The sequence below is a fragment of the Lycium ferocissimum genome, chromosome 2 (genome assembly GCF_029784015.1).
Source record: "Lycium ferocissimum isolate CSIRO_LF1 chromosome 2, AGI_CSIRO_Lferr_CH_V1, whole genome shotgun sequence".
Lineage (NCBI taxonomy): Eukaryota > Viridiplantae > Streptophyta > Magnoliopsida > Solanales > Solanaceae > Lycium > Lycium ferocissimum.
In genome coordinates, this window is record NC_081343.1 from 66910499 (window position 1) to 67054677 (window position 144179).

General features: G+C 34.6%; 13 protein-coding genes and 2 long non-coding RNA genes across 17 annotated transcripts in view; 4 read left to right on the forward strand and 11 right to left on the reverse strand.

Annotated features, from left to right (window-relative positions):
- Positions 1 to 359: 359 nt before the first annotated feature.
- On the reverse strand, positions 360 to 5255 carry LOC132048343 (uncharacterized). 2 transcript variants are annotated; one of them, XM_059439250.1, is made up of 9 exons: positions 5036 to 5255; positions 3550 to 3685; positions 3340 to 3440; positions 2797 to 2922; positions 2566 to 2686; positions 2371 to 2455; positions 1980 to 2093; positions 1848 to 1887; positions 360 to 1413 (listed from the first exon to the last, which is right to left on the reverse strand). In XM_059439250.1, exons 1-9 carry the CDS (start codon positions 5201 to 5203, stop codon positions 1261 to 1263), a joined length of 1044 nt encoding a protein of 347 aa, XP_059295233.1. In that variant the 5' UTR covers positions 5204 to 5255; the 3' UTR covers positions 360 to 1260. The 2 variants fall into 2 exon arrangements, with proteins under 2 accessions (XP_059295233.1, XP_059295234.1); XM_059439251.1 differs by lacking the exon at positions 1980 to 2093.
- A 4851-nt stretch (positions 5256 to 10106) lies between these two features.
- On the reverse strand, positions 10107 to 12923 carry LOC132048344 (cinnamoyl-CoA reductase-like SNL6). The gene is made up of 5 exons (XM_059439252.1): positions 12559 to 12923; positions 12248 to 12417; positions 11070 to 11255; positions 10762 to 10915; positions 10107 to 10614 (listed from the first exon to the last, which is right to left on the reverse strand). Exons 1-5 carry the CDS (start codon positions 12764 to 12766, stop codon positions 10301 to 10303), a joined length of 1032 nt encoding a protein of 343 aa, XP_059295235.1. The 5' UTR covers positions 12767 to 12923; the 3' UTR covers positions 10107 to 10300.
- A 17651-nt stretch (positions 12924 to 30574) lies between these two features.
- LOC132046959 (proline-rich receptor-like protein kinase PERK8) lies at positions 30575 to 36223 on the reverse strand. The gene is given in 9 exon segments (XM_059437815.1): positions 30575 to 31065; positions 31160 to 31321; positions 32267 to 32414; positions 32520 to 32599; positions 32775 to 32845; positions 33239 to 33325; positions 33478 to 33891; positions 34470 to 34970; positions 34973 to 36223. Coding segments are annotated over 9 exon segments (2058 nt in total). The 5' UTR covers positions 35376 to 36223; the 3' UTR covers positions 30575 to 30873.
- A 3940-nt stretch (positions 36224 to 40163) lies between these two features.
- On the reverse strand, positions 40164 to 42668 carry LOC132046961 (glucan endo-1,3-beta-D-glucosidase 1-like). The gene has a single exon (XM_059437817.1). The coding sequence runs from the start codon at positions 42415 to 42417 to the stop codon at positions 40321 to 40323; it is 2097 nt and encodes a 698-aa protein (XP_059293800.1). The 5' UTR covers positions 42418 to 42668; the 3' UTR covers positions 40164 to 40320.
- A 2316-nt stretch (positions 42669 to 44984) lies between these two features.
- LOC132046960 (glucan endo-1,3-beta-D-glucosidase 1-like) lies at positions 44985 to 47768 on the reverse strand. The gene is made up of 2 exons (XM_059437816.1): positions 47524 to 47768; positions 44985 to 47421 (listed from the first exon to the last, which is right to left on the reverse strand). Exon 2 carries the CDS (start codon positions 47377 to 47379, stop codon positions 45232 to 45234), a length of 2148 nt encoding a protein of 715 aa, XP_059293799.1. The 5' UTR covers positions 47380 to 47421; positions 47524 to 47768; the 3' UTR covers positions 44985 to 45231.
- Positions 47769 to 54746: 6978 nt separating this feature from the next.
- Positions 54747 to 57410, reverse strand: LOC132046962 (protein trichome birefringence-like 19). The gene is made up of 3 exons (XM_059437819.1): positions 57252 to 57410; positions 56546 to 57022; positions 54747 to 55804 (listed from the first exon to the last, which is right to left on the reverse strand). The coding sequence occupies exons 2-3, from the start codon at positions 57020 to 57022 to the stop codon at positions 55037 to 55039; spliced, it is 1245 nt and encodes a 414-aa protein (XP_059293802.1). The 5' UTR covers positions 57252 to 57410; the 3' UTR covers positions 54747 to 55036.
- A 4485-nt stretch (positions 57411 to 61895) lies between these two features.
- Positions 61896 to 65772, reverse strand: LOC132047881 (protein trichome birefringence-like 19). The gene is made up of 3 exons (XM_059438857.1): positions 65077 to 65772; positions 63365 to 63619; positions 61896 to 61955 (listed from the first exon to the last, which is right to left on the reverse strand). Exons 1-3 carry the CDS (start codon positions 65548 to 65550, stop codon positions 61896 to 61898), a joined length of 789 nt encoding a protein of 262 aa, XP_059294840.1. The 5' UTR covers positions 65551 to 65772.
- A 2027-nt stretch (positions 65773 to 67799) lies between these two features.
- Positions 67800 to 71234, reverse strand: LOC132046963 (protein trichome birefringence-like 19). Its single transcript, XM_059437820.1, has 2 exons — positions 70709 to 71234; positions 67800 to 68786 (listed from the first exon to the last, which is right to left on the reverse strand). Exons 1-2 carry the CDS (start codon positions 71195 to 71197, stop codon positions 67992 to 67994), a joined length of 1284 nt encoding a protein of 427 aa, XP_059293803.1. The 5' UTR covers positions 71198 to 71234; the 3' UTR covers positions 67800 to 67991.
- Positions 71235 to 72131: 897 nt separating this feature from the next.
- On the reverse strand, positions 72132 to 75179 carry LOC132048345 (protein trichome birefringence-like 19). Its single transcript, XM_059439253.1, has 2 exons — positions 73907 to 75179; positions 72132 to 73255 (listed from the first exon to the last, which is right to left on the reverse strand). The coding sequence occupies exons 1-2, from the start codon at positions 74762 to 74764 to the stop codon at positions 72488 to 72490; spliced, it is 1626 nt and encodes a 541-aa protein (XP_059295236.1). The 5' UTR covers positions 74765 to 75179; the 3' UTR covers positions 72132 to 72487.
- A 3071-nt stretch (positions 75180 to 78250) lies between these two features.
- LOC132048346 (uncharacterized) lies at positions 78251 to 79421 on the forward strand. Its single transcript, XR_009412951.1, has 2 exons — positions 78251 to 78440; positions 79157 to 79421. It is a non-coding gene; the product is annotated as an uncharacterized LOC132048346 (long non-coding RNA).
- A 3938-nt stretch (positions 79422 to 83359) lies between these two features.
- Positions 83360 to 87249, forward strand: LOC132046965 (uncharacterized). Its single transcript, XR_009412795.1, has 3 exons — positions 83360 to 84033; positions 84210 to 86342; positions 87122 to 87249. It is a non-coding gene; the product is annotated as an uncharacterized LOC132046965 (long non-coding RNA).
- LOC132046964 (uncharacterized) lies at positions 86241 to 87244 on the reverse strand. Its single transcript, XM_059437821.1, has 2 exons — positions 86878 to 87244; positions 86241 to 86552 (listed from the first exon to the last, which is right to left on the reverse strand). Exons 1-2 carry the CDS (start codon positions 87242 to 87244, stop codon positions 86521 to 86523), a joined length of 399 nt encoding a protein of 132 aa, XP_059293804.1. The 3' UTR covers positions 86241 to 86520.
- A 36785-nt stretch (positions 87250 to 124034) lies between the features above and the next one.
- On the forward strand, positions 124035 to 128120 carry LOC132046966 (xyloglucan glycosyltransferase 4). The gene is made up of 4 exons (XM_059437822.1): positions 124035 to 125109; positions 126093 to 126401; positions 126495 to 126899; positions 127225 to 128120. The coding sequence occupies exons 1-4, from the start codon at positions 124468 to 124470 to the stop codon at positions 127861 to 127863; spliced, it is 1995 nt and encodes a 664-aa protein (XP_059293805.1). The 5' UTR covers positions 124035 to 124467; the 3' UTR covers positions 127864 to 128120.
- A 754-nt stretch (positions 128121 to 128874) lies between these two features.
- LOC132046967 (uncharacterized) lies at positions 128875 to 130989 on the reverse strand. Its single transcript, XM_059437823.1, has 2 exons — positions 130430 to 130989; positions 128875 to 129843 (listed from the first exon to the last, which is right to left on the reverse strand). The coding sequence occupies exons 1-2, from the start codon at positions 130747 to 130749 to the stop codon at positions 128970 to 128972; spliced, it is 1194 nt and encodes a 397-aa protein (XP_059293806.1). The 5' UTR covers positions 130750 to 130989; the 3' UTR covers positions 128875 to 128969.
- A 13043-nt stretch (positions 130990 to 144032) lies between these two features.
- The window catches only part of LOC132046968 (proline dehydrogenase 2, mitochondrial-like), an 8989-nt gene continuing 8842 nt past the window's right edge, over positions 144033 to 144179 (forward strand). The window contains exon 1 of one of the 2 annotated variants that reach the window (XM_059437825.1): positions 144033 to 144179. This exon is cut by the window's right edge and continues 482 nt beyond it. In XM_059437825.1, the coding sequence (XP_059293808.1) occupies positions 144113 to 144179 (67 nt within the window). In that variant the 5' untranslated portion in view covers positions 144033 to 144112. The other variant, XM_059437824.1, reaches the window with a different exon arrangement.

A 144179-nucleotide genomic window follows, 5' to 3' on the forward strand; every position in this document is an offset into this window, starting at 1 on the left:
CAGGATGCACATTTTTATTTATTTAATTACGTCTTTCAAGGCCCTGAAATTCCATTTCTGTTTTTCAAACGTATACATTTTATGAATTTCAACTACTACCGGAAAAAAGAAAAATCAAGTTACTATATATAGAAGACCTGCTCTTTCCAACGGTGGATGGTAGCAAATCTTATTCTTTCGAAGATAACTTACCAATATATTTATTTGTTCTATTAGTTTTTTCCTTTAAACATTGACCAAAATTATGGGGATAAATAGAAAATTTATTGATCAAACACTGAATGCCAACTGATTACATGCAACCAACAAGGCTCTGACGATGAATGGATTTTGCGGACGGGAAAATTGAACTGTTAAAACCGCCGCTTCACAAGTTATTGGCACACTACTACGTCACACGATGGTATGTTTTTTTCAGGTAAAAGGGCCTTAACCATTATCGCCTATAATGGGAGGAATGTCTGTAAAATGAGATCTATATACACTTCATTTGGAGTCTCTTTCAGGAACACTCTATTAAATTGAAACCAAAGTGTGTGTTTCCTGAACCACAGCAGATACTCCTGACGCCTCCAATGTACAAGTGCAGCGCTACACAGAATTACATTTTTTACGGCAGCCTTTGACTGATAACCACCAACAACATCTTCGGCATTGTTGGTACACAAGCAATTGAACCATAGTGGTCGAAGCATCATGTCACATATGAAACATAACCGCAGAAGTGTAACTTGAAATAAAGATCAAGCCAAATAGTCCTTCCTTTAGAATAGCTGTCCGACCAAATGAGGGTAAAACAAATAGCAGCTCACAACATTTAACTATTTAAGCACAGATTTGCTCCAACACTGCCTTAAAAAGTCACTACTCGCTGACTGTCAGTGTAAAGGACTCCTCCCCAATCACACGTCTGACATACATGAGCAGTCGAAAGAAGACACTTCAAGCCCATTATCACTGAATCATTCTTCAACAATACAATAGATTACATTCTGGCAACGTGAACTAATTTATAACCAAGGGGACAAGTCCCTTCACCATAGCCCCTCTGGGTAAAAATGTTAAAAGTTGGAAGTAGCCCCGAAGGTTATTACTAGGTCTATCTTCAGTAGATGATTCAAGTTAATCTTTTTTATAAAAGGAAAAAAGTAAAAGTGTAGCCTATATTCGTCCTCTAGAACAAATTACAAATCTAAAAAAGCACTTCCAACCTAGTTGTCATGAATCGCGTTCTATTTCATGCTGCTGTCTTCTACAGTTCTACCTTAACCACCATCCTTGAATAGTAGAGATAGGAGCATGCAAGAATGGAGCATATCGTTGAACCAGAGGATTTACACGCCTTCCAATATTAGCCCACATGCTCTGATGGTAACTAGCAGTAGCAGGAGCATGATACATAAGCTTCAATAGCTGCACAAGAGTTGAATACATGTCAATGAGAATTGGGGCTAGTAACTACCTGAGGTAATGCAATTTATTGACTGATATGATGGGACACATGTAACTTGCGTCAAGTTTAAACTCCCAAATATGAATGAACATATCTAATGCGTGGGCAGGTCGGATAACGGTTGGCAGCATATGGGTGTAACTGAAAATATTGTGCGCATAAGCAATACTAATGTTTTTCATATTATCTGTTATATATAACAAAATCTGAACTCGTCCACTCCAACAAGAATTGCTGTCATCACTAAGATGCAAAAAAGGTCGAAAAAGAAACAACAAAGAAGGTAAAATTCTAGAAATTTCGCACATTGCTTTCAGCAAAAGACCTCACTCATCTAGAAATTCCAAGGAAAAAGAAGCTAAGTTACTAATGAAAATGACAGAATGACACATACCTGCCAGTACATGAAAGTTTGTAGTATGTTACGTTGCCACCTGCATTTTGAAGGATGTGGAAAGTTATATGCACAAAATGGAAAGGACAACGAGAATAACGAGTATAAGCACCAGTAAGCTCAGATACTGACGATAATAGGGAGACAACTAGAAGAAGTCCCAGCCCAATCTCAGCCTGTGAAGACAGTATGCTAAGAGTAGTTGTGTTTGACTCGACCCATACACAAGCCTCTTCCAAGTATTTCCTGCAGATATTGCCATATAAGTTTAGAAACAAGGAAAAAATTTCTAGCATCCCCTCCTCTCCACACACACACCCCACAAAAAATAATCAAGGGAAGGCACGAAGAGAAAAGGATATCAAATAGTACAATACTAAGAGATTTTACAATATGAATAAATAGTTTGCCATGAAACCACAGATTTCCCTAGGATATTATTCAATTTCAAACATTTTTATAACCACTCATGTCAAGAGAAAGAAATCTTCTTTTCACGAAATTAAGGTAAGAGTTCTGCTACCTGTATAAAGAAGATGTGTTGAAGTTACGTCGAAGAAACTTCGCAACATGTTCAAGTGCTTGACATAGAACGGGAATCAAAGCAACTGCTCAGCATTGACCAATAAACACATGTTATTGAACCAAGACACCAAAATTCTATAAAAGCTGCAAAGAACAAGAAGGACAAACAAAAATAGATCAAAGAGAAGCTCACATTTCAAGTGGAGATGTGAAGTGACAAAAGTAATGCAGTAAATGAAGTAGAGAAAATCTTTTGTCACAATAACTGACTGAAGCCAAACTTGCACTGCCTGCAAATTCCAAGCCCTAGGCTTCTGCAAAAAGGTGATTAGAGTATCAAAGTCACCTCATAGACCCAAATGATACGAACTAGCCTCAAACAAAGTAAGAGAGAGGAAAAAAAGAAACTGCATTCAGAATTTACCCCATATAATGCGTATAATGAATACAGGGAAGAACACGCAGTCCCTGCAAAGGCCAGTGAATATGCTCTATTTGACAGATTTGTAGGTATAAGTGGAAAGATTGCAAGAACTGCTACAACAAGGACCTGCACATAAGAGTACCAAAAAACCAACTGTAAGTTACTGAAGGTTATAAGAAGTCACAATGAAAGGCAATAGTCCCACAAGAATTATTCCATTAAAAAAAAAAAAATTATTCCATAATGCATCTCTGTTCATAGAGACACATCACTGCTAGCAAAAGTTGGCATGCGGTACAGCAGAGCCCAATCAGATTCCATCACTGTAAAGGAGATAAGGTCCTATCTATGAAAGTATATATACACTTAATGACCTTTTTGTGCCAATAAAGAGTTAACCATTACCAAATAGAGAAGTTCAAACATTTTTAATTCGTTGGGAGAAGGATGAAGCCAATTAAAATTTTCTCGCACAGAAATCATGGTGTAAAAGTTAAAAGAAAATATTTCAAAACTCAAATCACTAAGATGAAAATATGGTACCCAAGCATTCACTGAAAATTGTATAGTTTGTCGGTTCCATCGCAGTGATGTTGCACTTGAAGTTTGAGTTGTGGATGTCCCAGAAGTTCTACTAGCTGCCCCTGAAATAAGTTTCATTTGGATGTAATACAAATTTACATTTGAAATGAAGATGTCTAACAGGAAGAGGGGCTTTTTTTATTCATTCAGAATTCAGAAAGAAATTCACACCAGAGTTACGTTGTCTTGGCTGGTTGTTAGAAGTTGATGACGATGACGACGCTGATGAAGAAGATTGTGGGGCTGATGATTTTGCTGGTTGGGACGAACTGCTGGTAGTCATTGGTTCAACGACAAGACCAGGATCCTGGACAGATAGATACACAATCAACAATGCGAACCACAGAAGAGATCTCCCAAGATAATAAAAATTATAATCACCCCGTGATGATTTAGATCATCTGAAATTTTACTCAGTTACAGAAAACTTAATATTGGAATTCACATTTCATGTTACGGCATGTTAATTATGTCTCAGTGTACAGTCCATAATACTACATTCTACAAGCACAGGACTGCTACAACACTATATAACAGAAAACCACCTTCTAGTCTTATCCACCCCCCTATTGAAAATGGAGGATGAGGATTTTATAACCTCTGATACAACAAAACAGTATCCAACAATGATATAAACAATAGGAACTTATACAGTTATTCAAAATAAACACATCATAGAAGCTAAGGAATAGGATGACAAAGTGCAGAAGCAGAAAGTACGAGGAACGGTCAAATAAAGCAAACATGAAATTCTCTATCCAATTTCATCAAGCCCAAATTTGTCCAACACAGCAATTATCATCAATGCAAACATAATAACAAGCTAAGGAATAGGATGACAAAGTGACCTGCATGAATTTTAAGAGATAAAGTGACCCGTATAAGGAAAAGGCCTACGAAAACCTCAAACTTAACACCCAACTCCACAAGGGCAAAAAGGATAATTTACTGAATTTATATAGTCAATATCAGCTCAGACTATAAAAGCACCAAACACTGAATAAGGGCAATGAAGACACCAAGAAGAACTGATATTATGATCAAGCCAAAGAGCAGTTGTGCGCATACGCAAACTCATAACCTAATGGATTCCTTTCATTGGACATAAAATTTAGGAAAGATATAGAACAAAGAGCCTCATAATTAGAACAACACAAACAATAACAATCTAAATTCAGTAATAATGCTGATCCATTATACTGCTTCCTCTAAAACTCGAGTTCCAATAAGCTCGGCACCCTGCATCGAGATTACCCCGGAAATTAAGCCTACGGAATTAACAGAGGGATACTAGATCCATTATACTGCTTCCTCCATTCACTTGTACTCATTTTCAAATCATTTTCCAAGTCTACTGAGACAACGCACCAATTAATATGGTCATTATAGTAAAAATATATACTGGCGTGCAAAGTCAAAAGTGGACAAGTAAAAGTGAGCGGAGGGAGTATGCGAAAGCCAAGGATCCCGGAGTAGTTAGGGGGAATAAATAACAGATATACACATGAAACGCAAATTCAATCAACTAAGCAGCAAATGTCAAAACTAATTGGAGTTGTCTAAGTAAATCATCTTATATCTATTCTGTTTTATTCGGGATATTACATATACAGGAAATGCATGATGAGTCAATTATAAGATAGAGAGAATTACGGACAATGTAACGGTGGTAGAACTTGCGTTTGAAGTGGTCGACAACATCGGAGCGAGAGCCCATATGAGGAGGAATGAGAATGTTGGACCAGTAATCGGCCCATTTTGGATCATTCTCATAGTCATATGCCGCAGCCGCTATTCTCTTCAATTTCTGTGCATCTTCTCCCATCTCTACCTCTCTCTGCTAGTTGCTGTGAAAATTAGTGGACTCGTTGTATACGAATGTTCAAAGTCGTTTAGTCATAGACTTCTTTAACGGGTAAAGGGTCAAATTTGTCCCTCTACTATGTGAAAAAGATCAAATTTACCCTCCGTTATAGTATCGGTTCAAAAATACCCCTGACGTTACCTATATGGTTCAAATATACCCCTCTTCCGTTAAGTATATCTTAGGCCTCATTTGTTTGCACTTATTGGAGGTATGAATCTGAATAATTCAGACCTTAGGCTATTAAGTTCATTTGTTTGCATTAAGATCTAAGCACTTATTGGGTCTGAATAGGTCTTAATCATTAAGATCTTAAACCAAGTCTTAATATCATTAAGAGGTATTCTGGTATGAATTTTTTTTTTACCACAAGCTCCACCCCAAACCCTACCCCTCTACCTCAACCCCACCCTCCACTCCAACCCACCCCTAACCCTCAACCCTACCCCTCCACCTCAACCACACCCCATTGTCCAATCCAACCCCCCACTCCTCACCACCCCCACCCGACCAACCACAATCCCACCCCACACCACTCACCTCCGCTCCCCACCACCCACCCCCACTCTCACTCCCCACTACCCCCACCTCCCACCACTAACCCCACTCCACACCACCCCCACCACCACCACTACCTCCCACCTCTCACCCCAACCACCCACCACCCACCCACCCCTCCACCTCCACTCACCACCCACCACAACTACAAATCATCTCCACCATTACTAGTGAACATAAGTGTTTCATTTTTTATCAAATAATATTTTATGTTATTGTATTTATTTTCTGATATTTAGTTATTTTTTATTTGAATTGTATATTTATTATGTTCAAACGAATACATTATGCACATTCAGATGTTGAAAAACAAACAGTCTTAATCATTCAGTGTTCAGACCTAGAGACAACATCTTAATCATTCAGTGTTCAAACCTAAAGACAACATCTTAATCATTCAGTGTTCAGACCTAGAGACAACAACTTAATCATTCAGATATGCATTCAGATTCAGACGTCTTAATCTTAATGAAAACAAATGAGGCCTTAGATGGACATCCAATCTCACATGTCATTGATATTTTGATGAGTAGACGCCACATGGCATGCCACCTCAGTGGCCCAACCCATTTTACTCCTCACCTCCACTTTTTCTTCCACCGCTAACATTTTCTTCCCCTCCACCACCATTGCCATTATCCCTCACGTGAAGAGTCTAATGCAAGTACTTAATCCACAATCTGAAGAATTGGACTCAAAATACCTTTTAAACAATGCTTGTTATCATTTGGGACTTCCATTTTTCCTCTCCCAAGGTTGTGGGCTAACTGCTGAAATATAAAAACTTGCTACAAGGCTGCAATGCAGTGTAATTTCCACACTAACACGAGTTTAAAAGGAAAAAAAAAACTTTAGCTCCTATGTTGTGGTAGTCATAGCATGAACTTCTATAGTTTTAGACTGTTGCCTAATTCTTTTGTTTTCTCGTCTTCTTGTAACATTTCAACAGCTTGAAAAATATCAAAGATTTTTTATGGCATGTGTTCAAAAATTCCAAAATCAAAGTTTGCATAAAGAAGTATTTGAGTTTGCAAACAATATTTGAGTCCAATTCTTCAGATTGTGGATTAAGTACTTGCATTAGGCTCTTCACGTGAGGGGTAATTTCAGCGTTAATGGTGGTGGAGGGGAAGAAAATGTTAGTGGTGGAAGAAGAAGTGGAGGTGAGGAGTAAAATGGGTTGGGCCACTGAGGTGGCATGCCATGTGTCGTCTACCTCATCAAAATATCAATGACATGTGCGATCGGATCTCCACCTCGGACATACTTAACGGAAGAGGGATATATTTGAACCATATAGGTAACGTCGGGGTATTTTTGCACCGATACTTTAACGGATGGTAACTTTGATCCTTTTCGCATAGTAGAGGGGCAAATTTGACCATTTTCCCGTTCTTTAACTATTAGCAACTATTTTGACGGACAATACTAGGGAACGACGTCTTTTTCTTTATTTCTTTTTTTTTTTTAACAAAAAAAATTGGAATATTCTTTCTTGAAAACGCCGTGTTCTTTTCCATTGCGACCTTCTGGAAGGCGGGTTAATGAAGTGTTAATTAAGGATGTTTAAGAGAAAGATGAAAAATAGTTTAGATAAATACTTTAATAATGTGTTTTTTTATAGAAGTACAAAAATCTTATAACGATAAATAATAATATGACTTACTAAGATACATATATCAAATCAACAAGTGCATAACGTGTGCTTTTTATATAAAATTCATGACTCGCAAAAAAGACATAAGATCTATGACTTAATTATAATTAATTAGTACTATATTTTTACATTAACTAAAATTATTAATTATTATAAATTAACATCGTTTAATGCTTGACACCTATCGTAATGGTAAACGGCTCGTCTCGCAGTAACCTTCTCTTGAATTCTCAAAAAAACTTCTAAGAGAGAGCACTCATCGGGGGGTGGGCTTAATACTTAGATGCTTTCAGCAGTTATCCGGTCCGCACTTGGCTACCCAACATTTACCATGGGCACGATAACTGGTACATCAGAGGTACATCCTTCCAAGAGCTCGGATCGAATCGGTATTGTGTCCTTATGAACTAATTGTTGTACACTTCTTACTTGGCATAGCTTTTTTGTTAATTACATAGAGGGTAGGGGAAGGAGAAATGGGGAAGGGAATTACAACGTGGGAATTCGAACCCTCACCAACAAGGTGAAAGTTCAAGTAGCCAACTAACTGAGCTACTAGGTCCTACTAGTTGGCATAGCTTGTTACATGGGTCGTGAGTGGGAGCTTAATTTTCGTCTGGGTATGCGACCTTGGATTGTTGTTGCATATTCGGCTCTACGTCTGCATTTCTACCGCTTTTCTTGATCTACCCAATCGGTCAAGGAAGTTTTTCTGATGGTATGCCTCTAGTATTAATATGTTGGAACCCCTTTTTATTATTAAAAATAATATAACAATGTAATTTTTGATAAAGGGCAGCATATATATAGTCTGAATAAGTTTTTCCTTATTTCTACTATATTAGAAGAGTGAGTTGGATCATCGTCCACCCACTATTTTAATATAGTTAAATTAAAAAAAAAAGGTGGGGCCCACTCTTCTGCAATAGTAGAAATTAAAAAAAAATAAGGTGGGGTCCACGTGAAGAAGTAGGAGACAATTGCGAAAAAAAAAAGACATTTAAATAGTGATAATAAGTTCAGAAAATGGTAAAGATACGCTTAGAGAAAATTTAAAGAAGAAAAATTCATGAAAAAAGAAATAACGATTTAAATTGAACACAAAAACCGCTAAAGAAGTCATAAAACCAAAAGATTTAAAACTTATACCTTTGGGTATAAGTTTAGACACATACGTCTCATACAAATAATGAGAAGTAACATCAAAAAGACGAAATATAAACGGTCAAGAAACGTATACACATATTTTCTTAAAATGATGAAATTGGTCTATACTTAAAAATTTAAGACTACAACAGATGCTAACACATGAACGCGCTTTTCAGTGCGATGGCATGAAACTCGATAGGAGAAGGTGTATTTCAAATCTTTCAATTGGAAAACCAAACCAAGAAAGTCATATATGGGAGAAGCGGACTAAGTAAAATAATTTATTGATATTTTTAATTAATTAAATTATAATACTTTCTATAACAAAAATTTCATAATTATATTACTAAAAGGTACTCTCTCTGTCCTAATTTATGTGATATAGTTTGACTATTCACGAAATTTAAAAAAGAAAGGAAAGATCTTTGAAACTTGTGGTCTAAAACAAGTCATAGATATTTGTGTGGATTTAAATCATTTCATTAAAGGTAAAAGGGAAAATTTCAAGTTAGACTAAAAAATATATCATTCTTTTTAAGATAGACTAAAAAAAAAAGTGGGATACTATTTTTTGTGTTGGGCCCGTGCCAGCATGGGCTTTCATCATCTAGTACTATTATAAAGTGGTGCTATAATATTTCGACCCTAATTCTAAAATGTTTTAAGCTACGATACTATATAACATTTTTTTTGCAGATAACATTTTTTTTACAGACAATGTAACTTAATGGATTATAACATGTCATTTGTAATAATATTCACTTTACGCTTGCTCTTCAAGAGTTTATTGTTATTAGCTTTGTGGTAATTTCAAATTTTCTTACAATCAATTACATGGGCGGAGCTAGTAAGGAGCATTAGGTTCAATTAAATCTTCTTTATAGGAAAATTATACTAAACAAAATAAAATCTAAATTCCTGACCCGCCACATCCATGTCCCACAAAGTTCTACTGTCAATATCCCAAAATCTAGCTACCGTGATTGCTGAACATTTGTTTTAATAGTAGTAATTGTTTGCAACAAATTATCTCAAGATATAAAGAAAATAAACTGTAATCACAAAATAAATAAAAGAGTAATTTCATTTATCAAGATTGTGAGTACAAATCTGTTCATCCCTTGATTCTTCTCTCCTATTTTTTCTCCGATGATTTGGATATGTGTGGACTTTCTTGGGATGTATATTGTGGATCTTTTTAAAGTATTTGATTGTCAAGAAATATTCGGCTACATATTGACCTTTTTTTGAATACCCATGAGTTTATGAGATATTTGACATGCCTTTTCGAGGGAATATGTGTCTCCTTTTATAAGAATGATCTAGGGTTTCGGGTAGAATAGCCTTCAAGAAACCCTAGCCAACTTTAGAGTTTGAAGATGGATTGATGTAGAGTCCTATTCCAAATTAGGTAAAATTTCTCTTTCTACAATAATATTTTGCGGGCAACTACCATACAAATATATTACTTTTAAATAAATTCAGTTTGACAACGAAGTGTCCACGATAAGAGGATAGCAAGCTTTTTATATACTCCGTATTCACTATGGATTGACTTTGAATCCTTTGGAACAAATAGGTACATGCTTTTTATATCTTCAATATATTTTAATCAAAATAAAATCATTTGATAGGTAATAGTATTGCTTTTTGAACCAACACAGAGCAAAAGAAACTGCATAACTATTTTCTAATCACTGTTTGCAAGAGAGGCGTTGTGACGATCGGAATAGTAATCTACTGAGCTTTGACTTAGTAATTCTGGGAGGAATTTCATCATTATCCACTGCTAGTGTAAGAGGGCTTTGATCCCCAGACAATTGGCCATGCATATTCAAGCCATTTTCAAGTTGTATGGTCTCTTCCAATGTTCCAACTATTTTTCCAAAGCATATATATCTTCCACATGCTCCATAGTCCATATCTTCATAAGCGTAAATATGTGCTTCTGCCACCTTAGTAACATCTTCAGTTGCTAGAATTCCTTGTCGTAGCATGAAATCGCCACCTACAATTAACATTCTTCGAGTTATTATACGAATCGATCAATCAACTACGTCCTCAATCAATAATTAAACTGAGTTCTCAATCATAATTAGTTCGGGATTGGAGTCTTACACCTATGTGATATGTTATACACGTACTAAAATATTACCTTTGAGGTATGGGAGAGAAGTTTCAAGGTGAGCATTTGGGAAAGTTGGTGCCATGAGAAGTCCAGGACATAAACTAAGAAGTTTCACCTTCATCTCCCTTGCTTTCCTCCAAGCATCCTTTTCTGCCCTGGTCTTGGCCAATGCTAGCCAAAGCTGATTTTCCATGAAAATATTTTCATAATCGATAGGCAAATCCACAATCTAGAGTCAGTGAGTGTAAATGATCTTATAATATGTGTACGTTTTAATTTTAGTCATATTCCCTCTGCTTTTTGACGAAAATGAAGAATGAAAAGGTAACAAGTACCTTGTTTTCTCTGCAGAATGCCTCATCACTCCAAGAACTCTCATCTATGAGGTTTGGCAGGTCATTGCCTTTCCAGATGCATGCAAGTAGAGAGGAGGTGAAAATGCATCTTTTAGCATATGCTGCTCTGCCACAAGCTTCTATAACATTCTTTGCTGCTTCAGCTTCAAGAAATGCCATTCGTTCCTGAATCATATGAGCTTGTCAACACATCTCTGAGATTTACATAGGTTGAATTTTGTATGGTACAAATTAAAAAAAATAATTAAAAAAAAAAAACATTATTCAAAACAGAGCTGCACTTGGAGGATTTAAAGAAATTTCTTGTCTTCTTTTAATATACTTTTCAGTAACCTGATGTGTATAAAGGAGGTTGAACAAGAGTTGCTGCTTCAGTTATTCTGATTCTAACCAGGACTCAAAAATTAAAGAAGATAACTACCTTAGAGTTGAGAAAGATCAAATCCTAAAGGTTGTGGACAATGAATTTATTGTACCATTGCAAGTTAGTTTCTTTTTCCCTTCTTCTCATGATTGGCAACTACCAAATAACATGAAGGTAGTAGTATTTAATGAGTAGCTCAAGTTCTATGTAGTGACTAATGAAAAATATATTTACATAATCAGATTACTTAATTATAGGTAACCTTTTTGTAATACTGTTGAAGTGTTGATTGATAAACTTAAAAATGATTTTTTAACTAATAGAATAACCATTTGTTATCTAATATAACAGGTTAAACGGCTGGCACAACAGGTGAAACACAATCGAGCTAGAGCAGAGATATTGAAGTTCTTGTTTGCTGCAGTCATATACAATGTCTGGATCGAGAGAAACTGCAGAAGGTTTCAAGGGATATCACAAGAAAGTTCAAGTAGGGTGAAGGAGATTGCTCTTCAATTACGTATCAAGGGCAACTACCAGAAGAAGTGGCAGCTTATGCTGCAAAAACTTAGTAGTTTCCTGTTTAGAAATTAGTTTAACCTGTATAGGATGCAGTCTTATTTCTTAGAACAGTAGAGGTATTTACTTGAGGTCCAGTTCCTATAGTCCAAAAGGAACTGGCGGTTATATGTACAGTCACACTTGGTTGAATAAAATTTCCATATTTGACCCAAAAAAAAAAAAAAAAAAAATCTGTACATGACTTAAATTCAACAGAAAGAATATGACTAACCGTATATCCAGAGATCCCTCGCGGATCAATGAAAGATGATGTATGGAAAACAACATGGCAACCTCTAAAAGCATTGCAGAGGCTCTCTAAATCTCCCATTCTTGCCACTACAACACTTTCTAGTTGCTTCATTTCTTCCCTCATTAGCTCCTTCATGTCCTCAAAATTAGCTGCTCAAACCAGGAGTAACTTGCAACTTAATTTTAGCAACAACAAGCAAAGACAAAAGAAGGGGAAACTTCAAATTCTGTCATTTACCCAAGAAGGAACTGCACAAGTACACAATAATTAACGAAAAGGTTTGCTAGTACCTTCATTTTGAATAATAACTCGAACAAGGTAACCACATGCCAAAAGCTTCTTGATCAAGTGAGAACCAAAATAGGAGTTTCCACCGGTAACACAAACAATTTTCCTGTCTCTTGCATTCAAACTGCAACTAAAACCACTAGCAAAAAACATTCCATGATCATTCCTCTGCTTTGGGAGCTCCAATGCTAAGGACACTGCAACCTCCATATTTCTCTGCAGCACAGAATCTGAAGTTTTTTCTGCTCAGATTCAAATGATAAATCTATAAAAGAAACCAATGTAAGTCAAAATTCTATAATGGACGTACCGAAAGATATGATATTAGTTAAGTAATAGATAAAAATGGTAAAGAATAAAAGAAATATGGGATGATGTGATTGTAAGGAAGAGTACTGGATAAAAAATGGTAAAGAATAAAAGAAATATGGGATGACGTGATTGTAAGGAAGTACTAGTTGCAGGAGTTTTTGGCTCTAAATGCCAACTAGAGTGTTAGGTAGTGTTTGTGGATATAAGTGCACCTCAATTTCTGCAATTAGGTGCTATCTGTCGAGCACTATATATAGGCATTAGGCCACAAGGTAAAATTTAGATTAGAAAAAGAGATGTATATTTAATTATCATTAAGCCAATGAGGTTCCCCATCTACACCTACCTGACATATTAGTCGTTGATTAAGAGCCCGTTTGGATTGGCTTATAAGTTGGCCAAAAAATGTTGTTTTAACTTTTTTGAGTGTTTGGGTTAAAGTCATTTATTTAAAATAAGCTCAAAAAAATAATTACTGCATTTGACTTAACCTAAAACAAATTATAAGCAAAAAAAAACTACCCCAACTTATTTTTTTTTATTTAGTCGTTGAAATAAGCCAATCCAAACGGGCTCTAAGTACGAAATCTTGGATACTTATAGCAAATTCAAGATTATAAGTATTACAGTATTTTATTGGGACAGTGAAAATTTTCACATCTAGCGCTGCAAAAGGGAGAACTAAGCTAAAGTTTGGCCAGTGTCTCTGTCTCATCAGTTCATTCGTCTGGGATCATTTCTTATTTTATGGAAAGTGCTACAAGGGGATTCATCCGTCCGGTCTTTCGGTGACATGAGTTGTGTATTTTCTAATCCCAGCTGTCATATTATGGTTGCAAAAACGTCTTCGTCCAACACTCATAATGATGTACATTATAGGCTAAAGTTTAGCAGGAGGGCAAGCAAATATGCTGACAGGCTAATTACCGCCCCTGTGCCTAGTGTGTCAAATAATCTATACTATATTAAAAATACGATGAATTTTAGAAATATTGATTAAACTTTTTGTCCTTCATTAAAAGACTCTACAATAGACAAAATAGTCATTTACTATTTTTTTTAAAATAATAAATAAGTCTAATTTTATACAAAAAAAAAAATATAGGAAATATCATTCAAGTAATTAATAACAAGAGTATTTTACCTTAATTCGATAGGTAGTAGAACTCAAATATGGCAGTTTAAAGAATATCAACTTTTCAAATCTAGGATGCCTTATTAATATTTGGAAAACCTTTTTCTACAACAACCAAAACGTGCTCCTCTTAATAAAGGATTCTTTATTATTATTTTTTGTTTAGGATTATTTTACTTCCGTTTATTGCTTTTCTTTGTTTAGGTTTAGACTCAACTTAGGTTTTCAACGAGTCTTATAGATATTTTATTTTCACTTGAAGTTCCGTATCATGTGTTATATATCCACGTTGGTTTCAAGATTTTCCTTGTTTTTTAACCTTGACTTTATAGTTTAATGATTATAATTTTTGTTACTTATTTTAGTTCTTATTTTCCTTTCGGTTGAAGTTGAGGGAATATTGCCTATGATTGTTTTTTACTTCTGCCAAGTTATTATATATTTTCCTTTCGTGTATCTTTTACTTTCTGTATCTGCCACAATGTTGTACTATATGCATGTAATTTCCTTTTATCATACTTTATGTGTTTGAATCGCTGCAACTAGATTTTTAATTTTTGTCTTAATCGCTAATTCCTCAGTTTATTAAAGTAGATAGAATAATTTTATTTTTCTTTCGTGGAAATTTTATTTGGATCACCACTATGAAACTTAATATTTCTAATCTATTCTTCATATATGTTTTGGCGGAATTGATAGGTCAGAAACTATCGTGGATAACAGGTAGAATTATAGTGTAGTAAGTATTTTTAACCAGTCTAATCTTTCATGTATCTTTTACTTTCTATATCTGCCACAATGTTGTACTATATATTTGCGACAATCGATAGGAGATTTTATGTTACTTTGGTGTTGAAGCCTGTATTTATGGTCTATCACTGAGTCAGCTAAAATAACATACAAAGAAAAAGCAACCACAAATTCTAAGAAATAAGACAAAAACCATGAGGTAAGCGAAATTGAAAGTTTCAACATTTGCCGATATTTGTCAAGCAAATAATTCGTTTGGGGTGAAATTTTTACTTTTTGGGTTTTCAAAGATACATACGTATGAGGTGAAATAGTAAAAGTGGAAAGGAAGATGGAAATAAAAATCATACTAAAGACAATAAAAGAGAAGTGGGTGAAATACTAGAGGATAAAGAAGTTAAAATATAATTTAAAAAATTATTTACTGATGAAACAATTACAAGGACATATTTTTAGGAACTATGTCAATTCATCTATGGTTTTTGCACCCCGATGATGTGTTAGGATCAGTTGCTAGCAATCTGTCATGTTTAAGTTATGCTGCATCTCCACACATCGATTTTTCAGTGGTGAAAATAATTACCTTTGTGATAGCTGATCCGTTAGGTAATTAGTAAAATTTCAGTAATAATTTAATGGTTTCTCTAATATTTTGAAACAATTATTCCATTAATTTCCTAATATTTAGAAATCGTTACATAATTATTTTTCTAATATTTAGGACTTGATTTTTTCAATTTCTTTCCATTATTGAGTTCTTGTACTTTGCTTAAAATTAAGTTAGCAAGTTTATACATCATAAAATACACGTGCGAATAATAATGAGGCAATTACAATAAACTTGCACTTAATTAGTTACAAAACATAAAATGCATTTTGCTAGGAATTACAATAAGTTGAGATTAGCTTCTTCATCTATATTTTCACTCAATACAAGTATTAGAAAATTACTCTTGAATTAGGACATACGGTATGATTCTGCTACATAATTAAACAACAGAAGGCATTTAAATGATTTCTTTATAAAAATATATTAAATTATTTCCTTTGATGTTGCAAATAAATAATTAAAATTTTGAAACTAATAAGCAAAAGAGTTCAATTTATTCTTTTTTCAAGTATCTCAATATAAGTAAATTTATTTTTAAAATTGACAAAACTCTTGAGTATATAAATTTGTTCCATAAGAAAAAATATTAGCGGTGAAAGATATTAGAAATAAAGTAAAATCAATTATAATATAATGTAAATGTCAAAATACAAATTTAAAGTAACAAGGATGAAATAGTAGAAATTAAAATATATTCTAAATGAATTGTCATTTATTTTATTTTGTTACACTTATTCTAACAAATAAAAACTCTCAATATTTCACCACAGAATATTGACGAAAATTTAAACAATAAAATTCGTTATTAATCCTGTTTAGTGAGGAAAAAAAATCTCTTAACTACAATCAATTTTGTGATGGGTTAATCATGAAGTTCGTAATTAAATTCAATTTTTTCTATAATATTTATTATCAAATAAGGTACACGCTTTGGTCGCGCGTACACTAACCTGGTTCTACCAATTTATGCGACATGAAGGTAGCTTACGTGGAAACTCCAAAATCATCCAAAAGAAAAGTCGAATTGATGCTACTAGTGCGATGCTCATTTAATGCTAAAAAATTGTTAAGGTGAGTGGCTTTTGAATCATACACATCGCAACTTCCCGTGAATCGTAATCTATTGAAACTTTTGGTCACGTAGCGCTACTTTCCATCAGATTGCAATTCGAAAACATTAAGGGCCTGCTTGGAAAGCCACCCAGGTAATTGAAATTGGGTGTAATTGGATGTAATTATAAAGTTTGGTATGTTTGTTTGATCAAATAATTATACAGTTAAGTGGGAATTGGGTGTAATTGAGAGGACGTAATTACACCCTCCAATTCTCAAGGGGGGCTGAGAATTGGGAGTAATTACACCTTGTAATTCCAAGGTTACTTTTTAGTTTCTTTCTTTTTTGTTTTATTTTAATTTATTTTTTATTTCTATTATTTTAATTTGTTTTTATTTTTACTTTTTAATTATTTTTATTTTTTAAAATGTATTTTTCTTTTTATATTATTTATCTTCCATTTCCTTTCTTATCAGTCCCTTTTACTTCTTGTGGTTCCATGTAATTGCTCGTATTTTTTTTATTTTTTTGCTTTATTAATTTAGCATAACCGTGCTATTATTCTAATTTTTGAAACTACTGTAGCGGTTCGATATTTTTTTCAATTCATATTTGCACTTACCTCATTTAAAAAGGAAAGTGTCCCGGGGAAGTACGGTTGTCAATCGTACAGGAAAAAAGGAAAAATATACCTTTACGTAATGGTACTCTAAATGGACTTTATTTTAGAGTCGCTACCTAATTTTTAGGAAATTAGGAAAATCAGTTCGAAAAGGGTTCATTCAAAACAGTTAAATTTTAAAAGAATCCTAATCTAACCAAAGTTCAGGTAAGGGTTCTGGTGATCCCCCGGGGAAGGTGTTAGGCACCCAGGTATTAAAGATCCATAAAATACGGTTGACCTATGGGTTCTAATAGTATGCCTTTGTAGATATAAATTGCTTGTGATAAAAAAAGTTTTTTGTTTCATATTTCCGCAAATAGAAATTAGTCATTCATGCCAAAAACACTCCTTTTCAAGAAACGAAAAATGGTATAGTTTTGCCCAAAATTGGGCGTTTTTGGATTTCGGACTAGAATACCTAGGTTAAAACCCGAAGGCGTTAACCCAGGTAGAACACTACGTAAGCCCACCCGAGTTTAGAAAAATGTTTTTTAGAAAAAATGTTTTTAAGTATAGAAAATAGTTTTTTAAAATTGTTTTTTATAGGCATACTAATATACTCCATAGATTAGCCATATTTTTAGAACTTTTATCCAATTCTTAGTTTTAATCTTTACAAAAAGTCTCAAAGTTAACTCATTAGCCTTTTTAATAGTCCTGAAAACAGTTAACCCAAAATGATAATCCAAGTTTACAAAACATCTTTTCCAACTCAAGTTTCAAATCAATCATAGTAGTCCTAAAGTTTGCCTATAAGTTCAAAATCATATCAAAGGTATCCAAAGTCCTCAAAGTCATTCGCAATCCTAAATTTGCCTAAACGGTTTTTTTTTTAATTTTGAAAATCAATTTTTAGCAACTCTTAGGCGTGATAATCTCATTCAGGGTTCCAATTTATATACAAGCATACATATATATAATCAAGTAAATAATATAAAGAGAGTAGGGAATTGGGCCGACCAAGCCCAATAGAAAAATGCATAAATAAGTATTTCCGCTACAAATTATGCTTCAATGCCTTAGTCCTTTCATGATAGGGGTCCTTAATAGAAATGTTAAGTGCTCGAAAGATCCACCAATAAATTGGGGTCACAAAAGATAGGTGTATAAAACATTAGTAATAGGCCGAGGTCAATTATTTAATTTACAAAGCCAAAAAAAATGAATTACAATACTTTTAAACCAAGCCCATAATTATCATACTTATAAATAAAAGGACAATTTATGCAAAAGGCCCAATAGTTACTATAAATTAGTAACAAACTCACAAAAACTAAGGCTTTATATATATATATATATATCAAAAGCTAACAAGAATGAATAAATCACACTAAACCTATCAACACAATGTCAAAATTCTAACTTAAGCTACTATTTTCCTTATTTTTATCAATTTTAATTAACCTAAAATCACTTAACATTGTCAAAAATAGCAATAAATCCATATGACACTCACTTCATTATCTAAACAAAGTTAGGCTAGCACCTAATCCTTTTCAACTACACAAGCATCATAAACGATATATAACCATAACTTAAAATGAAAAAAAGGACGAAATTGTTTTTGGGCATGTCCTCGATGTTTGACGGCGTTACCTACAAAACCCTTATACTAGAGTTAGTAAGGTGTGACAGATAAAGTTGGATATGAAACCATTTGACTTGGCGACTCTTGTCTGATTGATGCCTTTGATAGTATCATGTCGCTTGGCAACGGCGTTATTCTGAGTCTGAAAAATAGAAATTTTGAGTGCCCCAGTGTAGAAGTGTATTCGCTAATTCTTAAACTTGCCGTACCAAAAGAATTTTGAGAGGATCTCAAAAATTCTGCCCCAATTAAAGTTGCGTCGACAACCTATCGTGTCGAGTTTTGAGGAAGTTTTGAGATCTCCCAACAAGATCTCAAAATTTCTGCCCCAGTTTCTCTCAAGGGATATCTACGATTTTCGTTTGGTGCGACCAAACTCGAAAAACGCCTATGTAATCCCACTTTGGGGATTATGTCATAACATAATTGGTGGTAATGTTTTTATGACGTCATCTCGAATTTTCGAGACCAGCATATCGTCCTATGACAATCCACTTTAGAGATAGACAATGTCTACTAAAGAGGTAAGTGTCATTTTTTTAGGGCGGACGACCCTGTTTGTCTCATTTTTAGGGCAGACGACCCTGCTTGTCACATTTTTAGGGCGGACAACCCTGCTTTGTCACGAAGATAAGTTTGTTTTTAACCTACCATTCTCGCGTAGTTATAACGCCTCAGTTTTGATTTATAGTTATAACCTTCTTGGTATCGCTTGAGAACGGATTTCTCGACGTTCTTCGTAGCCTTCTTGACTTCTTTGTCATCACTCGACCCCCGAGGACTATGGTTCTCTGGGTTAGATGGTTGTTTTTCCCTTTTTGGCTCTTTTATGCCATATTTACGACACTATGTCTATCTTATAGCCCTTCTTGATGGCATCGTCCTTGTGGCGCTTCGTCTATTTGTATCTTCTTTTGCTTGATTTTTGTTTATAGCCCTTTCGGCTCAATTGTGTCGCCCTTGCGGCGTTTTGTCCTTTTATAGCCCCTTTGGCTCAATTGACTCATTTTCTTTGACATTGAGGACGATCACTACTTTGATGCCTCTTAATCTTATAGCAATCACGTGTACTTAAAGAAGATGATTAGTAGCCACGTGGTCGCTTTACCAGTGACTTTAGTCAAGATAATCTAAAAAGGACTTTAGAAAGATATACGAAACCATTGAGCAATTGCTTGCTTTTTGTAGGGTAGGCCTTGCTCTCTGCCGCTTTTTTCGATCTTTGACCGTACTTTGTAGCCTGATGTGGAGCTCCTATTTTTCGGGAAGATTCAACATTCCTCCTAAGCAAGTTGTCCCGTTTTGGGGTTGATGAGAGGCATTGATGACTTGAAGTTGACTCTGCAAAATTTTAAAGCAAAGTCGTTAAAACTAGCCTTTAAAAATTGGGAGAAGAGTTAGAGTCGCCGTTGGATTCGACTTAGGGCCATTAAATAGGCTTTTGAGATTTTTGGCCGTCTTTGAAAGCTTGATGTTTGTTTTGCTTGTTTTGTGATGATTACGCTCGGGCAAGTGACATTGTTGATCCTTTAGTCTTAATGTGCCAGTCTTTGGCAGTGTTGATGCATGATTCCTGCGAGATTCGACTTTATTGTCTGTAGAATCATAGTATTGTTTTGATAAGGATAACACAAAAGGTTAGTGACGAAGCCGTCTTGGCTTACGTGGATTGGTGAGGATCCAGCTAGAGTCTCATAATCTTGATTCCCGAGTTCAACTTTGCATAATGTCGTAACCTCGCAATATTCTAAGAAAGCAAGTGTCAGTGGACATAACCAAGTGAAAGGAGTCCAATTTAAAGGCTGAGTTAGAAATGAAGTCGTTTTTTGGCTTATAGAGTTGAAGCGATGGTAGGCTCAACAACGCCTTTGGTTGGACTTGACGTTTACTTGAGGCTAGGGCTGGGCATAATTACCGAAAACCGAAAAACCGAACCGAATCGAACCGAAACTTTAACAAACCGAACCGAACCGAACTAGTTTGGTTCGGTGTTTGGTGTCCATCGTCAAAAAACCGCAACCGAAATATCCGAACCGAAGTTTGATAAAACCGAACCGAAAAACTGAACGCGCACCGAAATTTAATACATTGCCCAAAAAAATTAAAATAGTCCAGGCCCATTAAGTTTAAAGCAAAAAAAACCCGATTGTAATAAGTCCTCTTTTGCATTTGTATCCCTAATTTTCCACTTCAATTGAAAAAATCAAATATCCTTAACAAAGAAAGGTAACTAGGATGTCTCTTTAGGATTAATATATGTCCTTTATGTGTTTTTTAATTATTCTTACGGTATGTATATAACACCTAGTAATCCTATGTCATGATTATAGTTTTTAACGTTCTTGTGTATCCTGTTTATTGCTTTTGAGAATATGAATTAGTGTCAATGGAATCGCTTCTAATATTATATTAAAAAAACCAAACTGAAAAAACCGAAACAAACCGAACTTTAAAAAACCGAAACCGAAAGAACCGAACCGAACTAGTTTGGTTCGGTGTTTGGTGTCCACCTTCAAAAAATCGAACCCGAAATAGCCAAACCGAAGTTTGATAAAATCGAACCGAAAAATCGAACGCCCACCCCTACTTGAGGCTCGTTGATTTGTAGCTTCCTTGTCCCTGTGCTCAAATAAAATTTCTTTAGAGTAAAAGTGATTGACTCGTGTTGACCTTACCGAGCGTGTCATGATAGACTGCCGGAAACGGGAATGTGATCCTCGGGATAAGTATTGAGTGAGTCGAAGGCTAAATAACCGATATAGGATGTCACGTAAGGCACGTTCCATTTTTTTTTAATTTCTATAAAAGGATGAATCGTTCGTTCGAAAGAAGCCACTTACGTTCTTATTTGGATTCTCATAAGGGAAGGAGTTGTTCGTTTGATTGGACAACTCTAATAAATGAAGATATCAGAATTGTCAAACTGTTTTGGACCCGGTGCCGCTCAGCCTACCCTGTGGCACTTAGTTCAAGATGTTTGCGCTTGAAAATTTGAATAGCTTGGGTGATTCAAAGACAATCCCCGATTCTCCGAGAGTCCATATTTCAAATAGTGGAAGAATAAAGTTTTTGAAGATCGGATCAAAGACGCACTCGATTCCTTATCGGTGGGTTTGAAACAGCTGGGAGACCGCACTTTATATGATTGCCTACGTATCTTCTTTGAACAAGAATCGGGTACCGACGTAGTTCGAATTCGAAACCGACGCATTTGGCTTGTCTATTCGAATAAGCGCAGGCTTGTCATTTTTGGATGTCGGACATTTTGGCGTAGTGCATGGGTGGTCTATAAAAGGTCGTAATCTTGAATTTTTTAAGGAGTTGTGATTTGGATTTTGTAATATCATGATAGTGTAGCGCATGGGTGAGCTAAAAAAAGTTGTGATTTGAATTTTGTGAGATCACGATAGCGTAGCACATGGATGGGCTAAAACGGATCACGACTTAAGTTTCGTTACCGAAACCTCTCGGTGGTCCCCACGAGTCAATCAGAAGAGAAGAAAAACTCAAGAGGTAAACGTGTTAGTTCATTAATCATAATAATACATGTAACATCTATTTTACTTGAAACATATTGTCCAAACTTCGGCTCACATAGAGACTTTTGGAGATGACCCGGATGGACAGGATTTTGCCCATTCGACTGATTTTTGTGCGACTTTGGTATTCTTTGTATGTGATAGTGATCTTTGAGGATGACACGGTCAACGAGTATTGGATGATGACTCGATCATTTTGGACTTGAAGTGTTTGGACTTTGAAAGGGCAAAGTATGATCTTAACGATCTTTGGGTCCGATAAGAATGATTTTTTAGGAATGAAGTAGTTGTCGCAATTTGTGACTACTGGCTATTTGGCTTAAAACTTTAGAGGTTGCGAGGACCAGGGTGCGGCTCTTAGCAATATTGAGTGTAAAAAATGTGTTTTGGAAATGACGTGGTTCACGTGGATCGGATGATGATCGAATGACATTTTAGAAATTTTAGAAAACTTGACTTTTGACGTGGTGTTTCGAGATTTTTCTTTGGGGTGCGTTTTGACGACATTTTAAGATTTTGGGAACCGAATTATAGACTATTCGTGTTTGAACCAAAACAAATGTCTTTATATGCGTAAATCAAAAATAGGCATAGCAAAGCAGAGTATATAGCATGTAGCATGTAAATAATATATATCATGTAATCAATATATCAACAAAAGTATACTATCGTTTGAAGGTTGCAGGTACCGTTAGGACGTTCCGTTTGCCCTAATATATACAACATTGATAAATATTGAATGGGGATACATAATAGGCGAACCGAGTATACAGAATATCAGTCCCGCACATGGTTACAACTCCTAAATTAAAAAGTAAAAACCTAAACCCGAGGGCAAACGGTTTATATAACGGCATGTACATCCTTCAATTTTTCACATAGTTAGATGCGGACGGTCTTCCTGTCCGATTTAGATAGGTCTGAGATACCCAAACCGGTCTATGATCCGTATGCGCTATACCAGTAGGGATTTGGTTTCACTCTACACTAGATATTCTAGAGTGGTTTTTCAAGCAAATGACAGGTTACCCGAGCGAATAAGCTGGGGGTGGGCTCTCTAAGGACGTGGGTTGACCGCATGCCCACTCGACCTTAGAGACCTCCAAAAAAATATAGCAAACGGTTTTTTAGTGAAGGTATGACCGCAGCTCATCCCGCGTCGTCACCCTTAGAAACAAAGTGTAAAATAAAATGCCAGGAGTGGCGGAGTATGTATTCATGAATGACAGTTATATTTCGCGGAAAGTTAAACACATAAAAAATTTATGTCACTTAAATAATTTATATCATACAAACACATAAATTATTGGAACCCTTATGGTTAGAACCTTAAATTTTCCCCAGCAGAGTCGCCATCTGTAGCGGTTTCATATTTTTTTCGATTCGTATTTGCGCTTGCCTCATTTAAAAAGGAAAGTGTCCCGGGGAGGTACGGTTCTCAATCGTACCGGAAAAAAGGAAAAATATACCTCTACGTAATGGTACTCTAAATGAACTTTATTTTAGAGTCGCCACCTAATTTTTAGGAAATTAGGAAAAATAGTTCGAAAAGGGTTCATTTAAAACAGTTAAATTTTAAAAGAATCCTAATTTAACCAAAGTTCAGGTAAGGGTTTTGGTGATCCCCCGGGGAAGGTATTAGGCACCGCGGTATTAAAGATCCGTAAAATACCGTTGACCTACGAGTTCTAATAGTATGCTTTTGCAGATATAAATTGCTTGTGATAAAAATAGTTTTTTGTTTCATAGTTCTGCAAATATAAATTAGTCATTCATGCCAAAAACACTCCTTTACAAGAAACAAAAAATGGTAGAGTTTTGCCGAAAATTGAGCGTTTTTTGAATTTCGGACTAGAACACCTACGTTAAAACCCGAAGGCGTTAACCCAGGTAGAACACTACGTCAGCTCACCCGAGTTTAGAAAAAGATTTTTTAGAAAAAATGTTTTAAGTATAGAAAATAGTTTTTATAGGCAGACTAATATACTCCATAGATTAGCCATTGCTATAACCCATTTTAACCGGGTTAAATTAGAGTACAACATATTGGTGATTCCTGAATTAATTAACTTAATTTAAAGAGTCGCCACCTAATTAATTTAGAGGTGAATTAGGACACCTATCAATTACTTAATATTAACTCCGTTTAAAGTCTACTAACCTAAGATTCTAGATAAGAGTTCAATTAATCTAAAAGGAAGGTGTTAAGCACCCTTTAAGATCCGTATTAAGACGGTTAACCGATCGGACTTAAGATTAGTTAGAAAGGTATTTTAAGCTAATAAAGTAGAAAATACTTAAATAATTTGCTAGTTTATAAAACCAAGGTTCAAAAGGTGAAGTTTAATTTATAAAATAAGGGTTTAATAAAAGAATTTGAAGTAACAGAAGTCAATATTTCCCAACTTAAAATGGAACTCAAAATGCATGGAACTGTTAAGGAAAACTAAATGGACCACAAAACTTGTTTGATTTTGGAAAAATCTGATTCTTTGTACTTAAAGTTATAAAGTGATTTGAACATGAAGTAAGTTGGATTTAAAGTTATTTTATCAAATAAGCTTGTTTATAGATTCGAAAACCGTTACTTAGACGTGAATCCTAGACGCTAAGTAGCATAAAGGTGTTCTAAATTAAGACAAACTCCGAGTACTAGCTTATCCCAAGCAAATACGAGTGTAGGGGTGGGGATATTTCTACTATTTTGATATCTTTTACATAGCCAGAACAAAAAGGAAATAATAATCCGGGAAGAGTGACTCCAGGTTCATGCTCGGAAAGAGTCTCGCATTGAGACTCAAATACGCTCCCATTTATGCACATGTAAAACAAAGGAAAGAAGAAAAAGTGGGAGGTTAGCAAAGATGTTTAGTAACTGACAGTGTGTATATATATAAATATACAAGAAAGAAATGCACACAATTAATGGAGAAGCTCACCATCGTAATATATAAACATATACAACCAAATAAAACAAGAATATACAAGAAAGAAATGCACACAATTAATGGAGAAGCTCACCATCGTAATATATAAACATATACAACCAAATAAAACAAGAGAGGGGCATAACTGAACTTATCTTATAATCCCAGGTAACATATCTCTTTGGCACGTATATGAAATGAGAATGAAGTCAACATGATTTTTCCATCATAGCATGATTAGTTATCTAACAACCTATAATTTGTCTACACTAATTTATCTTTAAAACATGTAGCTCAACTTAGGGAAAGGAAAAGAAAATAAGTACTCTCAAACTCTTCTTTACAGAACATATGGACTACATGGTCTCTACTTTACAAGCAAAGATTACACAAAATCTACTCACCTCATGCTTAGCAAATGAACTTAGGTGAAAATACTACAAACGTCATAAATTTAACTTTGAAAGATACATGATTTTTTTAGCCATCCATGGAGACTTAAAACAGAATTTAACAGAGGGGAAATCGTAAAGTTTAACACTAGAATAATGAAATTAAACTAGGATAGAATTTCACTTTGTCATCAAAGCTCTCTTTATTTTAAATCATCAACAGATTTCCACTAAAAGTGAAAAGGAAACAACATTACGATTTTTAAAGGCTTTTAGGACTAACCTCCACCAAACGGAGAATAAGATGGTTCTAAAGTAACGCACATGTTCGGAAATTAGCGTTTTTGACAAAAGCAGAATTTTATACAGAAACAAACAAGAATCCTACACATCAGTGGTGAAGCCAGGATTTCCGTATTGGGGTTCTAAAATATAAAAATAAACATACGAAGATAAAACCTAAGGGGGTCAACATCTACTATATATACATAAAAAATAATTTTAACTTTGTAAAAACAAGAGCTTTCGCGAGGGGGTTCGGATGAACACCCTCGGCATAGTGTGGCTCCGCCATTGCTACACATGACATATAATATTCATCTTCAGATTTAACAAAGAAGAAAAAGAATAAAATACTAGGCAAGGAAAAATATTACCTTCCACAGAAGCAGTGAACGGAGTGTTGAGATTTCAGATCTACCCTCCTACGAACGAAATCAAAACGGATAGAGATCGAGAGAGGAAAATACTAAAGTTCCCTTGAGAGACAGTATAAAAATATCAATAGCTTAGATGAGAGAGTAGTTTTATGGTTCTCAATACTTGGTTTCGGCTGGAGGATTAAGAGACTATTTATAGGTGGAAGAAGAGTCTAGCTTTACAACTAGCTTTTCTCCGAGCGCAAAGTTATGACCATCTAAAGTTTGACCACTTTACAACTAGCTTTTCTCCCTATATTTTTTAAATACTTTTTTATCAAATTGAATTAGATTTATATTCAAAATAAAGTTATGTCTTGATTAAAAAATAACACGCTTAAATCAAAATCTTAAAAAATAAAACACTTAAACCTAAAGTTTCCAAACAAAACTTACTTCGGGTACCTTTTCAACCCCTAAAACGACGATCCGAACGCTTATGTATCCTTGATGTATTGAGCCTACATTATAGTATGCAGAAAAAAAAAATCAGGTTCTAAGTCTTGATACACGATTAATCGTTGGTCAAAGTATAGAAAAGAGAACTCTAAGTGTTGCCCAAAAAAAAAGATTTATTAAAATAAGATGTTGCGATCTTTGTATGGAAAAAAATACTAAGTGTTTCTTAAGTGTGTTATTTTTTAATGCGTAACTTTATTTCAAATATGTTGCAAAAAGAAATCGTGTAAATCGGACGTCCGAGCGCAAAAAATTGCGTATATTCGAAATAAAGTTACGCATTAAAAAATAACACACTTAAATCTAAACCCTAAAAATAAAAAATTTTAAGCTACTGACAACAAGTCTTCAAATAAAAATGGACTTCTATTTATATAGAATACTCAAACCTAAAGTTTTCAAATAAAACTTACTTCGGGCACCTTTTCAACCCCTAAAATGATGATCCGAATGTTTACGTATCCTTGATGTATTGAGCCTATATTATTGTACGCAGAAAAAATATCAGGTTCGATATAAAATATTGACGTTTCGGAGTCTTGACACATGACTAATCATTGGTCAAAGTATGAAAAAAATACTAAGTGTTACAAAAAAAAAAAAAAAAAACAGTTGGCCAGTCAAACACTAAGTTTTTTGAAACAAAACTTACTTCGGGCACCTTTTCAACCCCCAAAATGACGATCCGAACGTCTACGTATCCTTGATGTATTGAGCGGCCTACATTATTTTACGCAGAAAAAAATATCAGGTTCTATATAAAATATTGACGTTTCGAAGTCTTGACAGACGACTAATCGTTGGTCAAAGTATGAAAAAATACACTAAGTGTTGCCAAAAAAAAAAAAAAAGTTTACCAAATTTTTTTTTAGTGCTCGCTATAGCGCGCGGATTTTCTTGCGCTATACAAAAAAAAAAAAAAAAAAGCTAAAGATGTCAATTATTTTTTATAATATTAGTTACAAATATATGATTATTAATTAATATGCTTTCCAGAAACAATGTGTTATTAAATAACTAATTTAATATCATTTATAAAGGCACATGTTTTTTTAATATTAATTTTAAATTTTTGATAATTTTTTTTAAAATTAAACAAACTGTGTAATTACACTTGTGCAACCAAATAACATGCTTGTAATTACACTGTAATTACATTATGACAAATTAACATGCCGTTGTAATTACTACCGTGTGTAATTACTACCCTAGTAATTATACCAATTCCAATTACTAGGTGGCTTTCCAAACAGACCCTAAAGAATTTTCTCTTTCTCTTTTTGCGCGGATTGCCCTTCATTTGGGGTGGTCTTTAATTTTGAGTGCGGAACCAAAATAACCCGGAAAAAAAGGGTATGAGCCAAAATACCCCAGAAAAAAAAAGAGGTACAAAAGTACTTTTAACGCATGATTTTCATGCGTTATTGGATGCTCTTTTTCTTTTTTTTTCTTTTTCTTTCTTTCTTTCTTTCTTTTCTTTCTTTCTTCCTTTCTTTCACACTTTTTTACATACTTTAGCCATAGATTAATCATGCTTCGAGACTCCAAAACTTGAATATTTTATATAGAACCCTATTTATTTTTGTGCGATTAATAAGGCAGGCTCAACACATCAAGGATACACAAAAATTCGGATTGTCATTTTAGTGGTTGAAAAGTGCTCGAAGTCCATTTTTGTTTGAAGACTTGTTGTCATTAGCTTTAAGTTATTTATGTTTTAGGGTTTCGCGTTATTTTTATATTAATGCGTAACTTTATTTTTAGTGATTATAACTTTATTTTTATAATCAATTAACAAAATATCAATTCATGATCAATTATTTATGTGTAATTTTTTTTTTTTTGCGTTATACCCTTCAACCCCTAACTAATTGGAGTCCGCAACTTAAATAACCCAAAAAGTGAATTTGGGTACTAAAATAACCCATTAAAAAACCTTTTGCGCACTAATTTATTTGTAAGTTGGTGAAATTTTAAATGGTCATAACTTTTACGCTCGGATGTCCATTTGATGCGATTTTTTTTTATTTTGGATATTTTTTCGAGATCTATGCGTCTGAACTGCCGCAAGGCTGTTCGCCCACCCCGAATTTTCCAAAAACGTCCGTTATCTCATTCAATTTCAATTTCCCCCCAAATTCGTGCGCAATTTTTACTTATTTCTTTTTTAAATCTAATGGCGAAAAATATATTTCAATTCCATAATCCCGTGATAATGATGTTTTCAATTTCAATTTCAAGGTTCCAAATTCAATTTAAGAAAACAAGTTAGATAGCATTAGTGAACATACAAAATAATAAAAAGTGTCTACATTGTTACTTTTAACCACCTTGGCTTGGTGGTAAAGCCTTTGGCTTTTGACATGTTTTTATCTCATCCACCAGGGATCAAACCTCGGCGGGAGCGTTGAGAAGATATTATTAGTAAAAAACGAACTAATTTATTTAACGATTAACACGGGATAAACAAGTAATTAACATGGGAAAAACAATTTCGGAAATAAATATATTAACAATGACATAATTAACAAATATTAACACTGCCATAATTAATAAATAATTAACGGAGATCCATGGAGGTGTCGTATTTGTAAATACTAAATTATTCATTATTCTTGAAATTAACTAAAATTTTATATCTAATTAGAACTTACTTAGCTAGGATAAGTTATGGAGGATTTAGTTAGTTATTTTGAATAATCCATGATATTGTATTGTTGATTATAATTTACTTAACTCATATAGTTAAAGTAATAACGAACAAAATTTTATATTAACTAACTAATCCTTCGTCAAAAAATTATGTTAACTAACTAATCCTTTTCGGAAATTATGTTAATGATGTTCAATCCAAAACTAAGGATTTAGCTTATCGTTTGTTATTCAGGATTTAGTTTATCGTTCGTTATTCGAGATTTAGTTTATTATTCGTTATTCGAGATTTAGCTTATTGTTCGTTATTCGTTAATGGATTATTTTGGTACCCAAACCCACTTTTGGAGTTATTTAAGTTGCGGACTCCAATTAGTTGGGTGTTGAAGGGTATAACGCTAAAAAAAAAAAAAAAAAAATTACACAGAAATAATTGATTATGAATTAATATTTTGTTAATTGATTATGGATTATTAATTTGTTAATTTTTTATTTATTGTTAATTTATTTATTTATGAAATTGTCAAAATAAAGTTACGCATTAATATAAAAATAACACGAAACCCTAAAACATAAATAACTTAAAGCTAATGACAACAAGTCTTCAAACAAAAATGGACTTTGAGCACTTTTCAACCACTAAAACGACAATCCGAAGTTTTGTGTATCCTTGATATGTTGAGCCTACCTTACTAATAGCACAAAAATAAATAGGGTTCTATATAAAATATTCAAGTTTTGGAGTCTCGAAGCATGATTAATCTATGGCTAAAGTATGTAAAAAAGTGTGAAAGAAAGAAAGAAAGAAGAAAAAAAAAAAAAAAAAAAAGAGCATCCAATAACGCATGATTTTCATGCGTTAAGAGGTACTTTTAGTACCTCTTTTTTTTTCTGGAGTATTTTGGTTTATACCCTTTTTTGGGGTTATTTTGGTTCCGGACTCTTTAATTTTTGCTCTTCAAATTGGTAATCTTTAATTTTTACCCCTTGCCTGACACCCCGAGATTATGGGTTCGAACCCCAGCTCAGGTTAAGTGATTACTAGTCTCTACCAATTAATTTATTACAGAATTAAGAAGGCAATGCCCATCTATTAAATAATATCTGTACGGACAAACTTTGGTTGATTAAAATAGATAAACAGTTGTTTGTCCCTTGGGAATTTCTATATGGTTCCAGCCAGCCACCTGAAATTCTGACATTAGAACATGCGACGATTAGTTAGCACTTAACAGGTATTTTAAGTCAAACGACCCTTGATTAATATATCTACATTGTACGAATAGAATGTTGAATTTCGGAATGCTACAAAACCATTTGTTTGCCTCGTAATCTAATAAAAACAACAAAACTGAGTAAAAAAGAACGCAGATTTCCACGCTAGCCGAAAAAAGAATAGCACAGTGATTTACAGGTCAATCTCCCAGTGGGAAATTCATTCGAAGATTGTGAGAAACAACTCGTCGGTGCGAATTGCTATGATTTTGCACCAAGTGGGAACACAATGGCGACTTTTGATGATAACCCAATTGAGAACTCAACTCTTATAGCTGCTGCCTTGGGAGTAATTGAAGAAATCTGAACTGTATTCTTGACTTCCAAAGGCCATCTTTTGAAACATTCTTATCTGTGCAGATTGTTCTCTTGAATCAAAAATTCCACTTTGCCCAGGTTTCATTCCATTGGACAGATCTGACAGCTCATCCATGGAATCTAGAGCTCTAACCACCTGAAAATGGGAACACAAACGGACAACAGAAAAAGAATCAGATTGCAACAAAATGAATAATGAAATGCCTGCCCTGCAATAACACTCTAATTACCTGACTCATCTTAGGCCTCTTAGAGGCTGAATGACGCACGCAAGCTGCAGCTGCTTCAATCATCCGGAACATCTCACTCGCAACATAGTTCTTTTCAAGCCTAGAATCTACTATATCATCAAAATTTTCAGTCTCAAGTGCTTGAGCAAGCAAAGGACGAGCCTACAGGATAGAAGGTAACATTCTCAACTTTCATTTAACGAAGCACTAGCTGAGTGACTGTAAGAATTAAGTAAAAGCAAACAGGAAAAACTTAAAATGGTTTCATCTTTCGTGTGAATAGCCATGCTCATAGTCAGATGACAAGAGCAGTATCACCCACCCCTTCCTGACATTCTGTCAAATGTATTCAGGGTACAGGAATAAGAATGCTTGGGTTACTACATTTCACAGAATCCGGGGTAGGTTTAAATTGTCCCTTAAAATATACTTATGAGCAGTTTTAGTCCTTTAAGATTGCCAAATGTGAGCACATTTTTCTCCCTCGAATATTTAACAAACTCTGGATGTTAGATTAGCTGCAGTTGTTTCAGCCACAGCTAACAAATTAAGTCAAACAGGATGTCAAATAATTTACACTTATATCGATTCCAATTTTCCTTAAAAGCATCATATTATGGTCATTCTAAAGAACCTACATCTAATTATGGAAGTTTTTGATATGAAGGGTTGATTTTTTGGTGCGATTAATTGAATTGTTATACTATAAATAATATGTAGCAGCTATGAGAATTGTATGAATTACAAGTAAAATATGTCTATGCTCTCCCAGTGTATATGCTAAGTTGCTACATGATCCCAATTGTACTCCTTGTGCCAATAAGCATCCTTATTGTATTTGATTTTTAAAAAGTCCTATCTCCCACCATCCATAAGGCTCAGAGCCTCTATGGTCAAATTTGGAAAACAACCTCTCTTCTTCCTCAAAAGAAATGAACATCCTAGAAGCCCCAGTTTCCCCCCCAGATGGTAAACATGAATGGCATAGGTTTCAGTATTTTGTTTCTCTTTAATTCAGCATACAAGGGATGCTAGGCCATAAACTCTGATTAAGCATCAACGTTAATCATTACAGGAAATTAAGAACAACTAGAACTTAGAACTTACCCATTCAACCAGGCTTTCATCACCTAAGGGCTGAGATTGGTCAACAGGCTTCCGCCCCGTAATAAGCTCCAAAAGCACAACGCCGTATGAATAAACATCAGACTTCTCTGTTAATTTTCCACTAGATGCATACTCCGGTGCCAAGTATCTGGAATCATTTACGTTAATGTTGTTAATGATGTTGCCAGATTGTAACAGCAAGAGGCCAAATTAGATTTCTTCAAATTTCAGACTCAGCACATGTATGACTTACCCAAAGGTTCCCATCACACGAGTTGTCACGTGTGTATTATTGGCATCACCTGCTAACCTTGCAAGCCCAAAATCTGCAACCTGAAAGGAGGAGATGCATTGTAAAATTGCACAAAGCACGAGCCATAACGCATATGATTTCCTATACACCATTACAGCATGAAACACGAGATTTTTTGGTTCAGATGGCTAAATTCAACAAACAATGACAACACCAAGTCACGAGCATAAGTTTAGGTTGGATAAATTGACATACCTGTGCCTCAAAATTGATATCCAAGAGAATGTTTGATGTTTTGATATCCCTATGGATAATGCGGGGATGACCTGAGAACGACATAATTAGCAAAATTTTAGAGGATAAATCAGTAAAGATATATTGCAAAACATAATAACATGCTCTATTACCAAAGAAAGTCCGTTCAACTAGGCGACATTTACAACCAAAAGGAATGGTCTATTTTAGCATTAGTTCTCATGAATAAACAATGCAGTTACCTTTTACACTTCTATAATGAAGGATGATCCAAATTAGGCATTGCTGGAAAACACATGCTAAACGAAGAACATTGGGTATCTTGCACCTGAGGTGCTTTGGAGAAATCTAACAACTCCTTAAGCCACTTTGTCCCAATTATTCCTTCTATTAAGTCTCCCAAAGCCCTAGGTTTTAATGTGGACAAGAGTAAATATAAACATAAAAAGATATAAGGAAATTACAGTCTTCGTGCAGATAAGCAAGTCCACGTGCTGCACCAGCAGCTACTTTTACTCGGGTAGCCCAATCCATAACTGGCCTGCCTTTACCTGCAGCATTTAATCAAGTAATAGAAGGTAAGTTGGCATCATATCTGAGATTACAGAAGATCCTTCTAAATTTCATCTACGTCCATACAAATGTGGCACAGTAATCCAAGTACTTCAAATTCATCAGTTCCTTTATCTCAAACCTGTCTTACCATGAAGGTGATAGTCAAGCGTGTCGTTTGGCACATAGTCGTAGACAAGTAGCCTTTGCTGCTCTGAGATACAGTAGCCAACAAGTGAAACCAAATGACGATGGTGTACACGGCTGATAATCTCAACTTCTGCTCTGAACTCACGTTCCCCTTGTCCACTTCCACTTTTCAGCTGTTTGACAGCGACTTCTCTTCCATCACTAAGAACACCTTTGTAAACACATCCGAACCCACCTTCACCCAAAACACTGTCAGAAGAAAAACCATTTGTTGCCTCAGATAATTCTTCATATGTGAACCATGATCTTGAATTTCCAATACCGCCATGGTCTGGAGAGTACATAAAATTGCTTTGCGAGCCGGTTGCAGCTAGATAAGTAGAATGTTGGGACCTTGATCTCAGGAATGATGTATCTGGAAAATTAAGTATTTCATTATGACTCCAAAGGCTGCGAAGGGGGTGGGATGTTATAATTCTATAATAAACTGTTAACAATACTCGAAAACAAGTTTGCACAATTAAGAAAGTGGGAATTAATTTTTCTTATCTGTATTTTACATTATAAAGCTGATCAATAAGTGGAAAGGTAAAAAAGAGAACATACATCCAAGTTACACAAAAGTTCTAAATTCCAGTTTTCTTGGGCAAAGAGATTTGCACTCAACTCCGTAGCAAAAGGGAGAAACACAGAGTGAATTTTCATGCAAAAAAAGCAAAAATATGTCTCTGATGTTCAGTAATACAGATGGACCGTCTCTAACTTCGAAAAAGTAGAGTTTACTATACCATTTTAAAGCAAATTCCTTCTAAAGAAGGATCATTATGTTTCACATGCTACAGTTCCTTGTCATCACTACAGTAATCCATGCAAGGAAGAGTTTGGGAAATGATAAATGCATTTAGTTACTCTTGGAAATTGGAATGATTTAGCAATAAACAAATTCCATGCAGCAAAATCCATAAGTAAATTCAAGAACCTTCAAAGCAATACCTGAATTTGGTGAGGAAAAAAATGGAGAGGGTGCCATGTAATTGAGATTAAATGCACTCTCTCTTTTCTTTCGCCTCCGTGTAAACCACACAGCAAGAATCACCAAGCTAAGAGCCAAAAACCCAGCAACAACACCAATTGCCACCACACCTCCTGTCTTATTTCCCCCGCCACCATTTCTAGAACTTGAATCTGCATTGATAGCAGTGTTCGGGGTGGTTGCTTTAGCAGTGGGCTTTTCTGTAGGAGGGCTAGGCACAGGTAATGGAGGGGGAGCTCCAGGTAGAAATGTATTATTAGTGGGAGCTGGAGCAGGAGGGGAAATAGAAGGGGGTGGAGATGTTAAGGGGACCGGTGGAGGAGCAGATGGCAATGAGGCTGGAGGTGGTGTTGATGCAATAGGTGGAGGGGAGTTTTTCAGTGGAGAAGCAGGGGGTGGTGATGGATGTTTCACTGGTGGTGGTGGTGGAGGAGAAGGTGAAACTGCTGGAGGGGGAGGGGTGGGGAAACAGGAGGGGCAGGAGGAGGAGAATCTACGGATGGTGGGGGCGGAGATGAAGCTGGAGGTGGTGCATTAGCAGGTGGAGGAGCCTTAGGGGCAGGTGGTGGTGGTGATGGTGACGCCTTTGGTGGTGGAGATACTTTAGGTGGTGGCGCGGCTGCTATAGATGGAGGGGGTGAAGGAGGTGGAGGAGATTCTACTGGAGGTGGAGGAGATTCTGCTGGAGGTGGTGCTTTTGATTCTGATGGAGGAGGAGAAGCAGGAGCTGGTGGAGAAGGAGAGTCAGTAGGTGGAGCTGAAGAATCAGGTGGAGAAGGAGGTGTATTAGAGCTAGAATTTGAAGGTGGAGCTCCAGGAAGATCTGGAAGTGGAACAAGAGAAGGGGAAGAATCTGGAGAAGCCATTTTCAGTAAAGGTTTCAATTCTGATCAAGAATCCCAGACCCCAAGCGTGGGATTATACTGGGTATGTTGTTATTTTTGTTTGTCTCAATTCTGATCAAGAATTATACAGTAAACATCCAAATTCCACATTGGCATTTGTCAAAACGCCTTATTTGCACGCAAATAGCCAAAAATCCAGCCTTTGATCCAAGAATGCAACTTCCCAAAAACTAAATCCTTACTACTACTGTCTGTATGAAAGCCTCAAATTTAAGTGGCAATATAATATTGGTCAAGAATTAGCCTTTCAAGTCAAAACTAGTCCTAATTAAACCCTAAAATCAAAAGTGTTAACAACCCAAATCAACAGATTCCAAAGAGAAAATGAGAATGCATCAACAGTTGAGGAAAACTTTGACAGACCCAGATCTTTCAAATTGAATGCAATGTTAGTAGTTCAAAAACTAGACTTACCTGTTAAACCAGAAATGGTGGGGGTTTCCTGAATTAGAGGTAGGCATCTTGGAACATGAAAGCTGTAATACTACTATACCCATGAAATGTGGGCAAATGGGAACGTGGGTGCGACTTAGGAATAGTCTTTTCTTTTCTTGATTTTGGTAATGTCAAAAGAGAATGAGTAAATCAGAATCTTGAACAAGGAAGACACAACATGGAGAGAGGTAGAGGAGAAAAGACTTGGTGAATAGTGATGAACTCAGCATTTACGTCAAATAAAATAAATAAACTTTCTGTGTGTGTGAAAGAACGTTATCAAGAAGCCAAGTCAAATAAAACATCATGAAGCCCATGTTCAAGAAGGCTATGTTTTTCTGGCCTCTGCACAAAATTGCAAATAGACAATCATTAGTCACACTAAGTTTTGAATATTAAAATACTAGTAGGTCTATAGTTGTCTTCTCTGATCTTATTCTTTTTGTCAGTTTATAACTGTCATTGTCTATGGAACAAAAAATGGAGTATATACGTTGCTATTAACAGTAACTTATGAGTCACTAAATTTACTCCCTAATTACCGGGCGCGCGTGAATAGTAGCTCTGTTGTTCTACGTTTCCTTTTTCGCGTGCTGCTTAGGGTCGTTCACCTTTTCCTTTTTTCTCTTTTATGCTTTTCTTTTTCCTTTTTTTGCTGTAGAGTACAGTTTAACTTAGGGAGTATATTCAACTGTACCGTATACTTCCCATAATAAATGAGATTATAACATTAAAAATAAGGTAAAAACTTATTCACGCCTGTTGTTTATATCAAATAATATTGCTTTATCGTGGTTAAGTAGAAAGACAAGTATAGAATATGTTTTAATTAATTATGGTTTAGCAGTAAGAATATTATAAGTTAAGATATGCGATAGGAGTATGTATTTATCGGGTGGAATTTACATGCTGCTGCGACGTTACAGAATAACGTGGGGGTTTCGACTTTGAAGTCTGAATTAACCTGTTAGAATACCATAAATTAAAGTTTGTTGAACTAACGAGAGATTAATGTTTTACTTGAACAAAGTAAAGAGTGGAGCGGGTGAATTTTGCACGTTGATGTTGAAAGCAAAGTTGATTTCCTTTTTCATGACCTCTTTTTTGTCATAGACTAGACTTGTAAAATATGACTTCCTCCTCCTCCTGAAATTATAAATATTAGATTTTGTTTGGACTATTCAAACAAGTTTTTTGCTCAAACGCTTTTCTCCAGAAGATTTTCTGCAAGAAACTTTTTAACATAACGTTTTTATATTCTCTTGTATTTACAGTCAGGTTCTAATTTTCTGATTGAAGAAACCAGTCAAGTGAAAGCTCCATTTTGATATGATATAATCACTAATCACTATCTATGGCATGATTATCATACTTCAACAATTGAAGTATATTCAAAATATACATTCCATTTCGTCTGTAACAATTAATTAGCAATAAAATTGAATGTCAATTTGTAGTTTGTGCAACAGAAAATCATCGAACTACTCGTCAAGTAGAGGTTGCTGTGAAAATATCTTCATGCCAATGAAAATGACATTATTTTCTAGATAGTATCTTTGTTTACAGTTGTATTCCATTCTCCTTTTTATTGTAATCGCATCAATAATTTTTAACTTGTTAGCTAAAAAGAATGAAAAATTTAGTTGTTATTGCTTAATTGAACAATTCTCACTATCCTATTCCTGATGTATGGACCAGTTCCTATAATCGACTGCAGGGGGCGTCATACATGACTATTCTTCATAATCATGTATCCTTGTAAAAACATTTTTCATTGAGAATATTAAGAGTTGGTGATGATCGTGGTTTTCTTCCCCTCGAGGATTTCCACGTTAAAATTGTGTGTTCTTTTTCGTTGTCATTGCATAATTCTTGTTGTCTCTTAACACATCCAAGATCTCCTATGGAATATAAAAAACTTAAAAGAAAAAACTAGTAATGAGAGTGTGTACAAATATATCAAAGCGTGCAAAAAACTAGTAATGAGCGTGTGTACAAATATATCAAAGCGTGCACGACATCTCTCTCTTAGTAATTTGACGAACATTTGGAGAAAAAAAAGATAGTAGAATTAAACCCACTCTCTAATCATCTGTAATTGTTAATTCTTTTTTCATGACGAGTAGTATGAAGTTTGAGTCAATGCAAAGAGTTCAGATGGCACCTCTCTTCTATTTGTTGTCACTTCGCTGGAGATATCACACGCTGTCCACCAAACCATGATTAAAAAATGAAATTGAGATGCAAACACTTCAAAGAATAATTACAAAACACATCAATATCAACAGAGATCTCCCCCAAAGAAAAAACTAATGCTTTATAATGCAGCAAACATGGCGGTTACACCAGAATTCAGCCATCTTGGTATATAATATGTCTAGTCACAACCAGGCAACCATAGGAACCAGCTAATGTTTTACGTTGGCTCCCTGAGAGCCTACTTTTTCTTGCATCAAAAGGTTACAATCAAACTTATATTTGTTACAATCTATATAAAGGGAGATGAAAAGAAGAAAGGTTTTGTACTCATCTTCTTCTTCAATAGGAGGCAACATATTTGCGCGCAGTGGCGACGGAGACGGCTTTCTACAAAGGGATCCAACATTAATTCGCCGATAACATTCATTAAATACATAGGATTAAATAATGCAACATAAGCATCAATACGGGGAAAATGTAAAGCCTTAGCACTACATTTTTTGACTCAATCACATACACAAATCGAGTTGTTATAATTAGAGTTGGGCATAAATACCGAAAACCAAAAAATCGGACCGATCGAACCGAACTTCAAAGAACTGAAACCGAAAGAACTGAACTGAACTAGTTTGGTTCGGTGTTTAGTGTCCACCTTCAAAAAACCGAAACTAAAATAGCCGAACCGAAGTTTGATAAAACCGAACCGAGGAACCGAACGCCCACCGTAGTTTATTCTCTTCTTGACAAGTATATTCTCTCACATTTGATGAGAGCTTGGAGAAATTAGGAGCTGCATTGATGTAAAGGCTACTCGAACCAATTTTTTCTTAATAGTTTTAATTATTTTGCCATTATTTGGTATGACCCATATTATGTGAAATCAACTTAGAGTTGAGATACTCTTAGGTTGATTATAGTTTTTTACTCTTGCAAAGCGTAGTTATTCATTTTGTAATTGATTTCGTTATTTTCATTATTAATAAAAAAAATCTTTTTGATTTCAATTTATCAGTTTTGTGTTTTATTGCTTTTGAAAATATGAATTAGTGTAAATGGAATCGCCTCTAATATCATATCAAAAAACAAAAACCGAAAGAACCGAACCAGTTTGGTTCGGTGTCTGCTTTCAAAAAACCGAAACCGAAATAGCAGAACCGAAGTTTGATAAAATCGAACCGAAGAATCGAACGCCCACCCCCAAATTGACAGAGCTGCTTGTGCAAAATTCTGCCTACAATACTGTTTGCACGAACAGACTACGTGACCCAGTGAGAATCAGCCCATTTGGATCCATAAGGGGTCGCTCAAGTGGCGTTTTCCACAAGCATCATGATGCACATTTCATGTATAAAAAAAAAAAAAAAAAAAAAAAAAAAAAGGCTTAATGCATATGGGACCCTAAACTTATCTCTTTTTTTTCTATTTTGGCACCTCAACCAAGTCATTGCTCCTATCAACCCAAACTCGACATCGTGTGTTGCCTATCAAATACAATCTGACTTACAAAGCATGTATGGTGAATTTCTTTTTTTTTAGTCTTGCTTGTGAATGTCAACCGCATCCTACGTGAAAAATTCAACTAATTAAAACATCCCACCCATTTTAATTATACACATTAGATAGGAAGAAGTGTGCTACTGTGTTATACAAGTGAAGAACCACCACTTAAACCAATCAAATAACAAAACTGGAAAATAAGAAATCAAAATTGGAAACTAAAACTGAAAACTGAAACTTATATCTGGAAAATAAAAACCCAAAACTGGAAATGAAAACTGAAAAATCAAAAACTGAAAAATAAGAAACCAAAACTGAAAACTAAAAAACCAAAACCAAAACTAAATCGCTGATGTGTATTAAACGAGTGGGGTGTTTTGATTGGTTGAATTTTTTACTTAGGATGCGAATTGACATTCACACCCAAGGCTAAAAAAATAAAACTCACCATATATGTTATGTAAGTTCGACTGTATTTGATAGACACACTTAAAGCCAAGTTCAGGGGTTCAATAGGAACAACACTTAGTTGAAGTTCCAAAATGAAAAAAAGAACAAGTTTAGGGGGGCGCATACGCATTAAGCCAAAAAAAAAAAGCTTCAAAAAATGGTCCAGTGTAAGAACATGAACTTTGTGACATTGGTCATTAAAAACATTGATATTCTCTCTGCTACACGAATCATATTTATTGAGGTTAACAAATTGAAGTGTTCAACCCATCAAGAATAACAATCTAACAAGCATAAGTACTGAACCTCTAAAATTTACTGCTGATCATTTTCTGCTATGAATCCACCACAAAAGATTTGAGAGTGAATTGCCATCATCATGACTGCTTAGGTCCATAACTTTCTTTAGAGCTAGCTTATTGCTATAAATTGCTTCCAAGGCATAAACAAATCCTTTCCAACCTTCCTCAGTCCTGTTTTTGGGTACACTAGTGAGTGCCCATTTTACAAGCTCCTTCACATAATCAACATCAGAAAACACAACCTCTGTGATTGGCAACAATGGTAGAACTTGAATTCCCAGCCTAATGTCTTTCCTCTCAGATGGAGCAAACCAAAGAATGCTGTCTCTTTTTCTAGACCATAAAATACCAACCACCTTATTTTTCTTGACAAAACTCGGTGCATAGATTTTGTTGTCTTTTTTTACATGCCACCAAGTCTGTGCTGACAAAATCTCAAAGGCAGTGAGAGTCGATCCAACCGAAACAAGATCGGCATCTCCATACGCAGACCCCATCAAGGCTGCTGAATAATATGCATTAATAGCTTCACTTGTACTCTCTTGATTTCTCCCAAATGGAAATTCAGTCAGCCCTGCAGCCCAAGAATGTAACTTCCACAAGTCAAAACACCTAAGACGCGTGTAATGCTTGTTCTCCTTGGGTCCCAAGTTCGTGTAATCTTCCACTAAAGAATAGGCTTGCTTCTTGTACTGCTTTCCCCATTGAGGGTCAAATCTGGTAAGCACAGAAATGGCATACACAAAGTATCCCAAATGAAAATGATGGTCATTGTAAACTCCAAAACCGAAATCAGCTGTTGTGTCATTTATCCCTTGTTTAGTTACAAGGCCACCCCATTTCCGGTCATACAAGAAGCCATTAGCACCAAATGTTCCATTCAACCAAGGCTCGATCGTATCCTTCAAGTATTGAACAACAACTGGCATTATCTTAGGATAAGAAACCTCTTCTGAAATCAATGCCAATCTTGCTGCTCTAGCAATCAATTTCCCATAAAAGTAAGACGATGTGGTAGATATGTTCGATGCATTCAAAGTCTTAACATCTTTACCAAGTGCATGAATAATTTCGGGGACTGATTTTTTATTCAAACCTCTAACCGAATGCCAAGATACCGGGATTTTCTCTGTTTCCAGTTCCCACGTCTCGCCAATTACACCAACGAGCTCACCATCCATGCTTCTATACTTGAAATCCTCCAAAACAGTTACTGAAGAATCTGCTTTCGAAAGAAGTCGACGATGGAGGGGGTGAGCTAGCATAAGCAACTTTCCTTCACCTTTCACATCCCATTTGTATTTAATACCAAAAGACCTCAAAGTGGCACTTCCCGACACAGGATAACCTGAGCTATACTGATCAAGGATTTTCTCAAATTTGGAATCAGAATTAGTCGAGACAGCAATCCGAATTACACCTGAGAACCCACCAGACTTGATGGTGGATACATTATGAGTCAAATAAATCGGAGAACTTGCATAAAGTATCCATGTTTGACGATTTAGGAGTCTGATTGTGTACTTAGTAAAAGAACTATCACAAGAAAGTTTACGAATGGGATGAACGGTTGAGATTGAAATGGAAGTGTGTCCATTGACAGCAAAAGTCAAGTAAGGACTACCTCTCACCAAAAAGAATCTAAGATTACTTGATGGTAAGTCCAAAGTAACACTAAGATCACTATATGATGAGATTATGTGGCGTTGCTCTGGGTTAGGATTCTTGAAAGCAGATATAGTTAAATCGGGGCGAAAAATCTGCTCTAATAAGGCAGAGGTGATGTTCTGAGATGGATAAGAAAGGGAAATGGAAGAGTTAGCTGAACGGATTAAATAAGGCTGAATGTACTCAGGCTGGTCACCATTCTTGAGTACGAAATTTTGGAAAAATGAATTAGTGGGCAAAGGGGTGGAAACAAGCTTGCTAGAAAAGTAATCTGATGGATTAGGCAAGACTAAAGATTTTGCTTCTGGGAAGACAAATTGGTGATTGTGGGATTTTTCATCTGTGTTTGAGTGTGAAGTTAACTGAGCATTGTAACCATGAACAAAAACGGAAAGTGTATAAAGCAGTAAAAGCAGCACCATTTTCAGGGAATTTTGAGTGTTAGCTCCCATTTGAGACGATTGTTAAGCAGATTCTTGGAAGACCCTTTTAATATTTGGCTACTGGGTTTACGGTTTACTTTAAAGAGAAGGTGGACATGTCTAGTTGACCGTTGACTTAGAAGAAGCATACAATTTTGAACGTGACATCTTCGTGTTTCATTCTTCACATTTCTTTCCTTCTTTGAAGTGGTCAAGACTAGTTGGCTAGCACCAGCTTGTGCTTTACAAGTGGGGCTGAAAGTCCAAGATTTTTGCAGATTTTAGTGACCAACAGGGGAAAGAAAATGAAGAAAAAGAGGAGAACCGGAGAGACAGGGGAAGGATACCGGGTAATTGCTTTGTTGTGTAATTAAAGTTGAATGCTGCACTTAATTATAACGTTACAGTAATTCGTACGGAAGGAAAAAAATTAATGTGGTTTGTACTAATAGGCATTAACTATCAGTCAATAGGATCCATTTAACTGAGAGTTTGTGATAGAAAAATCCCACAAAATATAGTGACCGTTACTAACAAAGATTTGTTTGGGCCTTTGGGTGCTGAAGTCAATTTCCAATTACGTAACTCTCATTGGATGGAAGAATATGATTATTTTAACAGTGAAGTTGGTGGGACTGGTAATTTACATATGGGACAATAATTTAAAAGACGAGGCCATATTTTATTACCATGTCATAATCAGAAAGATAAAGATCTAGATTCTTAAGGCAACGGGAAAGAAGGAAGACCAAAGAGTATAATAATGTCTAGTTTAAGAAAGGGCTTCAAGAAACGGTAGGTTCAAAGTTGCTACCTAAAACAAACTATCCCTTTTTTGCCTGTCAGATGCCAGCTAAAACAAGAGAAAACGTAACCATATTAATAAGTATAAAACTATATGTATTACCAATTAAATGTGTAACTTTAAGGCTAAGTACTGTAAATACAAAATGCAGGTAACTATATTTTTCGGTTCTTGGTGAACGGTTGTATTAAAATGTTGAGCAAAATTATCAGGCTCCATTGACTGTCACCCCTAGCCACATCATGTAGGCTGCGGTCAACGTGTTTCATTTTCGCATCACATGATTCACACTTGTGAAAAATGGTAATCTAGTGCGTCACTTTTTCTTTTTTAATCAAAGTCAATGAGAATACCTCTAGAACTATACAGAACAAGCTGACTTTTTTTTTTCCCTCGACAACAAGCTGACCGAATAAATGAAAAATTAAAACTTATTTGGTGGGTGCAGTCAACTGCTTAGGAGATGCATTAGAGCAAAATTCATCCCCTCCTGGTCTACTCTCCAACTTAGAATGACAGAGGCGTTGGCGTTGGATTGAAGTTAAAGGACTGATTTGGCACAAGAAACTTGTGAAGTATCGGATGAAGAATCGAGTTATTCAAGCTACAAGAATGTAACCAAAACATTTGGCTGCTAAAAGCTGGTTAGTGTGACACTGAAGATCTCACTGCAACATTGATAGTTGCAGAATATTGACAACTTTGCAAGGGTGCCACGAAGAATAGAAGAATGAAATATCATGATGTAGCCACTGAGATGTAGTTTTCAGCCATTACATTCTGCCCACTGTAATCAAATATCTATCAAGACTATCATTAAACAACGACGAGCTGAGCTAGAAAGATTTAAATAGCAATCTAACTAATACCTAGTATGGTAGAAAGAAGAAATGCATTGTTCCAAGGCTACACAATGCATATGCCATACAGTATGGCCGATAAAGAGCCAAACATCAGATATTAGAGGCAATATGTTTCCACAACAAATACTAAGCAAATATGATTCAAGAACAATATCAAACTAAGCTCCAGGCAATACCCATTCAACTAGCTGGTCAGATTGTATGTAGCCTTTTACAAAAGCCTTTCCAGACTGACACATTCCCAAAGCCTGAATCTGGCACCAGGCAAAACAAAGATATTCTACTGTGTACGCCATGCAACTAACTGAAGCAACCAAGTGAAACTTCTGTTCAGAAAAACATACCCGTATACAGTTATACAAGGAAGAGGTTTTTTCTACAAGAGAAATAAGCAGCAACATAACACCTTTGCTTATGGCTTCAACATGATCAGGACATATATACAGAGAACCAAAACAAAAATCAGTTAGATCAACCATGCACACTCCAATAGAGAAGACAATATACACGCAATTGAGTACCTGAAAATATCTGAGAATGACATCCCAGAATCCAAAAAGGTGTTACAGCATCTTGCGTCTCAATAGAGCCAACATATAATACACTGGTCAATTCACAAGCCATAAGCAGAGAAAGGAAAGGCAGGAAAGAAGTTATATCACCACCACAAATTCAACAGATATTACTCCTTAATCATCAGCAGTATTGGTATCTCTACTCCCAACTGCGAGACACACATGATGTACATGCGACATATTAAAGTCAGCAAGTTCTCCTATCGGACATTTTAAACGCAGAAACAATCAACAGTCACTGATTAAACAGCAATTACACAGTGTAGCCTTAGTAGAATATGAACCTGAAGGTGATGGTTGATCTAGTTTTTCAATTGAACCATCAAATATCAGGTGCATGAATGTGCTTAGGTATTGGCAAAGTTGGACTTTTATTTATAACTACTCAAGATCAGAGGAAAAATTACAGCAATCATATCACAGAGCATTGAGCTGCAGACTAGCGCTCCACTTTATATACAGACAAAAGAAAAGACAAATATCAAGCAAACAAAATAACCTATTTTTTTTTTTTTTTTGGTTCCCATCAGGTCATATATATTGAGAATACTCAATTAAAACCTTATAAGGTCATTCCAAATGTAACACACCATAAAAAAGATCAATGAGAGTAGTGTCTAAACCAGCAGAACTTGCTTCCGCTATCACATTCCTCCACTTCATCATCTCTAGAATGAATCCACCATAGAAGATTTGAAAGAGAATTTCCATCATCAAACCCAGTTAAGCTCCTAGTTTTGTTCAAAGCACCCACTTTATCATATATTGCTTCCAAAGTATAAACAAACCCTTTCCACCCTTCTCCAACCCCTTCCCTTGCCAGAGCTGGCAGTGTCCATTCGACCAACTGCTTTGCAAACTGAACGTCTGAAAACAGAAGTTCAGTAATGGGCAATATTGGTAAGACTTGAATTCCAAGTCTACACTCTTTCCATTCAGGTGGAGCAAACCAAAGGCTGCTATCCCTCTTGTTAGACCATAAAACACCAACCACCCTGTTATCTCTTGTGAATTCTTCCCCATATAAAGTACTTCCCTCTTTCACATGCCACCAAGTCTGTGCAGAATGAATCTCAAGAGCTGAAAGAGTTGATCCAATGGCAACAAGATGGGTATCCCCATAGGCCAAACCCATTAAAGCTGCTGAATAGTATGCATTTACTGCTTCACTTGTGCTCTCCTGGTTCCGTCCGTCGCCAAATTCTGTCAATCCCCCAGCCCAAGAATGTAATTTCCACAAGTCAAAACACCTCAAGCGGGCATAGTTGGAACTTTCTCGCCTGCTTAAATTCATAAAATCCGCCATAAGTGCATATGCTTGTGGCTTATACTTTCTCCCCCAAATGGGGTCTATCTTGGCTAGCACTGCAATTGCATAAAGGAAATGGCCAATATGGAAATGGTGATCATTATAGACCCCAAAACCAAAGTCAGCTCCCGTATCAAACGCCGATTGTTTAGTCACAAGTCCACCCCATTTCGTTTCATAAAGGAAACCATTTGCTTCAAAAGTCCCCTCCAACCAAGGTTCAACTGTATCCTTCAAGAATTTACGGATTGTCGGGATAACATCAAGGTAAGAAACCTCTTCAGCTATCAATGCCAGCCTTGCTGCTCTTGCAATCAATTTACCATAAAAGTATGACGACGTTGTCTCTATTCCCTTCGAATCCAAGGAAGCGACATCCTTATTCAAAGCATCAATTATTTCTAAACATGCCTCCTCCTTAACACCTTTAATAGAATGCCATGTTACAGAAACAGGGTCACTCTTCAATATCCATGAGTCTCCAACAACACCAACAAGCTCACCATCAATACTATTATACTTAAAATCCTCCAACACAGTTACCGAGCAATCGGAAGCAGAAAGGAGCTGGAGATGGAGAGGGTGAGCCAGCATAAGCAAGTCACCCCATCCCTTCTTTTCCCACTTATACTCCAAACAAAATGGCTGACTAAAAACAACGCTACCACTTGTAGGATAACAAGAACTGAAACGATCAAGAACTTCTTCACATGTTGGGTCCAAATTTGGCAAACAAGCAATCCTAATAATACCCGAAAACACACCAGATGTGATAGACGATACATCATGACTCAAATCAATAGCGGACGAAGCATATAAAACCCAAGTTTGCCCATTGTTGAGTTTGATGGTATATTTAGTACGATTACTATTGGAAGAACATTCAAGAATAGCATGAATTGTTGAAATCGAAAGCGCTACATTTTGAAAAACTTCACAAGTAATAAAGGGGGAACCTTTAACAAGAAAGAACCTGAGATTGCTAGAAGGAAGGTCTAATGTGACACTAAGATCATCAAAAGATGAAATTACATGGGGTGTATTTGGATTAGGATTATTCAAAGCAGTAATTGTCAAATCAGCAATAAAATTCTGGTAAATGAAAGCAGGATTATGGAACTGAGATGGGTAACAAAGAGTTAGGGATGAAAGTGAAGATTTTATAAGATAAGGGTGTATGAATTCAGGTTGGTCACCATTCTTGAGGACGAAATTTTGAAAGAAAGAATTTGTGGGTAATGGGTTTGATAAGAGATGTGGAGCAAAAAAAGAAGACGGGTCGGGTAGAACAGTGGATTGGATTGTTGGAAAAAGGAAAGGCTGTGATGATGACATGGCAAATGATTGTGATGAAGATGAAGGTTGTGATTCAGGTTGTGGAGGGGTTATATAGGGTTTAATGATGGCTTTAACTTGTCTTTTGATTTTCTTCAATCCCATGATAGTACTAAGATATAGAAACCTTAAGCGCGTTAATCTGATCTGAAATTGTGGAAATATAAAAATTATTAGTACTTATTAGTTAAGTCAAGTACATATTTAATTTTGGTACGTCAGAGTGGAGTAGTTAGTTGAGAAACATACCTGTTCGAATAGCCGCCAGGAAAGAGGAAAAAAGGAAGAAAGAATGCTAAATTTGCAAATTTGACTAAAGTTTTAACGAAATTTCAAGATTACAACCCCACCAAAGAGGAAGGAGAGGCCAAGTTGAAAATAATAATTGGGACCTTGCTACATGGTGGAGATGAAAGGAAGGGAAGAGTTTGATTGCAAGTAAAGATGAGTATAGTCAAAAGATATCTCTAGGTCTAAGCTAACCATTTGGGAAGAGATAAATGAAATTGGATAATTTGGGATGTGGTATCACTTGCTAATTGTTAGGAAGCAAAGAGAGCAAGAATCAGTGTCAACTCTTTTCTAATCCGTTCATTTTGGTGGAAAACATTTATAATAATCCATCATAATTGGAGGCTATTTCTGACATTTTGAGAATATAGGTATTATTTCCCAAATGCAAAAAGTAAGGGCCCAAGACTTTTGTAACCCAAAAATAAATTTTTGAAATTAAAATAACCCATTAAAAAAAAAAAAAAACGTAAATAGCCTTTACGCACGGATTATGTGCGTAAAAGGACCAAAGTGTACATTTACACTTAAGTCCTTTTACGCACAGAATCTGTGAGTAAAAGAGGTAGAATATATCGGGCCCTTCTTCTTCCTCACTGGTCCCCCTAATTAAAAAAAAAAAACCGAAAATCAGCCATTAAAGGTCCCTTTCCGAGGTCTCACGCTTGTTGATTTCCAACCCAAAAGTGAAATATTGAAGTCTAGGAATAAGAGTCTTCGCAATAAAGCGGCGTATAATTCAATTCAAAAACTGAAAATCAAAGCTTCAATCTAGGTATTTCACTACAATTTTTCTATTACATTATTAACCTAAGCATTACTATTGTGAGAATATGGACAAAAAAAAAAACTTTTACGCACTTTTTTTGTGCACAAAAGGGCTGTTTTCAGCCCCTTTTTTTTTATTCATTTGTTGTTAATTTGTTAATTGTTTATTTACTAACCTAAGCATTAATATTGTGTGAATATGGACAAAAAAAAACTTTTACGCACTTTTTTTGTGCGCAAAAGTGCTGTTTTCAGCCCCTTTTTTCATTTTTTTAAATTTTTTTTATTTGTTTATTTGTTGTTAATTTGTTAATTGTTTATTTAGTATTTGGTAATTGTTAGATTAGTTATTTCAATTGTTAGACTAGCTATTTATTTATTTAGTTTTCGTTAAGATAATTGTTTATTTGCTAATAATTTGTTAATTATTTGATTAGTTAGTTAATTGTTTATTTAATAATTATATGCTAATTAATTTTTTATTATTTGATTAGTTAGTTAATTGTTTATTTATTAATTATATGCTAATTGTTTGCTAGCTAATTGTTAATTTTTTGATTTACTAATTATTAATCTTTATATCTTTAATTGTTAATTTATTTATTTGCTAATTAGCAATTGAAAATCCTTAGTTTAGGATTCAATACTTTGTATAATTTCTCGGTAAAAGATTACATAACTAATACTACGTATTAGAGATTAATTAAAATAATAATGATTAATTTAAAATGCGTAAAAAATATACCACTTTAATCCTTACTTCATGTATTAATGATTAATTTAAAATGCCTAAAATAGATAGGACACACACCATGGAGCGGGACCCTTCGACAAATGAGGCACTTTATCTACAGCATGAGCATAGGTCCCAGTATGTATGGGATGCACCGGTATCCTCTAATAGAGTGGTCCATACCCGTTCGGGGGAGTCAGTATGGGATATTCTAGAGGTTATTCCCCCACATCCCCATGTCATAGATATACTACGTCGAAGTGGTATCTACCGGTGCATCGAGGTTGGTCGGCTTGTGCACGATAGGGCTCTAGTGACGGCCATGATTAAGCGCTGGCGACCGGAGACCCATACATTTCATCTCCGCACCGGGCGAGGCTACCATCACCCCGGGATGTCGAGGTGATGTATGGTCTGGCGATTGATGGACGGGCGTGTATAGAGTGGAGGCTCCGCAGATGCTGCCGTATTGCCAGGAGTTGACTAGGCTCACTGGTTTCGAGCCTCTGCAAAGGGATATGCGTGGACGGAGTCAGTTGTTACGGTCCTCCCTCCATGCTCACTTGCGCCTCGTAGATCTGCAGGGTCTGATTAACGAGGCAACGCCTCAGGCTGATGTTGATCGACGTGCTCGCTTATATCTTCTCATCATATTCGGGGGCATCATGTTCCCGAACACGTCGGGTGCGGATATGAGCATTAGGTATCTGTCTTTATTGAGGACCTAGACCAAACGGCCGAATGTTATAGTTGGGGCCGCCGGGGCTTACATGTACGAGAGGATTTGATCGAGCCTCTATGCGGCGAGAGGCTTGAGGTCGCTGCATTTAGCCCTCTTCTTCAGGTAATATATTTAAGTGTGTGTAGATAAAACAATAAATATATTTTTTCGAAATGACGACTGATAAATAATTTTTTTTGATAACTATGACAGATATGGGTGTGGACTAGGTTGAGACCTTTTCAGCCCATATCTGCTCATCCTCCCGATGACTATGTAGCTGAGGATATGCCCTACGTGCGGAGATGGTCGCGAGGCTATACCAGAGGTGTGAAGATGCACCATGTCATTCTCCCGTTTAAGGATCAGTTAGACCGCATGACGGCGCCCGAGGTAAGTTTTTTTTATTTAACATTAGTTTGTTATTTTTGTTAGTCTTTTATTGTTAACTAGTTGAATTCCTTTTATAGGCTTTCATATGGAAGCCGTATGATCGATATTTTGGGTCACCGCCGGTGTTTTGTAGGGGTGAAGCACATGGAACCGCACGTGTTTATTGATCCATATGGACATCGTTGAGCATCACGCACCCGACCGCGTATTATGGCGCTTTGGGCATGTACGTAACATACCCGCGGCTACACGTTAGCACACCCATTACACTGTGGGACGAGCGTTTGATCGACGAGGCGGCACGGCGCGCGTATGCACCATGAATTCGATGCATGGAACGCGAGGATGACGACTCTAGCAATGTGGTCGGACATGACACTCCGGTCCGAGTACATGACGTGGTACATGCATATCACTAGCTCCGATACCCGACCCTCGACGCCGCGTCCTGATGGCCGAGGATATGCATCACTCTCAGGAGCGTATGAGGCGCTGGTAAGTTTACTCAATTGCCTTCTTATTATGTATTACTTTACGAATTTATTCAATTCTTAAAATTTGCAAATATATACAGCTACAGATGACTCTGATGATACGCCATGAGAGCATTCCCCTTATGGAGTCCACCGACCCCGGGATAGCGGCATATGTATCACGGATAGTTCATCTTATCGACACTGGTATGACACGGGCACAGGAGTGGCATCGTGTCGATGAGGATGTACCAGAGGGTGTTCTTGAGGGTGGTAGGGCTGATAGAGGTGGTCGGGCTGGCAAAGGTGATCTGGCTGGCAGAGGTGGTCGGGCTGGCAGAGGTCTAGTAGATGAGCTTGACGATATAGCCCGTCGAGCTCGTCGGCTGGGCGATATCCCGTCGACTTCTTCTTCCGTGCCGTCGACTTCACGCACACCGGATATACGCCGAGATGGTCCCACATTATGATCCTTGGTTATCATTTCCAGAGGTGCCAGTTACTAATCTACATATGGGAGGCGGAGATGAGGACATAGACTTAGATATTATTTTCGATGACTACATTCTTCGTGCTACAGCCAGGCCTACGGCACCATCTGCATCTCTGGCTCCGCGGGCCGTTCAGGAGCCCTCTCACATGCCATCTCAGGAGCCCGTCGACACACAGGTTTATTTTTTTACAATAAAATAATGTATTAATTAATTATTTTATTAATCTAAACTAAATTATTTACATGTATTATAGGTTCATTCTTCTGCGCCTGTGGACCCGTCTCCGCCCGTTCAGATTGACCCGTCTCCACCTCCAGCGCCTCCCGGTAGCGCTCGGAGACCGTTGAGGGAGCCAGCTAAGGAGCCCTCTGACCAGCCATCTCAGGAGGCCGTCGACACATAGGTTTGTTTTTTTACAAAGAAATAATTTATTAAATAATTGTTTATATGTTATTTCATGTTTAGTTTATGATAAATCTAAATTAAATTGTTTATATGTTATTTCAGGTTCATTCTTCTGCTCCTGTGGTCCAGTCTCCTCCGATTGAGTCATCTCCTGAGGCATCTACTGAGGCTACTCAGGTGGAGACCGCCGCCGTCTCCCAGAGGAAGCATATTTTCACCCAGGGCCTGAAGAAGGGAAGAAAGGATGATCATGCCATAAATCATCCTGTCATTAAGAGGAGGAGAGATGATCTTGATGATAGTGAGGGTGGTAGGGTTAGAAGGATCCTTAGGCCTTAGGAGATTGTATATTTGTAAATAAAATGTACATTTTATGTTAATATTATATATAGTTTTGGGTATTATTTTTTTTAATGATAATTAGTTATTTTAGTATTTATTTTCGATTAATAATAACTCGTGCGACGTGCTATATTAATTAGAACCCTATAACGACGATCTAAATGTATATGTATAACAAGTTTTCAAACTTCGAGCACTTTACAACCTCTAAAACGACGATCTAAATGTATATGTATACTTGATGTAATGAGTCGATATTATTGTACATGAAAAAAAATATTAAGTTCTATATAAAATATTTATATTCCGGTGTTTTGAAACGTCACTAATTTTCGGTCAAAGTATGAAAAAAAGCTTAATTTTGAGTTTGATTTCCAAAGAATAAAGGTTGGGGTCGGAGGGTAAAAGAAAAAGGACTAAAGTGTAAATGTACACTTTGATGCTTTTACGCACATAATAATCCTAAAGGCTATTTAGTTTTTTTTTTTTTTTTTTTAATGAGTTAGTTTGGTTCCAAAAATTTATTTTTGGGTTAGAAAAGTCTTGGGCTCAAAAAGTAAGGGTACCAGTGGAATTTACTTTAATTTTTTTCTTATCACAATTTAAAGGGAAATTGAGTTTGGTCAAGAAGTGTTCAGAATAATGTGTTATAGTTCAAAAACACTATCAGCGTGAACAAACAAACTCACAATCATCATTTTACGTGCAAAAGATTCTATATTTTGTGTCAATAGATTTGTGATAATATTCATATACTGAGTCATCAAATGAGCCACGTTAAGAAAGCTCAAACTTATACGCAAAAGGTTAAAAGCATATATATATATATATATATATATATATATATATATATATATATACACATAAACTTTGCAATAGGATGTGAATAATACTAATAGTTTCTATTAATTTGAATTTGGAGGAACAGAAGTTGTTCAACTTGAGGAAATAAGACGAATATTTTGTAATCAAAAGTGAAATGCGATTATGAATAGCATTATAATGTGAAATGTACGCAGCAGCAACAACATACGAAATGTGAAATGTGAATAATGAAATGTCTACCTTTAGATTGGTGGGCACATATTTATACTTTTGAATTCACAAACTTTAGATTTTTTTTTTTGTGAGATCAAAAAAATCTCACATAGCTACTATCGGTTGTGTCACGTAATAAAATTTTTTTCCTGGCAGAGTGTCAATACATTGTGGAGTTGGAATAGATGAAGGAATTGCAATTTCACCAATCAAGACACCTGTCTTGCATTTTTTTGCGCGAATTGTTTTTCTTTTGGGGTGGTCTTTAATTGTTGTCCCTCAAATTGATGGTCTTTAATATTTGTCCTTCGCTTAACATCCCGAGGTGCAGGTTGGCTATGACGGTTAAAAAAAAAATCGGAACCCAAAAGTAAACTTTAAGGAGAGGTTTGCATTAGAAGAATAATTTTTCTTCGTCTTAATGCAGAGTTTGAACCCTGCGAATCCCAACGTATGCCTTGCGAGATTTTTTTCAATTTTTGGTAGGTGGAGATTTGGACCCTTTCACCACAAAGAGCTTTTTAGCAAAGGATAAAAACTCAAGGTTTATTGATTTGAGAGAGACAGAAATTTAAGACCACTCCACTTTCATTCAATCTTAAATTGTCCCAAATCTTGCTAGTGCTTCTTGCTCTTGGACATTGGTTAAGGACAGGCTTGGTTGGGCTGAAAATGTAGCCCATAACAAATGGACTAAAGTGGTCTTTTATCGGCCTATTGTTTGGGGCAAGAAAATATTAATGGCCTTTAAATTCATTAATGGCAAGAAAATTCATAAAACAACTTCTTTTGGAGTGGTCTTTAAATTTTATCCCTCAAATTGCTGGTCTTTAAATTTTATCCCTCTAAAATCTTTGAGTTGTTGTTGTTATTGATCAAACTAAAAATCCGACTTTTTAAAAATTTAAAAAAATAAGTTGCGGTTTGAATTTCGCAACTCTCGTGAGTTTTAGTTATGTTTAACTAAAAATTTTTAATTTAATTTAAGCTATATTTTATTTTTTTTTTTTTCCAAAAACTTAAAATGTAACTTATAAAAGTGTTTGATCAATTTATAAGCCAATCCAAACGGACTGTATGATTGATCCGAGATTGTCAACAATGCTATGATAATTTGTCCTTTTCTTTTGTTAGAAAACTCAATATTAACTTTATCGAGCAGTGTGAAGACTAGTCTACAATATCTACTTTTGACTGTTACTTGTGATGAGGAAAAATCAACTACATGGTTTGTTCAAATTTTATAATGTGTGATAGTTGAAACCAAATGCTGGTTAATGAATTAGGGTTCTGTGTTAAGATGGTTAATTATGTGAAAATGTCATGCATAAGATAATTAATTTTATGTTTGTATGTATGTATGTCATAAAACGTTGATCCGCTTCACCTTTTAATATCAGCATAGAATTTGGGCGGCTCATGCATGTATTCACCTACCTTTTCATCGATTTCACAAAATTTAAAAGTTAAGATAAATTAATTTTTGAAAATTTAAAGACCACCCAAAAGAAAGACAATCCGCGCAAAAAATACAATATTAATTAGTTTATTACCATGTCTCAACTTATTATATGTTAGTAGTACTATCTGTTTTCTTTTAAACACAAAGATACCAATTCAATAGGTTTCTCTCTAAACCACTCTATAATTGTTCTCCTAAACTAAATCTTCCAAAGGACACATCTTTTTTTATTCTCTTTACTCTGTTCTCTTGATAGCTAATTTTCCAACTCCCAAACAGAACATATTCAAAAGCTGGAACCTTAAGCATTAACATAAAGCAGAATTTCAAATTTTGAAGGTTAAGAATTGCATGGACGACAAGGACTTCTGTAGATTTCCTAAGAGATTATAGTATTACACAACATTTAAAAAGCTATTATACCGTTGTTACCAAAATCTAAAGATAGATATAAATTTACTAAATGACTGGCGCCATTTCAAGAATTAAAAAAAAAGGTAGCTTGGTACACAGGGATGCAAGTCAAGGAAGTGTGATGCAAACCACCTACCTTAACACAAAAACATTAATGGCTGATTTTAAGAGTAATGCAACTAATTCTTTATCTTTCTAAGCATAATTCTGTTTCTATCTCTCGATAAATCAATATGCTTCCTTCTTCAAAGTGGCTTGCAAAAGCTCATTCCAAGTATCAACAGGGCCTGGCATACACCAATGCACACAATCAGGTAGTTTCTTTTCATTTGGCCAATGTCCATAATGATCAGGATGCCCATCTGGTCTCATTACCATGGCTTTGGTTGTATCTAGCAATCTGAACTTGACACCCCTTTTTCTACCTTCCTTTTGTGCTGCCTTAAATTCCTCCAATTGAGTCAAATACATCTCCTTTGTATATCCCTCCAACTTAATTTCTTTGGTTTTAAAAGGTCTTGTTCTATTGCAATTCCCTCCTTTATTCCATTCTCCATTCTCAAAATGTGCTGGAGAAAATGGCCTTAACATTACCAACCTACCCTTTAATTTCTTGAGGCTTAAAAGGGTCTTGAAAGCTGTACGAAACGCCATTCTGTATCCATAATAAGGGCTAAGTTCTGTAACATTTTTGTCATTGCATTTGTGACAACCAATGAGCTTATCGTTTTCGTAGTACAAAAATGGCCTAAAGAACCATTGGCCTCCATTGATTATGATAATATTCGCTTTTTCAACCTGACTTGCCCAGACATCGTCGGCTTTGTCCAGATACAGATTCATGAGACTGTAATAAGGATCGCCATTAGGATTAGATTCATAGGATTTGATCAACTCTGGAGACCATAAGGCTATGATTGTGAAGTTGTAATCTTTATACAACCATCGCCTGAATCTTGTGTCCTTAGTTACTGATACATCGACGGGAATGACTGCCTGAGATATGCACATGATATTCTGATTAGCAAGAATGTAGGAAAATAAAATAAGCTACTAGGATTTTTGGAAGATGGATGTCACAATTTTGATTTTGCCAATTCTGAACATCTGTATCATGGGATTTAGCATGTTAAACCTTTAGAGCGTAGTCGACCAAATCAAATCAAAAAGATAAATAATCCACAGGGTTTTTTCCACCCTAATTATCACTGTTATTCCCTGAAACACTTGTCAAAACTTCCCTCAGACCATTTGACTTGCATCAACCATCCCAAAACCAGTCAAATACATTGATAGCTTAATTTTCTTCTCAAATCACGTTAATTTGTTAGTGAATTTAACTTGTCAATGCACGTCAGTCACCCATTTTACCATGTTATTAATTAATGACTATGAATGGAAATTCCAGAGCAACATGTAAACTTTATTCCATGTGACCTATAGGTGGAGTTGTAGAATTAGTCACTGATTGCTTGCATCATATTCAAAGTGCAGCCTTCACAAGATCCTGTGTGAATGCGGGATGCTATGTCTTGTGAGCTGTCCTTTTTTATCAATTTACCTATAATTACATCAGTTAATGATTATTATAGAGATTTACCGATAATTACCTTATAAGTGATCTGATTATATAAATATTTTTTACATGGTCAGTGCATAGAATGATGATTTTTAGGATAAGCTGAAAGCATAGCAATGGAAGCACAAAAGTTGCTGATTGAAGAGAAGAACACTTACACTAGCTAGAATGCACACCAGTGACTGCATTTGGTTTCTTCCTAGGGAGTCTCCAACAAAAGCCAAAGTCTTGCCACGCACAAGTTCCAGAAATTGAATAGCATCAAAAAGTGGAAGCTCACAATCATCTGGCTTCCATCTCCAATGTATGAAATCACTGTCCGGTCTTCCAAATTTCATGCAATTCTGTCGGTCATCGATGGCACAGTTCGTCTCATTTGTATAGTATGGTCCCTTTGGATATGGTACCCATTTTCCCACAAAGATGTTACATGTTTGCTGCTTTATCCCTGCTTTTTCTGAACCATTCATGCTAGTAATTTTTGATCCATTGAGACTTGATTCAAGATTTTGCAACAAATAATCAGTGGGAAAATTATATGAAGAGAATGTGATCTTGACTAGGAGAACTAATGTCAAGATTGGTAGAACAACTTTCCTAAAGCTGTCAAAGAGCTCTGCCGGACCACCCTTCATCTGCAAGTGATGTTACGAGGATCAAAATGTTGTGAGCAGTTTATATAGTAAGAAAATCAATGATGAAAAAGCTACTTTTACTGTAGATAAGTTTGGTATTATTGGCTAAATGATTATTATCTTGATCGACTCTTTAGCATTTGTTAATACTCTGGTTCTAGAATCTAATAATTAGCAGCATATTAGACATGGTGAGTTGTACATGATTTGTCATTAAAGTGAAAATTACCTGTTCTACTTCAACAGATAGCGGAAATCACTTATTAAATCCAGTGCAGAGTTGGAGAGGAATTAAACCAATCGTATGTATAGAATATAAATATATTGAAAACCAACATTTGAATCTACACAGATATTTCTGCCACAAAAGTTTATTTGTGTTTTAACAGAATTCACTTTTATGTTTAATACTGCCGGGTAGATATATAGTGCAGTCAATAATATCTTTTGTAACTATATTTGACTAAGCTAGCGATCGTCCTAGGTTCACATGAGATGTGCGACTATCATTAATACAACTTATTCAAAACTTACTGTTATCGACCTTAAAGCTTTACTTTATTAATTGGAAAATGATTATGTTATCCAATTTCAATAACTTGCGGAGGAAAAAGGTGAAAATAAGTTGTTGGAGACTTAAAACATGGAGTAGCTTGGCGGCAATTAGCTGAATGATGATACATCTTGAGTGACTTTGCATTGCTTTTTAGCTCCTTCTTATCTATGCTCTATTTCTGCCTTTTAAAGTACTGTTAATTTCACGTGTGATCCGCCATTGATAAAAATAGTTTCTTTGAATTCCAATTTTGACCTTAAAGTTACTCTTCTCATACATTGACCAACCACTTGAAATTTGAAACAATTTTTTGCACGGATTGCCCTTCTTTTGGGGTGGTCTTTAAATTTTCTCATATTTGTGTTTCAAGTTTTGCCGCCCGGAGCACGAGGTTAGGTTCCGAACCCCCTTCGTGCATAAAATAAAAAAATAATTTATAAAGCGAGGGGGTGGAAGAGTGTATGCCTGGATCCAAGATCATGACAATCGCAAGTTATCTTGGGAAAAACCAAAGTTTGCCTTGAGACATTTTTTTTTTTTTTTTTAACTTTTCAAGGCACACTTTTAGTTAAGGCATACTTTTGGTTATGCCTTAATTAAAAGTATACTCCCATAAGGCATAGTTCCTTAAGGAAAATTTTGCCCCATAAGGCAAAACTAAATTATGCCTTGAGAAGTTATGCCCCCTCCGCCATAACTTTAGTTTTTCATAAGGAAGTTATGCTTGGAGGGGCGACTTTGTTTTAGATTTTTTTTTTTTTTTAAAGGCACACTTTTAGTTAAGGCATACTTTTGGTTATGCCTTAATTAAAAGTATGCCCCATAAGGCATAGTTCCTTGAGAAAAATTTTGCCCCGTAAGGCAAAACTAAATTATACCTTGAGGAAAAGTTGTGCCCCCTCAAGCATAACTTTAGTTTTCCCTAAGGAAGTTATGCCAGGAGGGGTTGACCTTGAGACTTTTTTTTTTTTTTTTTTTTTTAACTTTTCAAGGCACACTTTTAGTTAAGGCATACTTTTGGTTATCATCCTTTAAAAATCATTTATCAAGGCATAATTCCTTAAGGAAAAGTTTTGCCCGTAAAGGACAAAACTAAAATTATGCCACATAGATAACTTTAGTTTTCCTTAAGGAAGTTATGCGGAGGGCGGACTTCGCTTAAGACATTTTTTTTTTTTTTTTTTTTTAACTTTTCGAAGGCACACTTTTAGTTAAAGAACATACTTTTGGTTATCTTAATTAAAAATCTCACTTGTCATAACATAGTTCCTTAAGGAAAAGTTTTGCTCCATAAGGCATAACTAAACCATGTCTTGAGAAAAGTTATGCCCCTCCGGCATAACTTTAGTTTTCCTTTAAGGACATTATCTTGGGAGGGGCAAACACTTTTCCATAATACCTTTGCAAATTATTTCTTTATTTTATGTTGAGCGGGGGTTGAGCCAAAACCTCGTATCCAAGCTGGGCAAAACTTAAAAGACCACAAATATGAAGGGCAAAATTTGTGTACCGCGTTAACCATGGGCAAAATTTAGACCAAAAAGAAGGGCAATTGCTGCCGTAATTAGTCTAATTTGAAAGACATACTTAGGGCGGAAGCGGATAGCAAGATTTAAAACTTTAGGGGTTCAACTTTTTAAAGATTAGCTTAGCGTATAAACCATTTATTTAAAAGTTATGGGGTTCATGTCTCTATTATTGCAATTTTGATAGATTTTTACACATAAATTTATGCTGGTGTCGAAAGTTTGAGTTCAATTGAACCCCCACCCAATGTGCTACATACGCCCCTGTAGCAGGCCCGTTTGGCCATGAAAATTGTGAGTACTAGAAAAAAGTAGTTTTCGTTTTCAAAGTAAAAATGATATTTGAAAATTGGAGTTGTGTTTTGCCATGAACAAAAATTGGAGTTGTTTTTAAAATTTTCTGAGTGATTTGTAGAGAAAAAAGTGAAAACAACTTTTTAGTGTTTTTTAGATTCTGGAATTTTATGGCCAAACATGATTTTTTAAATTCTAACTTTGATAAAAAGTAAAAATATTCATGGCCAAGCTGTCACTTAACAATAATATTCAATTGGTTGGCTACCTGAACTTTTACCTTATTAGTGAGGGTTTGATTCCACACCTTGTAATCTCCTACCCCATTTTCCCTCCCAAAAAGAAAAACTTAACAAAAATCAAGCAAATTGGATCGAGCCGATAAGAGGGGCGGCTCAACAAATATTGTGTCCTAAAGCAAAATTTCAATCAGAGGCCTTGGGTTTTTTTTTTTTTTTTTTAAAAATCATATGTATAAATTTCTTTTAAAATAAATTAATGAGTTTAAGTTGTATAACCATAGGTGTAAGGAATTTTTACACCATTAGATTATATTTATATGTTGTAGTAGATAACATATCCTATTTTTAAAATTTCAAATCTCATTTTTTTAAGGAGACTTTTCGATAGATATCCATTAAATGATCTAAAAAATTATTTATACTAACAACATATAAAAATTAAATCTAATATATACACATATTTGGAAAAATTGGGGCCCCAAAAATTATGGGGCCTAAAGCAGCAGCTTTAGCTGCTTCAGCATTTAGCCGGCCCTATAAACATGTCATGGGCCAAATCAGTTAATACATAGTACTACAAGCTAAAACTTTCGTTTGGATTGAAAAATGTGTTATAGTTTAACCTGTCCATCTTTATGTTCTAAAGTAAATAAATTAAAAAAAAAAAAAAAAAAAAAAAAAAAAAAAAGGAACAGCAACAAGAGCACTCATAATTTCAAGAAACTAACTCAGATAAGTACGTATCATTAGAGTTGGAAAAATCTGAATTTATTTTCAATTGAAAAGAAATTTTGATTGTGATTTATGAACAACCTTGATTTTCTATTGCAGGACAAAAATCCCAAGCTGGCATTTTATTTAAAAGCGGCCCATTAATCTTGTTATTGTCAATAGCCTTTGGTGTTAGCTGTCAAGTATTGTTCTTTGGAAAACTTTTTGTCATAATTACGACCCATAATACTTTCCAATAATAATTGGCAATTTTGCATTTTTATTTATTGTTTATAACTAAAATATTTCAAATGAGCAAGTTTAAGATTCATTTCTTAAATGATCATCTTTTTAGTGCATTTGGAACGAATTGAAAGACATGTTTCAGCTTTCCTGAATTATTTGGGAACCAACCCTTTTGATTTCTCTCTCTAAATTAGGTCTCCCCTTAGAAAGGGAAAATAGAGAAATAGGTCACGATTCCTTCGACAAATATGTCAAGTTCTAAAACTATTTTCCTAGTAAATTTTTTGTTATTCTTTTTAGATTTCTTTTGGTTTCATAGTTTAAGCACATAAAAGTTCATTTATTAAGATTTACAAATCAAAATTCAATACTCAATCTAATGATATGCCATATAGAATTTTTATACTAAAAGTCATCGCACCCTTAGACTTGGTGCATTTGGGAGGAACAAAATCATTTTTTTTTTTTTTGATCAAAAACATATTACTATTGTTATATTAAAATATTATGCACAATTACTAATGTTTGATTGAGTATTAAAGTAGGCCGCAGGAATAACAATCATGTGGTGATTAGTAACATCGTGTATGAGTATTATGTTTTCGTGAAATTTTTCTCCAATCGAAAGTTGGCAATAATGTTTTGTCTATCCTTAATGGTTTGTTATGGTCCATTGCAAGGCATGAGACTTAGAGTCCCACATTACTATTCCAATAATATGCTGTGGGTTTATACAGCCTAGAACTCTCCCCGCCTCCAATTTATGAAACAATTTTACGATATATTTCGTTATATTAACCAAGTAACATTGTATCTATGATCACCACAACAATCCTAAAATAACTGAAACAAATAAAAAATCACAGTACATTTATTGTATTCCATAGAATTTTTTCCTATTTGGAAGATTTCTAAAAGTTTGGAATGGAGTAATTTGGAAGAGAAATGGGGTTATTATGGAGCACCAATGCACATGCAGTCATTCATGGTTGATTTAATTTGATTGGATGACCATCTGGTCTCATGAAAGAAAGAGCATGTGTTGTATCCAATAATCTGAGATCTCTTCCCCTTCATCTTCCCTTCTTTCTCCGCAACCTTTTCTTAACTTTCCTATATTTCCAAAATGACCCTCCAACTCAGTCTCGAACTTTGTATTTGTCGTTACACAATCATTTTCCAAAAACGCGAAATACAACGAATAGAACAAAAAACTAAGATTTGTAAATATGAAATTTTCTAAGTTGTTGATGGCTTTAAGAGTAGTTCTGAATGCCACTTTTTATCATAATCCGAGTTCACAAGCAATATTTGGCAGTCAAGTTGGCAAAAACTCGTTGGTTGTTCTCGAAGATACACTGCATGGGCAAACCAATGGCATAGAATCTAAACTTGTCACTTAGCAAGTTTTCAATTCATTTCTTAAATTCATCATTTAGTGCATTTAGGTACGAATTGAAGAGTCCAGTTTCATGGACTTTCCTGCATCTGCTTCTTTTGATTAGAATCAACAAAGGAATAAATTAGGTTATCATTAGAAAGGGAAAATAGAGAAATAGGTCACGAAATTGCCGACAAATTAGTGAGTGCTTCTAAAACTATTTTCCTAGTAAATTTTTTGTTATTCTTTTTAGATTTCTTTTGGTTTCAGTTTAGTGCTAACGTAAACAGTTCATTTATTAGAGAGGTGTTTAGCAAAGCAAAGGCTTGTCAATATGAAGAATGATATGCCATAAAATTTTTATTTGCTTAATATCGCAACCCTGTGTTTGGTGCATTTGGGAGGAACAAAATCATTTTTTTTTTTTGATGAAAAACCCTATTCTCTAACAATTGCATTATTTTAAGATAACAATCATGTGGTGATTAGTAATAATCGTGTATGAGTATTATGTTTTCGTGAAAATTTTCTCCAATCGAAAGTTGGCAATAATGTTTTGTCTATCCTTAGTGGTTTGTTATGGTCCATGTGGTACTACTGAGACTTAGAGCTTTCCCACATTACTTTCCAATAATATGCTGTGGGTTTATACAGCCTAGAACTCTCCTGCCTCCAATTTATGCCAATGGTTATCCTTGTATAATCAAGGCAACCCCACTAACCAAATAACAGGGAAGAAAATTCCTCTAGATCATTTTACAAAATCCTAAAATAACTGAAACAAATAAAAAATTACAGTACATTGTACAATGTTGCTCTCTCATAGAAGCTTTTCCTCTAGGGATCTGATGCCTTCCATCTTGAACATATGAAACAAGAAATCAGCCCAAGAATCAATGGGACCTGGCAAGCACCAATGCACACAGTCATTCACCACTTTGTCTCATTTATATCCAATATATTTACTTGGATACCTTCTGGTCTTATTTTAAGAACAACATCACACTTTCATTTTTGTATCCAATAATATTTTAATGAATAGTCTTCCCCTTATATCTTCCCTTCTTTCTCCGATCAACCTTAAACTCTTCAAAAGAACTTGATCCTATATTGCTCCAAGCTTTGCCTCCAACACGTCTCGATAAACTTCCATATGGCCTTGTCCCAAATTAACAATCACCTCCTTAAAAATCCACTCCCCGCCTTCATAATGAGAAGGTGCAAACTAGTCATTAACTAAGAATCGCAACACCCTTAAAATTTTTTTTATTGCCAAATTGATTTTAAATTTCTAAATGCCCTTTGGTAGGCATAGGGATTTTTTTTTTTTTTTTGGCAGTCCACAGTACCGGAGTAACCAACTAATTGGTTAATTCTCGAAGAGACACTGCAAATGGCAAACCAATGGCCTGCGTTTAAGATGACATAGTCATACCCCTCAATTTGGGTGGTCCATTTCTCATCTGCTTCATCTAGGTAAAGGTTGTAGAGTCCAGTATGGCATGGACCATCTGCATCTGCTTCTTTCGTTGAAACCAAAAATGGTGACCAATACATTGCTAGAGTGAAGTTGTAAGTTGCGTATTTATACTTTTTGAAAGATTGATCTGGATTGTCAGAAATATCAACAGGATATTCCACCTAAAACAGAAAAAAGAATATCAAATTTATTATTTCTTCTTTGATTTTTGTTTAGATTAGTTTAGTGCTAACGTCTATGACACATGAAGTAGAGAGGTGTTTAGCAAAGCATAGGCTTGTCCCGAGCGAACTATGAAGAATTTTACTAAACCAAAAATAAAAATTTGCTTAATATAAGAACCACTGTGTTAATGATTTAGTCAAACAAATATCTAGAAGGGCACAATTATCTTTTTATGTCTTTAACATTTCTAAGCAGCAAGTTATGACCCTATTCTCTAACAATTGCATTATTTTAAGATAAATGTCCTTTAAGGGGAAAAGCTCTTTGGACCTAGCTAAATAGTCGCATTACAATTAATATTCGAATCCAAAAGATTTTCTGTCGATTAAAAAGCAATATGACAAATTGTACACCGTCCCCCCATGTTCCTCCTATTGTCGTAAGTCTTGGCTTTTCTTTTCTTGTGGTACTACTTTGAGAAAAAGCTTTTCTGGACTAGAACCGTTTCCAAAATGACAATGACTATGAGCCTGTCTGAATGAAAGCTTAAAAAAAATTTCAAAAAAATTATAATTTGTTTTTTAAATTCTCACAATCCAGAACGGGCCTATGTTATAAAAAAGTTCCGTGTCAACCCTTCATCCTCCAGAAATATAAGGGAAGAAAAATTCAAAAGCTAATTATTTTAAAAAATTTGTAGTTAATGGTTAATATATTTAAATTTGAAAGTGGTTTGTGACAAGACTGACATCTCCTTTGAACAGTTCTAAGGCCCCTTAATGCTCCCTTCCCATCGAAAATCAATAGTAAGCGCAAAATTTTACATTTCCAGTCCTTCATTTTACTGTTAATGACCATATTCCCCATTAATCCTATACTCCCTTTGTCTCAATTTATATCAATATATCATACCTTTTTAAATTATTTTAAGAAGAATATCACACTTTCTCATTTTTTAAAAATTAAATTTTATATTTTAATGAGGTAGTTTATAACCGCATAAATATATTTGTTTTGGTTTAGATCATACAATAAATTTAAAAGAACTTTTACCAAGCTAGCTAATCCAAGCTAGAGTTTTCACCAAACTAAGATAAACTATACTCCTTCTGTCCCAAATTAAGTGTCATCTCATCAAAAATCATACTCATTAAGAATAAATAAATACAATGTGATATTTACTAAACTACCCTTATTCATTAACATAGATGTTTTTTTATAGAATTGAGCAATATTAAAAAAGATTTTTTTTTTTTTATTGCCAAATTTTATGTTAAATTTCTAAAGTGACATTTATTTTGGGATTTTTTTTTTTTTTTTTTGGCTAAGGTGACCCGGAGTAACGCATAATAATGTAGACGCAATAATTCACCACAGATGAGGTCTATGCAAATGGAAGAAAATAAAAAGTTTAAGCAAAATTAGCAAGGAATTGCAGAGAAGAGAATGTTACCCGGGACAAGAGGCATATCAATGACTGCATTTGATTTCTAGCAACTGAGTCACCCACAACTGCCAAAGACTTGTTTCTTACCACCTCAAGAAACTGAAACGGGTTGAAAATGGGCAGTTCACACCCATTAGGCTTCCATCTCCACTTCAAATAATCACTATCTGGTCTTCCATACTTCATACAATTTTGATGCTCATGGATTTCAGTACATGTCATATTTGTATAATATGGAGCATCCGGATTCCAAACCCATTTTCCACTGAAAATATCACATTTTTCTGGTTCTTTAATGTCTATGTTCTGCTCTTCAGCATGGTATGTGGGTGAAATTTCAGATGGATTTCGGGTTACTAAATCTGCTGGGTAAAAATTAAATGGGTGGTAAAGAGGGATAAGACCAAGAACTGCAACTGCTAAAACTAAAAGTACAAATCTTTGAGCTGAAGTGGAGTATTTCCCAAAGGGAAGCTCCATTTCTTGGAGCTTTCTTTAATGGAAGGTTGAAAAGGAAAGTAGAGATGGGAGAAAAGGAGCAAAACAATACGCTGGTTAAAAGTACATAGTGCATGTAATTAGGGGTACCGGTTTGTACATGTATGTTGAGACTCTTGTGATAATCACACTATAATCCTATTTTTTTCTTGGTACTACACCATTATTAAGTGCTCTATATTCCCCCTTTACAGGCATCTGATGTAAAAAAATAAATAAATAAATATTCTCCCTTTACAGTATGAGTCATTTGTACCCTCCATAAAAAATTTAAAAAGTTAATGCAAAAGTTTAAAATATTAAGTAGGCGTTTGGCCATAAAAACCAAAAAAAAAAAATTCACTTTTTTTGAAATTTTAGGGTTGAAGTTGGAGTTGGATTTGGCCAATAGTATTTTTTTTATTAAAATGTACTTGTTTTGATTGTGAAAAATTTGAAAAACAAGTTTTTCAAATTTTAAATATAACTTGACTTGACCAAACACTAATTTTTGAAAAAAATGAAGAAAAAATCCGCAAAAAAAGTGAGTAATTCTTTATGGCCAAATTCTCACAGCCTAGAAGTACTCAATGTGTTATAAATGAGTTTTAGCCTCTGTGTCACGAAGCTTCCTAGGCAGAGAATGAGTTGGAGAAGTAAATGTGGTGGTACAATATGCAATGGGGGTGGTACCATAACAGGGAATGAAACTTGTCGGTGAGTTGGGTGGCTCATACATACCACGCTTGTGTTTTGAAAAACTAATTTGGCATAACGTGTGGCGGGCCTGGTGGAAGATTAGTTGTCCACTGAATTATTATCTTTGTTGTTATTAACACCATCATCTTGACTGATTAACGAAAATTGTAGAAAAAAATTGAAGCTTGCTTGTGCATTCTATTTCATTCACTATAAATACATGTGTTCTCTTTCGCAACTTCTTACGTAATCGGGAGAGAAATATATGATCTAAAAAAGTTGAAGTTGAAGGGGAAATGCAAAACTCAATATTCCATTCTTTAAGATTAGAGGGTCATCTTTTAAAAAAAGTTGACGATCAAAATGTACATTTTTTTTTTATCTTTTTACTCACATTAGCGGTTTCAAAAAAAAAAAAAATAAAAGAGCTTTTAAAACTATTTATCAAAATGAAGAACATAATGCTTACGAAAAAGTGGATCAAAAGAAAGATGCAAAATCCCTTCAATCCCCTTTAATTAGCAGTAATTTAGTCAAATTATCTATTTTTGCCTAATAATTAGTACGTGGCTCTTTTCAAATTTTCCTCCATATATGTCATTGTATTGATCAAATTTGAAACAAAACATAAGTGGATGTAGTTTTTTTGTTTTCTTTTTTAGCATCTAGACCAATCGTCCCCTGCAATTGCAAGAGAGGTCATTTGGTAGTTGGTTAGAGTTATGCATGTATTAGTAGTATGAGATTAATTATGAGGTAATTCATGTATTATTTTATGTAGAAATTAGTTACACATAATTTAGTTATTCATGGTTTCTACAATGTCTAGTTTTAGCAAGCAGTAAGAGGTCGTTTGGTAGTTGGTTAGAGTTATGCATGTATATTAGTAGTATGAGATTAATTATGAGGTTATTCATGTATTATTTTATGTAGAAATTAGTTACAAGAAATTAGTTACACAGAATTTAATTATTCATGGTTTCTACAATGTCTAGTTTTCTAATTCAATGCCATGTTCAATTTTGTTTAATATGAAATATGCTATTACGACTTTTCTGTTATATATATATATATGATTATTAATATGAGAATAATTGATTTATGGTAGTGTTGAGTGTCGTAGTAGTGGCGGAGGTATTAGTGGTGGAAGAAGTAGGAAAGGGATAAAAAAATGGGTTGGAGTGATGAGATGACATGCCACATAATGTCACTCATCAAAATGTTAACATCATATAGCATTTGACCTTGAGCATGCGTCACGGAGGAGGGATATATTTGAACCATTTGGCTATCATCGAAGGTATTTCTCTATAGATAATATGCCGAATTAGTTCGGTATGACAATGGTATAACATTTTTCTTAAAACCAAAAACCATAATTACCGAACTGAAGTTATCAATACCCGACCGTACCTCCAACACCCCTATTTCAATTATACCAAAAACATTCCATTCCTGTATGGGCCTGTGGCTCTGTTAAATTTGAACTATACTAGCAGGAATTGCAGTCATTATCAAGTTGTTCTGCAGCACCATATTTACCCTTTGGTCAATGGGGAGAAATATCATCAGCTCTATAAACTTCAACAAGGCTTTTTTGTTAAACCACTTTTCTAACAGTGCTATGGTTACATTTTCAACACAACCATAACGATCCAAGTAACAGAGTTCCTCTTTCAATGACAGTAATCCTAAAAACAAATGAAGCAAATAAAAAAATCAGAGTACATTGTATATTTTTGCTCTCATTGAAGCTTTTCTTCTGGGAATCTGGTGCCCTCCATCTTGAACATATGAAACAAGAAATCAGCCCAAGAATCAATAGGACCAGGCAAGCACCAATGAACACAATCATTATACAATACCACATTTGCATTTGGCCAATGCCCATATTTACTTGGATGACCATCTGGTCTCAACCACATGGCTTGTGTTGTGTCCATCAATCTGAATTTCTTCCCCTTTATCTTCCCTTCTTTCTCTGCAACCTTAAACTCTTCTACTTGGATCCTGTATTGCTCCAAGCTTTGACCCTCCAACGCTGTTTCGTTACTTCTATATGGCCTTGTCCTTACACAATCACCTCCCTTGTCCCATTCCCCTCCTTCAAAATGAGATGGTGCAAAAGTCCGAAGAATTGCCACCCCCTTAAAATTTTCTAAGTTGTTGATCGCTTTAAAAGCAGTTCTGAATGCCTTTTGGTAGGGATAGGTAAGTGGGAGTTCAGGAACATTCGGTATTCCGCAGTACCGGCAGCCGACTCGTTCGTTGTTCTCGAAATAGACACTGACCCGGGCAAACCAGTGGCCGGCATTTAAGATGACGTAGTCGTATCCTTCAATTTCGGTGGTCCATTTCTCGTCTGCTTGGTCAAGGTGAAGGTTGTAGACTCCAGTATGGCTTGGACCATCTGCATCTGCTTCTTTAGTTGACACCAAAAAGGGTGACCAATATGTTGCTAGTGTAAAGTTGTAAGTTGTGTATTTGTACTTTTTGAAAGCTTGATCTGGATTATCAGATATATCAACAGGATATTCCACCTGAAGAGAAACAGAAAACAAGATCAAAATTTTCGTACTTCTTTGATCATTCTCACTGCGATTTTTTAAGATTAGCTTAACGCTAATTCAGGCACATGCAGTGGCAAGCAAGAATCCAGGTTGTTCCTAAGTGATTCTCGGGGATATTATAAAGTGTTGTATTAATTGACTAATATAAGTACCGTGGTCATGGTTGTTAACGATTTAGACAAATAAATCTCTAGAAGGGCACAATTATATTTTAACAAGTTACAAACCCACGTTACCAGGCTTGGGTTCTCTAACAATGTGTCACGATACATTATTTTAAGATATATACAGACTACTTAATGGGAAAAGCTCTTTGGATCTAGCTAAATAGTCCCCCCTATTGTAACAAAAGAGACTTTCTGAGGATTCACCTTCGGGTGTGGCTGAGTTGGTTTGAGGGGAGGCCTCCCTAAGGGAGGTCGCGGGTTCGAACCCCCCTAATGCCTTCTCAGTCGAGCCTGTCGCACAGGGCTTGCCTAGTGCGGTTTACATCCCCTGTGGGGTTTGCAGGCTATTCCACAGTGGGGGGTTTACCCAGTGCGCACCCGAAGGGTAGCGGCTGCGGGTTTTCCTGGAGTTTCCAAAAAAAAAAAAAAAAATGCAATATGACAAATTTCAGGCCGGCCCCCAATGTCCCCCCTATGGTCGTAGGTCTCTGTTTTTCTTTTCGTAGTAATTTTATATTTATCTTTTTAGGGATGATTAATAATGAAATGAGAAAAAACTTTTTTGGACTAGATGAACCAACTTTAAAAGGAGAATGACTATGTTATTATGAATTTTATTTTTACCCCAAATTAAAAGGAAGGGAAGAAAAAAATTTAAGCTTACTAATTACAATAATTTGTAGTTAATATTATTTAATTGATAATGGTTTATGACTAGACTGGCATCTACTTTGAACAGTTTAGATGAGATTCAACGACGTCGGACCGTGCCCTATCACATTTGGGAAATTTGCACAAATTCGGGGTGTTCCTTAATTTTTGCCCCTCAAATTGTTGGTCTTTAATTTTTTCCCTTCGGCACATTAAGTGGCCGAAAATAAGCCCGAGATTCTGGGTTCGAACCCAGCAGAGCATATAAAAAAAAAATCGCAAGATACAATTTCGTAGCAAATTAGGCCTATCCGAGCAAAAGTTGTAGAATCCCAGCAGAGTAAAAAAAAAACTTCATAAGGCAAGTAAAAAAAAAAATTCGTAAGGCAAGTTATGCCTTACGAATCCCTAAAGCATAGTTTTTATATGTAATAGTTATGTCAGGCATAACTTTACCCCTTGTCCAACATAACTTTTGTCTTATGTATAACTTAGAACTACAAAAGTTATGCCTTATAAGGCCTAACTTTCACGAAACATTGCCTTGCGAAATTGTTTTTCCTTTTTCACGAAACATTGCCTTGCGAAATTGTTTTTCCTTTTACTGAGCCGAGTTCGAATCGGGTATTTTCGACACTTTTTTAAGTGAAGGAAAAAATTAAAGACCAGCAATTTGAGGGGCAAAAATTAAAGACCCATCCAACTCCCTTTTCATGAGAACAAAACTTTACATTCCAAGTCCTCCATTTTACTGTTAATATTCAATTTTCCCATTATTCCTCCACATTTTACTACTTTTCACGACTTCATTCTGGAAAGCAACAATCGTTGACCCATCAATGGCGTCTTCCATGAAATTTCAACTAAATCTTGAAAATTACTAGCCTTAGGTAGACCAAATCTTCAATTAACCCTAAATTATGCACTCAAGTAGCTAATCCAAGCTAGAATTTAACAAAACTAAGATAAATCATAACACAATTTCATAGAAGCAGTAATTCACCACAGATCAACATCTAGAAGATAAAACTTCAACTAAAATTAACAAAAAAAGTGTAGAGAAGAAAATAATACCCGAGCCAAGAGGCAAATCAAGGACTGCATTTGATTTCTTCCAACTGAATCACCGACAAGTGCCAAAGACTTATTTCTAACCATATCCAAAAACTGAAACGGGTTAAAAATAGGCAATTCACACCCATTAGGCTTCCATCTCCACTTCAAATAATCACTATCTGGTCTTCCATATTTCATACAATTTTGATGCTCATGGATTGCATAACATGTCATATTCGTGTAATATGGACCATCCGGATTCCAAACCCATTCTCCAGTAAAAATATCACATGTCTCTGGTTCTTTAATCTTTATTTTTTGCTCTTCAGCATGGTATGTGGGTGAAATTTCAGATGGATATTGGGTTACTAAATCTGTTGGGTACCAATTAAATGGGTGATAAAGAGGGATTAGACCAAGAACTGTAACTGCTAAAACTAAAATTAAGAATATTCTTGGGGTTCTTTGGGTTGAAGTACTGGAGTATTTCCCAAAGGGAAGCTCCATTTTAGGGAAAGTGGAGATGAGAGAAAGGAGAGAAAAAAAGTACTTAATAAGTTGTTAAAAATACAAAGTGGATGTAATGAAAAGGGGACCAAGTTGCACATGTATGTTGACTCTGGGAACGTGCAAATCACATATTTTAAGGTTATTGTTTTCTTCTTGGTAATACTAAGTACTAATTCCCCGTTAGTTAGCAGCTATAATTTGGATCCTAATCACTACAGATCCATGATTTAAAACCAGTAAGTAGTAATAAGTACAGTCTAATTATAGCACACACACATAACTATACTTCTACTTGAAAGGTAGTAATCCAATCCTCGTTAAGGGTCTCATTCTCTTAATTTATAGTATTAGATTAATAAGGGGACCCTAATAATAATTGAGCTAGTAAACATTCACTCGTTAGTAATTATTAGTATTTGCAAATTTATGATTCTGTTATGTGCTACATGATCGACTATGATACTTTGTTTGATTACTCAAATGTCCAACTAGAGTAATGCAAAAGTCTCAAACTGTACATTGTTTTTTAGACTAGCACTAATTTCTTAAAAATGACTTTAGCTGTGTCCCGAAGCTTCTGCGTATATGTGAAACACAGGGAAGAATGCAATGAAAAGAAATTTGGTGGTACAATATGCAATTGTGTTGGTACTAGTGTCGGTGGTTTGGGTGGCTCATATATACCACTACTACTCCACTAGGGTTCTAAAATATTATATTTGGCGTGACGTGTGGTGGACCGGTGGCTATTAGTTGTCTCCAGTAGAGAGGTAACTAAGGACACGTTTTCATATTTTATTTTGCCCCATCATAGTAACAATTTTTAATTTATGGATAGATCTAACAACATGCTAAATTTTCAGGATCAGAAATTACTAGACCAAACTTTTAACGAATAACAAATAGTACTAATTTCCAAGTAAGAGGAATACTGTGTAACGAGATAAAACCTCATCTAATACATTTTATTACACTACAAGAGAAAAATATAATATGGAAAAACCAGAACACTAGAACTCCAAACAGTAGAACTATTGTAAGTTGTAGTGTTATAGATATGTTGCTCGAATAAAATGGAAGAATTCCAAAAAATAAATTTACAGAAGTATTATTTGCAAATGCACGTTCTTTATATTTTTCTTTTTTATTGGAGCAATTTTCTCCTTCTAACCAAACAAAAGAAAGAAACAGGAAGTGAAAAAAAAAAAAACACTTAAGTACCAGATAACAAGAAAAAAGATATTTTCTTTCAACAAATCCTAATAGATAAGAAAAAATTAACATAAATTATGAATCTCCTACTTCCCTTTTCAACAACTCTACTAAGAAATCATTCCAAGCATCAATTGGTCCCGGTAAACACCAATGAACACAGTCATTAGGCACTGTAACATTGGGATTAGGCCATCGACCATATTTACTAGGATGACCATCTGGTCTTAACAACATAGGTTGTGTCGCATCAAACAACCTAAATTTCAACCCTGTTCTTCTTCCTGCTCTTTGTGCAATCTTTAATTCATCCAATTGAATCTTGTAAAACTCCAAATTGTAATCTTCCAGTACCTTCTCATTCTTCTTAAATGGCTTAGTCCTTGCACAATCTCCTCCTTTATCCCAAGGCCCATTCTCAAAATGTGATGGTGCAAAGGTCCTCAAAAACGTTACACCTTTATAGTTTTCTAGGCTATTAATGGCACGAAATGCTGTCCGAAAAGCCCGTCGATAGCTGAAATACGATGTTACATGGCTAACGTTGGATTGTGGACAGTAGAGGCAGCCAACAAGGCGACGATTTAAATAAAACATTGTTGGACGGAAGAACCAGTGGCCAGCAGAAATAATTACATAATCGAAACCTTGGATTTGGTTCATCCAGAATTCGTCGAATTCGTCAAGATACAAATTGAAGGGTTGTGTGACATCATTCGGATCAGTTTTTTCAGTTCTTACCAAATAGGGTGCCCAAAACATGGAAATGTTGAAGTCGTAGTCTTTGTATATCCAACGTCTGTTTTCATCTTGTGTTTCTGAAATATCCTCGGGGTATACAACCTGAAAGAAAATACTATAAAAGTTTCAACATATGAACTATCGTGTCTTAGATTTTATACTGTTTGAAAGACTTGAATAGTATCTCAAAAGGAAAGAGTTCTTCATTGATTAATTAAACATAATTTTTTTCTTTCATCTTAATGAAATTGTCTTTTACTAAGCTAGTAAATAAAATTCGGCTCGTACGCATGAGAAATGAATCGAAAGGCAACAGTGATGAATTTGCCATTCACCCTATACACGAAATATACATTATTTTGATATTTCCAACACGCACCAAAATCATGCAGGCTAAACACTATAAGAGGTTTTAATTCGCAAAACTTCAATTTTGTGTTTGACTTATTGTGTTCCTCAACTATCAAACCTTAAATTTGGCGGTATTTTATGGGCATTCTATATATTGTAGTATAAACTGTATTCAAGATTATTGCAGTTTCTTTTTGGACGGTTGTAGAACGGCCACTTCGAGGAGGTATAGTAGGGTGGGTGGTATGGCTCGGCTTGCGGCCAATCTTCATACGGGTGTTAAGACCAGCACTAACTTGCGTTGAAATTTAAGTCAGCACAAGATCAATGGAATTTCAACGACAAAATGAATGAGTTAGAATTAGGATTATTTAATGAAAACGAACAATAATGTGAGCTTACCCTGGACAAGAGACATATCAATGACTGCATATGATTTCTAGCAACAGAGTCTCCAACAAATGCAAGAGACTTGCCTTTAACAAGTTCCAGGAATTGAGTAGGGTCAAATATTGGCAACTCACAAGCATCAGGTTGCCATCTCCACTTCAAGAAGTCCGTATCAGGCCTACCAAATTTCTGGCAATTTTGATGTTGTTGAATAGCATAACATGTATCATTTGTATAATAAGGCCCTTCCGGATTTTTCACCCATTCCCCTGAAAATAAGTCGCAGGTTTCACTATTTGATACTTCAGACGTCAAATTTCTAATATCACCATTTTTAGGTGGGTTCTTCTGATCTATTTTTTGTGGGACGACTTTGGGGACTGTAAAATCACGTTGACGATGTCCGGATTTTTTTCTAGCACGTTGATCACGTCTCTCAAGTTTTTTTCTAGGTTCAGGTAGTACTTTTTTATCCGTTGTGTCACTTTTTGTCACAAATTTTGTACTTTTCTCATCTTTTTCCGGTAATTTATCGGGTTTTTCTTTTTCTTCTTCTTCCTCTTCTTCTTTTATGGGCACGTTACAAGGTTGTGTGGGGACGTCCTCCACGGGACATGGATGATTAACTTGCAAATCATTATCCAAATGATCAACGGGCTGAATTGTATCTTCTACAGGTTGAATTGTATCTTCTGAATTAGAAGAAATAACTTCGGAGATTTTCTTTTGAGAAGAATAACGTATAGAAGGGTAGTAAATAGGAATAATTGTGAAAAGGATTGTAATGGCAACAAGAGGAGCAAGTTTTGGTGCCGTCTTTCTTCGTGTTTGTGGTTTCCCTATTGGAAGTTCGGAGGATTGGAACTTCATGGAGAAAGCTTTGTATGGGCATAAGCAAAAAATTACGAGAAACTAAAGTAAGAGAGGGAAGAAGAAGAAGAAGAAGAAAAAAGAGAGGCAATGAGTAAAGAAAATATTAAAGAAAGAGAGTTTATGAAATATACGAATCTTGCGCTAACTTCATTAACAAAGTGATGGCCATCTCTTTACCAAATTTAGTGACACCGTAAGAGACAAAAAATAAATAAATTGTGTTGATATGATATATAGCATTGAATCTAGTACACATTTTTATGGGATACTTATATTTCTTTCTATAACGGTTGTAACTATACATGCTAGCTTAATTTTGTACGCCTTAGATTCTGTGAGGTATCTCCGATCAGTATATACAGGCATGAATAACGCTGCTCAACAAAGCTTATGTAAATAAAATAAAATTATTGTAACTAACCTTTCTTTGTGTCTATCTATATTTCATGAGATACTTATCTCTCAAGTAAGAATTTTCGATTTCAAAAGAAAAGAATGAAAGCAAGGAAAAGGAATTATGGGTTTGTCTGCAAGTAATTTGTATTACCAATAATTTTATTGACCTAATTAGACAAACTTATTTTACGCTTTTGATTGGGGAACTTACACAAATGACTACATTTTGAGGGTTTTTTTTTTGTTAAGGCATAGCTTCACTTTAGCTAATTACATTTCGTAGCTACAGTAGATTGTATTCGCATGCTACAGTAAATTGTATTCAAAATTCAGCTGAGTTAGATTTTGCTATATTCAAGTTAGATTTTGTTGTATTCAAGTCAGATTTCGATGTATCCAAGTTAGATGTATTCAACTAAGTTGTATTCAAATGAAATGTACACTCAGATCTGAGGATACAAGGAAAATAATACACTCAAATTTGAGATATATCACTACTAAAAAACTGCCAAAATTCGACGGACAACTAACCGATGGACTGCGTCGCTTTGAAAAATTGACAGAAACTGACGCAGTGCGTCGGTTTTGTGTATTTCTAATTTTTTTTTTAATTAAAAACTCGACGGAAAACGTCGATTTTTTTCGCAGAATTTTAAAATTATATTTCCACCAAATTCTTTGTACAAAAACTGACGGACAATGTCTGTTTTAGTTTTAAAAATATATTAAATAATCTATAATTCATTTTGTTTTTTAAAATATTAATAAACAAATTTTTTTAAGGAAACCGACAGACTACGTCGGTTTTTAATATATATTTTTTTTTTGTCAAAGGCAGGTCAACTATTTAAAAAACCGACGGACCGTGTCGGTTTTGTCCGTTGTTTTTTTTTTTTTTCAACAATATGGCCAAACGGGTTTGGAAAATCATTTCCCATCTTCCCCGGAAAAAAACCCTTCTCTCTTAACCCTAACCCGCCGCCCACCCCCGCCACCTGCCAGCTGCCGCCCACCCGCCGCCACCTGCGTAGCCCACCCCCACCTACCCCAGCCCCGTTTTTAACTTGTAAATTGAGGTTAGTTTCTTTTAAATTAGGGCTTTTAAAATTCTTTCAATTTTAGTTTTATTTGTAGATTTTAGGCCTAATGTTACTCTATTTAGCTTTGTTAAACATCATTTGTAATGTTATTAATGTTGAATTTGTGAAAAAATGTAAACTTTATTTGACTAGTTTAACTTTTTTTTTTTTTTTTGTGCTTGAGATTGTGCTATATTTTATGTTCATTGTCAATGTTAGCTTAGTTATCATTGTTTGTAATATTATTGATGTTGAATATGTGCAAAAATGTATACTTTATTTGACTATTTTTTTTTTTTTTTTTGGGATTGTGCTTTTTGTTAGAATCCATAAATTATTAGAATTGTTATTGAGCATTCAAAATTAGAATTGGTTGAGATTGTGCTTTTCAAAGTTAGAATTGTTAAGTTATAGTATTTCTATAACCTCAAAACTAAAATGTAGACTTTATTTGACTAGATTTACTTTTCAATTTTTAGAATTGGTTGGGATTATGCTTTTCAAAGTTATATTAAAGTTAGAATCCATAAGTTATTAAAGTTAGAATTGTTATTGAGAATTCAAAGTTAGAATTGGTTGGGATTGTGCTTTCCAAGATTAGAATTGTTAAGTTATAATATTTATATAGCCTCAAAACTAAAATTTAGATTTTATTTGACTAGATTTAATTTTCAATTTTCAGAATTAGTTGGGATTGTACTTTTCAAAGTTATATTAAATTTAGAATCCATAAGTTATTAAAGTTAGAATTGTTGTTGAGAATTTAAAGTTAGAATTGGTTGTGATTGTGCTTTTCAAAGTTAGAATTGTTAAGTTATAATATTTCTATAACCTCTAAACTAAAATGTATACTTTGTTTGACTAGATTTACTTTTCGATTTTTAGAATTAAAGTTAGAATCCATAAGTTATTAAAGTTAGAATTGTTATTGAGAATTCAAAGTTAGAATTGGTTGGGATTGTGCTTTTCAAAGTTATATTAAAGTTAGAATCCATAAGTTATTAAAGTTAGAATTGTTATTGAGAATTCAAAGTTAGAATTTGTTGGGATTGTGCTTTTCAAAGTTATATTAGAATTGGTTGGTATTGTGCTTTCTTAAATTATTTTGATGTTGAATTTGTGAAAGTTATATATATATATATATATATATATATATATATATATGCTATTTTTATTTCATTGTCAATGTATTTGTGTTAGCTTGGTTAGAATTAGTTGGGATTGTGCTTTTCCAAGTTATATTAAAGTTAGAATCCATAAGTTATTAAAGTTAGAATTGTTATTGAGAATTCAAAGTTAGAATTGGTTGTGATTGTTGTAACAACCCGATATTTTTTTCAAGTGTCTAGAATGACTTCTTTATTTGTAGCTTATTTAATTTTAGCAGGTTTCGTATCGAAGCGGATATTATATTCCTATAATATATATGTAGATTATTATTAGAAATATTATATTTGTTTATGATATAGTATATGAAAGGTGCATGAATTAGTTAAGTTAGGGAGTGAGTGGGCCAAGCCCACTATTCTGGTTACTGTGCACGTTATATTTTCAAAGGGTAGAGGGAAAATACAAGAAAAAAATTATTAACTTACTTCTAACCTAAAAGGAGAAAAACAGACGGACAGAGAGCATGAAAATTGCTGTGCAACTGCTAACACGGTGAATTTTTCCAAAGTTAAAAGATTCAGGTACATAGCATGTTGTTGACTTTGATATTTAAGAAATCATGTTGCAAGGGATTTTGTCTTATTATGAAGAATTGTGGGATTGGCAGAGAGAGTGGGGTTCAAATTGTGAAATTGCTTCTTTTTCTTTTCTGCAATTCACGTGCAACCATGTAGTTGCTCACTTTTATTTCTTTGCTCATTTTGTTTCTTTCTTTCTTTTGTGTTTTCCTTCACTGTACTCGATAAACATTATTTATTTTGGGATGTTGGGAGTGGAACACATACATATATAAGTATATTATACAATTATTTGTTAATGATATTGAGATACAAATTTCACTTTTTTAAAAGAATCATGGAATCAAGGTATAGAATGTTAAAATTTAGTTCTAACCTAAAATTATAGGATTAGTTTTCCTAGGCTAATTTGGACTATTTATTTATGGTATTGCATAGATTGAGGCTATTGGAGTTTGTTTGAAGGAAATTTGGCACTTTCGGAGAGGTTGCATTCCGGTTATAAGGCAAGTGAGGCTTAAACTCTTAGTTTACTTGCTTTTCATAAAAAGCATATGATTGTGTTGTATGTATGCATTTAAACCATTTAGTTCGTGTGAGTGGGCAAGCATGATCTAAATTGGATAATTTTCAAGTTTCTAAAGTAATGACCGTATGAGTCCTTTAGCGTAATTTCGCTTACATGGATACTATTTATATAAATGTAAAGTTTAGAAGTGGTATTGATTGGATGTGTGTTACACTTATCATATCTTCGTAGAGGCACACTTCCATAGGTCCCATTAATGTTCGTTGAGAGATAGATGCTAGAATTTAAGTGACCGGGTAAGATGGGGGTAAATAATGCCCTCTCCGGAAGACGGGTAAGACATAGACGAATACGTACTATGTCCCGTGAGCATAGATTCGTATTCGGTGTAGTGCATCTATTGCTCGTCCGGTAAGATGGGGGTAAATAATGCCTCTCGGAAAAACGGGGTAAGACATAGATAAATACGTACTATGTCCCGTGAGCATAGATTTAGATTTAGAGTATTTCATGTCTTGCTTGTTTCTCGCTTCATGATTTCGTTTAGCTTCGTTGTTTGTATATATTTAATATACTTGTACCGTGTAATTGCTTTTATGCATTATCCGAGATTTCAAAGACTTGCCCCGGGTAAGTGAGAGTTGATGATCTTGCTGGGTCTTTTAGACTCACGCTTGTTGATGTTGTATGTGTGCAGGTGTGGTTAACGGTGACCAGATAGCCGATACTTGATTCATTCTAGCTTCGTTCAGTCCAGTTCAGTCGAGGTGAGCCACCATTAGATCATGGCGGCCTCTTCTTCTTTAGTTGACTTAGTAGTATTCCGAGCTACGTCTCGTACTTTTATATTCAGACTAGTAGTTCCATGACTTAGACATTTTATGGGGTTTATGGGCAAGACTCAGTATTTGTATTTCGCTTCCGCACTTTTCTTTATATTATGAGACTTTGCGTATTATTCATTTTATTCGTTAATTTTTGCATGATTAGCTTAGAGGGTTCGCCTTATGGGTAGAAGCTCGTCAGGTGCCCGGTCACGGCCTGAGTGTCAGATTTGGGTCGTGACAATTGTACTTTTCAAAGTTAGAATTTTTAAGTTATAATATCTCCATAACCTCTAAACTAAAATGTAAACTTTATTTGATTAGATTTACTTTTCAATTTTTAGACTTAAAGTTAGAATCCATAAGTTATTAAAATTAGAATTGTTATTGAGAATTCAAAGTTAGAATTGGTTGGGTTGTGCTTTTAAAAATTATATTGAAGTTAGAATCCATAAGTTATTAAAGTTAGAATTGCTATTGAGAAGTCAAAGTTAGAATTAGTTGAGATTGTGTATTCTTAAGTTATATTTTAAGTTAGAATTCTTATTATAATATATTTCTATAACTTCAATAATTTGTGGGTATAGCACATCGGCCAGTCTCCTTCTCCTTCTCCAGGTGGTACACCGCCCAGTGTATCTAATTTGCGCCTTAGAGATAGCAGCTCTGAGCTTGAGTCACAGCCATTCAGTACACCAGCTCTTAGCTAGGCTCAGACCCATCCTCCTGCACCTGCACCTGAACCGGTACTGCGCATAGGCACTGGGATATCATGGTCTACAGCCGGAGATATAGATTCCATCGGTCAGGTTTTCATCGTGCCTGAAGGAGCTGGTAAGATTATATTTTATTAAGTTTTCCTAAAGTTTTTTCCATCTTAATCTTATATGCGTTAAATTTTTTAACTGCAGGTACTATCCAGGTTACGAAACCACAAAAGCCATACTGGATGTTTTTCGGAGGCTTTATGCCGATCGGTTTTATACTTCATGGGGTGAAATCCCATATGATACTCGACAAACTATGTTTAGAGAGTTTAACGTATGCATCTTATTATACATTTCATAACTTGAATTTTCCTTTATATAAATCATTTAACATTAGCCATATGATTTGCGGATGTTGTGTACATAGGATCCAATGGACAATGATAGGGTTGATGAGAACTTTGAGAGGAAGGGGAGTGCAAGGTTGTCTGATTGGTTTTCGAGGGCTAGAAAGTATATGAGGAAGCCACAATGGCTAACTGACGGACACTGGGAGCAACTTGAGGCATAACGAACTCCTGAGTTTATCGCCAAGTCTGAGCAGGCAAAGACTACCCGTGTGTCCCAGAAAGGTGGCTCTTTGCGCCTTTGCGGGTGCAAGAAGTCGGGGGCACGTGGCTGGGACAATGGTAAGTAGCTTTATACTTTTAAAGTTACCGATGATCAATATGTCATTATTGAGTTATTAATTCTTCTTTTTTTGCAGCTACGGGACAGATGCCGACTCAAGATCAGCTATTCCTAAAGACCCACAAAAAAAAAAAAAAAACATCAGTCGGATCCGATCGTATGGGTTGAGGACAGGGCTCGTGATTCTTATGTAAGTGATAATTTTATTATTTAAGTAATTATATATAAGTCTAATTATGATATATCCGTTATCTACTAAGTTTCATTTTTATATATACAGACACAATTTATGCAAGATGTGGACCAGTACAACCAACCCGAGTCGTCCTCCACCGGAATTAGAGGTAGATTTTTGGTGTAGAGCAGGTGGGGGAGTACAATAGGGTAGAGCGTACAGTCTAGCTCAAGGAACAACTTAAGTCGCCTTCGGTCAGTATTGCAAGGTGAAGGGTCTTCTCGATAAGCCGAGGGAGTTGATGGTGTTCAGGTCGCAGCTATGGCGCAGCAAATCGAAAAACTTAATCGGAAATTAGCTAAGGCCGAGGCAAAACTAGTTGAGGAAAGTAACTTCATGAAAGCGAACCTTGAATCTCTTAAGGCACAAGTTAAAAGCCACATTGCATGTAGACCATTTGGCGTGCCCCCTTCCCCTCCCCCCTCCCCGACCCGGAAGATGATGATGACGATGATTACGTAGCCCGGACACCAGATGATCAGTTGTAGTAGTTTGAATTTCATAATGGACTTATGTTAAAACTATATAGAACTAGTTAATGGTACTTTTGGTATGAGATTTAAATATTTTTGAACTTTGAAGGTCTATTTAGATCATATTTGATGTGTTTAGATAGTGTTTGATATGTTTGATTGTTACTTAGGGTGATTTTATATGTTGTAGCTCTTTTAGAATTGATTTGGAGTGTTTTAGTGTTGGTTTTGAGCAGGTTTTGGTGCTGGTTTTGTGCAGGTATGGCTGCAGAAAATGCAGCAATTGCATGCATGAAATTTTTCAGAAAACCGACACAGTCCGTCGTTTTTCTGAAAATTAATTTCGTAAAATTTCCGGAAAGCTATTGACTGATCGTCGGTTTTTTATTTTAAAAATAAAAATAAATAAGTGCGTCTGTTTTTTTATAAAATTTATATTTTTTTTTTTATAAAATTTATATTATTTCTTTTTAAATTAAAAAATTAAAAAAACCGACGTAGTCTGTCGGTTTTCAAAAAGCGACGCTATGAAAACCAACAGACCGTGATAGGTCGATTTTCCGTCTGTGTCAATGAAAAAATCTGTGTCAATGAAAAAATCGACGCGGGCCGTCGGTTGTTGACAGTTTTTTAGTAGTGATACAAGAAATAAAATACACTTGGATCTTAAATACACCACCGGCAACGGCGTCGTCGCCGGTAAACATACACCGGTAAGGATCTTTATAGGAATGCACCGGTAAAGATACACTCAGACAGAGGGAGAAGATTTGAGAATACACTCAGTAACATCGCTGACAACGGCAAACTCAGCGACATCGCCGGCAATGACGAGTTCTCCATGACGGCGGCGCAGACAGAGGGAGCAAAGAACATCGCCAAGCAGTATCAATGAGAATACAGTGGTGAAGCAGCGGATATGCCAAAGCTATGAATTGTAATTAAAATGAAAATTTAGCTACAGGCTGTAATTTTTACAAACTCTAGCTATTTACGGTAAATAAAAGCATATGTTTGCTCTTTCGCGTAGTTATCCCCTTTTGATTTGTCATGATTTATAAGAGTAGAGACGTACACTTAAGTATATGAGCATTATTAGTGTTTATTAAGTGTTATTAAGGTTTCTCTTTATCTGTTACAAAAAGTAAATCAGAGGACAGAATTGCTATGCAAAGAGAAAAAATGGTTCTTATAAAACTTTCATTAAAAGTAAAACTTTGAGAACTTTTTATAGAAATTCTCACCAATTGTTCCGACAAATGTTTAGTAAATGACCCTTTTTATTTCTCTTATAACTTATGGACCTTTTAGATCATGGATTAAAATTTTGTAAGTTATTACAAACGTTAGACAATAGTTTAATGTTTTATTTGTAACGTTCAGAAATAGATGAACAAACATTATATGATAGTATAATGTGTTGTCAAGAAGGATAATGTTAGAGTTATATTTACATAAATTTTGAAAATAGGGGGAAAAATTAATTATAACCTAATAAAAGGGTAAATCAGCCCAACAACACGCGAGGAAAACATTGGGTCGTACTCGAAATATTCAGAATGAATGAATTGGACCTACTATTATGGAACAATCAAATGAATCTTTTTTAGGCAGCTAAACAGTAAACAATACACTTACGAGGATGGCCCTCTAAAATCAAGATAAAGAAAATCAATGAGAATGTATTTTAGAATTTTCTGTTGTGTATTTCATACGTACTGGTACCATGTATTTATACAAGAATGAAAAAAATACTGAATAAGAAAAATATTTATCCTATACATTTTGTCCTATTTCTATTGGCTAGTCTAAATAACAAACTTAACAAATTTGAATCTATCATGTGCATTGCACATGCCTTCAAGAAGCCTTTATCACAGCTGGTTGACAACTGCTCATTTTCAATCCCACGGTCTAGATTAAATCCATCAAGAATTGTTGTGTGTGGCTCTGATCTTGTACACATGTCTTTTGAGACACATAAAACTATTTCTCGATTATTCTTAGGTTTCACCATCACTTTCCATTTTCCATTACTCCTTTCTTGTTCATTGTTTTTAAGAAAATTTGGTGAAGTCAAGGATGATGATGGAGAAATTTTCATTCTATCATCCCCCCTCAAGTTGGAGGGGAGCAAAGTGATACCCAAATTGTAGAGATTATTCTGATGAGAAGGACCCGATAAGAATTTGGTGAAGATATAGTTGGTCTTTGGACGGAACAAAGCTTAAAAAGATCAACCCAGCCAAATACAGTTACCTAACAAAGTGGCAATCAAGTTCTACGTGTTTCGTACATGCATGAAACACGAGGTTTCGAGCAATATGAATAGCCGCTTGGCTATTGGAGTGAATCAACGCCGGAAGTGAAGGAGAATCCGATAGATCTGTAAGTAATCTTGTCAACTATGTTAATTCCGCAACTAATCTCCTCATTGACCTATATTCTGCTTCTGCAAATGACATAGAAATACTAGCCTGTTTTTTCGATTAACATGAAATCATAGAACCACCCAAGCTGATGAAAAAACCACTAATTGATTGACGCGAATCACAGCATGAAGTCCAATTGGCGTCCCAAAACGCCTTGAGAGAGAAGGAAGATAAAGCATTAAGGAAAAGGCCTTGATTTGGGAATTTCTTCAGGTAACGAAGAACCCTTAATCCCGCATTAAAATGAGGAATAGTTGGATTTTGCATGAATTGACTAAGAGTCAGTACTGTAAAAGATAAATTCGGTCTCGTATGTGTCAAATAATTTATCTCGTCAATAGGATTTCTGTAAACTGATAGATCTGACATTGAAATTCCTGAACCTGCAGAGAGCTTGTGAGAAGGATCCATGGGAGATGAGACCGAACCAAGATAAGTGACATCAAACTCATTCAACAAGTCTAAGGTTTATTTCCTTTGACTCATTATGAAACTAGTAGCTTCCCTTAGAATTTCAATGCCTAGAAAATAATGTGGTGGTCCAAGATCTTTATTTTGAATTCCTGATGAAAAAATGACTTTAGTGCTGAGATTTCATTAATAGCATCCCCTGTAATCAGTATATCATCAACATAGACTGTCACTACAGCAATAGAATCTCCAGTGTTTTTAAAAAACAAAAAGTAGTCATTAAGAGAAGCTGTAAAACCTTTGAAACTAAGTGCTCCTGCAAGCCTGACATACCATTGCCTAGAGGCTTGTTTGAGCCCATAAAGAGACTTTATCAGTCTATAAACTTGATTGGGTTGAGGGAGATCCAAACCAGTAGGAAATTTCATATAAACCTCTTCTTATAGTCCCCTTGCAAGAAAACATTGTTAACATCAAATTGAGAAACTTCCCACCCATTTTTTACCATCAAATTGAGAAACTTCCCACTCATTTTTGGGTTGATAGTGGTTATTTTGACCACTGGGGAATGTTTCATTGAAATCTATCCCTTCTCTTTATTTATCTCCCCTAATCACTAATCCAGCCTTTAGCCTTTCAATTGTACCATATGCATGTTATTTAACTTTATACACCCACTTACAAGGAATAACTTTCCTACCCTTAAGTAAACAAACAACATCCCAGGTCTGATTTTGTTGAAGGGCCTCAATTACATCTTGCATGGCCTTGATCCAACCCGGATGAGTACAAGCTTGGTAAACGTTGGTAGGTTCTGTGATTATGGAAGTAGAATTAATAATACTCTGATTAGGAGTAAAAATAGTAGGAAAAGAAATTGAAGGCGGAGGACTAGGGACTACCAAAACAGGATTCTGTGACATTGCTTAGAAAAATAGAGTTACAAAAATAGTCTTTAAGATGAGAAGGATGAACCCCAAAATTCTCCCTTTGTGACTTTCTAGTGGGTGGTGGTGGTTGTACAATGGGTGGTGAATCATGAGGGAGTGGTGGTTGTATAACACGTGCAAAATCATGAGATAGCGAAATAGAAGGTGGTGAATCAGAAAGTGATGAAACAATAGGAGAGGAAGGGTTAGTAGGTTGAATGTTAGGATCTGTATCAGTGATAGATGAAGATGGTGGTGAAAATCATTAACCATATTAGGAGAAGGAAAAAGAGATGTAGGAACAGAATGAATAGCGGAATGAAAAGGAAAAATAGTTTCAAAGAAATGTACATCTCTGCAGACAAATAATTTCTTAGTTTCTAAATCAAGAAGTTTTTAACCCTTTGAGTACTAGGATATCCAAAAAAAAAAAAAAAAAAAAAAAAAAAAAAACAAGTTTCTTTGCTCTTCAAACAAATTTTCCTCTACCTTCAGCCAAAGTACTTGCATAACATAAGCAGCCAAAGCACCTTAAAAACTGATAAGATGGTGAATAACCAAACAAAATCGCATAAGTTGTTTTTCCATGAAGAACTCTAGAAGGTAATCTGTTGACAAAAAAGGTAGGCACAGGATGCATTCTCCCCAATAAATCATTGGCAGCTTAGATTGAAAAAGTAATGCCATGGAAACTTCAAGTAAATGCACATTTCCTCTCACCCACCCCATTTTGTTGTGGGGTGGCAACACAAGAAGTTTAATGAATTATTACTTGTGTGCTGAAAAAATTGGAAATAACTTCACTTTTCCCTAATTCCATGGCATAATCAAATCTGATGAATATCACATTTGCACTAAACTGCCTTTCAACCATTTGTAGAAAACATTGGATAACAGTGAAAGTATTACTATTAGTTGCAAGCAAATAAGTCCAAGTACATCTACTATAGTCATCTACTATAGTGAAAAAAAAATACTTATAGTGATTGTGAGTAGGAACTCTGTATGGTCACCATGTATCAATATGAATTAGTTCAAAAACATATTTAGAGGTGATTTGACTGGTAGAAAATGGTAACCTAGTTTGCGTAGCTTGAGGACAAATATCATAATAACAAGTAAAATCAAGAGGAATAGAAAGGAAACCGACATTTTTCATTGATGAATATGGAAAATGCCTAAGTCTTGCATGCCATAGGTTTACATTGGTACTAACATTAGAATAAATTGGAAAAGAAACTGAAACAGGTAAAGACACTTGACTAGTAAAGCTAGAAAATGGCTGAGATGTCATGGAAACTTCATGGTTGGAACTAGACTCCTTAGGATTGAGTTGTAGTAAAGACCTTCCTTAGCTTGATCAAAAACTTGAACTCTCTTCATTAAAGAGCCCTGCAACATATACGCAGTAGATGTGAAGAAAACTGCACATTTAAATTGAATAGTGAATATATGAACCGACAGAAAGTTGTTTTTGAAACTAGGAACCTAAAGCACATTGTGCAATATTAGATCAGAATATATTGACACATTACCTCTGTGTGTGACAACTATAGAATCAGAATTAGGCAAATTTATATTGACTGGGTGCTAAAGAGGTGACAGTGATATAAAAGAGGCTGAATTAAAGCACATATGCTCTGAAGCACCTGAATCTATGATCTAGGTGCTGGAGTTAAAAACTGAAAATATTTTCCGAAGTATTTTGAAATGGTACCAGCAACTGCATTAGCATTAATTTCAGATCCTGTATTTACTTGTGAAGACTCTGGTGCCTTGATCTGCTTGACCATCTGAATAAAATGATTGAACTGCTCCTTTTTCATGAGTTGATTGATAGTATCAAAATTAATATAGTTGTTGTTCTCTGGTTCCTCTGCAAATAGAACTGCATTTCCCTTGATATTGCCTGCATATGTCTTTTCATTTGTCAACTCAAAATTATCAGAAAATCCATGTAGCCTGTAGCAATCATCCATGACATGACCTACTTTTCCACAATAAGCACAAGAAACATTAGGGTTAAAAAAAATTGCTTTTGAATTTTTAGCTCTGTTTTGTGAACCTTGTGGGTTGTTGAGCATTGTTCATCCTTGGATATTTAGTATTTGGTTTTGATCCTGATCCAGATCCAGAACCTGGAAACTTCTGAACTTGTTTTCCATTCTTATACTAATTAAAGTTAACTACCATGAAGGATGGGCTCATATAAGTCTCCCTTTGATTTTCATCTTGTAAGATTAGTGAATAAGCATGATTGATATTGGGTAAGGGGTTAAGTATTAGAATATTACCAAACCAAACCAACAAAAGTCGGGTTTTCAGCTCGGTTTTTTCGGGTTGCTCGGGTTTTTCGGGTTTTTTACATTGTCTTCATAAACATCATTTAAATTTTCTTTACCCGATCATCTATTTATTAAGAAAAGAACACAAAACGTGATGGAGATAATTGTACTAAAATATTCTTTCATCTTCCAAAGATAAATACAACTAATTTATAAGGCATGTAAAAAATGATCATAATTTTAAGTCATGCTAAAAGAAGTAGTGACTAAATATTAAAGCACACACTAAGTGCAAAATTATTGTCTTCTAGACATTTCTTTTGTTAGCATTAGTATTGATTTGATTTTTTTGAGTTTATTTGAGTTACTAATATCATTGGGCTTCATTAAATCATTCCTATAAATATGTTAAAAGACCTATGAAAAAGTTAAAGAAACTTTAAAATAAATATTTCTATGTGAAATAACTGTAATGTCGGGTTGGTTTGATTCGTTGTTAGTTCCTTAGCAAAATCAAACCAACCTTGTTAATTCCTTTTGCGTTCAAAGAGTCAAGTTCATCCCATAACCTCTTAAGTTGTGTGAAATAACTTGCAATGTTGTTAGTCCCATTGTTTTCCTTTTGATTGTCCCGCTAAACTTGTGTTCTAGGCTTGTCCAGAGTTCCTTAGTAGTTCTAGAGTATATTACACTGTCTGCAATATCTTTATAAAGTGAATTAAGAAGCCAAGATGTTACCATATCATTGCATCTACTCCAAGGATGCAAATGCGTGATGTTAAATCTGGTGAAAGATGAGCACTAGGCTATTCGGACTGATCTCTCCCAACCTTGGTAACCTCTTCCATCAAAGAGATTGTTCACAAGGGCCATACCAGGGGAATCAGAAGAGTGCAGAAAATAGGCATGGTTGGAGTCAATGACTGCAGCTGTTGGTGCTGCCTCAGTTCCAATTGAAGTTCCAGAATTGTTGTTTTCATCGGCCATTTTGATGTAGGTTGAAGAAAAGAAACTGTATCAAATTTGAAATTTGTGATTCACTGCTATGATACCATAAAGAAAAGCAATGAAAATGTTTTTTAGAATTTTCTGCTGTGTATTTCATACGTACTGGTACCATGTATTTATACAAGTAAGAATGAAAAAATACTGAATAAGAAAAATATTAATCCTATACCTTTTGTCCTATTTCTATTGGCTAGTCTAAATAACAAACTTAACAAATTTGATTCCATCATGTGCATTGCACATGCCTTCTAGAAGCCTTTATCACAGCTGGTTGACAGCTGCTTATTTTCAATCCCACGGTCTAGATTAAATCCATCAAAAACTGTTGTGTGTGGCTCTGATCTTGTACACGTGTCTGTTGAGACACATAAAATTGTTTCTTGATTAATCTTAGGTTTCACCGTCACTTTCCCTTTTACATTACTCCTTTCTTGTTCATTGTTCTTGAGAAAATTCGGTGAAGTCAAGGATGATGATGTAGAAATTTTCATTCTATCACAAGAAAGCATATAAAGGATCAAGACTTGCTTCTGAGCAAGCCCAATTCTAAGGTTGCAATTCATATGGTTTTGGACCATACATCCAATTTGCAACTTTCTATTGTAAACATGGATAAACTTTCTATTGTAAACATGAATTGATGAAAGTAAGTAACCTGTTCTGAACTGGTAAAACATACTGATAAGAGTAAAAAATATTACATAGTTAAAGTCCAAAATTTGGAATCCAAATTTAGTACTATTTGGACTCCAAATTTAGTACTATTTGGTTATTAAGGATAATTACAGTCTACATTAGCTTTTTATAGTATATAAAACCAAGTTGATTACCTAGAAAAAAGTTTTAATAAGTGCTAACTAGTTTCGATTGATTATAATTACAGGATAATATAAAAATTATTGAAATTGCAGAATATATAATTAATACTTTTTCCGTCTTTTATCCTTTGTGTCTAAGCAATCAACTCCATTTCTCCACAAGCAATGGTACATTTTAGCTGAGACAATAGCGAGCTCTCTCCACCATGACAGCTCTTTAAATAATTGGTGAATAAGTGACAGAACAATCAAAAAAGAAATGAAGGGCAGAGGTAAATCTAGGATTTCAAGTTTATGAATTTCTATATAAATCTCAAATTAATATATAGGAGTAATAATAATTGGGTTCAACGTCATATATTTATGAATATTCAGTGAATTTCTTAATATGTATTTTATAAAATCTGAGCAAAAATTATTTGATTCACGTAAACTTATACGTATAATTCACGTGAACTTATAGGTATATGTTAGCCCCGCCTATGATGAAGGGGTTTGTTTTATTAAAGAGGCTTCTGGGCTCCGGTCCACTTATTGCAGAATATGTGTCTCTGTTAATTGCTCAATCAATCAATCAATTGTTGAGAAAAAGGACTCGACATACGCAAATTTATGGTGAGGATACTAGTTGCCTCCATCAATGATGTACAAGTACCTTCACCTTCTCATGTTTATGATTTTCTTTTTTCTCCTTTTGTATTTTTCTTCATGTCTTATAGAATCTCAGCTGTACTTTTCATTAATTCTAGTGCCGTATTACAACTCTTTTTTTTTTTTAAGGTGTTCAAGAATTAATCACCTATCGCTATCAAAATAAGTAAAAAAAATGAAGAGCACATTTTATAAAAAAAAGCCAAGTTGAGAATGACGAGGGTAAGTACAATCAAAAACTCAAAATGCAAGAAAAAAAGTTTGATTAGGTGACTGATAGGCTGATGTATAGCAGTCGAATATTTCAGAAAACAACAGTATGTGCGTAGTATTTCTAGAAGTTCTCATATTTTACAGACAAATAACACGCAGTTCCACTACTGTATCATTGAATGTCAAAACTATAATACCTCCCAGCGCAAAAAAAAAAAAAAAAAAAAAAAAAGTTTAATTACTAGAGATTTCAACAGAAACTGTATAGGCAATCCTAAGGCTAACCAATCCCTAATGCTAATCAAGCCGCAAAGCCCCACGGTAAGGGGATTAAATGGATATGTTGACTATATTTGAATGAGTTAAAACGAAGCAAGATATGTGTCTCTCATATACACATCACCATTTAATATGGTCAAATTATATTTTCACTTTACCGGAAAAGTTTAATATAGGTCAAATTATATGTATTTTCACTTTAATTTTTATAAACTAAAATAACTAACATTTTTTTTCCGGCGGATAATTTTTCCAAAAAAAATATAAAAATAATTCCGTATTATTTTTATTTTCTAAAAAAAAATCGGTGTTGAGTTATTTTAGTGACACCCATATAATGGATAAGCGAAGGGTATTTATTTTTCAAAGCCCATAACCTAAAATTAACATGCGCCCCCATTTGGGTAAGCATTTGCCCCCAAAGCACCCCCCCTCTTTGGGACGCTTTTCATTCGATTTTTTTTTTCTTCGTATTTTCACTTTTTGTTTGAAAAAAAAAAAAAACACAAAGTCGCTTGGCCAGTTACTCGAAATTCTAGATTATTCCATTTTCTCATGTTAGCAATGTACAGTGGTCAAATTGGATCATTTTCATCTCGGGACTTTTTACTTTTTTTCATCATGTGGGAGTTAGGATTAATTCTGTTTATCTACTTCTAGCCGTGTGGGGAGGAAAGAAACGCTTTGTACTTTAAATACAAAATTTATTTTGTACACGGTGGGGGTTCTGTTTTTCTTTTAATGGGAGTTTTGAGTGTGAACTTTTTGTGTCTGATAAATTTTCTTACAAGTTGATCCACGCTTTTAGAGGGGTTAGTTTTATTTTATCGAATGTCCTCAAGGGACAGATGGGTTAACTTACCGCGAAAGAATGTCTTTTAATGGATAGTCCTTCCCAATTAGATCCGGGGTTCGAATTACGAGTATGATAAAATTCTTAGCAAGGAGCCCATTTCTGGACGCCTCCCCATAAATGGGTCCTACACGGCGGGAATCCTGACATTTTTTTGGGTGGGATGTCCTTCAAAGGCATTGGTCTTTAATTTTTGTCCCTCAAATTGTTGGTCTTTAATTTTGCCCTTCGCCTTAAAATTATGGGTTGCGGGTTCGAACCACCGCTCAGTCAAAAAAATTAAAGAAAAATTCGCAAGGCAGAGTTTTGGATTCAAACGGAGTTTGAACCTTAAAAGACAGAGTTTGAGCAAAAGTTTGTCTTCACACAAACCTCTGCCTTAAGGCCTAACATTTGCCCAAGTAAGTCTAATTTTGGGTAAAAGCTTGCCTTAAGTCTTAACTTTTGACCGAATAGGCCTAATTTTGGTACAAATCTCTGCCTTGTGCATTTTTTTTTTTGACTGAGCCAGGTTCGAACCCAGAATCTCGGGATATTAGGCGAAAGACGAAAAAACAATTTGAGGGGCAAAAATTAAAGAGTAGTGCCTTTGAAGGACAATCGTGCAAATGACCGGAATCCCGATTGTCAGGCTTCAATGTGGATACCGGAAGTGGGAAAGAAAAAAGATTGGTTAACTTATAGCCAAAATTACCTCACAATAAATATATACATTCAATCCCAGCTAACCAAGTCTGGACGAATAGAATATGTTCTAGTAGCATGACCTAAAATTGACATCTCAATCTCGCAAATCCTGTCACAATGGCCGTTGGACAACAAAAGCATGAAGTATTATCAGCGTTTGGCCTAGAATTTGGGTGTATTTTGTTTTGTTTTATTTTTATCTTCCAAGAGTTTACAATTGTATTTTGCTATAAAACATGTCTAATAGAACAAATTATTTTATACTCCTATTATATTTTAATTGGTTAAGTACTTTTATATTATATTAAGAAGGAATCACAAGCTCCCATGGCAATTCAGAATCCCAAGTTTTTTGAGTGCTAGTAGAATGATGATAAAATGAGTAGTCCATATTAACTTCATAAATGAATTCCCATTATGAGCAACTTAAGTAATCTCCTCTGTAGTAACATAAAGTAGGATACTCTTGGAAAATGCCAAAATCAGTTAGATATTCAATGTTGTCAACCCACCAGAATAGGTCGATTCTTTTTTATAATGCTGTCACTAGGGTGTACAAAAGTAAACCCACAAACTCCACCGCACCAAATCGATAAACCGAATCAAATAAAAAACTCGACTAGTAGTTTGGTTTGGTTTGGTTTTGGTGTTGAAAAAATCCGACCATAATTGGTTTGGTTTGGTTTTTAAACGACAAATCAAACCGAACCAAACCAACCCGACATGTATTCAATAGTTAAAATATTTTATACATAAAAATATTTATTTGTAATGTAATTTATAAATATTTCTTAATTTTTTTTGTAATTTCTTATTTATTATCATATTATTCAAGCTTGAACTTAGAATTTTGAATGTGAATAAGTTTTATATCCTATGGATGCTAGTAACTCATATAAAGTCCAAACCAAAACGAACTTAATACTAATACTAACAAAAGAAATTCAATTTACCACTAGGAATGAAAATAATGTTGGATGTCTATTCTTTAGTTTTGCATAATTGGTTTAGAGAGTGAAAATACATAACTAAGTTTTTTTCCTTGTCATGTAATTAATACTTATTTTAACATGACTCAGTATTTTAGATTATAGTCATTTTCTTTATGGCTTATTAATTAGCAATAATTATTTTAACCGATTTTATTATCTTTTATTGAATATTTTAATATAATGTCATCACTCTTGTTGCATTTTGTGTTATTTTCTTATGAAACACATTAATTACATAGTTGTATCTTACTAGGACTAAAGAAATAGTTGAAGTAAAAGTTATATGTTTTGTATCAAGACTTCCGAAAAAAACCCGAATAACCCAAGAAAATCGAATAACTCGAGAAAACCCGAGGTTAAAAAATCTGAATTTTATTGGTTTGGTTTGTTTGATGTATAAATTTAAAAACCCGACATAATTGGTTTGGTTTGGTGTTTAAATAATCCGAACCAATCCGGTAAAAAAACAATCCAAGTAAAGTGTTTAGCCAAAGAAAAAAAAAAAAGTTACTCATCCGAAGAAAAATAAATGGTCAAGATTATCAAAACTTTGCAAAATCACTATGCATTGCAATTGTAAGTTCAATTTCCACCAATTATAGCCTACTTCTCATTCTCCTTTTTCACCATGTTATAGCCTATGGGATACCGAAATAAGTGTGAATTCAATTATCAGTGTTCCTTTTCTTCTTTTTCTAATTTCCGTAATCCCAAATGTAGTAAATTTTTTTGAAGAAATAAAAAAGTTATGGAATTCATTGAAAGTAGGAGTCAACGTCATTTTCTTACTCCATATATAACTGAAAATGCGTGGTCCGCTTTAAAAACTGTTAAAATGCCTTCATTGCATGATATCCAACCGTTATTCATTCACATTATCTCCCTCACTTGGCTTTCCTCCAAACGCCACCTAAACACAAATTACCACAAACCTTCCCCCCCCCCCCTCCTTCATATTTTTTATCCAACTCTATAAATTTAAGGATATCAGCAAAATTCTTTTTTATCACTACTATAAAAGCAGCCTATTGTTCATATTCAGTGCTTAATAACATCACTCAAAGCTCCCTTTAGCACTAGTCCTCTTTTCCAACAAGAAATAGTCACCCTTCTATGCTTTTGCTTTACAACTTTCTTGGTATACTTTCTTCTCTCTTTTTTTCTTGTCTTTTATGTGTTTAATCTTTCTGAGATTGGTACTTAAAGATTATTTCTTTTGCAGGGGTATTGATTAAGAAGAAATGATGGGGTTTGAGAGATTAATGGTGAATTTGAAGACGAAATTGAGGAGGTCCCTGAAAATGAAGGAATCATATGACAAGATTGAGAAGAGTGAAAGCATGAGAGTGGAGATTAGGAGCAAGAAGGCTCGTAAGCTCATTGAACAGACTCTTAAAATTGCTGATTCTCCCAAATCAAGAAGCTATACTTTCTAGTATACTGTTAATCTTATTTGTACCTAATGTCTTGTAATGACAAGTTTCATCCCAACTTTGATAAGAAATCAAACCAATGCAGAAGTTTAGTGGAATCTCTATTCTCTTCTCATCTTTTCTTACTTTCACACACACACACACATAAAATCAAGCTTAATAGTTTGATTTCTTTTTTCCTTTTTAGGCATCTAGTGTTATGAAATTCATGATTCGACTATATGATTTCACGTGAAGTAGTTTTATTAAAAAGGAAAAGCACTCGGAATTGCTTTATTTTGTTGGAACTCAAACTCAAAATCTTTGATTAGAGATGTTATATGTCAAGTTTAGAAAATAGTGACAATTCACAGATTAGTTAGGAGGAATATTCAAAGAATGTCTCTGTCTATAAATTTAGGCAGAGCACGTTTCGGCTATTTGGTTTGTGTGGCCTGTTTAGCCTGAATCTTGTTGCATTTACAGCCACTAACTTTTTCACATTCTTTTGCTTTACGGAGTATTTTCCGGTAGACTAGAGAAGAGTGAGATTTATCAGTTGATATATGACATATCCAATGTAACAACCTTTTCCCTTTCCCCCTTTTTTGGGTAAATTTAATGTACTTGAGAATATTTCATTAGTTTCAACTAATAAAAGTTCTTAGAAAGACATAAGTTGAGTCAACATTTGTGTATTTTTTTCTTTTGAATTTACTGGAATTTGAATTGCTGTTGATTTTTTTTTACTACAAAGTTTGTCAGTTAAGAATTGATTTATAATGTTCATGTAGTCAACAACAACTAATTTAAGATAGAAGTAATTGATTGATTGGATGTTGATACTTAATAGTAAGTGAGATTATATTTATTGAATCTAATAGAATTACATCTCATAAGTTGAGTCAACATTTGTGTATTTTTTCTTTTGAATTTATTGGAATTTGAATTGCTGGTGATTTTTTTGACTAGAAAGTTTGTCAGTTAAGAAATATTCATGTAGTCAACTAATTTGAGATAGAAGTGTTGATTGATTGGATGTTGATACTTAATAGTAAGTGAGATTATATTTATTGAATCTAATAGAATTACATCTCAATCTATGAACTTCCCGACTCAATCTTTGTACTTATCAAAAGATAATCCATCTTAACCTTTGTAATATTGTCTAATAGGGAAAATTTATAAATGCATATGAATCTCTGGTAGATTTCCCTACTTCTTACCAGATTTACTCAACTATCACTCTTATGTAGGATCCACTATAGAGTCACTAACATCGTTTAGTGCGGACGATCCAAGAAAAGTGAAAACAAAACAACGGAAAGAATTAATTACTAGTATCGTATGTTGTGTCTTTATTGCTTAACTATTGCCTAGACTGAGATGTGATTAGCATGTAATAAGACAAATAATGAGTCATTGACAGAAAAAGTAAGGAAACAAACTAGTATAAAAAACAAAACACAAATAAAAAAGCCATGCAAGTTTGGCTTTGTGCCTACTTTTGATAGTCAGCACAGCTAATTTTTTAGGCAAAAGCGGCAATGAAGAGAAAGTGAGAGATCAAATTTACATGTCACTCTGGTGATGTGGATACTGTTTGGACATATCCCCTGTGTCAGCTGCTCGATCTGTGTTTTATATTTTTATTTTTTTTCCCCTCTTGGCATGAGATATGTTTCTTTTTTTTATTAAAGATGTAATCCACCAAAAATTAAAATGTGTAAAATTGTTACACTTTGTGTCAAGCAATGTAAAAGAATACTAAAAAGCAAATAGTGAACAGCACCATTTTTACTCAATCATAAAGAATATAGGTCAACATTTAAGTTACTAAGAAAATTTTACTGACTAAACACAATTGTTTCTGAGGGTCTTAGTTGAGATTAAATCAGTATCACAAGTATAATTGGTAAATTGGTTCTTTGTTCAATAGCAGAAATGGTCAGCTTATTCTAGTCCACAATTAATAAACTTAGGTAAATATTCAGAAGCAGTATACATAGTTTTGTCTTTGGGCTAAGCAGTATACATTGTTTAGACAAACAGCCGTTCACAATTGGACACTACGTTGCTGAAATTTATCCATGCTGCTTATAAATTTGTCGAATTGGACAATGAGAGTTAAGTTAGCCAACTAGTCGTGATAGGAAATGATTTAAAGCTTCTCTTTTCAGCATTTAAAAAAAAAAAAAATTGTTTCAATACGAAGCTTTTGGTTTGATGCAATGGATATTCCTAAAATTGTGTCTCATGACTAACTTAAAAGGCACCTTCAAGGAGGCCGCCCACATATGCTTACTGTCGTGAAGAAATCGTTATTTTCTGCTTGTCTTGATCTTCCTATCTTTTTCCTGTCCCAGACAAAGCTAAACTAAATCTCGTTGGTCCTAATAGCGTCATTATCCACGTAACCAATATTACATTTGCGGGCTAAAAGGAAAAGATAAGTGTTTGAGACATCATTTAGCGGTTAATAAGATGGGTGAAAACTACAAATAAAGTTACTTTGTATTTGTGGTTATGACGTAACAGATACCTGATAAAATAATTGAGGAGCGAGCAAACCTCCATACAACCACCATTATCCTAACACTGGAAAAAAGTATCCGTCTTAAATCACCTTTTTTAGTTTGAAAGTTGATTTGTTGTTCTCTCACAAAGGAGTTGACAAAGATGCATTTTCAAATAATAAAACCATAACATAGAAAGTGAAAAAGCCAACAGCCCAAATGTAGACAAACGTATTAACCTACCGGGTGGTTCTGAAATTTGGTTAGATGAACGCATTTGCCCAACTTGTCATGTCATTTTCTACTGTTTTAATACAGCTACATGCATGTCTCACATTCAATCGTCATCTGCAACTGCAAGCAAGTTCTGATTTTTGGATCTATGATTTGTAAGTAATAGAGTAATATATTTTCCACTTTACTACATGTCAGGCATGTAGAAGATATATAGAACTTCTAGTACTTTTTTTTTAATGTCTATTTTGTATAATGTCAACATGAAATTGAATTTAATTGAAGAATGTGAATGAAGATTCGTATATACAATCGACCCTAACTTGTTTGGAATTGAATTGTAATCGTCATTACTATATTCCAGGTAATTGACCTCTTAATATAGACTCGAGTTGAGAGATTGTATTATTTTTAAATTGGAATTATTGTTGGCAACTGAACACACTTATAAAAGATCTCCCTAAACTAAAGGTGGCCATCGACAAAAAGCCGCAGCCTTTTCATGGTAGAATTTTGATTGGAGGATAAATTTCAAAACATAACCGAGGAAATTGGTATTGTGATATGGAAAAGTGAAGGGGACGGATGTTAAATTATGCAATTTTTTGTGGCAATATGGTCTTAAAATTTTAACCTGTCAAAAGCATAAAATGCTGGAGCGTTATGTAAGTATTCTTTTTTTTTTTTTAATTATTTTTTTTATTACATAGGGATAGGGAAAGGGGAAATGGGGTAGGGGGTTGCAATGTGGGAATTCGAACCCTCACCAATAAGGTGAAAGTTCATGTAGCCAACCAACTGAGTTACTAGATCCCTCATGAGTATTCTACTCGTCCATACTAGAGCAGGGAAGAACATTTTTTTTTTTTTTGGTGTGTGTGTGTTTTTTTTTTATTAGGAGGTTGACGCCCTTTTTTTATTAAAATTTTCTCCCATGATCTCTATTAGCTTCTCAAATCATTTTCCAACTGGCTGACATAAATAATAAATTGCAATTTGCTATCTTTATCCATCTTCCGAAACAGCTTATGATTAAGCAAAAATCTGAGAAATTCTAGGTCAGACACATTTCAGTGCTCAACAACTCAAGGGCCTTTTGACAAAATAAAAAATCTAGTTAATAACACATAAGTTTCCATTTTCCTAGGGATAAAAAATACAATAAATCCCTACGCACAGCTTTATATTACTACCAAACAATGTGAGAATAATTGGGAACTATATCTATATGATCCATCTGTTGTAGTCATTACCCTTGTTAATAGCCTCCTGCCAAGGACTACTTGATAAACACATCCATAAGTCCTATTTTACATGACCCAAGGTTGAGCATTTGTTGTGGAGAAAAATGAAGATAGACATGACAATAAGGTAATAGCCACATTACCTGATCAATACAATAGTCCTCCAAGCATGCAAATCACAGCTAGGATGGTAAAGGATTTGTATACCCCTGCATCGAATGCAATAAGAATGAACACAGAGAGTACAACAACATACCCAGTGTAATCCCACAAGTGGGGTATGAACACAGAGAGTCTGACAGAGATTACATTTGACCAGTAATTTCGCGGCTCCCCGAGGTAACATTGACAACAAACTGGTGTTGTCGATGGCTACAAAAACCAAAATATCAAATGTAGAGCTCAATATCTAAATCAGGGGTGCTTAGGAAGTGTAAAAGCTCCTAGTGAGAAAACTTTAATAATTGAGAGAAATCATCTGAACAGCATATGAATACAAATAAGACACAGACACAAATTACTATATGATCTTCCTCTATCTTTTGCTGGTGAATATGGAAGTGAATTTGAAAAGCAGCTTTCCTATTCAATACAACCCAGTCTCAATCCACAAAGAGCACATTAGATGTACTTCTCCTGTTCTCCTTATTACGTGAGACAGTTCACTTAAAACAGGCAATTAGGCGTAAAATAGAAAATGACTTGGCACAGAACTCTTAAGTGTGAACTCTGGCATTCAGGGAGAACATCCTTTGCAATATTATATGAAATGCTTTAACCTGCTCATCCGACCTACACCATACCCTATCCAGCCTCCTTACCAGGAAGGAAAAGGGAAATGAAACGGGATGGGACTGCTCTCTATGTACATTAACTGTTATAAAAGCTTTTAACTATAAATACTTTATCTCCAATTTGGTTTCTGTAAAATGTCCATGCAAGGACAATAGCCTAAAGTTGGCTATCAGTGGTACTCTACTACTAACTGCTCCTATGTTATACGGTGTGAGGAGAGGAACTTTAGAATGCAAAATACGAAGCACATCCACTCAGTAAACTACATTAGAAGGAAACTTGATGATTCTCCGATCCGAAAGTTGATTATTAGAGGCACTTCTACTGCTAACTACGTTACATTATAAACAGTGTGAGGAGTGGAACTTTATAATGCAAAATATGAAGCACATCCAGCTTACATTAGAAGGGAACCATGATGATTGGCCAATGAAAGTACATATATGTCCCTTCCTTGACGATTTTCTTGGAATAGTTTGAGCGTATATCTTTTTATAAATAGGGAAATCATCATCCACCTTTGTAATGGCATTGAAACTAGCCTTGCACAAAGGGCAATTGAGAACCTTTCTGGTTGATGCATATGACAACTGACAAGGATCTTTTGAGGTAAATATCAACTGAAATAAATTTCAACAGCCAAGCGTCAAAGCTTCATTTACATTCAGAGGAACTGAGGAAGTAGAATTTCGAGTTAAAATCCATCCAAAGCACATAACTCTTCTTCAATTTCATAATAAACTGCTGGTTCTTTGGAGTGATTGAGTGGAGTAGTTTCTCTAAATACTGGAATATCCAATGTTATCGGTCCTACTTTTTGTCCACAGCAAAAAACTGAAATAGCAGAAAACAGAACTTCACCAATGGGAGCGAAGTTTATGTGACTGAAAATAACCAACAGTTCCAACATTATAAATAGCAATTCATCTGGATCAATAGCTCCAACTTAGAAAGAAATTTCTGCTTTCCTCTGATAAACAAAACAACTTCACAGTCAACTCCAAGAAATCTACATCTGGAAACAAGCACTCCCGAATCAGAAAATAAGACTATTATACTAGCTAGAAGTTAGCTTGTTACAATGCAGAAACAGATCATCACAATAGAAGTAGTTGTTGTTTCTTTTGATAATAGAACGTGTTAATCAACAAGAAACCTATATCGGCAAGCGTGCACCTAAGAACTAGAAAATGGAACGATTCATGACCCAAAGAAATATACTGCAGCCTAATTTTTCTGGAGAGCAGAAAAGGATAACAAGAATATGCTCGTACAGTTTTTCGATGAACTATAAAAAGTTTGATTGTTAAAAGTTGATGTTAGATTTTAAAGAAGAAAAAGTCACTACCTATCAAATTTCATTAGTTTCAATCAAGTTGCCTAATCAGTAGAAACGGCATGCGTTATCATGTGGATCACGTTCTCCTGATGGAAACCACGGACAAAATGAGACAAATATAAGCTGCACAAGAAAAAATGCAACTACCATAGAAAAGTCTAGCCAAAATTATTAACATATCATAGAAATGTATCATGTCCATTGACACTCTCAAGTTTCTTCCCCTTAAACATCAAACAGACCTAATCTATTAAACCATCATTTATGTCAATACCCCAGATGCTCACCTAACAACTTGTAGTATAAGCAAAAACTGAGTATTTCTCTTGGATTAGATTTCCTTTTTGGCTTTTTTTTTTATTTTTTTATTTTTTTTTATTTTTTTTTTTAAACTAAAAAAGGTCAATACTTGGAATTATTAATATTGAAGGTTGGGCAGCAGAAACTTGGCATATTTGACACTTTAACAGAACATCAGAAAAGGTTTTTTGGACTTCTATAAATAGAAGATCTTTTCTTCTCATACAAAAAAACATAATGGCATCCACACTGTAATGATTAAAGAGTCCTGTTTAGGGGTTGATTATTCTCTCTCTACTTTTTATGCTTTCTTTTATATTAGTTTTTTATATGTAGGTCACTTGACCATATCATATCACAGTATTATGCGTCTTTAATAATATATTTTTCTTTGTTGTCTGATTTATCATTATTCAAGGTTTGCAATTATTAATTTTGGCATAACACCATGATTATTTCGATCCCAACAAAGTTGACATTAGGTCATTGAACCGAAGAAAACTAGGATTTTTTTTTTCTGGCTAAAGGATTTCAGATGATCCACCACAAGAGAAACCTATAAGTAAATCAACTACGCCTCAATCCCGAATTAATTAGGTCTGCTACATGAATTCTCTGTACCAATTCCGCTTAATTCAGTTGTGTTATCAGAATTAGACTAGTTTTACTTTAAATTGCTCCTCAACCTACCGCAACATTCCTCTTTATCTGTGTTATATACAGGAAAAAATGGCAAGGAGTATGGTTAATGATTGAGTTCCGGGTGTAAAAGGCGTAGTAAATGAGTGGAATGATTCATAGAACGGACATAACCTGCGCCAGCTTTAGCTACAATTTGATGAGATTAAACCTATCGGAATCATGATTATCCACTGATAGTAAAACGAGGAATATTTCTATTATATATGAAAGGCCAACGAGGACTAACATACGTACCAAAAGCTTATCATTGTTGTATAGAATATGTATCACTACTGTATATGCATAGAAAATGTATCATACGTATAGAATTTGTATCATTATTATATAATATGTGTATAATAAATGTATAATTAGCGTATAATTTATGTTTAATAAATGTATAATTAATGTATACTTACTAATTTTATTAGTTGGTAGTTGATATATTTTAGTTTGTTAAGTTTTCGATGATGATTACTTTAGTATACAAAATGTATCATTATTGCATAGAATATATATCCCTACTGTATATGTATAGAAAATATATCATAAGAATTATTATACATGTTTTGAGATATTTCTTGAAGGCTCAATCAACGTATAAATATACACCTATTATACATGTTTTGGAATATTTTTTGAAAGCTCAATCACTGTATAAGTATACACATAATATACATGTTTTGAAACATTTATTGAAGGCTCAACATGAATTTTAACCTTTAGTGGAGGAAATAAAAAAAAAGTTGATCTTTTAGTGGCGACTGAAGTCGCAACAAATAGTCCTTTTTTTCAGCGGACTTTACTACACACTAGTCGCCATAGAAAGTCTTTTTTTTTTTTTTTTGTAAGGAGTTTGGGCTGCTGGGCCGGCCAGTGCTTGGAAATAGTTTGGGCCGGCCGGCCAGCTCACGGTATTAGGCCCAAATATGGGATTACTTTGGCATGTTGGCCATTGTATGTCTTTTTCCCAAAAATTAAAGATCACCCCGAGACCGGGGCATTTGTGCGAATGTCCATGTTTCATTTAAACAACCATGTTTTGTAAATTAACCTAAATAGTCATCCACTCAACCGCTTAATAGCCCATGAATGTATAATATATGTATAATCCATGTATAATAAATATGTATATAATCATGTATAATAAATATGTATATAATCATGTATAATTTATGTAAACCGACTAAGAAAAGTAAATAATGAATCTAGTAGGCTATTTATGTAAAATCCTTTTTTATAATTTCCAAACCATGTTTCACAACAGTTTTGAATCTTAAGGGTCAAACAACGAAACTTTTGATAGTTGAACGCCTTGACTTACCTGAAACAAGTTTCATTTAATTGTCAATCGGATTCATGTTCTTTTTTATGGAGAATCTTCTCCTCTCGGTGCATACACCAAATCATATGAGTAGTATTTTGAGTAATCTTTGTTCAAATAGCGTTTGGAGTTTGAATGGTAAAAGTTCTGTTCCATTAGAGCACAATGGCTGACTAAATTGTAACGCATTCTATAATATAGTGATTTACATAATCGTCCAGTCTGAACAGGATAACAAATTATAAGATTTTTGACCCAAATGCCAAGTCGATAAAGTTTACAATATTATCTTCTTTTTTTTGTTTCATAATTGCATCTAAAAATATACTCCATCGTTTTAGCTGAATTCATTTGGTGCTTTCGTCTTTGGCTTAAATTGGTTACATATAGTATGCCTGTTAACCGGTTTAACCGGAACCGGACCGGTAACCGGTTAGGGAACCGGCCGGTTTCGGTTAAAAAACGAACCTTTAACTGTTCCGGTTTTACTGTTTGAAACTCAAACCGGAACCGGTCCTGTTAAAAACCTTCAAAACCTTTTTTGTTTTTGTTTTTTGTATTATATATATATATATTATAGTATTTATTAGTATATTGTAAGTATATTTACATATGTTATACAAGTTTATAAGTAAAGTTTAAATATTTTCGACTAACGACTAACGAAAGAAGTCGGCAATACGAAATATACGTGTATACATATATATATTAAGTTATATGCTTAAGTTAACACTATATACTACATATACCTAAAATATAATAAGAATATACGTATATATATCAATATACGTAGGTTATATAACTATATATATATATATATATAGTTATATACTATATATACTTATAACTTATATATATACTTATAACTTATATATTATAACTTATGTTATTTATAGCTTAATTGTTTTCTAAGTTTATAAATTCGTATATACGTATATATATATATATATATATATATATATATATATACACCTATATATATATATATATATATATATATATATATATATCAATATATGTATCGGTATACTTAGGTTATATAACTTAATATATATAAATATATTTAAGTTATATATAACTTATATATATGTATAACTTAATATATATATATTAAGTTATATATATAACTCACTAATATATATATATATATATATATATATATATATATTATATACTATATATACTATATAACTTATATACGATATATACTTATATATTATATATATATATATATATATATATATATATATATATATATATAACTAAAATATACTATAGAATATACTTATAATATATAGTATATATATAACTTAAACATATATATATATATGTTTAAGTTATATATATACTATATATTATAAGTATATTCTTAGTATATTTTAGTTATTTTTCAAGTATATAACTTTCTAGTTTTTAATTTAAGTATATTCTTAGTATATTTTAGGTATATTCCTAACTTTATAAAAGTAAAAATATGAACACAAGTAAATAGAAGAAAGCTCAATGAGCCATATATTTTATTCATTCTTGGATAACATTTATTTGCAAGTTGTAGTTTTTTTCAACTTACAAATAATACATGAGTAGTATAGAAATAGTCGAATAATAAAATCACCAATTTTGAACCATTTCGTTAATTTCCTCCACATTATATTCGGTCATGAAAATATCTTCAAAGTCTTCCATTTGGTCCGTGTTACACCCCGTACTTTGTACGTTGGAATATTCTAAGTTGGTTGCGACGAGTTAAGGACAAGACTTTTAATTTCCGGTTTTGTTGATTTTGTCTCAAAGCATAAGTCGCATATTCATTTTTGTGGGTATGAAATGTTAAGGGTAAACTTGGAATAAGGAATTTGGGGTTAAAAGTGAAATATGGAAAGTTAGACATTTTATGAAAATTTTGGGACCAAAAAAAGAATTATGGAAAGTTGGCCATTATTTGAAATGGCCATGAGGTGGCCGGCCATGTGTGAGTGTGTGTGGGCCATAGGGCCATGTGTTTAAATTATATATGTAGCCAAAGATGACTAAGTAAGTCATCTTAATCACTTCCACCCTTAAGAAGTTTCAAGAGAGAGTTGAAGAGAGAAAAAAAGGCACACGGCCATGGAGAGCAAGGGGTTTAGGCGGGCCGAAACCAGCCCTCAAATTTGATCTTGGAAAATTCTTTTCTTTAAGATTTCCTACTAAGTGAAGGGCCCTCGTCGACGTGGAGTGGTTGTTGGAGCAAGAAAAACGTCCGTTGTTGCCTTGTCCAAGCCTAGCCGAGAAGGAGAAGTTGATTGGAAAAGGTGAGGTTTGATTTCCTTTACATGCTTTATAGATGGTTGTGTGTGTTGTGGTATACTTTGATGAATGAAGTTCATGGAATTATGGTATGTGGAGTATAGCCGTGTGTGTAGGATGTGATATAGGAGTAAAGAGTTAAATTATGTAGTATGTTTGGATTGATGTATTATGGAAAGTTGTGCACGTCGTAGTGTAAAAGAACGGATAAAATTCATGAAACTTTGAATATGGGTGCTTGGTCGTGTAGGTGTGGATTGTGTAGGAATGATGAATTGAATCTACTTGGTATTTTAGTTATGTTATAGATGATTTGTATATGTTGTGAAGTATGGAAATGAATGGAAATCATGCAATATGAAAGATGGAGTTGTGGCCGTGTATGTGTGTTTGGCCGTGGGTATGTGTGGTGTTGTGTTAAGGTGATGAGCTAATTGAACTCAACATGTTTTGTGTTGTCGTAATGCATAGAAAATGAATGAAACTCATGGAAGGTTGTATGTTGTGGAGTGGGCCGAATAGGGGTCGCTGCTTGGTGTGCATTAAATGAATTAATGTTATCTTGCATTTTGGTTGTCGTCGTTGCGAATTCTACAATGTGAAATGAAGGTTTAATGACTTATGTTGGTGTTGCAATTGTTGTGGGCTGTTTTGAAAGTCAATATGATCTTAATATGTTTCCTTATATTTATGAAGGTAATTTGGTAATGTAGGGAATTGTTGACGTAGTATGAGAATTTGAAAGAAAGAAACGCATTATTGTCGTATTCATTAAGTTGGAAGGTTTCGGGTTTCATAGCATATTGCGGGATGGTCTTGAATACTTTGTGGATTGTTCGGAATGTTCTTAAATCTTGTTTGGATGGTTGTTGGTTTGGTTGTTGTTGATGAATTTAGCCGAGTTAAAAATCTCGGGGTTGTGCACTTATAAGGAAATGTTTTTTGAAAATTCGTAGAAAAAGTAATGGTTTGGAATTGGATTCTTTAGCGCGTATGACTAATGTTAGATGCCTATCGATGTTATTGTAGATTTTGAGCGACTGAGGTTTGAGTTTGGATTAGCCTAGGAAGCAAACCAGGTATGTGAAGCTTACCCTTCTTTTCTTTTGGCATGTCTTAGACGGATTAAGGTATGACATGATTCGTGCCTTGGGGTAACTCCATTCGTAAATTTTGAGTAGGTTTGTGATTCGTATTTGCTTGATGTTGGCATCCTTGGTATGTTCCGTATGTCTTGGATATGATTGAGTTTGAAGTGTTGCGTAAGCGATTTTTATATGTTTCTTATTATTCGTACCCTTAATGCAGTCGAGTTACGATCCTCACGTCTTTTGTATGACTAATTTTCTAAGGTTGCAAAAGAGTTACGTTTTCAAAATATTTTGGTTTTAAAAGTTTTTTTTTTTCAAAAGATATATATGCCTAAACGACTCCGAAACTTCAAACGTCCGTAACTTTTGCATACGGCCTCGAAACGCCCCAAAACATAATATGTAAGTTCATAAGGCATCACTCTCCCCTACCCCTCGTAGTCGGGCTCGGACGGGGTCGCACCCGTCCGTGGGGCCCGCGGCCTTTCTATGCCACCTTTATGGATTTTTTTAAAAAATTTAATATTTTCTTCACTATGATTATTTATTTTTCTGTCGAGTTGGAAATAAGGATTTTATGTCCATGATTTTGATACGTAACAACGGTTTCTGAAGTTTGGTTTGATATGCCCCGAGCGAGATTCGGGAGGAAACTTGTTTTGCCTATGGTTTTGGATTTTCAAAAAAAAGGGTTCATTCTGATCATTCGGTTGAGTCTGTGATGATGTACGATATGCGCGTGGTTACTTACGATCCGTTCGTGCGTTCGTGTTACCTCTTTCACCCATCCCGGCCGGTATACGATCGTGCGCACTATGATATATACTGGTGTTATCTTTGTGTTACGGTTCCCGAGACCTCGCCATAGGCCGGGTTCCGTTTATGGAGTTATCTTTGTGATATGGCTTATGATGTGTTGTGATGATGTGTTGTGTTCGGGGATACGGAGATTTGAAACACGAGTGTTATCTTTGTGTTGTGGCGCCGGATAGGGTGGCGACCACGTTCGTCCGCCGGGTCCCATGGACCGCATTGATATGTGATGATGTGTGATGATATGATGAGTTTGTTCACCGATGATGAGGCAAGTCCCACATAGGTTAATGTCATTCTATATGACGGATTATGATGCGTTCGGTATGAGTATGTATGACTTGTGTGTCGGATGTAAGTACTTAGGTAATTGGGTTATTACGACTTTATTTTTGATTCCGCTTTCGCTTTGCGTATACTCGGTACATATTCGACCCCCTTTCTTCGGGGGGCTGCGTTTCATGCCACGCGGTACCCGCGGATGAGTAGGTGATGTTAGCGGAAGATGTTCCGACATTTTGGATTGGCGAGCTCCTAGCTTCCCGGTGGGGGAGTCGGTCTTCGGGTCCGAGTGCTTGTATGGTATCCGAGACGTCGCATGAGAGACCTTTGCGAGGTGTCGAGTGTATGATATGTCGGGTCGGTTTTGTAAGCGGCTACGTAAGCCGGTGTGTTTGTATGTATTATGTTACCGATGTGTTTGGCAAGCGGCTATATAAGCGGCATCCGTATATGCCTTATATTGCGGTTTCATACGATTGCGAATTTTATTTGGTTTGAAAAAAAATGAGCTCGGCATGTTTGTTTTACGAAAAATTTTCATTACGTGTGTATGTTATGTTTTGTGGGCCCGGTATGGTTATGAGTGTTACGTTAGTCGGGACGGGTTCGCTCGGCCCTAAGTAAGGGTCGGGTGCCCGTCACGCCCTAACGGAAATTGGGGTGTGACAAAGTGGTATCGGAGAGCGGTGTCCGTCTAGGGGTGTCCGCAAAGTCGTGTCCGGGTAGAGTCTTGTTTATGGTGTGTTGCGCGCCACATTTATAAACGAGAGGCTACGGGGCATTTAGGATAGTTACTCTTCTTTCATCATACGAGATCGTGCCATAGAGCCAAGTCATAGGAAATGGGACTCCTTACCCTGATTTGTGATTGCAGTTGAAGAATGACAGTGATAGAAGGAAGTGAATGATGATGTTGGAAGTCACGAAGTACGCAGGTAAGCAAAGGTATGAAGATGTATGTTGGGAGAGATATTGAAGTTGCGATCGAAGTACGAGTTGAAGCCTAAAGGGGGAAAGTAAACAAGAAAATGTAACGAGTGTCGTTTGAGTTGGGTATACGGGGTATGTTTATAATTTGTGTATTGTTGAGGATATTGGATGCCCGTGTGGCTGCGATATGATATGATATGTGTATATATGTATGTTGGCCCGTGAGGCATTGTTGGTATTTCGCGCGTGTGTTTCGAGATAGTGACATTACGGCAAATGAAACTCGCCAAAATTTTCTCGAAAAGAAAAAAAAAAAGAGAATGAGATATGGGTTTGTAATACGACTTGAAAGGTCGTGCCACGGGTAATAGTGAGGTTAAGACAAGAATACGGAAGGAAAGGAATTGCGATGTATATTAATGGATTGTGTGTGGTAGTTGAAAAAGGAACTCCCCGGCTTGTAAGACCCCGCAAGGCTAGTTGAACATTCGAGGACGAATGTTCTAAAGGGGGAAAGGATGTTACACCCCGTACTTTGTACGTTGGAATATTCTAAGTTGGTTGCGACGAGTTAAGGACAAGACTTTTAATTTCCGATTTTGTTGATTTTGTCTCAAAGCATAAGTCGCATATTCATTTTTGTGGGTATGAAATGTTAAGGGTAAACTTGGAATAAGGAATTTGGGGTTAAAAGTGAAATATGGAAAGTTAGACATTTTATGAAAATTTTGGGACCAAAAAAAGAATTATGGAAAGTTGGCCATTATTTGAAATGGCCATGAGGTGGCCGGCCATGTGAGTGTGTGTGGGCCATAGGGCCATGTGTTTAAATTATATATGTAGCCAAAGATGACTAAGTAAGTCATCTTAATCACTTCCACCCTTAAGAAGTTTCAAGAGAGAGTTGAAGAGAGAAAAAAAAGGCACACGGCCATGGAGAGCAAGGGGGCTGGCCGAAACCAGCCCCTCAAATTTGATCTTGGAAAATTCTTTTCTTTAAGATTTCCTACTAAGTGAAGGGCCCTCGTCGACGTGGAGTGGTTGTTGGAGCAAGAAAAACGTCCGTTGTTGCCTTGTCCAAGCCTAGCCGAGAAGGAGAAGTTGATTGGAAAAGGTGAGGTTTGATTTCCTTTACATGCTTTATAGATGGTTGTGTGTGTTGTGGTATACTTTGATGAATGAAGTTCATGGAATTATGGTATGTGGAGTATAGCCGTGTGTGTAGGATGTGATATAGGAGTAAAGAGTCTAAATTATGTAGTATGTTTGGATTGATGTATTATGGAAAGTTGTGCACGTCGTAGTGTAAAAGAACGGATAAAATTCATGAAACTTTGAATATGGGTGCTTGGTCGTGTAGGTGTGGATTGTGTAGGAATGATGAATTGAATCTACTTGGTATTTTAGTTATGTTATAGATGATTTGTATATGTTGTGAAGTATGGAAATGAATGGAAATCATGCAATATGAAAGATGGAGTTGTGGCCGTGTATGTGTGTTTGGCCGTGGGTATGTGTGGTGTTGTGTTAAGGTGATGAGCTAATTGAACTCAACATGTTTTGTGTTGTCGTAATGCATAGAAAATGAATGAAACTCATGGAAGGTTGTATGTTGTGGAGTGGGCCGAATAGGGGGTCCTTGGTGTGCATTAAATGAATTAATGTTATCTTGCATTTTGGTTGTCGTCGTTGCGAATTCTACAATGTGAAATGAAGGTTTAATGACTTATGTTGGTGTTGCAATTGTTGTGGGCTGTTTTGAAAGTCAATATGATCTTAATATGTTTCCTTATATTTATGAAGGTAATTTGGTAATGTAGGGAATTGTTGACGTAGTATGAGAATTTGAAAGAAAGAAACGCATTATTGTCGTATTCATTAAGTTGGAAGGTTTCGGGTTTCATAGCATATTGATGCGGGATGGTCTTGAATACTTTGTGGATTGTTCGGAATGTTCTTAAATCTTGTTTGGATGGTTGTTGGTTTGGTTGTTGTTGATGAATTTAGCCGAGTTAAAAATCTCGGGGTTGTGCACTTATAAGGGGAAATCTTGCCAAAAATTTCCGTAGAAAAAGTAATGGTTTGGAATTGGATTCTTTAGCGCGCGTATGACTAATGTTAGATGCCTATCGATGTTATTGTAGATTTTGAGCAGCCGAGGTTTGAGTTTGGATTAACTGGGAAGCAAACCCCGGGTATGTGAAGCTTACCCTTCTTTTCTTTTGGCATGTCTTAGACGGATTAAGGTATGACATGATTCGTGCCTTGGGGTAACTCCATTCGTAAATTTTGAGTAGGTTTGTGATTCGTATTTGCTTGATGTTGGCATCCTTGGTATGTTCCGTATGTCTTGGATATGATTGAGTTTGAAGTGTTGCGTAAGCGATTTTTATATGTTTCTTATTATTCGTACCCTTAATGCAGTCGAGTTACGATCCTCACGTCTTTTGTATGACTAAATTTCTAAGGTTGCAAAAGAGTTACGTTTTCAAAAGAATTTGGTTTTAAAGAGTTTTGTTTTTAAAAGAGATATATGCCTAAAACTCCGAAACTTCAAACGTCCGTAACTTTTGCATACGGCCTCGAAACGCCCCCAAAAATAATATGTAAGTTCATAAGGCATCACTCTCCCCTACCCCTCGTAGCGGGCTCGGACGGGGGTCGCGCCGTCCGTGGGGCCCGCGGCCTTTCTATGCCACCTTTATGGATTTTTCGAAAAATTTAATATTTTCTTCTATGATTATTTATTTTACGTAAGTTGGAAATAAGGATTTTATGTCCATGATTTTGATACGTAACATTGTTTTTGAAGTTTGGTTTGATATGCCCCGAGCGAGATTCGGGAGGAAACTTGTTTTACTTATGGTTTTGGATTTTTCAAAAAAAGAGGGTTCATTACGATCATTCGGTTGAGTCGCGGTGATGTCGATATGCGTGTGGTTACTTACGATATTAATTCGTGCGTTGGGTGTTACAACTCTTTCACCTGATCCCGAAACAATTTATGATCGTGCTAACTTTGATATACTACGGTGTTATCTTTGTCTTGAATCTGCAAGCTCGTTTATTATTTTAGGCCGGGTTCCGTTTATGGAAGTTATCTTTGTGATATGGCTTATGATGTGTTGCGATGATGTGTTGTGTTCGGGGATACGGAGATTTGAAACTTCGGTGTTAAGATTTGTTGTGGCGCGGATTAGGTGTGGCGACCACGTTTAAGAATTGGTCACATGGACCGCATTTGATATGTGATGATGTGTGATGATATGATGAGTTTGTTCAAAAAAAATAGCAAGTCCCCATCGGTTAATGTCATTCTATATGACGGATTATGATGCGTTCGGTATGAGTATGTATGACTTGTGTGTCGGATGTAAGTACTTAGGTAATTGGTTATTACGACTTTATTTTCTCGTACTTTCTTTGCGTTATGCACGTTTTGGCTCCGTACATATTAGACCCCGCTTTCTTCGGGGGCGCGTTTCGATTACGCGGTACCCGCGGATGAGTAGGTGATGTTAGCGGAAGATGTTCCGGTTTCGATTAGCGAGCTCCGCTTCCTAGGTTGGTCTTGTTGCGGTCCGTGCTTGTATGGTATACGTTGATTTGATTGAAAGTGATTGCGAACGGTGTCGAGTGTATGATATGTCGGGTCGGTTTTGTAAGCGGCTACGTAAACGCGTGTGTGTTTGTATGTATTATGTTACCGATGTGTTTGGCAATGCGGTGTGCTATATAAGCCGAATTATATTGTTATGCCTTATATTGCGCTTTTCATACGATTGCGCATTTTATTTGGTTTTGAAAAAAAACGAGAGGCATGTTTGTTTTCCGAAAAATTTTCATTACGTGTGTATGTTATGTTTCTTTAGGAGCCTTCTTTTGGTATATGTTAGCTGTTACGTTGTCCGCCGGGTTCGCTCGGCCTACCGATCTTGTCGGGTGCCGTGTCCCCTAACGGAAATTTTTTGAGTGACGAGTACGAGATCGGTACACTAGCTATCAAATCTTCAATTTCTTCCTCGCCTTCCTCCGCTTCTAAGTTTTGGCCGCGTCGCTCCGATCTAATCCAATCGCGAATGCACACTTACTGCATTCTTAAAGCCGATAATGAATGTCTATGGTCTCCAATTATTCGTCTTCCTTGGCTAAATGCGCTCTCGAAGCCACGGTTGATACTTGAACCGTAAGGATATCTCGGTATTCATTAGATGTTAGACTCTTTATTAACTTGCCTTGTACTTCTTCCACCATGCTAAGACGTCCAAGTCATCCAGCTTTTGATATCCACATTTGGCCGCATCAAATAAAAGTTATATTCATCAAAGTTTGCACTAGAAAAGGTTGTGTCGTGAATGTAAAACTTTTAAACCCGACAAGCCCTTTTTGCTACTCGAGAAGTAGTAGGGGCGTGCGCAACGGGTGTAGCACGTTCTTCCAAAATACAATAATGAGTAAAAAAATTCTAAACTCATCATCAATAGCGAGTTCGTTGACTAAAGATGGTTGAACTCCCGCTTCAATTTCTAAAAATGTATAAATTTGACCAACCAAATTTTTAGTATAAGATATTTTTAAACAAGGATTTAAAAGAGAACCCAATATAAATAAAGTTGGGATGGGAAAAAAATACTTCTTAAATTTGATTATCATTTCAAAAATAGACACTTGATAATCGGGTTTATGTTTATACTCTTGTAAAACTCTAGCTATTTCCGCTAAGTAGGCTAAAATTTCGGTTAACAGTGGATAGAATTGTCTAGAAAAAGCAAGAGTTGCATTATAAAAAATTTTCTAAGAGCTCAACATATTCTTTAACATCTTCCCAATGCGAAAAATTTAACCAATCATCACTATCGAGTATTATATTTGTTGTGAATTTGTTGTATGGGAATCCTATACTCATATGCTTGTTGTAGCATAATGTAAGTGTAGTTCCACCTAGTCTCAATTTCTACTTGAATTTTCCTAGGTCTAAGGTTATTTTCCACACAAGCATTCTTAAAATCTCTAATTCTTCCCCTATTAGCATTACAAAAAAGAAACGCAACCGCATTTCTAAATTTTTGAATAGAATCGTCAAAATAGTCAAGACCATCTTTAACAATTAAATTTAAAATGTGACAACTACATCTCACATGAAAAATATTTTTTTAATGGAGGGTTTAATTCTCTCTTTAAAAGACCAATCGCCTTTGTATTATTAGAAGCATTATTTAAAGCAATACAAAGTGTTTTTCTATAAATGTTAAAAAATCTCATAATAGTAGACATTGAATCCGCTAAAAATTTTCCATCGTGACGACCTTTTCCTTCGTCATATAAAAAAGCTATAATTCTTTTTTGCATAACGGTTGTCATCAACCCAATGACATGTAATAGCAAAAAAATCTAACTTGTTAAGACTAAGACCCAAATCGGCGGTAAGACAAACATTACAATTTAAAGAATTAAATACATGGCGCAAATAAAATCTATATTTTTTAAACAAATCTATAACATCGGCTCTCAAGTACTTCTAGAATACCCTCAAATAACGGATTATAACAACGTTGAATGTAAGTAACAAACCCCATACCCGATGGAAAGGAAAATGGTAAACAATCATAAGCTACCATTTTAGCTATTTCTACACGCTCTTTTTCTTGTCATACTTAAAATTCCTACCGGTTCGTGGGTCTATCGTCATTTGAATCCCCCCACATTTGAACCCGTTTGCTCTCCCCAAACATCCATATGTTTGGTTCTCATATGACCGTTTAGTGTACCCGTTCCTCCATCCTTTTGCGCTTCCTTGCTTAAAACTAAATACTTGTCCACATAGGGTACATGTGGCCGATTAGTTTTCCCTATTCTTAGTCATAAATTTCCAAACTTTGCCGTTGGCTTACGAGTTCTAGGCGGTTTGTCTTGTGTATGTGATTGTGCAAGACATGTATCTCCTATGGGATTTTCGGGGGGTTGTGTTTCATCATCATCATCTAAGTCTTCATTAAAAGTGTCGGTAAAATGTTGTTGCATTGCCTCATGACCTAAAAGTGATTATTTCCTCCAACATCAATACCTAAATTAGGTGTTTCTTCCACAAATGTTTCCTCATTAAGCCCACGCCTAACAATACCACTACTACTACCGAATTCCACGTCTTAATCTCTTTGACATTATTAAATAGAATTAATTTAAATCACAATCAAATAAATCACAACAAATTAAATTGCTAGAATTAAATTGCGTAAATTAAATTGCGAAAAATAAATTGCTAGAATTAAATTGCGAAAAATAAAGATAGAGTTGGAACGAAGGTACCAAATTACCGGATTAATTTCCAACAAAGTGAAGGCGGCTAGAATTACAAATCCACCAAAGTTACTTCGGATTGTTGCAAAATCACCAACTCCACCAACAATATTATAATTGCAAAATTAATAATTGAAACTATAATAAGACTTTGTAATATTTATTTGAGAGAAATATAAAGTGACTAATTATTGCAAAGTAACTATAATTGAGAGATTGAGATTGAGAGAAAGAGAAGAGTGAATTGGTGTGAATTAAAATGAAAATGAAGAAGGGTTTATATAGGGGTGAGGGATGGGTTAAAGTGTTAAAAAAAAAGTTTGGGGGTTGGGGGGCCAAAAATTAAGTATTTTACCGTTTGGCAACGGCCATTTTGCAAATGGACCGGTTGCCAACGATCTATTTCGCCCAGCCCAACGGCTGTTTAAATTTTTTTTTTTTTTTTTAATTTAACCGGTTAAACCGGTCCGGTTCCGGCTTTAAAAAAATGGAATCCGACGGTAAAGAATTAACGGTTACCGAATGCTTAACCGTTCTACTTTTTTACCGGTCCGGTTCCGGTTTTAACCGGTTCAACCGAACCGGTTGACGGGCTTACATATAGCCTTACTTTAGTGAAGGAATAGGGAAAACGTATATTCAACCAACTATATACACGAGATACCACCAGGGCTCAATATTTCAACAGCACCCAGTCTAAAAGGACTTAATATTCAAAACTTGATCTCGTTGGAATTGGTCCTCTACAGGAATGGTAGGGAGTAATGGTCCCACACAGCATGAATTTGAATTTGAATGACTAAACGGGCAGGGATCCCATATGGTTAAACCAAGCTACTTGGGGTGCATGTGAAACGTTTTGACTGGCAATGGAAGTAAGAAAGAAGTGACGGCTGATGAGAAATAGAATCCAATTCCAAGTAGAGATAATGGAACAGTGGGAGAAAATAATATCTGAAAAACATAAAAAAGGTATTTGATTAGGTGAAATAGTAGGTTTGCATTTGTTCCAATGATTGTATGGACAAATTTATTGTTGATTCATAGATTAGTTCTGTACATTATTGAAATGTGATTAAGTAGTCTGAAGTTTCTGAAACTTGTTCTATTTCAGCTGTGAAAGTTGCACGCTGTTGAAATTATGGCATGGTCCTTAAACAGCATGAGTGGTTGTCCGTATTTATAGGACATGCATCTTATACATATGTGTAATTCAAACCTAGCTGTGATGTCTTGGGACCCTTTTAATACTGATCACTTTTGTTGAAATAAAGAAAAGCCACTTGCTTTATATTTGTTGTCAGTCTTGTATTAACATAAACCATTATGTACCAAAAGAGAAAGTTAGTCGTCTGTATTGCTCAGAAGGAGTCCCTGATGTCGAGTTCCTGTTTGCCTTTTTATTGTGGGAATCATCAATTCTTGCTGATATAATCTTGTTAATTATCATAATCATCTAACATACTCAACTTTTGTCTTGTCAATCCAAATTGTCTTTAGGTTCTGAATAATTTGCGTCCACTATCCAGCATATTATCATGAATCAATTATGTATTCAATTAAATGGCATTGCCTGGTTGATGCACCGTGTCTGGTATCAACGTGCAGCTTCGTTGTGTAAGAGTTTCTGGTTTCAAATTATTTAATCTTTTGCGCATGTCATTTTGGTGCTGTTTTCATTTTGAGGTTCCTAACATTTGTTGAGTCACTTTGAAAGTGAATTAACAACATCTTCGACTTCAGTTTGATGACATTGCAATTTCAATTTTCAAGTGCCATGAGATGGCTAGAGATGCTATGCATATAATAAGCTACTGTTTTTGTCAAAACTAAACTACTATAACCTCTTCATATTAGGCTTTTAAGCGGTTTTCATTATGCTGTCATTGATTCATTTCTATTTGTGCATAGATTTACACGTTCAAGCTTCTATGGTTGTTGCTCCATCAATTTCTATTTTGGAGATAAATTTTGTATACCACTTAGTTGAATAAGGTTGCAATGTAAACGAGTGAGATTTAGTGGGACATTAATTCTGTCATAGCTTACTCATACTGATGCGCACCTGAAGTATCTGTTTGTAGACTCGTCGTCCCAATTTTCCCTCCGATTCTTTGGAAGAAACATTAATAAGGCTACTATGAAATATTTACTCATGGGTGGGGCAACCTCTTCTATTCTGGTTCATGGTTTCTCTTGGCTATATGGTTCATCTGGGTGAGAGATTGAGTTTCAATAATAGTAAACGGTCTTACCAATACACAAATCTATAACTCCCCAGGAATTTCAATTGCGCTCGTATTCCAAGTACTCTTGTGCATAGTCATTCGTCCCGGGCGCAGAAGGTGGGGCTCATAGTCTTCCAGGCCTGCTCTGGGGGCTTCTAGTACTGCGCATGTCCGAATATGTTCTTAGGAAGAAACATTGAGGAAAATAGTGGGACATGCTTACTCATAATTCAGCTAAAAATCATCTCATAGACTCATAATAGGACAATGGGAAGGGAACAGAGGAAAATAGTAAATGTCGAACAAGGAAAAAAGTGAAAACATACTTTTGCAGTACTATAATTTCTCTGAGTCCCATATAAGTGTGATGAGCGTTTCTTTTTCCTCACACTTTCTAGTGAAAAAAAAAAAAAAAAAGTTGGAGAGATAATAGAGAATCATAGTGCTATAGCTTTCTGTCGACTTTTCAGGAGAATGCCAATCATGAAAAGACCTGAACTGAAAACTAATAATAGTAGTATGTGATTAGCATTTGAAGATTCAACTTGAAAAGTTATTTTAGTCCCATCCTTTTTATGGTTTCAAGGGGATTAGCTACTTTTCTGGTTTCTTTCAGAAGATTGCCAAGTTTAGAACTTGTATTTATAGATTTGATTATCCTTATGCTGCCTTAATGTCGTTTCCCTTATCTTTTCTTCTACAGTTCTATGCATTACTTTGAATTTAGTGCTAGCGAGGACACACTATACTTGTACTGTTGAAACTTTTTATGTTTAAACTGTTGTTTACTAGATATTTTGTTTTTCTACAGTTTGTTTCCTTTTTACCAATCTCTAGTTTGTCTCAGAATCATGTCCCTTAGCTCTGATAATTAGCTAGTCTTTGTATCGATGTAAAAAATATCACTCTCTGGAAACTTTAAAACACACGCTGCATTATTGATGAGTAGTTCACTATTGAAAGGGACTTTGATATAAATGGTCTGTCGCCCGGTCTTCATCAAAAGTATAATTTCTGAAAATATTGGGACTAATAGGGGGAATCTCACAATCTGTAAAGTAGAACAGAACTCAAAAACTACATGTTAATGGTTTAATTGGATCTCACTTATTCACCACAAAAAAAAAAAGTCCAAAGCAACATGTTTTGCTTTTCCTTGTCCTTTAATTTCTCAAAGTCCCCATAGGATGCAGTGTAGAAAACTTCAAGAATCAAAACATATCTAGTGTTACATGGATTATCACAACTCATTGTCTATCTAGTAGGAAAAAATTCAAGGTCTTCCCTCCCTTCCTCTTCCCCTGGCCCAAAGAACAAAAGGAAGAGAAAAAGAATAATAGTGACAAATTAAACAAATTTAGTCACATAGTAAGTTAGTAACATAGGCATGGGAAACCTTTGAAGAATTGGAAGCTAACTGGAGCATCATTCCAAATTTGAGTGGTCCAACTTTTTCTTTTTCAAAAATTGAATCATGAATATTTGAGGTAATCTTGTAGGTAAGTTGGCCATGATGGGTGCGACAATGTGAAGCCAGTGTCACTAAGAGCAGAGAAGGACATCTCACCTACTAGGAATGGAATTGAAATTTTGTTAGTTTATCCCAGCATGCTCACGTTTTCCTTCATGTGCTTGTTTACAATTGAAGCTGTAATTTTACAGCAATTCATGTTAAGGAAACAATTTGCCTTCTTTTGCTGTCTACCCTTGCTAGTTCTTCAACGTAACTTGCAGTTGGGTTTTTGTGTCATGTGATAGAACCATCTTCTCTGTTTAGTGTATATCCATAGGAACTTTCTTTGCTTTTTAGCATGTAGTACAGTCAAACCTCTCTATAATAGCGTCATTTGTCCGGATATCTTTTGGTTGCTATAGCCAAAAATTGTTGTAGAGAACATATAATATAATATAATATGAAACATGGGGTCCAAAGAAAACTTGACTGTTATAGGGGAGAATGACTGTTATAGAGAGATTCGACTATAGTACTATAGCAGAGGCGAACCCAGGATTTTAAGACGGCGGGGGCACCATTATCTTAACATAAACGCCAACAAAAATTTTAATGACGACTGAGGGATAATACAGTGTCGGAATGGTCACTAATAGCGTAGCAGTTGCGAAAATACAAGTATATAGGTCAAATATGTGTAATAAATAAAATTTAATACCGTGAAGCAAATGAAAGAGATAGCTCAGTGGCTAAGTTTGTGCAAAATGTGGTGACAGCAGGTTCAAATCTAGGCGCGCTCATTTAACTCTTATTGTTTTCCTAAAAATAGACTCAAAAAGATAATTAAAAGTGACATTCGGATTCGATCCGGGGTGCCATGTAAAGGAAGCAACAGTTGCAACCAACGTGCCCCAAAGACACTTTTATTTGTTAGAGTGCACAATTAAATATATACTAATTTCTCAAGGCATATACACATACATATACATAATTTTTTCCGTGCTCTCCCACCCTTCCATGTGGGTCCGCCTATAGTATAATATTCTCACGTGCACGGATTCGTTATGTGTAGTTACTTGAAGTTGATCATGTACTTGTGGTATCAACTCCTTGGCAACTTTAATTCTCAACACTTTGTTACCTAAAGTTAATAAATACATACCACTTCCACTAGAGTCACTATATGCCTATTTCTGTTAGCATTTTGTACTTGAATCCATTGATTGATTGATAGTTCTTTCCATTTGGAAGTTAAAAATTGTTAGAGAGATTCAGTTCCCTTGTTTATGATTTTCTTGCAGTTATAAATAGGCTCTCACTTTCAAGTTTTATGCCTCAAAAACTTCTAAATTTTGAAGTGTTCACTTGAAATGGTTGATTGAGAGAATCTGGCTACTATATTCTGGATGGTAGGTTAGAAGTAACTGTCAGTTTTTGTAGTGTAGCACATGATTTTATAAAGTCATTTGAGTTTTATTCAATCAGTGGAGACAGATTATTAGTTAAGTGATACTTTGCCATTAATAGATCTGGAATATACAAGTGTTTGGGCTTGGAATCTCCCACAAAATGAAGTGGGAACATGGGTTATTAATGATACATGTTTTCATTAGCTGGTTAAATACATCATTAATGCCCTCCCTCTTCTCTTTATTTTGTTCTTTTTTTTTTTTCAGCAATTGTAAATGTAATGGAGTATTTATTTATTTATTCAGTTTAAATATCATTGTCTACAATAAAGTCCCAATAAATAAATAAAAAAGACTTTGGTACAGCGATGGACAGCGTGGCTGGGCACATGGGGGGTTCACATAGGGACATAAAAGGCCACATGTGGCCCTGCCGTAAGGCCAAGACTTTAAAACTTTGCTGATTTACACATATGCGCCGTATCCTTCGGTTATGACTTGGGCTTTGTGTGCTGTTGGATCGGATGAGGTTTTGCTTGGTTGCTAGGGTGCATCACCATAAGTCCATAACCCCTTCGACCCTATTTTGATCTCTCTCACTTAGAGATGAAATTCAGCATTTACAAACACGGGTCCATCAAAGCTACTTGATTGGCTGAAGTCTATCCGAAGACCATATAAAGAGACACATTCACTCAACCAATGTTGGGTATTTAGTATCCCCTCATGTCCAAGGTTGGACATATGAAGTGTAGACAATATAAGATGAGAAGAAATAGATATTTGGCCGAACTTAATCCCAAGGTTATTTCATGAGGCGAAGAATGCCTAAGACTGTATAAGGAAACACACTCCTCAACTAATGTGGGACATGTAACACTCCCTCATGTCAATGTTGAACATCTGAAACGTGGACAACATAATATGATGAGAAGAAATATACGTTTGGCCTAACTAATTTTAAAAGTTAGCTCATGAGGTAAAGATTGCTCAAAATCATATAAGAAGATACATTCCCTCATGAAAGTGTATTCCCTCATGAAAGTGGAACATTTAACACGACTTCATGCCTAGGATTGGACATCTAAAACATGAACAACATACATGAAGGTCCAATATTAGAAGCATGGACAACATAACATGAACGCACAGTACTAGATAAACCAAAACAATTGATGGTCAGGCTGTGATATTCAGTTATTTGGATGAAACCAGCCGCTCATTTCTCAATGCTTCCATATAAATGTCAGGATTTCTGTGATGGGTGTCATCGTCAAGCTTTTGGTTACTGTATGTTACTATTAGCCAATTTCCTGGTGCAAATTGTTACAATGGCTCTTAATATTTATTTTTCCAGCACTTCTTTGGGTGTTATTAGCCTTGATGCACTGATCACTAACGCGGTGCAATTAGTGTGAAAGTCAAACCTGGACTAAATCTGGGATCTGATGCATTTACATTATGGAGTGTTTAAGAAATCAAGGAATCGCAATAGTTAATAGTCAATTGATCTATGAAAAATAATTAAGTGTACAGTGTGTTGAAATTAATTAGAGTGTGATTAAGGTCTAACAGTCAACTTATTTAGTTTTTAGATGCAAGATGCATGAAGGATTTTATGTAGAATATGCTAAACTTGCTAGGTTTTAATTTGATATTTTTAGACAGGCTGATCAAATATTGGGTGCATAGTCACTACATCTAATAATGGAAGGTACAAGCGAAAGGAAACGGGTTAACGTGGGGTGTGTGGACTATGGACCTACCAAAAAAAAATCATATGGTACACATCACAAATCGTATAATTGAGTCCAAATTGAAGAAATCTAAAAAACAACTTGTAATTCAAGATTGTCTTCTCTACGTAAGCAATCAACAAATATGAACACATTTGGACTCCTCCATGTGAAAACCCAGAATACCCTGATCAGGAAAAGATCCTTGTGTTTCCTTGCACTTGCATCACCATAAGGTTAGTTGGTGAAAAGGCTCTCACTTTTATCTGTTGGATTTAATTTTTTTATCGTTCATTTTTATATAATAAGTGAATTTTAACCTAGCGAGGCGAAGTTAGGTCGTTGTATACTGAGTCAAACCCAAAGAGTTTCTTGCTCAAATTCAAAAGATTTATCTTAAAATCTATTTGATATGTATTCCTATAAATTATTAATTTAAAACCTAATAATTTAAAAAAATTAGAATGCAGAACTCATAACAACAAAGATTAATATATCTTACTTTTCAAGTTATTGTTTGACTTTTTATATGAACAATTATCTGTAATTATCATTTAGATAAGCTAATAGCGTGACATTTATATATATATATATATATATAAAATTTAAAGTTTGTACCAACTCATAATATTGCTAGAATTTAAAGAGAAATTATAGGGAAAGTTACATGGGCAGAGTTATAATATTTAACACTGTTGGCTTAGTCGTTTATTTTAGGGACATTATCTAGGAGGTGTCATGGCATTTTTAGGACATCCAAATGACAAAAAACAAAGTCGGGTAAAATCAGAATGAAGATCTTTTCAAAAGTAATTTTGACCTTTTGAAGTTTCCAAGAGAGAGCTGAGCTCCTTTTGATTTGCATGAATTGTTCAATGATCATAAGTTAATTTAGGGTCGTTGACTCACCTAACATGCAAATTGTTCTAATCTTATTTTGTAAGTACTACTGGGATTAACTTCTAACCTATTAATGCGAGTAAATGGTGAGCCTATGTAAAAAAAAATTACTCCATCAAATTAACTAAAAGATAACTATAGATTATTGTCCATAAAATATGATTTGTTAACTTGAAAATAAAATAGATTGCATGTTACAACAGGTAATATATAGATAGTATAAAAATTATTTTTCTTTGTAAGTGTATATAAACTAATCCGAAAAGCAAAATCAAATATGATGATCATCAGGGAAAAGAATTGCTCAAATTTGCTATTGCCAAATTAATAAATACAAAACAAATCTCTTTACATGTAAATTTAATTTTATACGGCCAACATGGTTTTATTAAAATTATGTATTTTCATTTCAATTATCACTGAGTGTAAACACACATTGTAGATAAATTTTTGCCTCATGATTTACAGAGCACCGTTTGATCCTACCTGGACTATTATAGAGAAAAATTCACTTCAAATTTTGTGAAGTCTATTTCAATTAATTAAAAAAATTGTTAATTACTACTTATAATTGAATAAAAGTGTCGTGTAAAGATTGACTACAGAGGGAAATAAACCAAACAAATTGACTTTAGAAGGGAATATGATTCGTTAGTTCATGACAACAACAGTAACATGGAAAGATTGACTTATGGGAGGCGGCAGGCGCAGTTTCTTTGTTGTGCTGTTTCTTTGTTATTTACTCTTTATGACAATCAAAAGAGAAAAATAAAATTAGAAGACCAAAAAATCATGTTTAAAGATCCTAATTTGCGGAAAAAGACGCGGTATTTTACAGATCATCAGACGTAGAAAATGTTTCCTTTTTACACCAAAGAAAAAAAGAAATGTTTCCTTTTCAGTACTATGAAGTATATTGTTTTGTTATCCATGATATGAAACAGAACGGAACGGCCGTGACGTTGAAAACGACTAAATAGTCCCTTATGTTTTGGGTTGGTCTAAAACAGTCCTTGGAATATGTAATAGAACAGTTTTTGGTCCTTTATGTTTATCAAAATCGACTGGTCATTGTTATACACTTATACTTAAAACACATGACGGTAGCTATTTTTCACATAATAATTGGCTTGTGAGAAGCAAGTGACTCGTCTAAATTGGAAAAAGCACTAGGACAGACTTCTTCGCATTCATTCTCCTAATTTGTAACATAAGAAAAATTATATTCAAGCCAATTGAACTCATTATTCGTTTACTTCTAATCGCCTATGAAATAGCGAACAATCAATGGATATGTCACCTTCAAACCCACAATAGCATAGTTTGTCGCTAAATTTTTTTGCTTGAGGTAAGAATTAGGAAAAATGAATTCGGAAAAACCCGTCCTAATGGTTTAAATAGTTCACATACTTGTCACGAGCTAATTTCATCAATAATAATTTCAACCATGTGTTTTAAATCGAACAAATATGAAATGTGCACAATTTTGATAACGTCAAGGACTAAAGCTACTCTAATAAACATTTCAAGGGCCATTTCAGACTTTTCTACGTCATGGAGAAGCCGCGGGAGGGTGATGTGACTTGAATAGTACTGTATTTAAACATTGTGCATTTTGGCTGTAATTGGCTGTCACTTTTTGTTTGCAAACTCCTCCTGTTTTTTGTTGATTGACAGCCCAGAGGAATCTGGGTGAACCCCTTCCTTCTCCCATATTATTTTAGTTGACGAAATATTACTTTACTATACTACTTATATAAACTTAAAATTGTCTTCCTTCCTTGAACTCACTAATCTTTGACTGGTCCCTCATTGTGTGTTATTTTTCCTTTCTCTTACGCTTGAACAACAACAACTACTACTACACACTATATTAACTAGTGATAATTGCTTATTAGCAGACATATTAAAACAATTTAAATTATAGCCGAAGCTTCCATGTGCCACGCCAGTCTCCACTGACACCTGATCTTCTCCTCCTTTTATTTCTTCTACTCACAAAAATTAACAAAGCATATTCTTCATCTCTCTCTCTTTGCTTTGACTTCAAAACTCATTTAAGAAACTCCTCTTTGCTCTCTAAATTCCTGTGCCATATATCTTTTCTGTTCAAGATCCAGTTTTTCAGATCAAATTGTACTCCCCTCAATGTCACTGTCTCAATGTCATAACTCATAATTGAGTTCTTGATATTCATTTATTGCCATTTTCCTCAAGTAAGTTCTTCATCTGAAGTTTGTTGACTATAATGGCACCAAGCTCAGTAGTTGTCACCATAGAGAATCCAAAGAGCATTTCATTAGTTGAAGTCAATGATTTGAATTCACCATCAGCTTTTAGGGAAAAAAATAAAGCTGCAAATCCCAAAAGATTCACTAAAGTCCTTCTTTTGAAAGCCCAAAGAACACTTGGATGTATCCCATGGTTGGCTAATAGTTTGTTTACAACTTTTGCTTCTGTCAAGAAACGTATTGCTTTATCAGATGAAAGAGATGAAGAGCCAAAATACAGGGGGAAGTTGTACAGATTTATTAGAGTTTTTCTTGCTATTTCAGTGGCGGCTTTGTTTATTGAAATCTTTGCTTATTTCAATCAGTGGCATTTAAATCTGGTGAATCCTTGGGAGGTTCAAAGTCTTTTGCAATGGACTTATATGGCTTGGATTTCATTTAGAGCTGATTATATTGCACCTACACTTGCCACACTTACTTCTTTTTGCATTGTGCTATTCCTAATTCAATCAGTAGATCGACTAGTTCTTTGTCTTGGATGTTTCTGGATGAAGTTAAGGAAGATCAAGCCAATTATCAATGAAGATGCAAGTGATCCTGAGGGTGGATCATATTTCCCCATGGTTCTTGTACAGATTCCTATGTGCAATGAAAAAGAGGTAAGACAACATAATTTAAATTTGGGTGTCTTGTTTGGTGGGTTATTTCTGTTTTGGTGAGGTTTTAGTAGATTTCAAAAAGATTGGGTTTTTCTTCTGATCATTCCTTTTGGGTTTTTGTGGAATTTAAGTATTTGGTGATTTAGGTTACAAGTTTAGATTGGATTTATGGCATTTTGACATCTTTTGCTGGGTGAATTCTTGAGGACTTTGGGTCTTGAAGTTGTGATTTGGAACTTTTGAGGGATAAAATGAGTTCAAATGGGCAAACATATGAACTGAATTGTGACGAATATACCCTTGTCCAGCAATTTCTAGAGTTTGTTTCTGGGAGTCCTATTAGTGATCAGCTTCTTTTTTTGTGCTTAGATGTGAAACTTGAATTGCATTGTCCCCTTTCTACTTACAACCTCCCATCGGATGACCGGGAAGTTATCTTGTTTTATTAAGCTAGAATGAGAAGCAATGCGCCCCGAGCAAGTTGAGATAATCGATATTCTTGATCCACCGGGTCCGGGATTTAAATTTAATGGGTTTAATATTTATGTTCTCGCCACTTAAATCATTGCACTTTTGCAATTAGGGGTTCAAAACTTAGTATTTGTTGAAATTTTTAGCAATTTTTCATATATACATATATTGATGACCTGTTTAGCCATGAGAATTATTCACTTTTTTCGGAATAATTCTTCAGTTTATTTCAAAATCAGTGTTTAGTTATAAAATTTCCAAATCCAACTCCAAATTTGAAAAAGTGCTCCAAACCTGTTTTCCAACTCCACCTCCATAAATTCCAAACGAAGTGAAAAATATTTGGCCAAACGCTTACTTATACTGTGTGATAAACGTCCTGGTTCAGTTGAATCAATTGGGACTACACTGCATCTGCCTAGGAGTTAAAGCTTGTGTTGTTTTTCTTTTCTGAATGATCTTGATGAATTATAGATTTTAATCTGACTTTTTAATTTTCTTGAACTCAAAAGGTTTTTGCGCAATCAATAGGAGCTGTTTGTCAGCTGGATTGGCCAAAAGACCGAATGTTGGTACAAGTATTGGATGATTCAGATGATGAAGTCCTGCAGCAAATGATCAGGAATGAATGTTTATCCTGGAAAGAGAAAGGTGTCAACATCATCTACAGACATCGGTTCATCCGAACTGGTTACAAAGCTGGCAACCTTAAATCCGCAATGGCTTGTGACTATGTTCAGGATTATGAATTTGTTGCAATTTTTGACGCCGACTTCCAACCAAATCCTGATTTCCTTAAACTGACTGTACCTCATTTTAAGGTAACAAACAAACTAGTTCAATTACTCAATCTGAATAGCCAATTGCTAATCCTTTTACAAGGCTAAAAAGTCTTTTGGATTTTTGTTATGTAGGGAAAACCGGATGTTGGACTTGTTCAAGCACGCTGGACCTTCGTTAATCAGGATGAGAACTTACTTACTAGGCTTCAGAACATCAACTTGTGCTTCCATTTTGAGGTGGAACAGCAAGTGAACGGTCACTATCTCAATTTCTTTGGCTTCAATGGAACAGCTGGTGTTTGGAGAATTAAGGCTTTGGAGGAGTCTGGTGGATGGTTGGAACGCACAACTGTAGAGGATATGGATATTGCGGTCAGAGCACACTTGTATGGATGGAAATTTATATATGTTAACGATGTAAGGGCCCTTTGTGAGTTACCAGAATCCTATGAGGCTTACAAAAAACAGCAGCACCGTTGGCATTCTGGTCCTATGCAACTCTTCAGACTATGTCTTCCGTCAATCCTCAAGTCCAAGGTTAGCATTGCGTTCTACTCCCTCCGTTTCAATTTGTTTGTCTTAGTTTGACTTGGCACGGAATTTTAGAAAGTAAAAAAGACTTTTGAATCTTGTGGTCGATATGTGTAATGTACCAAAATGACCTTTAATCTTGTGGTCTTAAACATGCCATGTGAGATGTTGAAATTAAATAGTTGCCAAATTAGGGAAGAGGCATTCTTTTTTAAACAGACTAAAAAGGAAAGTAAGATAAATAAATTCAAACAGAGTAAGAATTATCTTCGCACTCTCAATTCCACTTGCCAAACACTAATACTTGACTTTCTTGCATTTGTCATTGCAGATCTCAGTCTGGAAGAAGGCCAACATGATATTCCTTTTCTTTCTTCTAAGGAAGCTGATATTACCCTTTTACTCATTCACATTGTTCTGTATCATACTTCCACTAACAATGTTCATACCAGAAGCCGAATTACCTCCTTGGGTGATCTGTTACGTCCCTATCGTCATGTCCATTTTGAACATCCTTCCTTCACCAAAGTCTTTCCCTTTCCTAATGCCATACCTCCTATTCGAGAACACAATGTCCGTCACAAAATTCAACGCCATGGTCTCGGGGCTATTTCAGTTGGGTAGTTCCTATGAATGGGTGGTCACCAAGAAATCAGGCAGATCTTCGGAATCGGACTTACTAGCATTTGCTGAGAGGGAATCAAAGAATATGAATGAAGAGAAAATTTCAAGAAGGCTATCCGAATCTGGTCTAGAACTATACGGAAAAATAAAAGAACATGAAGAGGTCCCCAAGAAAAAGAAAGCAAACAAAATCTACAGGAAGGAATTAGCACTTGCTTTTCTTTTGCTCACTGCAGCTGCAAGAAGCCTGTTATCTGCACAGGGCATACATTTCTATTACTTGCTGTTTCAAGGCTTAACATTTCTTATAGTTGGCTTGGATTTAATTGGAGAACAAGTCAGCTAACAAAGCAAAGAGTTTTAATATTTTATTTTATTTGGCACATCATCTGTTTAGAGACCAAAATTTCCAGTTGAGTAGCAATCAAAACTTGGCTACAAACTGGATTTTCACCACAAGAATAGTTACCGGTGAATTTTAAACAAGTAGCATACTCAAATTCATTCATATATACTTTATTTTATTTCTTTTCATTTGTGAAATTTGTAATTGCCTTTACTATTTCAAGCAAAATAATGGGAATTGGAAATATTGTTGACTTACTGTGAACTGGGATTTGGATTTCTGAATTTACTTCTTTACACAATGGCCTTTCTTCTTTTAGTTAATTGATACACTGAGACTTTGGCATTAGCAGATCTGGAATACAAGTGTTTAGGCTTGGCAAACATGGGTTATTAATGATACATGTTGTATTAGCTGGTTAAATAGATCATTAATGCCCTCCCCTTTTTTTTCTTCCTCGATTGTAAATATAATATTTATTCATTCTTTTAAACACATTGTTGCATTGATGAAGTTCACTATTTGGAAGGGACTTTGATAGAAAATGGTCTGTCACCTGGTCTTCTTCAGAAGTATAATTTCTGAATATTTTGGGACTAATAAGAGGGTTCCCTTTTGAATATCACAATCCGTAAAGTAGAACAGAGTTCAAACGCTACACGGAATGGTCTAATTGGCTCTCATTTGTTCATCTAAACTATGGTTACTCTTCTCCTGCAAAGGGTATGATCTTGTAAAATCCTTATCGCATAAGTTAGCTTTTTGGTGTTTCATTATGTTCAAGATCTTTTCCTTGTTGCCCGGATAATGGACTATTATATTATGTTGTCCATATTAATATCACAGAATATGATCTCGGATAATCCTCATTTGTTATTGTATGCATATCTTGTGGACAAGCAACAACATGATAAAACAATAATAAAAAGAAGACTGAATTTTACAATGGTTATAAAAGAAGAGACATTTTGTAGTTGTTATTAATTCATCTTAAGCAGAGACAACAGTGCCGAGAAGAACACAAACACAAGCCTATACATATAGGAGTAGAAGCCAGCAACACATTTACATGTACATATTCAACATACTAGTTCTTGCATATATCCTCATTCCCACTGGCACACAATTTTCTGAGTGTTCTTGAAATTGAAGTTGATTAACAAACTCCCATCCATTCTCCTAAACACAAAGCTCTCCACCAAAACATAACAACTAAACTTTCTCCAATATCCATTCTCACTTTCTATTTCTTCTACACCTTCCACTCTTACATCACTTTCTCCTCCATCAAACCATCCCCTTCTTTCTTGTATCCATCTCATTTTATCAATAACAGCACTATTCAAACCAACTTTCTCCACTATACATTTATTTCTAAATTCCTCTCTCACTCTAAACCAAACAACCCTTCCACTCCCTTCTTCATCTTTAACAGCTTCAGTCCCACTGATTAAAGTTAACAACTTTCTCACACGTGCATCGACCTCCACGTGTGCTCTATTTCTTCTATTTTCATTCTCACAAGAAAATATTTGCTCCCACCAACACTTAAGTGTTACTTCATAGAACAAAGATTTGTTCATCTGTCCTTTAGTTCTAATATTTCCCTCTTTTACTAGCACACATGGACAATACCATTTGCCAATAATTACTGGAACTGAACGTTTGGAAGAAGGTGGAATATTTAATTCAGGGGTATCTGAATCTGATGGATGAATGGATAATTGGAGGCCTTCAGCTTCTTTCAAATTGACTTTAAGTGAATGGATACTATTAACGTGCCAACCTTTTTTCCTGAGGAATTTTGGAGGAACCCCATCATAGGCTACAGATTTAGCATAGAAACCAAATTCATATGGACAAATCTCAAATTGTTGATAGGGGTCTTTATGATTAAAAGGCTTTGGTTTTAGATCATTCATCGAATTGTCAAAGCAACAACTGTCCATATCTGCTTCTTTCCAAGATGTATAGGCCCTCCTGCATGAATTAATCGAAATAGCGGAGTAAACAAGAATGGTATAGATCTTGTATGTAAGTTCTACGTGGTAACAGTCCAAAAAGCATATTATTTACTATAAGAGAATTATATATAAGTTTCTAATTTAAGCATTACTAATTGATAATATGATAAAATGATAACTAGCTTGGTATCACGTGTTAAATTATTAGGAGTAGCTAGCCTGCAGTAGTCAGCCTAACCTAAGTCTTACGATAACATGAAATTAGCTTTATGATATAAATTTTAAGTAGAAGGCTTAGCCCGCCGGCTATGACCTTGGCACTTTCCTTCCTTCACTCGAGTTCAAGCTGGACTGAAGTGATTCCCGGATGGGAATAAAAATATTTTTATTTGTTGGAGACAGACCTATAATAAAGTAGAAGATCATGGTAATAGAGTATAAGATAACTATTGTATGTAGTAGGCTGACTCTAACATAGCAATTATCATTCGAAAGTCAAGCTCACTCAAGTCACTGACAGTGTGAAAAACCTTTACACGATAAGTTCATATAACTGAAATCCTTAGATCCTTGCATAGATATAAGAAATTTAAGTTGCATACCCTTTGTGTCTGCCTTTGGCTTTGATAACATAGTAGCGGCTGGACGCGATAGGTTGATCAAGAACAGGTAAGAACCAAACTTTATGAACACTAGGCTCACCAAACTCTGGATTTTGAACGACTTTCATGACTCTATCTTGAGGAAATGGGAGCTTACTGATACTACTATGCTTGCACATACCCCAGCAAAAAGTATCCATTTCTTCCGATTCTTCATCAGTTAGTACTAAGTACCCTGTAATTGTTGGTGGATTTGTAGGATATTTTGTAAGTGCTTTTGGGAAGTTACGGTATAGAGAACGTGGCGCTGTGGCAAACATCTTTGCTAATTTTTGTGTCAGTGTTTGATGTAGTTGATTTAGGCCTGGGAGTTATTTATACTATGATATTATAATGTTTTCTTATGAGAGAAGGAATATACAGAATGCTTCTATTACTTAATGACTCTTACATACTGATAAGATATAAAGTTCAGTCATGATAATCTGTTGAAAAGGTTAGGAATTAAGTATAATATACTACTACACTGTACACTAAAGATTCAGCCAAAGTGGGATAAAGAACGATGTAATTTAAAGTGATAACATCTACGAACGAAAAGACGAGCACTTACAAAGTTCTTAAAGAAATAAACGAAACTAAGCACCAAAAAAAAAAAGAGTAAGCAAACAAAACAATAATTGGCAACTCTCATACCTCAATCTCCACTTACTTTACACGATACTGTTTTTTCTCTGATGATTCATTATGAAAATAGTGTCCTCAGAGGGGAGCCTCGATTCCAACTTTATAAGTTTTGAATTTTATAGCATGACTTCAAATGCTAATAATTGAATAGTAAATATTAATGTATACATATTTAATGAATTTTTAAAATTAAACGAAGTACCTAAATAAAAATTCTCAACCAAACCTGTATATGGACTTCTACTTCCGCCCTTTAATTGTCCTAACGGGCAGCTCTGTAGGGGCCTTTTGTTCAAATTTCTACGAACCGTGGATAAAGCAAACTTTGTATCTTTTGTTTTTGTCCGGATAAATAAAGCAAATTACACTGGAACCGATGGAGTGGGGCACCAGTTTTAGCTTAAACTGGGTAATAATAGCCATCTTTATGCACCATCCAGTGCTCACACACTAAAGTTGCAACTTACTCCAGAAAATTCGCTGATTAAAAGTAGGTATGAGTTTTCGGCTTTTCGTATTCACATAGTAGCTACGTGTTATATTTGCCCCCACCACAATTAAAGGATTTGAGTACAACATATATGATTTTATATTTTACGCTCTCTTAGTATAAAAGTAAATATTCAAATTTACCTTAAATCAACTTTATTGTATCGACAACTAAAGTCGATGTTACACTTTCATGTCATATTTACCTTTATTTACTAATGACACTTCACTTGGACCGCCATTTAATTTGGATTTATATTGGCTCTATTTCTTAAACCACGCAAACTTACACCTGGACTTACACATAAGAGCAAGTCTTGGCTCACCCATTTGTATATTTTTTTTTTTTTTTGACATAAGTAACCGTCCACCAATTTATAATATACATATTTGATACATTACAGTGTATATTTTGTATATTTAGCTAGCAAATGCCTTTTTTCACCTTTAAAGGCTTGTACATTGGAACTTACACTTTTTTTTTTTTTTGCACGGATTGCCCTTCATTTGGGGTGGTCTTTAATTTTTGCCCTTCAAATTGGTGGTCTTTAAGTATTGCCCTTCGCCTAACACCCTGAGGATGTGGGTTCGAACCCCAGCTCAGTTAAAAAAAAAAAAAAAAATCGCAAGCCAAAATTTCACTAGGAAGAATTTTGCAGAATTTTTGCAAATCTGCCCATGCAAATTTGGGACTTCAGGCAGAATTTGCATGTAAATTCTGCCTGAAGGGCAAATTTTAAAGACCACCATTTTGCGGGGTAAAAATTAAAGACCACCTCTAGCAAAGTGCAATCCTGCAAATTGCCCGAACTTATATATCTTTGTTAGCTAGTTAGTCGATGGGCTAACTAATAGACCAAGAGCTCATTTTTCAACTCATCTGTGCCGGGCTGAGATCAATCTAGCCCCTTAAGCCTGGGCCCGTATGATTCTAAACAGGACCAATTTGAGCCCAGTTTATTTTTCTGGGCTTTTTAAAAATAGAAGGGCCCATCATAAACCGTGACCGATTAAGTGAGTGAGATGGGCCAGACGGGGTGTATGGAGGGTGGGTTATTCTATAAGGGTCTTTGACATATATATACATCTTAAGGAGAAATATTTACGAAACGTGACGATAGTTTTATATTTACAAAACATAACATTACAAATCCTATACAAAACATGCTTTATATTTTAAAAAAAAAAAAATTAAATTATTTTTTATTTTTTAAAAATCATTTTTTTAAAAAATATTTTTTATTTTTTTTAAAAAAATATTATTTTTTTTTAAAAAAAATTAATATTATTTTTTGCTAAAAACTTATGTATGAAAGTTGTATGAAATGTGTATATCTCGCTCAAGACTTAAAAAGTTTGCTCAAAATTTAGTGTATGAAAAATGTTTGTGTATATCTCGTTCAAGGCTTAAAAAATCCGCTCAAAATTGTGTGTATGAAAACAATATGAAATTTGTATCTTGCTCATGTCTTAAAATTTCCCACATTTTCATGTATAAAGTTCATGTTAGATTTACGTAAAATTAATACAACTACAACAACATTGATTTTCATACAATATTCAGGACGCTCAAAATTTTGTATATGAAAATTATATTAAAATTTTTGCTCACACATACACATTTCATACAACTTTCATACATAGAAATATGAGGTAATTTTTTAAGCCATTGAGCAAAAAAAAAAAAAATTAATATTTAAAAAATATATATAAAAATTATTTTTTAAAAAAATATTATTTTTTTTATAAAAAATATATATATTTTCTGGAAAAAAAAATAAAAAAACGAAAAATATATGAAAATCCGTCATGTTTTGTAATATATCGTTATGTTTTGTAAATAAGGGCTATCGACGTTTCGTAAATATTTCTCCTTAACATGTATATATACATAGTTATTATAAAGTCTAAACTTCAATACAACGTGGAGTGTTTAATTAGGATGAAAGTTTGGAATAAAAGAATTCAAAAGCTCAAATTCTCAAACTTTGTTAAGTATAAATTAATTTGTTATATATAGGCAAATTAATTTGATGACTGGTTGGGACAGATTAAGGAGAGATGATTATGAAAGATAAAGATTAAAGGTTTCTGATAGACAAGAAATTCGAGGAGGAGTGATATATAATGCTACTTGCTTTAGACGGTGAATGGTGACATGATTAAAAGGAGTATATGTTTTTCCACTTCTTGCAAGTTGCTAATTAATTAGGCTCTTCTTGCATAATTTATTATTGGTGGACATATATAAAGATGGTGGCGGATTAATATATATATTTCCACTTCTTGCTAGTTGCTAATCATTTAGGATCTTCTTGCATAATCTATTATTGGTGGGATATAAGGAGGAAATGCTTAATTATTTCATATCTTACATCATACCGCATGTTCTAAACTAACTAGCGCATTTAAATCACAACAATAATGCCCTCTCACCTGCCAAAAGAAAAGAAAAGAAAAAGGGAAAAGAGTCAAAAATGCCCTTCTATCTTGGGAAAAGGGCTAAAAATATTCTCCGAACTAATTTTGGGCCACAAGTATTCTTTCTGTCATTAAAGTTTTCAAATATATCCATGTCTTAATGGAAATCCGCAACATAACCCCATTTCATTTTCAAAGCCGTTCCATTTAAAACCGACCCAACTACATAAAAAACTCATATGCGACCAATTTATTCCCGGGTTTTACATCTGAAGCGACTAGGCACAGGAGCGGGCAACCCATATATGTTTTTTATTTAGTTGGGTCGATTTTAAATGAAGAGGGTTTAAAAATAAAATTGAGTTATGTTGCGGATTTCTGTTAAGACCGGGGTATATTTGAAAACTTTAATGACGGGAGGAGTATTTTTGACTCAAATTTAGGTCGGAGGATATTTTTAGCCCTTTTCTCAAAGTAGAGGGGGCATTTTTGACCCTTTACCCTTTTTCGTTTCTTTTCTTTTCTTTTCTTTTCTTTTGGCAGGTGAGAGGGCATTATTGTTGTGATTTAAATGCGCTAGGTATGCCAACTACCAATACTGATTCTATCATTCCACGTTTTAAACATCGTACATCGGAAGTTTTAAAGATTTTAAAAATACTATTATATTTTGTTTTCACCCCTTTGATCAAATGCAATTAATTATTTTGAATATTTCGTAATTCACTCTTCCTTCGAGGAAAATTAGAAACTTCCAAGAAAAATGTCCTGTAATGTTGCTTAACAGAGTGAGCAATATCTCTGGCTTTGTGATTATGTCAAATTATCTGGTTAATGTTCTCTTGAAATATTCAAAAGAAATTAAATACGTACAAGTCAACTATATGGTAACTTTTTTCTTGAGATTTTATCTTGGAATAGAATTAATCGTTGAAAACGTTTCTGTCATCGACTTTTCAAAAGAAATTATAAGTGCACTCTTTCATCATATATTTATCAACTAAACAGCTATTGGAGGATCAGAACGAGATTCACAATCAAGAATATATTAATTATTATTTTATTACAATCCTAAATCCATAATATTCTTACTTCAAATCCTTTTAAACAAGTCAAAAGAACTTCTTTTCCTCCTCCTCATCTTATTCTTTTATTGTCTTTTCTTTTTGGTAATTACTGACTTTTTGCGTCAACTATTTCTTATTTTTCTAGAATGTAAGAATGTGCGTCACTGCATCCTGTTGTGTTTTGATTAGAAAATTATCTTGACTTTGATTATTGACGAAGACAACTTTAGGAAACTCGGTATATTTTTCTCGTCAAATAAGAATATTCTATATTCTGCCACTAATTACTGACGTGTCCACCATTTTTTCTCTATTTAAGACTGTGCAAGTTGTTGCATTATTTTAATTAGGGAAACATATTGACTTTGTACAATTGAACGAAGAAAAGCTTTGAGAAAGTCGGTGTATACCTCCTCTCAAATTAAGTATATTAAACGCATCCGTTAGCCGACATCAATATGTATGTCATATGTGTTGTTGACTCGGATTGAAGCGTCATATGTGTTGTTGACGAGGATTGAAGTTTTTGGGATAGCGTGTAACATGCAAGAGGAGACTTTGAATCACATTAACTATCAGATTAAGGAAACAGAAGAACATTTAAGTGCTTGGGTCAGTTTAATAAGCAATTCTTTTTACTAACAATTTTGCAATAAATATAGCTTAACGTAACGTTCTAATTAAGTACTTTTGTATAAATTTGGTACGTTAGTAGAAAGGATTATCACAATTCTCCCCTAAAACTCCCAAGTGGTTTGATTGGGATGACAATTTCTCCTTCCGAGTTCAACATCTTTTTTATTGACTTGAATCAAGAAATTAGTGAATTTATTCCGCTTAAAGGGAGGTGAGATAGAATTACAAACTTATAAATACTCGGATGCGCTTTGACTGGGATAGACAGTTTCTCCTTCAAAGTTCAAATTACTTTTTATTAACTAGAATTAAGAAAGTACCAGATCTGTTCCTCTCAAAATGCGGATGAGCTAGCTTTTATGAACTTATGGATATACTCTTCTACAAGATTAAAATGACTAAAAGAACTGGCTAAATATAAGGATTCTCTCACCAACAATATTGTGCTTTCTGATAACACTTCTCTTCAGAAATGCTACGTCTTCACATATACAAATTAAAATTAAATAAGTTTTTTGTTTAAAGAATAAAGGAGGAGTATCTTTTTATATAAACATCATGCATATTTATAAAAAGTAGTCCTCAACCATGTAATACAAGAGCATATCCGTTTTCTTTTTATTTGTCAAGTATATAATATATAAATTTTCTATTTTACTTGTTCACTTTAGTAAATCGAGAAGAATTAATTACTCTTTTCAATTTTTTCCTTATCATTAAGTAATTATTTTCCAAACTAATGTGAGTACTAATAGCCAAATTTAAATTTTAAGATATCAATAGTTAGGTTATTAAGTAGAACCAACCATGTAGTAATCATTGTCGCTAGGGGTGTACATGGACCGGGTTGGTTCGGGTTTTTTAAACACCAAACCAAACCAATTGCGTCGGGTTTTTAAATTTATACACCAAACCAAACCAATATAATTCGGGTTTTTCAACCTTGGATTTTCTCGGGTTATTTGGGTTTTTTTCGAAATAGTCTTGATACAAAACATATAACTTTTACTTCAAATATTTCTTTAGTCCTACCAAGATACAACTATGTAATTAAGGTGTTTTATAAGAAAATAACACAAAATGTGAGAAGAGTAATGACATTGATCGGTTAAAATAAATATTGCTAATTAATAAGCCATAAAGAAAATGACCATAATCTAAAAATAATAAGTCATGCTAAAATGAGTACGGCTAATAAGTAGTATTAATTACGTGACAAGATTAAAAAACTTAAGTTATGTATCTTCACTCTCTAAACCAATTATGCAAAACTAAAGAATAGACATCCAACATTATTGTCATTCCTAGTGGTAAATTGAATTTCTTTTGTTAGTATTAGTGTTGAGTTGGTTTTGATTTGGACTTTATATGAGTTACTAACATCCATATATATAAAACTTATTCACATTCAAAATTCTAAGTTCAAGCTTGAATAATATGATAATAAATAAATAAAACTACGAAAAAATTTAAGAAATATTTATAAATTACATTACAAATGAATATTTTTATGTATAAAATATTTTAAAAATTGAATACATATAATGTCGGGTTGGTTTGGTTCGATTTGACTTTTTTTAGCTAAAACCAAATTAAATCAATTATGGTCGGGTTTTTTTTTCAACACCAAACCAAGTCAAACCAAACCACTAGTCGGGTTTTTTTCTCGGTTTATTGGTTTGGTGCGGTTTGTCGGTTTACTTTGTACACCCCTAATTGTCGCACTATTTTAAGAAAGGGTCCTTCCTTTGATTAGTGCGATTGATTCGGCCTATTTTACGCATGTGATTAGTGGTCCAAATTCCAATAGTACAAGTTCGAGGGATTCTCATCTCACCAAACCCAAAAGTTGTTGTGCCCACTAAAGGAAAAAAAAAGAGCAAATCTGGAAATATGTACAAAATAAGGTCTTAGGTCTTCCTCATGATTTTCTGTTAAATGGTAAATGAGCTGTTTAATAATATGCAAAACTCTTGAACAAACATTATCATCTTCATTTTTTACGACTTAGACCAGATAAGCAGAGGCGAATCTAAGATTTCTGCAACATGGGTTCACCACAAAAAAGAAAAAGGAAAAAATATATATTAAGTGGAGCTTGATCCCTAAGCCTCTAGCTATATAACTCAACTTTCAACCAAGTGCACCATTTAGCATTTTTGTGGTATGTGTTCCAACAGTTAGTATTATACTAATTTTAGAAAATATATACATAAAATACCTAGTTTTACGGAGAGACTATGTGTTCACGTGCTCCATTTTTTACCCCTAAAATTGCTCCTGCAGATAAGGAAAAATTGATCCCATAAAGCAATCATTTTGAGTCGTAAAGATTTATTAGTACAAAGGAAATGTATATTCGATGCATCATGCATGTATGCAGTAAATCCAATTAATATTCACTCTAAGAATCGATTAAACAATTAAGAGAATTTATTTTACAATTTCGACTCTAACACATGTTTATCACAATTCTCTAATGAATGCTCTACTATATATAAGTATATATTGAGCAACAGAATGGCTATATAGAAGGATTCTCCTACCTACATAAAGCTACATTAATTACTTGAACATATATAACATCCGTTTCATTGAGCAACAGAATGGCTATATAGAAGGATTCTCCTACCTTCATAAAGCTACATTAATTACTTGAACATATATAACATCCGTTATTGTGTTTGCTAATTCGTGGAAGATCATCATCATAATTCATGTTCATAATTTATTGATGCTATATATAAAAGTAATTTAATAAATTATCCTTCAAAAATCAAAAGGAACGACCAAATTAGCCTAAGTAAAAGTAAATTTACTTCTCATTAATTTTTTACTTGAACTAATGCTGTGTGAGTGTGGATTGGAAAATATAATGAAAGTTGGTCATTTAAGAAGTTGTCTGATTACTTTAACTTTTTGGTTATATCTGTTTTAAAAAGCTAATTTGTACTGAGTGCCTAATGGATGTTACATTTGGGATATGATGATCATGTTATATTTTATTATACAACTAGATGATCTACCCGCGCTTCGCGCGGTCATAAGTAATCTTAATAAGCTTAAGATAAATTTCGGTAATACAAAAGATATTAAGAACATTTCAACAAAATTTGAATGATTGGTATTATTACATATTTTAAGAACCGTTAATATATAATGAATAATTAAAAAGTCTTGATGTTCGATCAATTTTGCCATTTACATATCTTGTTCTGAAGCGCCACATTTATTTAGTAATATAATTATCTTCTCAATGCTGATTGATATTTCATGAAATAATTAATCATCGTTTTCGTTATCTTTTTGTACACGAAAAGTATAGAATTGTTAATATGCATACAATATACTAATTATTTTTTCAAGTTCATGGTGTTAAAGTTTTCTGAATTATTATCCATTAAAATTAATCTAAGTTTAAATAAGTCACACCATAAACGATTTAGAAGAATTTTGACTAAAACTAAGTTAATAATTATCTTGCAAGGAAATTGCTAGGCACAATCTTCTTTCGAGAATCTTCACCCTTCCAGTAATCGTAGCATTAGTTCAGTTCTTTGGCTAATAACAAAATTAAAAATGAAGGGAAAAAAAATAAGGAAGGCAGAGTACTAAGAAAAAGAAAACAAATAGATTGCATATAGTAAATATTCGTGATTTACTCTTCTAAAACAGAGCTCTATCTTTAATTTAGAAAATGCATCTTCAATATTATTATAATTCTGATAGAAAAAGAGACAGGACTATGAGTAAAAACCACCATCTTAAGTATTTATGGAGTTACTCATTTTGCACTATTGGAGGCCTAAATTTTCAATTTATAAGTTTAGGAAAGAACTATTATTCTAGGCAGGAATAAAATCTATTGCCCTCTTAACTATTGAATAAAAGAAAATGGCCTGAGAATAAATGACATAATTAAAGCTTGCAGTTGATACATGCATCTCTCATACAAACACTTTCATGAGACATAGTAATATGGTTAACAAAAAGAATATGTGATTTTAATACCGAAAACTCCTCGAAGTTATTTGAATGTAGAAATAATACCAAGGAAAATGTGAACTTCTCAGCTTAAATTTATCTTGAATTATGTGGGGGGCCAACAAATCTTGCCAAAGCTTTTCTGCAATCAAATAACATTCCTCAAAAATAAGAAAAGACCAAATAAACAATTGCTCATTTGGTTGGATACCTTCATATTTTTTGAGTAAATTCATATTATTTGCATACTTTTGTATAATGTGTACTATGTCCATTTCGATTTATGTGAACCTATTTTTTATTAAAACCAAAAGAAATGATCCCTTTATATGTTTAGAAACAATATACTTTTATACAATTATTTATAGTCACACCAAATATATATGACTCATTTAACACCACAAGTGTAAAAGTCTTCTCTTCTTTCTTAAATTTCGGACCTAGTCAAATGAGTTCACATAAATTGAAACGGAGGGAATATAGTTTATTATATATTATCAATTTATTATACATTATCAATGAAGTATATTTAAGTTTTATCTATTAATAAATTCCAAGAACTATTAACAATTAAAAAATCAAAATTACTTATTACATAGAAAAAATTTAAAGTATTATCGGTTGTAGCCCATCCAAAGCATGTTTTTATAAAAGAATGTTATTATTACCTTAGATATGATGACATAAATTAAAGGAAGAAAAATTCGTAAGTGTCCGCATAACATTTGAAAATTATAAAATGACAGTTAATAATAAATTTAAGTTAAGCGCATCAACAAAAAGTAATATTATCATTAAAATTCTACAAGTAAAAAAGAATGATTATTATCTAACAATTGATCACATGCTATAGAACTTTTTAAAATTATAAAAGCATTAGTTAACAAATTAAATTGAGAAGAGAAGGAACAAAAATTAATTTCCTTTAAACCTAAAAATAAGAAAATAATTACCATCTAATCTAACAATTTTATTTTCGATGCAAGAATATATGTATTCTTTTAGATTCCTACACTGAATCCTTTTTAAAAATAAAGGATACGAGTTCTCGTCTAACATACATTGAATCCGTTTTAAAATAATGGATGAGTTTTTAATCATCTACCAACACAAGCAAAAATCTTAACACCTCAAATTACCAAACAAACTACAACATTGTTGGTGGTTGAAATAATCACCAAACTTACCGTCTAAAAAGAACTAATAATTCAAATAATTCTCAACAAATGGTTTTTTTGCTCTGAACCAAAATATTATTGAAGTTAGTGATGTAATAAGTGATGTTTCGACTTCTTTTAATAGATTTTTAAATTGACGTGATCATATAGTGTAAAAAAATTTGCTCTATAAATATCATATAGCCTGCTGTAGCATGCTATTTTCTTGAATTATCACATTACATGTCAACTTAGAAACATCGACAAACTTTCAGTGCATCTATAGATTAATGCCTCGTTAATTACCTTTTAATTGGCTAATTGAATGTGTGTATTTCTTGGCTCAACTTTTAAGATGGATGACCTCCAGCCTCTCCGTAGTCTATGGTCTTCACGAACTGCATTTCAGTTTGCAAGAGAAAGTTACTCGTTGATAAACTCAATTCTAGATAAACTTTTCGCTAAAGCCTACAACATGGAAATGAAATCATTGGACTAAGACTAGAAGTAGAGAGGATCTTTCTGCATTTGCCTAGGGTAATAGAAATATGAAGTTAAACCTTCCGAAAGACTTTTAAATTTTAGAGAAAGTTACTTGTTGATAAACTGAAGTCTAGATAATTTTTTCTTTAAAGCCTACAACATAAAAATGAACGCCAAATCATTGAAGTAACATTAAAAGTAGAAATGATCATTGTGCATTTATCTTGGGGATCCAAAATTTGAAGTTGAACCTTCAAAAAATACTTTCGGTTTGCAAGAGAAAGTTACTTGTTCATAAACTGAATTCTAGATAATATTTTCGCTAAAGCCTACAACATGATAATGAACGTCAAATCATTGGACTAAGACTAAAAGTAGAAGGGTTATTTGTGCATTTACCTTGGGTATCCAAAATCTGAAGTTGAACCCTGTAAATTATCTCAAAATTTTAAAAGGTAAAAGTACTTAACTTGGTGGTAAAATATTCAGTATCACATGAATAATTTCAGAACCAAACAAAAACAAAGAATGAAAATGGAACAATAAAAACTGTAAATCTGTTGAGAAGGGGAGAGTTCATGGGGTAATGAAGGGTCAAGCTAAGAGGAGTAAACAAATCATGGGATGTTTGGGTTAAAACCTGAAGTGTCCATTCTATTTTGGCAGGGAAAGTGACGTTCGGGCATCTGTTAAATTTTGGTGAGCACAATTAGTTTCAAACAGGTAACTGTTTCATTATATGCCTTTCCATTATGTAAGTTAAGGCAACGGTTCATTAGTTATGAAAGGATGTAAATTTAATATGTTAATTTTAAAAATATAGTAAAAGGCAAAAAAATGACAAAAAAGATAAATGTCTTTCTAAGCTTTTGAGGCGTGCCACGTCAGCGGGCCTATGGCCTGCTTTTATATATATATATGATTCAACTAATAACTTTTTTGTGAAATTTATAAATGAAAAGTGTTATAATTTTGAATCAGACAAAAGGTCCTTATACGTGCAACTACAATATATCAATAAAACTTTTTGATTTTTCAATAACTATGGAATTGATAATGATATACTAGCCATCCTAAGAAAAACATATGTAAATTTCTGTATAACTTCTACAATATACAAGTTTTATTGGATAACAACCTCTTGAAATTAAACCCAAAAAAAAAAAAAAAAACTCTTGCAATGTATACAGCTGTAAAAGGAAGAAAGCAACGTTTTCTTAAAGACAAGCTAACAACTTCTATACATGTTTGGTGCATGGTATAAGCTGGGATATCCCAGCACTAATTTTTTATATCATATTTGGTAGAAGGTATAAATTTATTCTGGGATAAATTTATACCTTATACCAAATAAGGTATAAAATGCATCCCAACTTAATCCCGGAATAATTTTGGCTACCTACCGAACGACCCCAAAGTATTTACAATTATAGCCGACGATGCTCATTTTCACATATAAACAATATTTCATAAAAACAAAAAGAAAGCAAAAAATTTGCATGTTGAGTATTGGTATGACAATCATATTTACATAATATTAAATTTAGGTGTTCAAACGATATCTAACCATCTTACGTTCAACTATTAAATCGGTTGAATATATTCATTGTTCATCAATTTGAGCTTATATGGTTGTTCCTTCAAATTTAGTTTTAACTCATCACACCTCATGTTTTGTATCTTTTTAAAATGTTTGTAGTAATTAGCATGAGATACACATGCAACACATGTGTCTAGGTGCTAGTATAAGATGTTCGACCTTGAAATATATAAACTAAAAATAAAAATAACTTTATAGGGGTATGATTAAAGAATATACAGAAAGATTTTGACTATCAATAAAATGTTTTAGGAAGGAAATGAATTCAGGTCTACTAATTAGGAATTACTTAGGCAGATTTTTAGGTATATATTTACTCAGCACATCGTTATCGCACTATTTAAAGGAAGGCATCTTTTCTTTGATTAGTGATTGTTTTCTTGCTAAATGTTGGCCTTCTGATTAGTTGTCCAGTAGATGCCAATACACAAAAATCGAGGGATTCAACATCTCACCGAATCCATAGGTCCCCACGCATTGTTGTATCCACGTAAGGAAACAAATATGCAAAACGTCAATAGTAGTATATGAAAAAGGAAAATATGATCGATAGAAGTAAAAAAAGGAAATTAAAAAATGATAAGAGGAAATTGAATGCTTTCATATTACGTGGCAGTGGTACCTATTCTGACACACTGCTGACTCTGCAAAATTTTATCCCTTTTTGAAGTACAATCCGAGTCATGCTAATGTCACGCCAAACAATATTACCAACCGGAAAAGGTGTTCCAAAACATAGTAACAGGCTGTATCCCACCACTATAGAACACAAATTCCACTTTCACTAGAAGCGCGTAACACACACGTAGGGTTATTAAACGTTTATTATCCGTGAGTGCTTTCCAAAGGAGGGCCTACATTCCCTCTTTTGGAAATCCAATCACCATAGAATCCGAATCACGTGTTTGAACTTTCTAGGTCTAAAAGAGTATCATAATCTTGAAATCTTATTAAGAAGGAAAAGTCGTAAAGCTTTTGGACCAATTACGAAGAAAATTTCACAAGGAAAAGTAAATGCAAATTTTGACTTTGACCAATGAAATATTCGTCCTCTATAAATAGCATGCACCGGTTGAGCGTTACCCATCTATTAGAATTAAGACACAGACAAAGAAGACATATTGTCAATACACACCGCCTTTTGTTTCATTTCAGTTTTATGGCAAACAAAGTCGTACGTCCAAAGGTTTTTCGTGATCTCCGGTGTTTTGCTCGGTGTCTCAACA

Coding starts and splice junctions, on each gene's coding strand:
- LOC132046967 (XM_059437823.1), bottom strand. CDS start 130,749: ATGTTTGCCACAGCGCCACGTTCTCTATACCGTAACTTCCCAAAAGCA. Junction 129,844..130,429: donor GCCAAAGGCAGACACAAAGG/GTATGCAACTTA, acceptor TAATTCATGCAG/GAGGGCCTATACATCTTGGA.
- LOC132046962 (XM_059437819.1), bottom strand. CDS start 57,022: ATGAAGGGTGGTCCGGCAGAGCTCTTTGACAGCTTTAGGAAAGTTGTT. Junction 55,805..56,545: donor TGGTGTGCATTCTAGCTAGT/GTAAGTGTTCTT, acceptor TGCATATCTCAG/GCAGTCATTCCCGTCGATGT.
- LOC132047881 (XM_059438857.1), bottom strand. CDS start 65,550: ATGGAGCTTCCCTTTGGGAAATACTCCACTTCAGCTCAAAGATTTGTA. Junction 63,620..65,076: donor TGATATGCCTCTTGTCCCGG/GTAACATTCTCT, acceptor TTTCTGTTTTAG/GTGGAATATCCTGTTGATAT. Junction 61,956..63,364: donor ATTGGTTTGCCATTTGCAGT/GTCTCTTCGAGA, acceptor TTGCCCATGCAG/TGTATCTTCGAGAACAACCA.
- LOC132048345 (XM_059439253.1), bottom strand. CDS start 74,764: ATGAAGTTCCAATCCTCCGAACTTCCAATAGGGAAACCACAAACACGA. Junction 73,256..73,906: donor TGATATGTCTCTTGTCCAGG/GTAAGCTCACAT, acceptor ATTTTCTTTCAG/GTTGTATACCCCGAGGATAT.
- LOC132046961 (XM_059437817.1), bottom strand. CDS start 42,417: ATGGGAGCTAACACTCAAAATTCCCTGAAAATGGTGCTGCTTTTACTG.
- LOC132046964 (XM_059437821.1), bottom strand. CDS start 87,244: ATGCTCAACAACCCACAAGGTTCACAAAACAGAGCTAAAAATTCAAAA. Junction 86,553..86,877: donor TAATGCTAATGCAGTTGCTG/GTACCATTTCAA, acceptor TATATGTTGCAG/GGCTCTTTAATGAAGAGAGT.
- LOC132046966 (XM_059437822.1), top strand. CDS start 124,468: ATGGCACCAAGCTCAGTAGTTGTCACCATAGAGAATCCAAAGAGCATT. Junction 126,402..126,494: donor TGACTGTACCTCATTTTAAG/GTAACAAACAAA, acceptor TTTGTTATGTAG/GGAAAACCGGATGTTGGACT. Junction 126,900..127,224: donor CGTCAATCCTCAAGTCCAAG/GTTAGCATTGCG, acceptor TTGTCATTGCAG/ATCTCAGTCTGGAAGAAGGC.
- LOC132046960 (XM_059437816.1), bottom strand. CDS start 47,379: ATGGGATTGAAGAAAATCAAAAGACAAGTTAAAGCCATCATTAAACCC.
- LOC132048343 (XM_059439250.1), bottom strand. CDS start 5,203: ATGGGAGAAGATGCACAGAAATTGAAGAGAATAGCGGCTGCGGCATAT. Junction 2,687..2,796: donor CATTATACGCATTATATGGG/GTAAATTCTGAA, acceptor ACCTTTTTGCAG/AAGCCTAGGGCTTGGAATTT. Junction 1,414..1,847: donor AAACTTTCATGTACTGGCAG/GTATGTGTCATT, acceptor ACTCTTGTGCAG/CTATTGAAGCTTATGTATCA.
- LOC132046963 (XM_059437820.1), bottom strand. CDS start 71,197: ATGGAGCTTCCCTTTGGGAAATACTCCAGTACTTCAACCCAAAGAACC. Junction 68,787..70,708: donor TGATTTGCCTCTTGGCTCGG/GTATTATTTTCT, acceptor GTTTCTCTTCAG/GTGGAATATCCTGTTGATAT.
- LOC132048344 (XM_059439252.1), bottom strand. CDS start 12,766: ATGGAGGTTGCAGTGTCCTTAGCATTGGAGCTCCCAAAGCAGAGGAAT. Junction 12,418..12,558: donor AGTTATTATTCAAAATGAAG/GTACTAGCAAAC, acceptor TGGTTTGAGCAG/CTAATTTTGAGGACATGAAG. Junction 10,615..10,761: donor TTCTCTCCCATACCTCAAAG/GTAATATTTTAG, acceptor TGTTAATTGTAG/GTGGCGATTTCATGCTACGA.